A 121,896-nucleotide genomic window follows, 5' to 3' on the forward strand; every position below is an offset into this window, starting at 1 on the left:
AATCTCCAAACTTCAACTCTAGGTTCTGCTATTCCTACCACTCCTGCAGGGGGAGGAGGGGCCAGTGAAGAGTCCCTTCTTGGAGATTCATACCAGCATCCAACCTGCCATAGACCCTGTGCTTCCTATCTCCTTATTAATAATAATAAAAAGTAGCTAACATGTATTGAACACGTTCTATGTAGCAGGCATATTCTAAGAACTTTAAAGCCATTAGCTCATTTCATGTTCCCAATAACCCTCTGAGGTAGGTATTCTGATTGTCCCCATTTTACGGATGAGAAACTGAGGCACAGAGAGGTAATGTGAAAGATTCACACAGAAAGTATTCTTTGACTAGGACTTAAAAAGTCAATATTAGATATGCATTTACCCAGCAATACTACTTCTAGGAATCAGTCCCAAAAATACACTGCCCAAAGCCTGGAAGTAATTATGCACAAGTCGGCTCTGACTTATAGCAACCCTATGTATGACACTTGTTGCAGTGCTCTTGGTAATAGCACAAGGCCAGAAACTACCCAAAGGTACATCAAGAGGGGGTTAAGTGAATCAATCATGGTACCTTTACACAATAGGGCACTAAGTAGCTTTAAAAAGCAATGAGCGCTATAAAACCCACCGCCATGGAGTTGACTCCGACTCACAGTGAGTTTGTAGGATGAAGTAGAACTGTCCCACAGGGTTTCCAAGGCTGTAATCTTTACGGGAGCAGACTGCCACCACTTTCTCCCACAGAGCGGCTGATGGGTTTGAACCGCCGACCTTTTTTGGTTAGCAGCTGACTACTTAACCACTGTGCCACCAGGGCTCCTTCTATATACTATTACAAAAAAAAAAGTTGTCGTCGAGTTGATTCCCACTCGTAGCGACCCTATAGGACAGAGTAGCACTGCCCCATACAGTTTCCAAGGAGTGACTGGTGGATTCAAACTGCCGACCTTTTGGTTAGCAGCTGAGCTTTTAACCACTGCACCACCAGGCCCCCCTCCATATACTATACCAAAATCAAACCCATTGCTGTTTAATTGATTCTGACTCATAGCAACACTACAAGACAGAGTAGAACTGCCCCATAGGGTTTCCAAGGAGGGGCTTGTAGATTTGAACTGCCAACCTCTTGGTTAGCAGCAGAACTCTTAACCACTGTGCCACAAGGGCTCCTCTGTATACTATACCAAACCCATTGCCATCAAGTAGATTCTGACTCAGAGCACTTTAGGATGAATAGAACTTCCCCACAGAGTTTCCAAGGAGCAGCCCGGTGTATTCAAACTGCGACCTTTTGGTTAGCAGCCAAGCTCTTAACTACTGTGTCACCAGGGCTCCCTATATACTACAGTACAGTGATCTTCAGTATATATTATTAAATGAAAGAAGATAAGTGTGTATATATGCTATCATTTATGTAAGAAAGAAGGCTACAAATATGTGTGTATATGTATGTTTATACATATATATGTATAAACCAAAAATCCATTGCCACTGGGTCAATTCCGACTCGTAACGACCCAATAGGACAGAGTAGAACTGCCCCATAGGGTTTCCAAGGAGCACCTGGTGGATTCAAATTGCCGACATTTTGGTTAGCAGCTGAACTCTTAACCGCTATGCCACTAGGGTTTCCCCCATATATATACATATATATGTATGTATATACATATATATATCAGTTGCCATCGAGTCAACCCCACGTGTATCTGAATAGAACTGGGGTTCACATGGTTTTCAACGGGTGATTTTTCAGAAGTGTATCTCCAGAACTGCCTCTGGGTGGGCTTGAACCTCCAACCTTTTGGTTAGCAGCCCAGGGTATTAACCAATTATACCACCCAGGGACTCCAGGTGTAAGCTGGGCATCCATATTAGTCACATTTTGCTGCAACAGTTTTGCGTAAGAACAATCTCCAAAACAGTGCTTACAATAGTAAACATTCGTTTCTCACCCAGAGGTCTGTGGGTTGGTTGGCTGGGGTTCCACAGGGTTCCCCTGGGCAGAGCTGGGCTGGGCTCCAGGCTGCAGGTTGAGTGCAGGTCTGCCCCACATGTCTTCTCTTCCTGAACCCAGGCTGAAAGAGGTGCCACTGTCTGGGATTTAGTGTTCTCGAGGCAGAGGACATTGCTCAAGAGGAGTGAATAGAAACATCTGATGCCTTGGAGCTGGCACCTGTCACTTCCACGCATATCAAGTCACATGGCCAAGACCACTATCAGCAGGATGAGGACGTACTCTTCTCCCATAGTGGGGAGAGCTGGAGAAGTAAATATTTGCTGAACAATAATACACTCTAACACAGGCGCCAACTCTTTTTTTTTCCTAGACAGCCACATTTATTGAATAATCCTTCCACGTTCTCCTGAAATGACATCTTCTGTAAATGAATGAATAAATAAAGGGGTGAACTGTGCCTTTCAAGGCAGGAAGATTCTTCCCATTTGTCAAATGAGGAACCTGAGACTCAGAGAAGGGAAGCAACTTGCCCAAGGCCACAGAAACCACAGAAGCCCAGCCTGCCTAGCACCTCCAGCTCAGTTCCCTACCCACAGTGTGAACGGAGTGGGAAGATACTACTTTCTGAGCGACAGGCCATGCGTGGTAGAATCATTCTGCCCTTTCACTGCACCTAGGTGGACAGTGACGTAACCAAGGGACAGAACACCAGGGAGTCTCCTTGCTGGGTTGCTAAATCTTGTGTCTTACTTTGAAGCCAGGTAAGACCTTGAATCGTCATTTCCGGGTCCCTGAACCCTGAATGTTAACTGTGTGCTGAGCGAGTGAGTCATCGGCCCCTCTGAGCTTTAATTGCTGACTAAGTATTCCGTGAAATTCTGCCTCCCCGCCCTGACTGTGCCCGCCCCAAAGGTACAGCACTTCCTTGGGAGCCCTGCAGTATCTAAACCAGAGTTGTGTACACAGTAGAGCTCAAAAAATAGGGCTAGGCATAGAAAAAGTCTGAAAGGACACGCATCAGATCAACATCGGGCTCCTTTTTCAAAGGTGGGGTTACCTAGGTCTCTAACTCTCTGTTTTATGTATTTATGGAACATTTGAACCGTTCACAGTGAGTATAGATTGCTTAGGTAATCTAAGGGGAACAATCAGGAAATATGTTAAGGTTCATACAATAGAGCAAAGAGCAATCCCTTGCTGGTTGATTGGGAAACTCTCCTGAAAATTGTCTTCTTTCAAATTCCTACTCCCACACGTCTCCAGAAGCCTGTTTTCAGAAACACTGAGTCAATTCCCAACCACTCCTTCAGTCAGCAAGCTGGCGAACACCTACCACTCGCCAATTGCTGAGTGCGCCACCAGGGTGACGGGTGACAGGCAGGGAAACAGGTGGTGGCCAGAGCCAGGGAGGCCTGCATTCATACCATAACTGACATGGATGGAGTCCTGACTACGGGCCAGACACTGTGCTAAATGCTCCCCAAGGATTATCACATTTAATCTGCACATCGAGTCAGTGCTGTAGGAGCTATTATTATTCTCTCTTACAGCTGTGAAAACTGAAGTGCAGAGAGGAGAAGGAACTTGCCCAAGGTCACGTAACTAGCAGATGGTGGAAATGACATTTGATTCCAGAGCCCATGCTCTTAACCACTATCCCACACTGCCTTCCACTAGAAACTTGTCCAAATTCCACAGGCTGTTAGTGACAGAGTCAGAATTCAAACCAAGCAGGGTTCCTCTGCCTCCAAAGGAATATACTCTTCACTGATATGACATCCTTCTCCCTTCCATTCCTCCCATTTCTGGATCCAACACCTATAAGCTGGGTGGCCTTGGGTAAGGTCACCTCCTTGAGCCACAGTTTCCCAGACTGCAAAGTCAGAAGAACATGACCCACCCCTTAAGGGTGTTGTTGTTAGTTGTCGTCAAGTCAGCTCTTACCGTGACTTTGTGTCTAACAGAACGAAACATTGCTTGGTCCCGCGCCGTTTTCCTGGTGCTTGGTATGTTTGAGTCCATTGTTGCAGCTATTGTGCAGTGCTTTCCAAACTAGACAGCTCATCTTCCAGCACTATATCATACAATATTCTATTGTGATCCATAAGGTTTTCATTGGCTAATTTTCAGATACAGATCTCTAGGCCTTTTTCCCTAGTCTGTCTTAGTTGGGAAGCACTGCTGAAGCCTGTCCACTATGGCTGACCCTGATGGTGTCTGAAATACCAGTGGCATAGCTTTTTCATGATAGCAACACGCCAGCCTCCAGAGTACATCAAACTGATAGATGGTGGTGGCCATGGGGCTACAGAGAGGCTTATACGAGAAGACAGTTCCTCCCATGGAACGTGGTAGGCATTCAATCAAGATATGTCTGTGTTTTTTTCCTGCTTTCCAGGAGTTCAGTGCAGTCAGCCAAGTGGACACAGGACCAAGCCTGTCCGGTGAGCTTTATGACCAAGGGGTGCCCCAGGTGCTGTGGGGCCAGCAGAGGGCCAGAGTCTGGGCACGGGATGAAAAGTCAAGGGTTACTGTGTGCTCAGAAAATGCAGCTGAGGAAAACTGGAATAAACAACCCCCAGAAAGAGGGGAGTTTTATTCGTCATCTTCCTGTTTTCCCAGCCTGGCCCAGTCCCAAAACCTCTTCTTAATCTTGTCAGGATTTTGGCCTTCTGCCTCAGGAAAAGAGCCGCCAGTAGGCTCAAAGTGAGCCAAGTGTAGGGAAGCAGCTTTCTGGGAGAGAGGAGATAGGGGCAGAACCAGGGAAGGGCTCAGCTGGCAGGGCCCTCCTTGAACCAGCAGAAACTGAGGCTCAGAAAAAGGCAAAGTTTGTCGATTGTGGTAGTGACGGAGTTGGGTCATGTAGCCTATACTTCTGCCTTGCAGCCCAAGACCTTTTCCACTGTACAGTACAGCCTGCTCGCTTCCTTCCTGCTCCAGGACTATGCAGGCAGAGGGGAGCTGGGTTCACAAATATGGGTCCTGTGGTACTGGAGAAGGAAGGGGCAGCTGCAAGGACCTTGTGAGTATGACCATGTAGGATATGGAAATGATAAATCTTTTGAAGGAAAAAAAGAACAGATGCTCCCTGAGCACCTACTATGTGCCTTCACAATGCCAGACACATTCAACAAGTTATATTGTCTAATCGTGACACTAACCCTGTGACGTAGATAATGTCCCCACTTGGAAGATAAGGAACCTGAGGCTCAGAGTCCCTACTCTCACCTCCAGGTCATAACTCTTCTAACCAGACCCAGCTGCCCACTTTGTTTTGGGCATCCCCACGTGCATTGCTCTCAGGCTTCTCAAACTCAACCTGAACTCACCTTCTCCCCTTTCACAGACTCCTTGTTTCCCACTGCAGCCTCACCACCAGAAAACCAGCATAGCAACCCTGACTCCACCTCTTCCCAATTTCCATATCCAAGTAGTAGCCTGGACCAGGGATCTCACCTCTGACTCTTCTTCCCAGACATTGTCGTTGGGTGCTATCGAGTTGATTTCAACTCACAGCAACCCCATGTGACAGAGTAGAACTGCCTCATAGGATTTTCTAAGCTGTAATCTTTATGGAAGCAGATCGCCAGGTCTTTGTTCTGCAGAGCTACACGGTGGATTTGAACCATCAATGTTTTGATTAGCAGCTGGGTGCTTAGCTGCTGCGCCACCAGGGCTCCTTTCCCAGACATTGGCTTTCCTCAATTCTAAGGTCTGTAGTACAGCCCAGGCTTTTATCATCTTACTCCTAGATGACCCCAACAGCTTCTGAACGGGTCTCCCTGCCTCTAGTCTCTCCCTATACTCATACATGCCTCACCCAGATGTCCTAGTAATCTCTCTAAAATGCAAATCTGCATAGTTTCACTCAACTTAAAACCATTCAGTGGTTTCTCAGTGCCTGCAAGATAAACCCCTCACCAGGGCTTATCAGGCCCCCAAAAGTCCTAGCCCTTGTTGCCCTCTCTGGCTTCATGTTGGGTCACTACCTGCCCCCTGTTCCCCAAGCCTTCGACATCCTAGAGTGTTTGCAGTTCCTACTTCACTTGGCACATGCTGTTTTCTCTGCCTTCCCCTGGCTAACTCCTCATCTTTCAGGTCTTAGCTTAGTCATCACCTTCTGACCACCTCTCTGAAACTGTGTGACCCACCCCTCCAACGAGTCCCACAGTTCCCCTACACTTCCTCTGCTGGGCTACCCACCCCCTCCCCTGTTGCCCAACAAACATCCGTCACATCACTGGCAATACTCGCTGCCGATAGAAGCATAATGCACTTCACATGTGTAATTTCAAATTTTCTAGTAGCCGCATTAAAAAATATATATACATTAAGTTAATTTTCATAGTATCTTTTAACCCAATACTTTAAAAATATTGTTTCAACATATAATAAATATGTTGTTGTCGTTAACTGCTGTCTAGTTGTCTCCTGACTCATGATGACCCCATGCACAATGGGATCAGATCATTGTCATCCATAGGGTTTTCACTGGCTGTTTTTTCAGAAATAGATCACCAAGGCTTCTTCCTAGTCTGTCTTAGTCTGGAAGTTCCTCTGAAACCTGTTCAGTATTATAACAAGATGCAAGCTTCCACTGACAGACAGGTGGTAGCTGTGTATGAGGTAACCTGGGAATCGAACCTGAGTCTTCCACATGAAAGGCAAGAATCCTACCACTGAACCACCACTGCCCCTTATAATCAGTATAAACATTATTAGTGAGATGTTCTATTCTTATGTTTGTACTAAGACTTCAAAAGCCAGCGTGTATTTTATACTCACAGCACATCTCAATTTAAACCCGGCACATTTCAATAGTCCCATGCGGCAGAACCTACCATACTGGACAGCATAGTATTAGAGGATGTTTAGAGTGAACTGGCCTGTGATAATAATTCTGAGAACTAGTTCTGAGAAAAATTTACAGGCATTCTGTGGGAAAAGGATTCTAAGTCAAATGAGGCCTGAAAACACTGACAAAGTGAAACAGGATTTTTTTTAAATACCTCCCAGTATTAACTGTGCTGAACTGAGATGCAATACTAGAAACAGACCAGAAATTACGTACCACTTCCCCCACTTTTTGAGCTCAGATCTCTATTTTTGTGAATCATCTCTGGAGACTAGTGTCTTGTGGAATGTCCTTTGGTAAATGCTGGTTTAGCCACATCCATGACTCACTGGGAAGAACTCAAGAAGAACTTGGGGTTCCAGGAGCCCACCTCATACTCCGCTGAGCCTAGCACAGAGAAGGTACCCAAAACCTATTGAATTAACTAACTCTGGGAGGCCATAGAGGGCAGGACTAGAATCAGTGAGCAAAAATTGCAACCCATTTGCACTCAAACACAAAAGTTTGTTTTTTTTTAAAAAAAAAAAGTCTAAAGCTAACTGGCCAGGTCTGTCTAGAAAATGAATAGATGACTTGTGAAACGATGATTTCTCTGCCATTCGGATGGTGAAGCATTCTATTACTAGCCGAAAGGTTGGCTGTTCAAACCACCCAGGGATGCCTTGGAAGACAGTCCTGGCAATCTGCTTCTGAAAGATCACAGTCTTGAAAACCTTACAGAGCAGCTCTATTCTGCACACAGGGGTCACCATGAGTTGGAACCGGTAACCAAAGGCAACTAACAACAGCAACAAAGGAGTGATCAGCGGGCATTGGTGGTTCAATGAGAAAATTCTTGCCTTCCATGCAAGAGACCTGAGTTCGATTTGTGGCCAACATGCACAGCCACCACTCTTCTGTCAGCGGAGGCTTGTGTGTTTCTATGATGCTTGAACTTCCAGACTAAAGGACTAGGAAGAAAGGCCTGGCAATCTGCTTCTGAAAATCAGCCAGTGAAAACCCCATGGATCACAACGATCATGGGGATGGTTCAGGGCTAGGCAGCGTTTTGTTCGTTGTGCACGGGGCCGCCATGTGTTGGGTGCTGACTCACAGCTAACAACAGCAGGCGTGATTAAGGAGTTCTGTGTGAGGTGGAAATGCTTTCAGAGTCTCCTCCCCTGAATCACTAATGTCCCTCTTTCAGAACTGGAGAGAAGGAAAAAAAAAAAAAAAAAAAGCAGCAGCAGACATGAATGAGAACTTGAACTTGATAGGAAGTGATGGTATGTGCATGCAGACAGGCTCAGGACCCTTTGTGAAGAACACACCTTGGGATTCTGGAGAGTGGAGTGGAGGATCAGTTTACAGCCAAAGCCTCTTTGAGGTTTCAGGTCCTTAATTCAACTCAGAGGATTCTTGATCCATTTTATACACAGTCAACATCTGGTCAATGAATAACTGAATCAATCAATCAGCAATCAATCAAAATGTCTGTCTGGGTAGTGGACAAGAGGATGGTCTGTTTTCTTTTAAAATTGTTTTTGTGAGACAAAACCAGGCAAGATAGTCTGCTGTTAGAAGTTGTCAGGACAATGGTTATCCATGAGGAATGACAGGAAGGATACACGGGGGCGAGGGGGGCTTTCGGGATGCTGGTAATGTTATGTTTCACAACTGAGTATGGGTTACATAGATACGTTCAGTATGTGAAAATCTATCAAGTGCTACACTTTTGATATGTGTGCATTTCGTATGTATATTGCACTTTGATAAAAAGTTTTAGAGATTTGCTTTTGTGATAATATACTACTTCGTTGCATTAAGAAAAGCATGTGCGGAGAATAGATTAACCCAACTGAAATTATCAGGCTCGTCTGAGATTTGGGCTGGGGAGGAAGAGGTTAACCATTAGCCAGGTGTTTCTCATGTAGGGCCTGAGAAGCATTTTTGCTGGCTCAGAGGGTAACTAAAGGTCAGCCACACCGCTGAGAGGCTTCTAACCATCTACGGACAGACAGCATATGGAACTAGACCAATTCTCTTGGAGCTTCCAGGCGTCCATCAGTCCAGTGCCTGGAAGTATCTGGAAGCTGGGGCCCTAAATGTTGGGCTCTGTATCTCCAAGCCCAGCATGGAGCCTGGCACAAAGCAAGTGCTCAACTAGGTGTCTTTTCCCTTTCTCTTACTTGATTTCAGGTGTAACAGTCCCAGAAGTGCCAAGGCCTGCTGTGAGAAAGGGCTGGAGTGCCCCATTTAGGGCCAGCAAGGCTCATAAAGGCTGACACAACTCAGCTAAGAATGGAAGGGGAAACGAAACCCTTGCATGGCTCACATGTGCTCAAGCAACTGCAGAGACGCCACCTGTGGTCGGTTGAAGGTGTGGATGGGGGAGAAAGAGGAAACTTCAGAGAGGTGGTGAAGAAGGTGGGTTTCAGGTGGTAGAGATGGGGGAGGTCAAAAGAAACAGCAGTTAAGAATAACAGAAAACACAGCATGATGCAGGGGAAAGAAACCCTGGACTTAGAACTCTGTGATGTGGGCAAAACACGAACCAACCAGTTCTCTCATCTGTAAAACTAGGGACAATAATAGTTCCTTCCTTTTTGGGTTGTTGAGAGGATGAAATCAGTTGATGCATGAAAAGTGTTGTACAAATCTTGTAGTTGCTAATAATAATAACAATAAAAATAATAACAATGGTACTGATAATATGGGAGGGAGAAAATTCTGCTTCTGAAAGGAGACCAAGTGGACTGATTTAGGAGTCAATAACCATCAGAAATCTAAAGAGGAAAGGAGAAGGAAAAGAGAGACCACCTAGAAAGGGGGAGTTCTTAGTCATCGCAAAAGCAAATTCTAAAACTTTTTATCAACTTCTATGCAAAATGTTGTATTTAGGTGTACTACATGTTTTTGTTTTTGTTTTTTCAGGAAGAGAGAGCTCACAACCCACATCAGCTTCTCAAAGACCCATGACTCCCCACATTACAGATCTAGAGAATTACTGCTCTAGAGAAATGAAGAGAAGAAAAGGGCTGAGGGAAGGAAGCAGATGAGAAAAGATGACCACAATCATCCACAGATGGAGTGAGCCATTCCCTTGAGCCTAAGACACGGGATGGAGAGGAAGGAGAGCAGAGAGAGGAGAGGCAAAGGAGAGAGAGCTTGTTGGAATGAAGAACTAGGCCAGTTCACAGTGGGGTGGGGTGGTTAGCCCAGTTATCGCTGTGCCCCAGAGAAGGCTCCAAGAGGCTGTTGGCTTTTGGCTGGGTGAGTGGATGATGGACAGGCAACCCAACCCAGCAGCTGAAGATTGGGGAAATGAGAGGGGCAGACTGCCAGGAAGTAAAAGAGACCTTGACTGTGTATCTGGAGAACTGTGGAGGGACTGAGGGGAGAAATTATTTCCACTTGCCTGGTGTGATGGGAAAGAACTGTCAGCAGTGTACCATTTTCTCCATCTGAAGTATTTCTGGCTCTGCGTCTAAGGACGTACAAGAAGGGCCTTCTGCCAGAGGGAGGAACCCTTAACTGCCAGGCCTCTGGCCCTCTTCAGGACACCCCAGGCTGGAGTGGGATGGGCAGAGGGTTTTCTATCTGACAATTGTGGGTTTGTAACCTGGTTTGGACACTTCGTTCATTTATTCATACAGCAAATATGTTTCACGTACTCACTATGTGCTGAGCTTTTCACTAGGTCTGGAGATACAGCAGTAAATAAGAAATGGTTCTTGAGCTCAAAAAGCTTACATCTCGATGGGGAAATGGACAATGACCATGTCATGTGATAAGTGCTAGAACTGTGGCCATGCACAGATTACTATGGGAGTATCTCTAAGCCTCAGTCTTCTTATCTGCAAAATGGAAATCATGTCACTCACTTCCAAGTGTTTCCTGGCACACTCCAGGCCATCTGCTTGATGCATGTTAGGAGCTCCTTGCAACCCACAATTAATTCAATTTTTCAGCAAATATTAATTAAGCTTTCTATATGTGTCAGGCACTGCTTTGATGCTAAAAATTTAACAGTGAAATAAACAGAAAAAAAAAAAAAAGCCTTGCCTTCCTCAAGCTTATGCCCTAGTACGGAGAAAACAAATAAGTAAAATATTTAGTAATATTTTAAATGGTGACAAGTGCTTTGGAGAAAAAATAAAGCAGGGAAGGAGAACGGGAAATACTGAGGGGAAGGTTTGTAATTTTTTAATAATTTATTTTATTTTTTGGTTTTTGTTATGGAAAGGAGCCCTGCTGGTGTAGTGGTTAAAGAGCTTGGCTGCCAACCAAAAGGTCAGTGGTTCGAACCTACGAGTTGCTACAAGGGAAAAAAGATGTGGCAGTCTGCTTCTGTAAAGATTGTTATTATGTGCCGTCAAGTAGGTTCCGACTCATAGTGACCCTATAGGACAGAGAAGAACTGCCCCCATAGGATTTCCAAGGAGCAGCTAGTATATTTAAATTACTGACCGTTCGGTTAGCAGCCAAGTGCTTAATCACTGTGCCACCAGGGCTCCTTCTGTAAAGATTACAGCCTTGGAAATCCTATGGGGCAATTGTACTCTGTCCTATAGGGTTGATATGAGTCGAAATTGACTCAACAGCAACAGGGGGAGGGGGAGAAGGGGGAATTTGTTGAGAATATACACAGCAAGACCATACACCAATTCAAGTTTATGTACAATTCAGTGACATTGATTACATTCTTCGAGTTGTGTAACCACCTTCCTTTTCTGAGTTGTTCCTCTCCCATTAACATAAATTCACTGCCCCCTAAGGCTTTTATGTAAACTTTTGAGTTGTTGTCAACTTTTTATCCCATATAAAACCCCCCAAAATCCAAACCCGTTGCCTTCGAGTCGATTTCAACTCATAGAAACACTATAGGGCAGTAGAACTGCCCCATACGGTTTCCAAGGAGCGCCTGGTGTATTCAAACTGCTGACCTTTATGGTTAGCAGCCGTAGCTCTTGAACACTACACCACCAGGGTTTCCGATCCCATACTGGTAAATCTGTCCTATAGGGTTGCTATGAGTCGGAATCGACTCGATGGCACTGGGTTGGGTTTAATGCCCAAGGAATTGTAATTTTAAATAGAGTAGTCAGGAAATGCTGCACTGAAAAGAAAGATTTTAGCAGGGACCTGAAGGAAAGCGAGGGAATAGGCCATGGAGAGATCAGGGGAAGAATATTCCAGACAGAAAAATCTACAAAGATGCTAAGGCTGGAGCGTGACTGGGGTATTGTAGGTGTTGTAGGCTGTCGAGAAAAGTATGGCTGGAGAGAAGTGACTGAGGTGGAGAACACTAGCAGATAAGGTCTGGGATGGGGGCAGGCACACCAGAGCCTGGAGGGCCATTGTAAGAACTTTGGCTTTTACCCTGAGTGAGGTAGGAGTCCCAGGTGGGTTTTGAGCACAGGAGCGACATGATCTCATGTTCTGGCTATTGTTCTGAGTATGTACCATGGGAAGATAAGCAAAGAAACAGGGGACATCTGTGAGGGGACTCCTGCATTAAACCAGGTGGAGATGATGGTAGCTTAGGCAAAGGTGGAAGGGAGGGAATGGTGACAGATGTTCAGCATCTGGATATCTGAATGTGGTACCAGCAGGAATTGCTGATAGATTGAATACGGGGGACAGAGGGTGAGGTGAGAGAAAGAATCAAGAACAACTCTGAGCTCTTTGGTCTGAACTTTGGGAAGACCAAGGGAGCAGCAGGTTTGTGGGGGAGGAGTGCAGAGACAAGGGTTTGGTTTAGGGTGTGCTGTATTTAAGAAGCCCTTTGGAAATCCAGTTAGGGATGTTGGTTGGCCACCGGATATACAAGTCTGGGGTTCAGGGCCAGAGTCCTAGTTATAAATATAAATTTAGAACTTCTCAGTATATGTTGCTATTGTTGCTAGTTGCTGTCAAGTCAGCCCCAACTCATGGCAACCCCACGTACAACAGAGTGAAACATTGCCCGTTCTGTGCCATCTTGACAATCATTGTTATGCCCAAGTCCATTGTCATAACCACTGTGTATTTTGAGTGCCTTCCAACCTAGGAGTTCATTTTTCTAGCACTCTATTAAAAGGTATTATTTTATTATTATTATTTATTGTATATTAGGTGAAAGTTCACAAAGCAAATTAGTTTCCCATTCGAAAGATTAGTCCAAAGGACTAATGGACCACAACTACCACAGCCTCCACCAGACTGAGTCTAGCACAAACAGATGGTGCCTAGCTACCACCACTGACTGCTCTGACAGGGATCAAAATAGAGGGTCTGGGACAGAGCTGGAGAAAAATGTAGAGCAAACTTCTAACTCACAAAAAAAGACCAGATTTACTGGCGTGACAGAGACTGGAGAAATCCTGAAAGTATGGCCCCAGGACACCATTTTAGCTCAGTAATGAAGTCGCTCCTGAGGTTCACCCTTCAGCCAAAGATTAGGCAGGCCCATAAAACAAAACAAGACTAAAGGAGCACATTAGCCCGGGGCAAGTACTAGGAGGCAGAAGGGGACAGGAAAGCTGGTAACAGGGAACCCAATGTTGTGAACGGGAGAGTGTTGACATGTGGGGCTGGCAACCAATGTCACAAAACAATAAGTGTACTAATTGTTTAATGAGAAGCTAGCTTGCTCTGTAAACTTTCATCTAAAGTACAACAATAAAATAAAAAATTATTTCCCCATTCGATAGTTTGTATACAAAATGTTCCAGGACATTGGTTGCATTCCCCACAATGTGTCAGCACTCTCTCCATTTCTGCCCTGGGTTCTCCATTTCCGTTTGTCCAGATTTTCTACCCCTTCCTGCCTTCTCATCTTTGCTTTTGAGCAAATTTTGTCCTTTTGATACCGTATAATCGATCGTCCTAAGGAACACATTCATCTCAGGTGTTATTGCTTATTTTATGGGCCTGTCTATTGTTTGGCTGAAAGGTGTTCTCTAGGAATGGCTTCAGTTACAGGCCAGAAGGGTGTCTTAGGGCCATAGTCTTGGGATATCCTCCAGTCTCTGTCAGACCAGTAAGTCTGGTCTTTCTTGTGAGTTTGATTTTTCTGTTCTACATTTTTCTCCCACTCTGTTTGGGACCCGCTGTTGTGATCCCAGCCAGGGTGGTTGATAGTGGCTGCCGGGTACCATCTAGTTCTTCTAGTCTTGGGGCCATGTAGGCTGCGGTACATGTGGTCCATTAGTCCTTTGGACTAATTGCTCCCTAGAGTCTTTGGTTTTCTTCAGTCTCCCTTTCTCCAGATGGTAAGAGACTAATAGTTGTTTCTTAGATGGCTGCTTGCAAGCTTTTAAGACCCCAGATGCTACTCCTCAAAGTAGGATGCAACTTTGTCTTTATGAAATATGTCATGCCAAATGATGTAGATGTCCCCTGAGTCTATGGTCCTTCACCTTTGAGCCTAGAAACCTCGTCCCATGAAGAGTTTGGTTGTGTCTTAAGAAGTTTCCATAACTGTGACCCTTGTGTGCTCTATTGTCTATATTAATATGCACGTAGCACCTACAATTATGTATGTAGAAATATCCACAACCAAACATGTATCTGCAGGTGGGTGTGCTCCCTTATACCCTCCCATGCCTATTTATCATACCTATTTTTTTTTTTTTTTTTATCTACCTATGTACTTCTTCCAAGACAGATTGGTTCGTTCTTTTGGCAGTCTTGGAGGAAGTACAACCAGAATGCTCTTTAGAAGCAAGGATGGCAAGGCTACATCTCACATACTTTGAACATGTTGTCAGGAGGGATCAGTCCCTGGAGAAAGACATCATGCTTGGTAAAGTAGAGGGTCAGTGAAAAAGAGGAAGGCCCTCAACAAGATGGATTAACACAGTGGCTGCAACAATGGGCTTAAGCATAACAACGGTTGTGAGGATGGCACAGGACTGGGCAACGTTTCATTCTGTTGTACACAGGGTCGCTATGAGTTGAAATTGACTTGATGGCACCTAACAACAACAACATCTGCCAATGTATCCATTTGTAAATTATTGTCTGTTAATACTATTGTCGCAGGATTGTCTGTTATAGTAATTACCTTAGTGCCCTTTATTCTTGTGTTCTTCTCAGTATCTTCCTTTGCCTTGGTCATGGTGTACTGACTTTCCCCCATATTGTGTATTGCCTTTACCGACCAATATTAACATGTGTCTTCTATCTAGTTAGTAATTCCTTCCCCATCCTTCTTGTTGTTGTTTTTAGGTGCCATTGGATTGGTTCCAACTCATAGTAACCCTATTTACAACAGAACGAAACACTGCCCAGTCCTGCACCATCCTCACAATCATTGCTATGTTTGAGCCTATTGTTGCAGTCACTGTGTCAACCCATCTTGTCGAGGGTCTTTCTCTTTTTCACTAGCCCTCGACCTTGCCAAGCATGATGTCCTTCTCCAGGGACTGGTCCCTCCTGATCACATGTCCAAAGTACATGAAATGAAGTCTTGCTATCCTCACTTCAGAGAAGCACTCTGGCTGTACTTCTTCCAAGACAGACTTGTTTGTTCTTCTTGCAGTCCACAGTATATTCAATATTCTTTGCCAACACCATAATTTAAAGGCATAGAGTCTTCTTTTGTGTTCCTTATTTATTGCCAGCTTTCACATGCATATAAGGTGATCGAAAATACCATGGCTTGGGTCAGGCACACCTCAGTCCTCAAAGTGACGTCTTTGTTTTTCAACACTGTAAAGAGGTCTTTTGCAACAGATTTGCCCAACACAATATGACTTTTGATTTCTTGACTGCTGCTTCCATGGGTGTTGATTGTAGATCCAAGTAAAATTGAATCCTCGACAACTTCAATATTTTCTCTGTTTATCATGAGGTTGCTTATTGGTCTAGTTGTGAGGATTTTTGTTTTCTTTATATTGAAGAGTGTGTTGTGATTGCTTTTGTGTGGCCTTTCTCACCGTGGTCTTACCACTCCCACCCAGGTGATTGGGCAGGACTGTGCAGATAGGGTAATTGTAGCCCACCAAGGGAACTGGTCAGCTTTGCCATCTTTCTGGGCTTGAAATAAGCCACCCTGGAGGCAGGAAAGAGAAGACCCCACTATCACCAAGGGAGGAGAGACTGGCAGGAGAGACTCCCAGGAGAGATCCGCAGGAGTAGGTGCAGTGGGCTTCCTAGCCCACAGAGCGAGAAAGCTGAGTGCCTTTGGGCAAAGACTAAGGGCCAGGGAGAGGCTCACCTGTGAGTCTAACTGGGAAGAGGCTGTCCTGATGGAAGAGCTGTATCCTAAGCACTTCTCAATCCGAATCGTAACATGCTACTTACCTAATAAACTCCATAATCGTGAGTGTGGTCTGTGAGGTCTTTGTGGCCATTGCAATGAATTATCAAACCCAGTAAAAGAGTAGAGAGTGACAGTAAAGAGGGACAGTTAGTGTCAGAATTGGTAAAGATGGGGGAGGGAGAAGGCATGTCTGACCACTGCCTCATAGGAATCAGCCTTGTGTTGTTGATCTTGATTCTCCTTTCCCCTCGTGAAATTAGAGGAAGTCAGACACTGCCCCAATGTCATTTTTTACAAAGTGTAATCCATATTAAAGGCTGTTCTCTTTGATCTTCCTTAGTAAGCACTTTGAGTCCTCTTTGCTTTCAGCAAGCAAGGTTGTGTCATCTGCATATCACAGGTTGTTACCATCCCTGGTAACCATCAAAGTTTTTTTTTCCTGTGTGTAAATCTTTTCCTTTTTTTTATAATAGTGGCTTCATACAATATTTGTCCTTTTGTGACTGACTTATTTCATTCAGCATAACATCCTCCAAAGTCATCCATGTTGTGGGATGTTTCACGGAATCATTGTCTTTTTTTTTTTTTCCATCATTGTTCTTTATCGTTGCATAGTATTCCACTGTGTGTATGTACCACAGTTGATTTATCCATTCATCCGCTGATGGGCACATGGGTTATTTCCATCCTTTTGCTATTGTGAATAATGCTGCAATGTACATGAGTGTGCATATGTCTATTCATGTCACAGCTCTTATTTCTTTAGGGTATATACTTAGGAGCAAGATTGCTGGATCAGATGGTATTTCTATTTCTAGCTTTTTAAGGAGGTGCCATACTGTTTTCCATAGTGGTTATACCATTTTACATTCCTACCAGCAGCATGTAAGAGTTCTAATCTTCCCACAACCTCACCAACATTTGTTATTTTCTGTTTTATTATTATTATTTATTAGTGCCATTATTGTTGGGGTAAGATGGTATCTCATTGTAGTTTTGATTTGCATCTCTCTAATGATGAATGAACCCAATACCATTGAGTTGATTCCGACTCATAACGAACCTATAGGACAGAGTAGAACAGCCCCGTAGGGTTTCCGAGGAGCAGCTGGTGGATTCAAACTGCCCTGGTGGTACAGTGGTTAAGAACTGGGCTGCTAACCAAAAGGTTAAATTTTAGAGATTAGACCCTTGTCGGATATGCTGTAGCCAAATTTTTTTTCCCAGTCTGCAGATTCTCTTTTTTACTCTTTTGGAGATGTCTTTCGATGAGCATAAGTGTTTAATTCTTAGGAGGTCCCATTTATCTAGCTCATCTTCTGCTGTTTGTGCATTTTTAGCTATGTTTGAATTCTCTTTATACCATATATTAGGCCCCTAGCATTGTCCTTATTTTTTCTTCCATGAGCTTTATAGTTTTAGGTTTTATATCTAGGTCTTTGATCTATTTTGAGTTAGTTTGTGTGTATGGTGCAAGAGATGGGTACTGTTTCATTTTTCTACAGATAGACATCCAGTTTTGCCAGACCTGTTTATTCAGTAGACTGTCTCTTCTCCATTTAATGGACTTTGGTCCTTTGTCAAAGATCAGCTGTCCATAGGTGAATGGATTTACATCTGGGTTCTCAATTCTGTTCCAATGGTCTATGTGTCTGTCATTGTACCAGTACTAGGCTGTTGTGACTATCATGGCTGTACAGTAGGTTTTGAGATCAGGTCGTATGAGGCCTCCTACATTGTTCTTCTTCAATAATGCTTTACTTATCCAGGGCCTCTTTCCTTTCCTTATAAATTTGGTGGTTAGTTTTTCCATTTCATTAAAGGATGCTGTTGGAATTTGGATCTATCAGACAATATTCTGTTGTGATCCATAAGATTTTCGCTGGTTAATTTTTGGAATTAGACCTCCAAGCCTATCTTCCTAGCTTGTCTTAGTCTAGAAGCTCTGCTGAAACCTGTCTACTGTAGTTGACCCTGCTGGTATTTGAAATACCAGTGGTACAGCTTTCAACATCATTGCAACAAACAAACCATCACAGTTCGACAAACTGACAGATAAATGGTGGTCTCAGTATATAATTGGTTTGTAAAGCCACAAAAGTAGATGTGATGTGAATGAAAAGAAAGAAGGAAAAAAGTCTGAGGACTGAGCCCAGGGGATCTCCAACATCCAAGAATAGTGGGCTCACCTGATTTTAAATTGGGGGGGTTCCAAAGATAGACTTGTATGTTCTGTAAGGTTTTGTCCAAATATTTTCCCAATGTTCTGTCTCCCATTTCTGAACACACATGCTCACCAGGAAGGAAAAAATTCACAGAAGAAAAAAAAAACTATTTTAAATAGATTGTGTTGCCATTTCCCCCCAAAATAACAGGAGAGCTAAACTTTTGATGGGTTGGTGGGGGTACACGAAGGAAAATGCCAGAAGGTCTAGAGTCTTCAGTGGTCTCTTTCTCCCAACAAACCTTTGAGGTTGGTCTCTGGAGGAGTCTTCCTGGCTTCCCAGCCCCTAGGGCCTCTCTCACACAACTCATAGAACACCGTATTGTAGTTGGTGGTTTACTTGTCTATCTCATCTACCGGACTATGGGCTCCTCCGGGTGGAGGTCGTGTCTAATTCATCACAGTACTACTATTAGGGCCTGATATCAAATAGGCACCAGGAAATATTAGTGAAACTTAACCACATTGCAGACTCTGAGAAGGAACATATATCCACTGAGGCTCTGACTGTCTTTCTCCAGCTGGATGAAGAAGGAGCTGGTGTCTGTTCTCTTGGACCCTCTCCTGTCATGGGCAGTTGAGTCCTGGAAAGATAGAGACAGACCCTGCAGATCTGGACTCTGCCCTTTGGGAGAAGAATATCTTCAGGGGCCTGAATAAGCCATCCTGAAAAACTAGTTCTCTGAATCAAATCTCAGGTAAGTGAATTCTGGAGGAAAGGGTCCAGAACCCTGGAGGGGAACTTCGAACCACCTGTGGCCTCTTAGAGACAAAGAAGGATGTCTTCTCTCAAGGGACTGCCTTATCTGACCCAGAATTCCTGGTACAACAGCTCAGTTGTGCTAGCACGTTGTCAAAGGAGTTAGGATGGTCCAAATGGACCTGAACAACAGATATTGTATGATACCACTCACAGTGAAAACTGCGAGAGCCAGAACTCAACGGCACTGCCTTGGTTTTCCTGGTCTTGTGAGTTTTCAGCCTTTGACAGGGTTCAGTTGAGTTTTCCTTCTCTGACAGGTTTCTGCCTTACACAGGTTCCAGCTTTCACAGGTTTTACTGTATATGAAATATCTAGGACAGCCATGTGTATAGACACCAAAGTTTATTAGTGGTTGCCAGGGGCAGGTGGGAAGGAGGGGATGGGGAGACTCAGTGCTTAAGTGGCACCAAGCTTCTTTCCAAGGTGGTGGGAAAATTTGGAAATGGATAATGGCAATGGTCGGACAACAGAATAAGCATTTCTAATGTCACAGGATTGTACAGCAAAGAACATTGAAAAGGCAAACAATTTGTTACGTATATATTTAACACAATTAAAAAAATACTAACTATAAAAGGGGGAGGGTCTGAACTTGAAATTACGGGCATGTCTCGTTCATCATAAAGCAAAGAAAAACTCTCTCTTCATCCCAGGTTACTCCAGCTACTACATTAACTTCTTCTCCTGTTTAAAGCTAAATTTCTTTAACAACTTGTCTAAACTTGCTATCTCTACTTCCTCACCATCTATTCAGTTTCTCACTCAGGCCCATCCCTAAAATCAGGCTGTCCTTCCAGGCCCTCCCAGATGACCTCATCTGGCCTAATGACTTCAGGTACCACCTCAATCTGACAATTCCAGTCTCTCTCCCAAGTTCCAAATTCATGTATCCAGCTGCCTACTAGATAACTCTTGTTGGCTAACTTTCAGCATGTACGGAGCTGAACTCATCCTCTTCCCCCAAGTCAGGTCCTCTCCAAGTGTAACCAGTCTTTGTGAATGGTACCTTCATCCACATCCTTTATCCTTCTCCTCTCACTTTCCCTGATATTTATAATAAATCACTGTTACATCAACCCGAGGTCATAAATATCCTTCCAATTTAAATACTTCTCTCCACCCTCATGGCTCTTTTGCTGACCAGGTCACCATCACCATCATTTTTGCCTAGACCATGTCAACAACCTTCTTAACTGTGTGGTCTACCAAGCCTCCCATTTTGACAGTCTCAAATCCATTTTCCATACTGTGGGATAATATTTTCTAAAATGCATATCGATTATGTTCCTCCATGGCTTAAAACTCCTCAGTGGCTCCCCATTGCTTGCAGGATAAATTTCAAACTCCTTAACTTAACTCAAGAGAACCTACATGAGTTGGGCCTTGCATACCCCTCCAGCCTCATCTCTCACCACCCCTCCTCACACTCTGCTCCTCAGCCATAATGAATTACCAATAGTTCCCCAAATGAACCATTAAAAAACACCAGTTGCCATTGAATCAGTTCTAATTCATGGTGACCCCATGTGTTTCAGAGTAGAACTGTGCTCCTTGGGGTTTTCAATGGATGCGACCTTTTGGAAGTAGATCACCAAGCCTTTTTTCTAAGGCACATCTACGTGGATTTGAACCACCAACCTTTAGGTTAGTTGCTGAGCGCTTAACTGTTTGTGCCAACCAAGGACTCCAAATGAACCACACTCTCCCAATTTCTAAGTCTTTGCACATCGTTCTCTCAGCCTCTAGTGCTCAGCTCCCTCCCTTTCCTTTTCTATCTTTCCTAACCTTCCCCTGGTTAGCTTCTGTTAATACTTTCAGGCCTCAGTTTAAATGTTACTTTTGGTAGGAAGCTTGCCTGACTCTTCAATTCTGGGATGGCAGCTTGTCCAAAGGGCTCCTACAATAAACACACCTTACTGTATCCCCAAAGCACTTATCACAATAAGTGGCAATTACTTGTTCCCTTGTCTGTCCCACCCACCAGGCCTGAACTCCTTGAGGGCAGGGACCTTGTCTGTCTAGTTCATGGCTGCATCCCCAGTACCAGGCATGGCACCTGCCTCATAGCTAGTGAGTGTGTTTGTGTGTGTTTATGTGTGTGTGTGTTTCCTGCAAGGAAGCCAGTGAGGAGGCAGGACTCAAAGAGAACTATGGGGAAGAAGGGACAGATAGTTACAGAAGAAGGTGTTTGGGCAGACTTCACAGACGTAGTACCTACCAATGGGATGTGAAGGACAAGATCAAAGGTCGACCTAAGAGACTATAAGGTTTTGAGGCTGAGTTACTGGGAGGGGGTATAGCTATTCACCAAGAAGGGAGGGGCAGGTTCTAGGAAAAGTTAAACTCTGTGATAGGCAAAGAGGTAAATATTTCTATGGCTCCAAAAAGAAGTTGCAGCTAGAGACAACTGCCTGAGAGGCTACTTATAGAAGTCAATATAGAGTCCAAAAGCTACGAAGAGGAGAGTATATACAGAGAAGGTTGAGGACAGGACCTTTGGAAGAGTATAACTTATGCTAGGAGAAGAGGAGGAAGCAGAGATGTGACATTCAGCGAGGTAGGAGTAAAACCAGGAGAATTAATGGTCCCCGGAGGCCTGGTGGCACAGTGATGAAGAGCTCAGCTGCTAATCAGAAGGCTGGCAGTTCGAGTCCACCAGCCGCTCCTTGGAAACCCTATGGGGCAGTTCTACTCTGTCCTATAGAGTGGCTATGAGTCAGAATCGACTTGATGGCAATGGGTTGGTTTGGTTTTAGAGACAAATAGAAAGGCCCAAAGAATGTGGCCATCTACATCATTGAGTGCTGCAGGAAGGTGGAAGGTTATGAGGATACTCCATTTGGAAACTAGGAAGTCCCTGATTAGAATGGAAGCCAGATCAATGATGTTTAAGAGATGGGCAATGAAGCAGGAGAGGCAGCAAAGGTAGAATGTTCTTTCCAAATATTTCAAATGAAGGTGAGGGCAACAGTGACCTGAGGGCAACTTGGGAGGCAGTATTGGGGTTAAGAGACTGGCCCCCATAGTCAGACTGCTTGGGTTCAAATCAGTGTTCTACCAGTGACTTTAGGAAAGTTAACTTAATCTTCCTAAGCCTCTATTTCCTTGTCTGTAAAATGTGGAACTAGTACTACCTGCTTCATGTGGTGATCACAAAGATTAAATAAGATAATGTATGTGAAACACTTAGCACAGGGCAGAGCATATGGTAAGTGATCAAATAACGTGAGCTATTATCTTTAACCCACCACCCTGTCAGTTCGTCATACTGTGTTGGCTTGTATGTTGCTATGATGCTGGAGGCTACGCAACCAGTATTTCAAATACCAGCAGAGTAACCCGTGGTGGACAAGTTTTAATGGAGCTTCCAGGCTAAGACAGACTAGGAAGAAAGTCCTAGAGATCTACTTCTGAAAATTAGCCAATGAAAATCTTATGGATCACAACAGAACACTGTGCAGCTCACTTGCTTTGGACACATTATCAGGAGGGATCACTAGCTGAAGGAGGACAGCAGGAGGATCACTAGCTGAAGGAGGACATCAGGAGGATCACTAGCTGAAGGAGGACATCATATTTGCTGAAGTAGAGATCCAGCAAGGGTGAAGGAGGTCTTTGGTAAGATGGACTGGCACACTAGCCAAGAGGATGGACTCGAACATGCTGGCGATCATGAGGATAATGCAGGACTGAGCAACATTTTGTTCTGTTGTATATAAGGTCACCATTAGTCAGAGTCAACTCGATGGCAGCTACCTATTATCTTTAACAGGGTCAAGGGAAGACATGGGAAGTGACAGCAAACAGAAAAGGACTAGTTGCTCATAAAGGAAGGAAAGAAGATATTCAAGGGAACCAGGCTCCGGGGAGGTAGAGCGGATGGAATTGAGGACTTGAAAGCTAGTTGGAGGTAATGGGAAGATAGAGCTTTTCAAAAGCTAAGCTGTTGTTACCTGCTAGTTGTTGAGTGAGACTGCCATTTCTATTTTCTTGGGGAATCATACTGAGGCAGCTTGGAGTTTCTCTCACTCCTCGAATGTTCCAGTGTTTCCTGAAGCCCTGGTTTCCATCTCTCTGCTTCTCCCCACCTGCTGGTTCTCTAGCTCAAGGCAGCTGGGCCTAAGCAGCAGCAGGATCTCCCAGCAGCCCACGCTGTGAGAGGGTGATTCAGACAGAGCTGCTGTCACAACCTCACTTTGGCCTGTATCCCAGACCCTGGCCCAAATCCTGCTGTCTCTTTCACAGTCTTCATCTTCAAATCATTCCAAATGACCTGCCATGGTAAACGGTGCTTCTGAAACACTCACAAGGCTCTATGGGCCTCCCAACTGACTTTCCTGTCTCCAGTGTCAGCTCTGTTAAACTGTCCCTACTCTGCTGCCTGTGCTTGTTCTTGCACCTGCGCAAATCACTCTGGTAGCTCACCCTGCAGTAGCTCCCACTGTCTTTGGGAGGGCCTCTGGCACCTGCCCAGCCTCACATTCTGTGACACCTACATGTTCACCTTCTGGTGCATCCTGATCAAAGGCACGCACACCCCTGATTCTCTGCCTTTGCATGTATTGCTCCTCCTCCTGGAGTGTCTCCTCTTCTTTCTCACTGGCCAGCCCTGCTTCATCCTTCAAGAATAGCATCTAGCTGGAAGCCTTTCCTGATATTGCCCCTGCTGCCACTACTGCTGAGTTGGATGTGCCTCCCCCACCCCAGTATTCCCATAGCAACTCATGGTTGGCCACCTTTTCACTATCATTCCTGTACCTTATGGTAACAGTTGGAGAACATGTCTGTCTCCTTATCAGACCAGGAACTCCTCCAAAATGGGGATTAGGTTTTATTAATATCAGTATCCCAGGGCTTACCATAGTACCTGTCTACCTCATAGCTGTGCTCAGGGAATAGTGGTTCAATGAATAATGTCCTCATTATAGAAAAGATAGCTTCTGGCAAGAACACAAAGGAGGTACAAGACCCCCCTGAGCCACATGCCCAGGCTCCTACGTACTTGTTGCCTGACCACCTTTCACTCCATGAGTCAAGGATTGCCAGTTTTTTTTGATGGTTGTCTTCTTTTTATTTCACAACATTTGAACTTTGCTGAGCTGTTGCATGTCCAGCTGACAAAGGGTGTTTCTGGTTGTTACCAGGATTGCCAGCCTGAGTCTCCCTTCTAAAGCATCAAGAAGGTTCTTTCCTGAAGGTGTTCAAATCCCAAAAGGGCAGCAGGTCCTTAGGCAAGGCACTGCAAGCAGGGAGAACTATCAGAAGATGCCACATTCAAAGGATTGGCCAAGTTGAGAAAGTATAGGCAGACAAGGTCAAATGCAAGGAGGGGAATTCTGGGGCCATGACATGAGGAACACAATGTGGGGGCCAAAGCAATAACAGAGACCTGAAAAGTGCTCAGGAGGTAAGTGTAGATAAGTATTGGTTAGAGCCATTGGTCTTAAGTGGAACATCAGAGCTCGATTAAGTAACAGGAGGAATTTATTTAAAAGCTACCAGAATAGGAATGCAATTGGACCTCAGGAGAGAGTAGGAACCAGCACCCTTAATTCTATCTAGGTCTTCTATCTTTTACCTCTTCTTCTTCCTGCATATCTTTATAATCTTTCTACCTACCTATCTGTCTATCTATCTATCCATATGAATTTTCTCTACTTCTCTGGTCCTCTAGAAACAGCTTCCTGATTTATATACTACAGATTCATCCACAAAGAGAGAGACCAAATCACTTTCTCCTTCCCAATTCCAAAGTCTCAAGGAATTTAACCTGTGTGGCACAGCTTGGGTCAAAACAACTGGTCCAGATGATTTTAGCCTGAGGGACAGGAACATGTGGTACATTTATGCCTCCACACCCATGTGGTCTGGGGAAATTGTGCAGGACCAGTTTACCAGTTGTCATTGAGTTGATTCCAACTCATGGCAACCCATGTTTGTCAGAGAAAAACTGTGCCTCATAGGGTTTTCAATGCCTGATTTTTCAGAAGTAGAACACCAGGCCTTTCTTCTGAGGTACTTCTAAATAGACTCGAACCACCAGCCTTTTGGTTAGCAACCAAACATGTGAACCATTTGCATCATCCAGGGAATCTGTGCAGAACAAGTCCCTGAAAAACAGGTGTTGTTTGGACAGCCCTATAAGTGTTTTTTTGTTTTTTTTTTTATAAGTGTTAAGTACTGGGAGCCAAGAGTTGGGCCAGGTTGATGAGAACAAGCCCGAGAAGCAAATGAGTAAGGGCTGGATCTTAGGTGACCACCTAGCTCAGGGTATCCCAAGGTACAGTCATTCCCAAGAGTACAAGTCTCAAGAGGCAGTCTGGAAAAAAAAGGTTTTCTAGCCCTGGTGGAGGAGTCCTGGTGGCACAGCTGTTAAGCACTCAACTGCTAACTGAAAGGTCAGTAGTTTGAACCTACCAGCCGCTCCATGGGAGAAAGATGTGGCAGTCTGCTCTCATAAAGATTACAGCCTTGGAAACCCTATGGGGAGGTTTTCTACTCTGTCTTATGGAGCCACTATGAGTCTGAATCAATTCGATGGCAATGGGTTTGGGTTTTTTTGTTTAGCGCTGGTGGTGCAGTGGTTAAGTGCTCAGTTACTAACCAAAGGTCGGTGGTTCGAACCCACCAGCCACTCCCACAGAAGGGAGAAAGATGTGACAGTGTGCTTCTGTAAAGATTACAGCCTTGGAAACCCTACAGAGCAGTTCTACTCTGTTCTACAGGGTTGTTATGAGTCAGAATCAACTCAGTCACAATAGTTTTATTGTTTTGTTTTGTTTTTTAATGCTTAAATATTTCAGGCTCAGCTGCTAACCAAGAGGTTGGCAATTCAAATCCACCAGCCACTCCGTGAGAGAAAGCTGTGGCAGCCTGCTTTGTAAAGATTTATAGTCTTGGAAACCCTATAGGTCAGTTCTACTCTGTCCTAAAGTGTCGCTATGAGTTGGAATCAACTAGATGGTAATGAGTTTGGTTTTTTGGCTTATGCTTAAATATGTTTTGGATATGTTGTACACCACATCCTTTCTTTTTAAGATTCACAAATGTATTAGAGTGAAAACTCTGAGAAGTACTGTGGAAAAGAGACCTGTTTAAGTTCAATCATAACAATGTGTGTATTTGTGCATGGAACTCTTCTTTCAGTGGAAAATCTATAAACAGTCCACATTTCACAGTGCATACTTTGGGGAACAGGCCTGCTTATCAGCTTTTATGGGGGCTGGGATGGTCCATGAGTCTTTTTTTTTTTTTCCCCTGAATTTTATTTATTTTGTTGTTGTTGAGAATACACACAGCAAAACATAACACTAATTCAAAAGTTTCTACATGTACAATTTAGGAACATTGATTATGTTATTCAAGTTGTGCAACCATTCGCACCTTCCTTTTCTTAATTGCTTGGTTCAAGAGTTTCGATTTAGATCAGTGTTTCCAAAGTGTTGCCTGTGACCTTCCTGGGTCTTATTTGTCCCATCTGTGCCATTCCTTGATATTTTTTATTTAAACCCATCGATCGACTTTTTTTTTTTCCTCATCCTAAACAGTTATATCCTTAAAATCATTGATTTGGCGTGGTGGTTAATTTTCTTTTCTCGTGTGCATTGAAATATATACATAACTATTAAATTAAAATGTTTTCACACATCACCTATAATCTTTTCAAGTACTAGGGCTAGATGGACCATATTGTGGGGATGGTGGTTTGAAGTGTTAGGAGGGAAAGTGGCCATGTGGGCTTGGGTAAGTCAGTGAACAAAAATCTTTTGTTTTTGCCCTGGAGACCTCTGAGCACTGTTAGCTACACATGCTGGCAGAGAAGCTCAGCCGATGACAAGACTTCCTGGTTACCTGCATGTTTGTGCACCGACGACAAGACTTCCTGGTTACCTGCGTGTTTATGCACCGGGCCCACCTTTGGTATGCTATTCTGGAATCTGTGCTCTGTTTCCATATTAAGCTGGGGTTTCCCTTTCAGAAACTTGGAAAGCAAATGCAGATTCTCCCTAGGAACTGGAAAGAAAGGGAGCAGGAGAGATGTAGCTGTAGCAGGCACTGTTATTCCTGAAAGCAGTCATCAAATCATCTTAATTTAACTGCAGCAAGCAGGTGGGGGCCAGATGTCCCATTTGGTGGCCTAGGCTTGATTCCAAGATGGAAACACTATGAGGAGAAAGACCAAGGGCAAGGATAAACTGGCTCTGGCAGCTTGCTTCAGAGAAAGAGCATAACTTTGGAGTCAGGCAGATCTGGGTTTGAATCCAAGACTCATTATTTGCCAGCCATGTATTCTCAGCAACTTTTGGTCTGTTTGTTTTGATAATCTATTAGATACCCAGGAGTCCTGGGTGGCACAAATGGTTTGTGCTCAACTACTAACCTAAATGTTGCCAGTTCGAGCCTACCCGGTAGCACCTCAGAAGAAAGACCTGGTGATCTGCTTCCGTAAATATTACAGTCAAGAAAACCGTATGAAGCAGTTCTACACTTAAACACAGGGCGTCACCATGAGTTGGAATCCACTTGATGGAAACGAGTTTGGAATATTAGATACCCACTATTATCATTATTGTACAGATAAGGAAACGGAGGCTCAGAGAAGTTAAGCAACTTGCCGGTGGTCACACAGGCAATAACCAACTTAGGTTGGTTTGACTATCAGGTGTATGCTCCTAACCACTGCATTATCCTGCTTCCACTCACTTATTGATTGTCCACCTCTTCTGTAGGATGACCTGTTGCTGGGTGCTGGGGATCAAGTGTTGAACAAGATGGTCAAGGTCTCAGCCTCCACAGACCTTACATTTTACAGGGGAAGTAGATATTAAACCACTAATTACCCCATTAGTAACTTAATAAAAATTTGAACACTTGACCTGGGTATGGGAGCAGAGGTCAGGGGTCTCAAAGAAGCCAGGGAAGGCTTCTTTGAAAAAGTGACATTTAGGTTGAGCTTTGAAGTATTCACAAGTCTTAACCCCAAAGCATTTACCACTAAATGTGATAGAGGTGATTTTATAGTCGTTGGATGAATATTTTTTCATGTTTTTAATAGATTTTATTAATGTTATTATTTCATACAAATTTTTTTCATAGATGTTATTACTTAGAATGAAGTTAAATTTAAAAAGGGGTCAATTAAAATGTCAAGTAATAGTTAAGTAATAGTAGTGGAAGTAGTAATGTTGTCGTTGTGAGGTGCTGTCAAGTCAGTTCCAACTCAGAGCAACCCTATGTACAACAGAATGAAACAATGCCTGGTCCTATGCCACAGTCATCGATTCTTGCTCTGTTTAAGCCCGTTGTTGCAGCCACTGTGTCAATCCAGTTCAATGAGGGTCTATCTCTTTTTTGCTGACCCTCTACTTTACCAACTGTGATGTCCTTTTCCAGGGACTGGTCCCTCCTCATAACATGTTCAAAGGACGTAAGATGAAGTCTCGTCATCCATGCTCCTAAGGAGCATTGTAGCTGTACTTCTTTCAAAACAGTTCTTCTGGCAGTCCATGGTATGCTCAATATTCTTCTCCAACACCACAATTCAAATGCATCAATTCTTCTTTGGTCTTCCTTATTTACTGTAATGGATATGGCAAAACCCACAAAGGTCATACATGAATTAAGCAGGTTACACAGGGCCTTTAACCTACTTCATTCATGTATGACCTTTGTGGGACCAGTCCCTGGAAAAGGACATCACGCTTGGTAAAGTAGAGGGTCAGCGAAAAAGAGGTAGACCCTCATCGAGATGGATTGAAGAGGACATGGAACCAGGGATATCATTGCTGATGTCAGATGGATCCTGGCTGAAAGCAGAGACTACCAGAAAGATGTTTATCTGTGTTTTATTGACTATGCAAAGACATTCAACTGTGTGGATCATAACAAATTATGGATAACATTGAGGAGAATGGGAATTCTGGAACACTTAATTGTGCTCATGAGGAATCTGTACATCGATCAAGAGTAGCCACTGGAACAGAACAAGGGGATACTGCATAGTTTAAAGTCAGGAAAGGTGTGAGTAAGGGCTGTATCATTTCACGATACCTATTCAGTCTGTATGCTGAACAAAGAATCCAAGAAGCTGGACTATATGAAGAAGAATGGGACATCAGGATTGGAGAAAGACTCATTAACAACCTGTGTTATGCAGATGACACAACCTTGCTTGCTGAAAGTGAAGAAGACTTGAAGCACTTACTGATGAAGATTAAAGGCCACAGCCTTCACTGTGGATTACATCTCAACAAAAAGAAAACAAAAATCCTCACAACTGGACAAATAAGCAACATCATGATAAATGGAGAAAATACTGAGGTTGTCAAGGATTTCATTTTACTTGGATCCACAATCAACACGCATGGAAGCAGCAGTCAAGAAATCAAAAGACGGATTGCACTGGGCAAATAGGCTGCAAAAGACCTCTTTAAAGTGTTGGAAAGCAAAGATGTCACCTTGAGGAATAAGGTGTGCCTGACCCAAGCCACTATGTTTTTGATCGTCTCATATGCATGCGAAAGCCAGACGATGAATAAGGAAGACCAAAGAAGAATTGATGCCTTTGAATCGTGGTATTGGTGAAGAATATTGAATATACCATGGACTGCCAAAAGAATGACAAAGTCTGTCTTGGAAGAAATGCATCCAGAATGCTTCTTAGAAGCAAGGATGGCAAAACTATGTCTTATGTACTTTGGACATATTATGAGGAGGGATCAGTCCCTGGAAAAAGACGTCATGCTTGGTAAAATAGAGGGTCAGTGAAAAAGAGGAAGACCCTCAACGAGATGGATTGACATAGTGACTGCAACAATGGGCTCAAGCATAACTACAAGTGTAAGGACGGTGCGGGACCAGGCAGTGTTTCGTTCTGTTGTGCAAAGTGTCGCTATAAGTTGGAACAAACTTGAGGATACCTAACAAGAGCAGAACCTTTGAACTTTAAGGGTGATGGGAAGTACCTCCATGAAGAACTGCCTCCCTTACCATGAGACCAGAGCTAGATGGTGTCTGGCTACCATTACTGAACATTTTGATCAAAGATTCTCTAGAAGAATCCTGATCAGAAGGGGGAAAATACAGAACAGAATTTCAAATTCTCATGGACTCCAGACTTTCTGGAGCCTTGGAGGCTGGCTGAACCTTGAAACTACTGCCCTAAGATAATCTTTAAACCTTAAGCCAAAAACATCCCCTGAAGTCTTCTTAAAACCAAAATATAGTTTAATTTAACTAGTAAAGGATGTCTGCCTTGAGCATTGTGCTCTTCTAAGATCTATCTATGTGGGATCAAATTAACAACAGTAACACAAAAGATTAGATCAGAAACTTAGGAGACAGTGAGTTTATGTTAGTGGGGGAGGAACATCTCAGAAAAGGAGGGTGAGAATGGTTACACAACTCAAAGAATATAATCAATGTCACTGAATTGTACATGTAGAAATTGTTGAATTAGTATATGTTCTGCTGTGTATATTCTCAACAAAAAAAATAAAATGAATTACTAAAAAAATAGAGATGGGAAGTGTGGGAAGGAAATCATGATTAGATTCGTGTGCTGAAAAGCTCACTTTGGCTTCTATTAGAGAACAGTTTGCTAGAGAGCAGAGCCAGAAGGGAGGCTGGGAGCCCTGTTAAGAGCATATTGTCATAATCCAAGCAAGAGATAACGTAAACCGGGACAGCATGTGTGCAGGCAAGAGGGAAAAAGGAGATGGACTGAAGAGTCTCTGGACTAATGAGAACGAGGGAGAGGAAGATGCCTAGGGTGGGGCTTTTCCAGCTGAGTGGAAACGGATGAACAGCTCGTGAGGTATCCCAGCGCAGACGTCAGGTAGGTGGTTGTGGAGGCCACTTATCTTTGAGACAGTTTGACTTTTGTAAACAGGCGACCTCACGGAGCTATTCTGAGAATTCAGCGCAGGGTATGCGGTACATGCTCCACAGACATTAGTCCTTTACCCTACTCACGATCCGAACAGCTTACTGCGGATTCAGCGGTGGTCAGAGCCAGGACCTGTTTAGCTCCAGGTCCTGCCCCTTTGGCCCCTTGCGCCACCCTCTACCTTAGCACGTTTCCTGACTCATAGATGCTCAGTATTTGTAAGATGGGAGGAATGAAAATAGGCCCCTTGTGTCTCAGGGTACATGTGCTCGGCTGAAAACTGAGGCTAAACCAGACTCTTGGCTGACCGACAAATTAAAATAATTTTTTAAAAAGTGGGCGTGATTTACAATAGCAAAAAGTTGGAAGCAACCAAGGTGTCCATCAACGGATGAATGGGTAAATAAATTGTGGTATATTCACACAATGGAATACTACGCATCGATAAAGAACAGTGACGAATCTGTGAAACATTTCATAACATGGAGGAACCTGGAAGGCATTATGCTGAGCGAAATGAGTCAGAGGCAAAAGGACAAATATTGTATAAGACCACTATTATAAGATCTTGAGAAATAGTAAACCTGAGAAGAACACATACTTTTGTGGTTAGGAGGGGGGGAGGGAGGGAGGGTGGGAGAGGGTTTTTTATTGATTAATCAGTAGATAAGAACTGCTTTAGGTGAAGGGAAAGACAACACTCAATACATGGAAGGTCAGCTCAATTGGACTGGACCAAAAGCAAAGAAGTTTCCGGGATAAAACGAATGCTTCAAAGGTCAGCGGAGCAAGCGCAGGGGTCTGGGGAACATGGTTTGCGGGGACTTCTAAGTCAATTGGCAAAATAATTCTATTATGAAATCATTCTGCATCCCACTTTGAAATGTGGCGTCTGGGGTCTTAAATGCTAACAAGCGGCCATCTAAGATGCATCAATTGGTCTCAACCCACCTGGAGCAAAGGAAAATGAAGAACACCAAGGCCACACGACAACTAAGAGCCCAAGAGACAGAAAGGGCCACATGAACCAGAGACCTACATCATCCTGAGACCAGAAGAACTAGTTGGTGCCCGGCCACAATCGATGACTGCCCTGACAGGGAGCGCAACAGAGAACTCCTGAGGCAATAGGAGATCAGTGGGATGCAGACCCCAAATTCTCATAAAAAGACCAAACTTAATGGTCTGACTGAGACTAGAGGAATCCCGGCGGCCATGCTCCCCAGACCTTCAGTTGACACAGGACAGGAACCATCCCCGAAGACAACTCATCAGAAATGAAAGGGACTGGTCAGCGGGTGGAAGAGAGACGCTGATGAAGAGTGAGCTAATTATATCAGGTGGACACTTGAGATTGTGTTGGCAACTCTTGTCTGGAGGGGGGATGTGAGGATAGAGAGAGAGGGAAGCCGGCAAAAGTGTCAAGAAAGGAGAGACTGAAAGGGCTGACTCAAGAGGGGGAGAGCAAGTGGGAGTAGGGAGTGAGATGTATGTAAACTTATATGTGACAGACTGATTGGATTTGTAAACGTTCACTTGAAGCTTAATAAAATTTATAAAAAAAAAAAAAGTGGGCGTGAAATAATCCACAAGTTGGAAACCTTGGACAAAGGCTAAGGAGCTCCTCCCGCCAGACGCCTCAGGATTAGGTTATCGAGCAAGCTGGCGCCGGTGCGAGCTCTGGACCACGCACCGCCAAAGGATTCGCAGCTCCGCGCTTCCCAGGCTCCAAAGAAACGCCAGAGCGGGCTACCAGCTCGGCCTGGCCGGGTCCCGCCGCGGCCTTTAAAGGCCCACCACGTGGCCGCTGCGCCAGCCCGGGTCCGGAGGCGGAGCCCCCGCGGCGCCTGCGCACTGCCTAACGGGTGGGGTGGGGGGATCCGGGGTTCCGAGAAAAGGCGCCGGGTGAGGAAAGGAAGATAGCGCTGGGTGGGCGGCCATGGGAGGAGCCGGCTCCATATGCAAATCACAGCGCCGCGCGAGGACTAGAGGCGTGGCTTGTGATGCCGAGCCGGGTCCGCCTTTCGAATCGCGAGGGGCGGGCCCTACAACCCTCGGCCTCTTTCCGCGAGTCCCTGACGTCGCGGACGTCCCGTTTAAAAGCGGCCGCGCAGGCGCAGTGAGCCGAAATGCGAACTTAGACTGTTACACAACTGCTGGGGTCTGCTCTCGCCGCCTGCCCGGCAGTCAGTCAGCTTCGTTGCCGCTGTCGCTGCCTCAGCGGTTCCGGGAGTCTCAGGCCCGCCGCTGTCGCTGCTTATCCGCGCCTCTGGGAGCCTCCGGGAGCTTCCGCGAGCCCCCCGTCTGTCAGCACAGCCGGTCCTGACCGCCTGCGTCTCCTCCGCACCCCTCGCCGCCTGCCGCGCTCGGCGCTCCGGCCGACATGAGTGGGGACCATCTCCACAACGATTCCCAGGTACGGCCCGGCCCGAGCCTCGCGGCCCCCAGACGCCGCCTGGCCCTCCCGCGACCCCCGGCACAGGCCCCGACACGGCTCGGCCGCTTTGACAGGCCGGAGTCCCCGGCGAGGGGCCGCCTGCCGGGGGAGATTGGCTGGCTAGGCCGCGGGTGGAAGCCGTGAAGTTACAGTTCAGGGGGGATGGCTGCCCTCATAGGCCGTTCCCGGGGCCCCATCGTCCCGGGGGGCACGGGGGGCTAAGCCCCCGGCCGCGCGCGTTCGCCGCCCGGAGTGGGGGGATCAACTTGCCTGTCGTTTCATATTTCCTCCTTTTCTTTCTCCAGATCGAAGCGGATTTCCGATTGAATGGTGAGTGTGCCCCAGCCCCTCGACCCTGCCCCGACCCTGGGCCCCCAGCCGCCGGCCGGCTACCCCGCGCCCGGCCCGAGCCGGGCAGAGGACAGACATGGCGTCCCAGAGACTAAGTCCCGGCTCCGAGCTCACCGGCCCCATTGTTCCCATCGGGCCGCCTCTGGACCCCCTTTCCAGGGACCCAAGCCCCCCCAGATCGCGGGCCTCCGAAGAGGGGGTAACGGAGACCCCGTATCGCCCGTCGCCCGGCGTCGGGGAGCTTCTCCGGGCCCGGATTCCTCCCGGGAAAGTCGCCTTGTCGACGGTCGGGACTTAGTCTCTGCGCCATTTTCTTTTTCTCTCTCCTCTCCTTTCTGTGCCTGTGTCTCTTTCTCTCCCTCCCTCGGCTCCTTCCTTGGGCTGCCCAGAAAGAGCTTTCTGCAGAGCAAAGCCTTATAAATCACAGACCCCACTAGGGAAGGAAGGGTGGGAGATGGAATTATTATTATTTTTTTCCAGTTAGAACTTTATTTTGGTGTTCCCTTTCTGCGGCTTGTTTGTTCCCTTTCTGTTTCCAGAATGAAAGATTCCCTTCGCAACTGTTGATTTTTTTTTTTTTCGGTAAGATGTTTATGATAGGAATTATGGCGCTGAAACTAACGCTGCTCTTTGTGGAATTCTTCATATTTCAAGATTTTGTTTGTTGTAAAGGTAGTAGTAGCTCCCTTCAAAAAGTTTGCAAGTTCTCTCTAGGCCACCCAGTGTAAATGTTGGACTCTGGCATGTTGATTTTTTGAAAAAATTAGAGCATTCGGGTCTGGAACTTTTCACTGTGACTGAGGTTCCTAAGGCAGTTTTTCCTAGAAATGTAGTTTAGTGTACTTGTTATGAGGAAAGGTTACTGAGCATCTCATCTGGACCTGGTGTATGGGCCTTTTCATTTGGACTGTGGGGAAGGAAAAGATTTTATTTATCGGAAGAAAAAGTGGCCAGCACCTACCCCTGCTTCTTGTTCATTTTTCAGAACCCACTGGTTTCCAGATACCAAGAGCCAGCTCGCTTTTCCCAGACTTTCATGTTTTTGAACCCTTTTCAGCCAAATTAAGACATTTATTTTTCAAGTATTTCTTCAGTTACCCAGCGTAGATTCTCCAATAAAAAAGCTCACCCTTGCAGGCATTCCAACAATCCTTTCGAAGGAGAAGATAGTATTCCTTTGTAGTGTGCTGGGAATTCCCACTGATTCTGATGGTACATAATCCTGCTTAGTTGAGTTTGGGTTCCGGGAACCTCTCCAATGGGAGAAGCTGATGAAGAGGTTTTCTGATGTTGTAATCAGCAGTGCAGTCCATCATGTCAGCCTGCTCTTCTGAGAGCAGTCTTACGTTCAGATTTTGAAGTAGAGCATCCAGCAAGAGATGGCACTCCACTAGGAGAGAATCCAGTTGAAGTGTAGCATTTCTTGAGCATCTGATATGTGCTAAGCCCTGTGCTTAGTGTTAGAGCTGAACCTTCTTCCACCACAACACTACTCTTGCCTTCACATAATTCATATAATTCAGTCTATTGGAGGAGACATAAATAGTTAATTATAAGGTAGGTGCTGGGGCATATTTATACTCAAAAGGTGTTGGGAGCATAGGGGACTTAATTTTGTCAGGGGGTGGGGAAATTTTGGAGGAGGTGATGTCTGAGCTGGGTCTTGTGCGAGACTAGGTCCTGAGAGAATTGTCAGTGGTTGGAGTGTTTCTTAACTACCCGTTTAGCCAACCTGTCAGGTTTTTAAAAGAGGGAGGAGATAGGGCCCCTGCAGTCCAGACAGTCCCAAGGCATGTTTCTTTGGGATGTGGGAGCAAAGAAAGAATGTGGCAGGTGAGGATGTAGGAAGTCCTTTTGACCTCCCGTGGAGAAAGGTAGCATTTTAATAAATTAATAAAGTACGCTTGTGACTTTTCAGGCGGGGCTGAGTAGGTAGTGTATTTAGTAATGAAAAACAGCCAGCCCTTTATCCTCATGAGTAAGTGAACCTCCATAGTTCTTAACCTAAATTCTACGAAGGAACTATTGAATATGTAGAGCATTAGTGGGCTGGAAAGGTTTTTGATCCTTACTGCCGTTTTTATAGAGAATGGAATGAACTGGCCATGTAGACTTTTGGAAAGCATGTGTACACATGTAATAGCTAATATTTATTGAACAGTTACTATCTGTCAGATACAATTCTCAGCTCTTTCCATGCATTATCTGGTTTAATCCTTGGAAGAATCTTTATGAGTTAGGTACTATTTACCTACATATTATAGATGAGGAAGGTGAGGCTTAGGTATGTTTACTAGCTTGCCCAAGGGCAGCAAGTTGTGAACTCCAAAGCCCGTGAGTTTAGCCACTGTACTGTAGAACTGGTTCTAGTATGAAGAAATTAAAAGCTGCACATCTTTACTTAAAGGGGTCTAAAAGAAAAGGAAGGATTTGGTACTTTGTCATTTGCTTATTTTTTAGCTAAATGTGTTCCTTCAAGAGAAGAAACACTTTCACTGTCTTTACTTTCTCCTCAGAAGAATGTTATTCCTGGAGTAATTATCTTTTTGAATATTATCTAGAAGAAAGATGTGTTAGTAACTGTGTGCATGCTCTACCAAGTTGTATACTGGTAACTAGTGATTGATTTATTTAACTATGATAAGACAGTTTCTTAAAAAAAAAATCAATGTTTAATTGTGTTCAGACATGTCATTATTGATTTTTGTATTAAGAGGAGTTTGCTTAAGCATGATTTTAAGTGGGCGTGGCCCGTATTACAGGTTAAATGTGCAAGTTCATGTATTAAAATCAAACATCCTTTATCTTGCCTGCCCTCAGCCCCTTAAGTCTAAGAGACTTGTTTTTCCTTTGGAGCCTATACTTTACAATAGTATGTAGTTAGTTGCAGTTAATATGGAATTTAGAACATTCTGGCCCATACTCAACTGCTGGGAAAATCTGCTTTTTGTGAAATATATTTGTAATACTGAGAGTGAGCTGGGAATTTCAGGAGCAGAGCTGTAACTTCTCTCTTACCTAGATGAAAAGACTTCCTTTGTAAGTGTTGGTAGCACTAACTGTAGTGGGTCTAAAGGCACGATTACAATAAGTATAGGCTGCTTGGTGTATCTGTAGAGTTGGTAGTGGTAACATCAGGCTGGGTGTTAGTGATCCTTTTGTTGTTTCCAGGACTTGAAGTTGGGGAGCTCCCTGCCCCCCAGCACTGCTGATCAGTAATATGTTGATTCACTGGTATGAGCGAATCCTTCACTTCCTCAGTGATTATTCCAGGAAGTGTTACTGGTTCATGATTTGACATCTTGTGTTGGTTCTAGTTAGCTTGATGGATTTAAATTCGATGAGTGGACTAAGTATGAATTGTTTCTGATGCTAACAGGTAGTTGTACTTTTGTGCTGTTAGGCACAGGTTGAGGGTGGGAAGGCTGATGATGTGATTTGAAAATTCCTATCATATTTTTAAAACTGAAGAGCGATGGCACCTCCCGAAGAAATGTGGCACATCTTCAGACCCAGTCCAGAAACATTTAAGCGTTCGGCTTCACTGTTGTCTTTTCCTTCCACTGCAGCCAGATTCCTTGGGGCACCTTTTCAGGATTAGTGAGCTGCTGTAGAATATATTATACTTTGCAGTGAAACACGATTACCTGTCAATACGTGCTTTTTAGATGACTAGCAGATCTCAAAGTTCTCTCAGATCTCGCAAACAAATTTTAGACTAAGATCTTCTGGTAAAACCAAGTCCAGGAGTTACTCCAAAGGAATCAGAAGTACCTCGTGGTCTGAAAGGTGAAAACTAGATATTACTGTCACCAACTCCTAATTTTCTTTGGTCAGTGGGTAAGGTAAAATGGAAAATAGGAACCCAGGGTCAGTACCCTAATCTCATTTTAACCAATAGTAGCGGGGAGGAGGGGAGGTTGAGTCTGACTTTTTTTCCTCACTGTCAGCGTAAAAATGGGGAATTGTATTTGAAAGAGAGATTCATTAATTTGCCCTGGGGCATAGTAAATTAGTACCCGTCTATATGAGTGCCAGGGTTTATTTTAACTAACATTTTAAAGCTTATATTCCAAAATTGGGCTGTGGTATTAACTGACAGTTTTTGTTTGTTTTCAATGGGGTGGGAGGGGAGGGTGATGCATAAAAATGTCTGACTTTTGAGCCTGTAAATGTGTTAGAAAAGCTTTATACATGTTACATATCACTTACAATAATGGTTCTCTGCTGCCGCTAATAGGATGCGAAATTATTTTGTACTTTCTGGGTGTTTTTAATTTTTGGAGCCTTCAGATGATACTGACGTGTGAGTGCGTATGTATTTTACAGATGTTTAATAACTTTTGCCATACATACAGTCAGTAAAGTTCAAATTCCCTTTGATAAATGAATTTACATGTAATTATTTTCTTTTGAATGTGGCTATAGGAATGCTTCAAAGGAGTATTTGGTGGGGTGTGGGGGGGGCCCTGAAAGAAATAAGGAACAGTAAAGTATAGTCAATTTGTTGCATTTGGAGGTAGACAAGAGTCACTTTAGTGAATTTTCTGTGTCCTGTGATTTAGATTATTTGACTGTCCCTTTATTATTTTGAAACCATTAGTTTTGCATAATAAGGGCATTTGGGCAAACGGAATTTGATTTCTTAAGGTGAAAGGTTTAGGATGGGCCAAGTTCCAGGCTTGCCCCTGAAGAAGTGGGGTATTGTGTTAAAAGGAAGCTTTCAGATTGTATTTAAACTTGAAGTAGTAATATTTGGAAGAAGTGTTTTCTCCCTGTTTCCTTGCCTTGTAAATTTGCAGTTAGAGAAGCAGTTTTCCATCCTCATGGCTCCAAGCCAGTAACTGTAGTAGGAAATCTAAAATAGAGGCTGTTGGCATGGAAAAATTAGCATTTTGCTGGCCCTTTCTCCTCCCCCGCTTGGTCTGAGTAGGTGCAGGCGGTGTGCCCTCTGTTGATAGCCTAGGCTAGGGCCTCGGTACCGTGGAGAAGGAGGGCTGGCAAGGTGGCCAGCAGCTTGATGAGGTGGGAAAAGCTTATATATAGCTGAATATCTGTTAGATATTAATGGTATTTTTGATAGTGTTCTAGGAAATGGATGTTTGCTGAAATGATTTAACAGCAACTACATGTTGTTGAACATAATTTTTATTCTATGTGTTTAATATCTTAAATACTTTTCAAACTCACAGAGGTGACATTGCTGATATCTGGGGTATACTGAAGATTGTAATATCATCAAGCAAGGCCATCCATATCAAAGCGTATATTCAGTGTCTTTATCTGTATCTGAGTATCATTTATGTGTCCAAATTTTAATAAAGGAAGAAACTCCAGGGGGGATAGGCAACTTTAGTTGTAATTTCTTTTTGGTAGTTATTTATTTTTGATTGTTCTCCTAAGTTTTCAGATCCTTTCACTTATTTCTCTGCTACCTTTACCTTTATGTATTGTACTTGAGAATTTTTCTGAAATGTGTGTGAGTCAGAATGGACTTGACAGCACACAACAACAATATAGTTAATATTTTTATTTACGTCTCCTTTCTGCTCCTCCCTATCAGATTTGCGGTGGGGCTGTGTCATTACCAGTTCTTTAGTGCCCTCTCTGAGCCTTTGAAGCTAGCTTTTTTTGTTTTTGTGGATTTAAGGAAGTAAAGAACTCAGTTCCTTAGCACTCCTGAGATACACCTAGATGAACTCCAACAAAAGGTATAAAAGCAGTCAGCAATATTGTAGACTTTAGTTCTCCTGTCTTTGTTGTTGTCCATGATGTTGAGAACAAATTTAACAGATTCCTGGGTATTCTGACATTTTCCTGTATTTTAAAAACAAACCAGCCAACCTTTGTTCCCACGTACTTTTTTTTTTTTTCCTTTGCACAACTTAACAAAGATAGATGCCGAGGACGTTTTCTGGGGAGACATTTTGGCTGTTTGGAATTTACAAAGAAAAGGTTTTATGTTGGAAGTTAGGTGTGTACTAGAATAATGCACCATTTTGTCACTTAGTAAAAGTCCAGATTTATAAAGTTTCGTGGGCTTATTACTGGTTGGACTGAAGACTGATCCAGTGGGCTTCAGGATCCAGGTCATGTTCACTTGCGTATCTCGTTGGCTAAGACCCCTTGTTTCACCCAGCTCCTATAAAGGAGCTCCTTCATTTCATAGTCAGCTGAGCCCTTGCTCAGCAACAGAAGGGGAAGTGGGAGGAAGGGAACTAATTTTGAGTGCTTACTAGACACTCCATTTTTATACATATTAAATCTCAATTTAATGGGGATAGTACGGATTGCAGAGGCTTATGGGAGAACTAGAAACTAGGAAAGGAAAACTTTTCTTCTTTTTGCCCCTTCCCACTTCCCCTTTTTGGTAGCATACTGCCCTGGTCCGGAGACTGAAACCCTACTCAAGCTGTAATTGGTAAACTTCTAACACAGATGTTACAGTCTGCCCTCAATTTTTTTTTACAAATAGCCTGGACCCCTTGTACTTGGAATGTTACGTCTTCAGCAGATGCTTTGGTATTAGAGCTGGCACCAGCCTGACATTGAAGGGTATAGGTGGTGACAAGGGAAGCTGTGGGGAGAGGTACTAGGCTTTTGAGCAGCTGCAGTAAAATAGAAAATTGGAATAAAAATCAGAATAACCTAGATAAGTCCCTGTTAACAATGAAACCTGGCCTGGGCACTTGAATCTTGTTTTGTCATCTATAAACGAGGATAATATTTCTATGCAGCACAAGCTGTCAAAGATTAAATGTGTATATGAAAATGCCTCTCTGTCCACACGCTTTCAGATTTAAACTTTGGTCAGCTTCTACTCTGAAACCGAACTTTAGTTTGTTGTGTTTGAGGTAACAATGTGGGTGACTCTGTCCCTCTGTGGTATTCCCTGTTAACATTTTAAATCTTCATGAAAATTACACAGCAAAGAGTTGGTTAACGAAGTGCATAGCCTACACTGATCTCTTCCAGTTATAAAGCAATTGCTTATTCTATGTGTTTAATTAATATTGGTATTAAAAGGTGGTATAACTGTTTCTAGGTTTGGACTAAGTAAGAGCCAAATGTGTATATTTCCTGCTTTTCCAAAAACAAGTCTAAGACAAATTGATCATTGAACTTCCAGCGATGGAGAAGAAAGCCTCAGAAATGATGGAATTCTGTTGATGTGGCTAATTTCTCAGCCATTTAATAGAACTGTGGATTTTTTGTTGTTGTCGAAGATATCCAGAGCCTTACCTTTTAGATGCATTTAGTAAGTGAAATACTGAGATCATTATTTGTGATTTTTTTTAAACCATGAAACTCAATATGTTTTAGGCCCATATATTTTTTTCAAAGACCATCCCCCCTTTTTAACTGAAAAGACTCAGAACAAATCTGAGATACCTTAATTTTCCACTTATTCAAATGGTTGCTTAAAGGGAGCAACACAACTCCTGTAAAGTAATAATTCTTGGGAACAAGAACACCTTAAATGACGTTTCACTGTGAGAATTTAGTCGCAAACTCCTTGCTAACAGTTGTGTATGAGTATAGGCATTTGGAAATTATATGAACAAAATTTGTATAGTCAGTAGGAGTTAAATAACAGCTCATAATTCTCACTAATACCAAATAGTCTTGAACTTGTTATTTTGGAAGTGCTACTTTTTACTTAAAGGAAATAAAGCAAAATCCTTTGGGGTTATATTCACCAATGTCCAATAGATTAAGCCTAACGGCTCTTATTAGAGACCTTATACCATTGATCAAAAGGACCACCATAGAAGCATCACGACAGAAGTTGTGGTTGTGTGCTGTCCAGTCAGCTCCAACTCAGAGCACTTGTAACAGAGCAGAACTGCCCCATAGGGTTTCCTAGACCATGATCTTTATGGACGCAGATCACCAGATCTTTTCTTCTGGGGAACGGAGGAACTCGCTGCTGGGTTTAAATTGCTGATCTGTTGGTTAGGAGGCCAGTGCTTAATCATTGCCCTACTAGGGCTCCTTGCAACAAGAATAGACTTCAAAATTAATATTCAATTAAAGGTGGGCGAGAGAAAATAATTTTGTAGAATAAAAATTACAGAATAGGGTCTTCTACTTTTTCAAAGTCTTCAAGAATAAATGTCACAGGAGAATGTGGTTCTTAAAGTATATGAAAAAAAAACTGGGGAGATGAATATTAATACTGCATGGCTCTATCACCCTTAGTATATAAGGAGAGCATCCACAGAGGTTTGGATTTTAAAATCTTCAACGCGTGGACCTCTTTCTCATACCAGTTTTCTTTGGTGTAGAATGTGAATGAAGTCAAGGGTGGGGGTGGTCCTTCCCCTACGCCAAAATCAGGCAACCATGATATAGTGGGAAGGACAGAGACTTTGAGTCAAGTGAATTAGAATTTGAGTTCATCTTCTCTTCAATAGCTAGGTCTTTGAACAAGTTAATCTCAGAGCCTTAGTTCTTCATCTGTAAAGTAGGTATAATACTTAACCATACAAGATTAAAGAGCATGTGAGGATTACTTTATGAAAGATGAAGCTTAGAATAAAATTTTAGTTCCTTGCCAATGCTAAAAAAAAATAAATCAACCAAAGAAAAACAAGCATCTTTTTCAGAAATTGCTTTATTAGTCTTTTATTCAAAGGGGGCATCTTTAATATCTTTAAATTTGAGTATATGTCTACCGTGAGATTTTTACCTAAGATGAGGGTTGTGCAGGGGGGATCACTAGAGAGGCTTGAATATGATCCCTTTGCTGTAAATCTGAGACAGGTTGGCTCAGGAGGGTACTGACTTGCTTTGGCTTTATGACAACTTCATTCACTTAGTGAAAAGCACCTAATGTGTACAAACCGCTTTGTTTCTCATAAATTTATTTACAGTTTAAAAGTAATTTTTCCCCTTTGCCCTTGGGATAGTGTGGTATTTAGAAACTTATTTTGGAAGCTAAAAAATTTGTGTTAAATTATAAAACCGAAAATTTAGGTTGCTACGTTCATGTATTCAAACATTGAAATGTGAAATGTAACTACTAGACACAGGTGAACAAGACAAAACTCTTACGGATCTCAGGGTGAATGCATTGAAGTCAGTAAGTTGTAGGTAGGTACACTTCCTCTTTTGAGGTTCCCGATTTTTTACTGGACCTCAGTATAATGGCTCCTGTCATACCAGGGTGAATGGGGATGGGAGGTACTTTCTGACAGTTAACGTTTCACTATCAGTGAAAGAAGGTGACATCTCCATTTGTTCAAAATCAAGGTTTTTTTTTTTCTCCCCATTAAAGAAATTAGAAACCTAGAAACTTAGATTTCTAAAGATGTCCACGTACTAATTTTATAACTGTTCTAGACAATAGTTTTTTAGGTTATCAAATATGCCTGTTAAACCTTTTCACTTGTAATAGAAGAAACTGTTTAAAGTTGAGTTCTGTATACTTATTTCCTAGTATCTTTTTGTGTCAGACAGCTGTGTTGCATGAATTGTAGAAAAGTAGTTTCCAAGTTTCTCTGAACAGGTAGATTGTCAGGATGACTAGAAATGCTCACATTCTGTACGACAGTTCCTGTGACAGTAGCTTAATTTGAGTATAGGTTTAAAATAATTTAAATCCTTGAACTGAATTGCCTGGAATAAAGAATATGTAACTATTAGTACCTCTTTGAAGTGTCTTGATGTGGGTCATACACTAAAGCTGTTAAACTCCTCAGGGGAAGATGCAGAGTGCATAGCGGTATTACTTAACAGTGACTTGAATACTAGAAAAGTGATAGAAACTAAGTGTTAGACTTTCTGTGCCTTATTCTTACAGTCTGGGCTTTTTTACGGAAATGGATGCAGTGTCAGTGACTCTTGGCTATTTAATCAGAAATAAGAAATCAGAAACAAGATCCTCAAAGGAAATTGAACAAACTTCAGCATCTATTTCTTAACTTTTCATGGTTCCAGTTAGCCAGGAAAGGAAACTAAAGGAATGAGGAGGAACACACATTAGTTAGTCCCTGTAACTGCTGGCCTTTGAGACCTGATTTCCTAATAGAAAGCCCTCCAAGGCCAGGAACCCAAGTTCTTTGAGAAGTCTTCCAGTCTAGCAGTCCAAAAGTCAAGGGCCAGATGGGTTAGGGACAGCACAAGTTCAGGTAATGGTAGCTTGATCATAATCATTTTGGTTTTTTCCATAAAAAAATGGGCATCTTCTCCATTCTTCAGAACCTTATGGCCCATTATTGATGTTAGCACCACCCTGATCTCAGAATGTCAAAAAAGTTGTCTATCAGCAAAAGCATACTGGTTTTCTCTGTGAAGAAATATTCTATTTGGGCAAGCAAGAAGCTCAAGTTTTTCTCCCCTGTAGTTCTGAAAATACTGTAAAACTTTTTTCCGTCCTTGGAGAACTCTTTTTTTTTTTTGTACAGCCATGAGCCACACAACATCTATCGGGCAGCGTCTGACTGCATTTACGTCTGTGGACCCGTAAGGTTACAGTAGAGTTCAGAAATCCCAGTTGAAGAACGAGATGTAGCAGACGTATCTAACGTCAGTTAGTCAAATGTTTGTCTTGTTATGTAGTGTACCATCTTATGCATAAAAGACATGAAATGCTTCCAGATACACTAAAACATCTTTAACATAATACAGTAATAATAATAATGTTTTGATGCATGTCACAAAGTAGCACCTGTTTGTTATTATGAACTATTGTTTGCACCTTGAATTTTTAATATAATAGGCTTTACGGGGGTTGGTTCTTAACTACGGGTTGTAGGTAAGTCGGACGTTCCTAACCCAGGGATTGCCTATATAGGATATGGTGTTTGTACAATGTCCAAATCACATAATGTCCTCTTTCATAGAATATATCCTGGACATTAAGTGACGCATGACTGTAGTTGTGGAGAATATGTACAGCAAACATACACCAGTTCAACTATTTCTCCATGTACTATTCAGTGACACTGATTACAATCTTTGAGTTGTGCAACCGTTCTCACCTTCCTTTTCCAAGTTGTTCATCTCCATTAACAAGCTTCCTGCCCCCTAAGATTCTTATCTGTTCTTTTGAGTTGCTGTTAATCATTTTGATCCCATGTAGATAGTCCCTAAAAGAGCACAATGCTCAAGGCAGACATTTTTTACTAGTTAAATTAGTATTAGCCATCATACCAATTTTCTTTGTTTGGTTTTAAGACTTCAGGGAATGTGTTTGATTTAAGGTTTAAAGACTCTCAGGGCAATAGTTTAAGGGGTTTATCCAACTTCCATGGCTCCAGAAAGTCTGGAGTCCATGAAAATGTGAAATTCTGTTTGCATTTTCCCTCTTTTGATCAGGATTTTTCTGTGGAATCTTTGATCAAAATGTGTGGTAATGGTAGCCAGGTACCATCCAGTTCTTCTGGTCTTATGGCAAAGGAGGCACTTGTTAATGGAGGCAATTAGCCACACATTCCATTTCTTCCTCCTATTCCTGACTCCTCCTTATGTTGCTCCAAGCAAATAGAGACCATTTGTGCCTTGGGTGGCCTCTTGCAAGCTTTTAAGACCCCAAATGCTATGCAACAAAATAGGAGGTAGAACAAAAGCACAAAATATGTTAGGACAATTAACTGAGATGTCCCGTGAAACCATGACCCTAAATCTCCAAACCAAGGAACCAAATCCCAGGAGGTTTTTTTGGTTGTACATGAGCAGCCTTAGCAGCTACTCTCTTCGTTGTTGTTGTAAATATATCTGTCATACAATTTTGCCAGTTCAGCTTTTTACAGGTGTATAACTTATTGACAGCAATTACAGTAATTGGCTCTGCAACCCTACCCTTAATGCAGTTTTTCTGTCACCATTAACTCCCACCCCCACTCCTGGTTACCACTAATAAACTTTGGTCTATACATTTTTCTTATTTTTTAGTATGTATTTGTCATTTTGTGGTTGACTTATTTCACTCAACGTAATGTCTTCAAGCTCCATTCATATTATATAGCATGTATCAAGACTTCTTACCTCCTACTGGCTGAGTAGTATTGCCTTGTACGTATGTACCACGTTTTGTTTATCCATTCATCTATTGATGGCCATTTAGGTTGTTTCCACCTTTTGGCTTTTATGCATAGTGCTGCAGTGAACATTGGTGTACAAGTCTGAGTCTGCTTTCAAGTTTTTGTAAGAGTGTAATTGCTGGGTCATATGGTAGTTCTATTTTTAGTTTTTTGAGGAACTGCCACACTCTTCTCCACATCTGTGCCATTTTGCATTCCCACTAGCAATGGATAAGGGTTCCAGTTTCCCCACGTCTTTGCCAGCATTCCTTATTTTCTGTTTTTTTTTTTTTTTTTTTAATCTTAGCCATCCTAGTGGGAGTGAAATGGTATCTCAGTGTGGTTTCGATTTAAATCTCTGATGGCTAATGATGTTGAACATCTTTTAATGTGTTTGGTGGCCTCAAGATACGTCCTCTTTGGTGAAATGCCTATTCAGGTCCTTCACCCATTTACTACTCTAAGACTGGAGCGAATCTAGAATTTTGGTCTCAGACACTGTGGTGAGCTAAAATTTTTAGAGGCATAGTTTAAAGTTGTAGTACAGTATGATGAATTGTGGCCATAAATGACTGGAAACAAAAAGTACTTGCAGAAGACTAGCAGAATGTCAACTAAAACCTATACTGACTGCACAAAGGTAGGTGCTACTGTGCAAAAGTGATAATCATGCTAAGTACATTTATTGAAAATTTGATTTTTAAGACCTACAGCAAACCCCATCCTTATTTCCCAGAAATAAAGTTCAGTGTGCATTCTTCCCCCACACCTCTAAGATCATGTTATTTCCTGCACATTTACCCTGGAATGTTTTTTAATCATTAAGAATTGGTAAGGTTTAGATAGGTAGGTATACCTAACACTTCTCCATTTTACTGCTTATTTTTAGGAAGGTGCTAAGTATTGTGAACTCCTTGAGAGCTAGAAACATCTCAGAGCCTCGTAGTAGAGAGATACTCAGTTTCCTTTCCAGTGAAGCTTGTCCATAGTCACTGCCTAAACCCAAGCCAGAATTATTCACTTTTCTCTGGCTTCCACTGAACCTTTGATTCTCTCTTGCAATTTTTCATTCTATTCTCTAGAAATTTGTATGTTTTGCTTACTTATTAGGAAGTGGCCAAGGACACTATCTTATCCTACGTGGTCAGTGCTTTCAACAAATGTTTAAGTTGGGAAATGAGAGCTCTTTTGTCCCTTAATTCAACAGCTAGTTGAAGATGAAGTGGGAAACATCGAGTTTTTCACTAGTTTTCATTCAGTTGTCCTCAAACTAATACATACAAGGCTCACCAGGAGGTGCTTGGTAAAAGGCATAGTCATAATCTCACTGCTAGAAGTTGATTCTGTAGTGAAGGGTACTGAGAAATTGCATTTTTAATATACCCTTAACAGTCCCAAATGATTCCGATAAATGCAGGTGACCATAAAATCACCTTTGGAGAAAGAAACTGATCTTTATGGACTTGATTATCTTACTTGGCTTCATTTGATTAAAGTGTCCTGTTGGTCAAGCTAGTCTGTGGGTGGTGCAAGCAGATAAACACTTGCCTAGTAACTGAAAAGTTGGTGGTTCGGACCCATCCAGTGTTGCCTCAGAAGAAAGGTCTGGCGATCTTCCAAAAGGTCCAGCCTCGAAAACCCTGTGGAGTGCAGTTCTATCTTTCAACGCATGGGGTCACCGTAAGTTGGAATTGACTCAAGGGCAACTTGTTTTTTTTATTGATTGAGCTACTGAGCTTACAGGATTTTTTTAAAGGAGCAGAACACAGTGTTTTTCAGTGTTTATAAAAGTTTGATAATTGATTATTGAAATAGCTGAGTAGTTAACTACCTTTGCTGCTGTTTTATCTTCTGTTTCATCAGAATCCTAGTACTTTTTCCTACTTCCATATTTAACAAGCCTTTTAATCCCAGTGCCATCTTTTAGGATTGGGTGACTAAGCAGAGCACAGAGTGAGTGTTGTCATGCTAATATTTCTAGTGAGGTTAAGGCAGGGCTTCAGAAGGTAAGTTAGGGATATTAGCATAGCTTAGTGGATCCAGACTATGGAGGTCATTACCTTTAGATTAAGTTAACTGGGATCTGTAGCTACCAAAGGCACTAGCTGAAATGGCAGTGTTGAACAGAGTACTGGTTGCCATGTAGTCTCCTGATCAGCAGCATCAGCAGCATTTGAGAATTTGTTGGAAATTTAAATTCTTGAGCCTCATCCAGACGTACTGACTCAAACTCTGGGTGTGAGGGCTCAGCCGTCTGGGTTTTAACAAGTCCACCAGGTGATCTGATGCATACTAAAGTTTCAGAACTACTAGAATAGAGCAGGATTTGAAGTTCAGCTTCATTTTTTTCCTCACCTAATGAAAGACAGTAGACACAGTCTTCCTGCTCACCAATGAAAAAATATAGACTTTAGAGGTGGATAAACTTTGGCTCAACTCTTGTTAGCTGTGTGGCTTTGAACAAGTCACAACTCTGGTCCTACTTTTCTTATCTGTAAAGTAGGAATAACAAAAAAACAAAACAAAACCCAGTGCCGTTGAGTCAATTCCGACTCATAGCGACCCTATAGGACAGAGTAGAACTGCCTCATAGAGTTTCCAAGGAGCCCCTGGCAGATTTGAACTGCCAACCTGTTGGTTAGCAGCCATAACACTTGCACCAGCAGTTCCATAAAGTAGGAATAGCTACTTCGTAATTGTGAGGATTAAGTACAATCTATATAAAAGCTCCTGGTAGCACCGATACTACTATATCTCCAAAGTCAAATAACTGACAAGAATGAGATTAAGTTGACTAATTAAAATAAAGTTTCTGGTGAAGTTCTATAGTCCTGACATTTATAGGAAACCTAAAACTAGTTTTGTAGTAATTTAGCCTCTTAGTAGTGTTTCTTGTTCTTTCATAAGACCCATGGGTAGGGTTCAGTACTTGTTCAGCACTTGTATTTCTTTTTATCTGTGAAGCTGAAGTAATTCATAATGTGTGTTGGGGGGGGGTGGTCCTTTGGAACATAAAAGTCTTTAAGGAGCCAGTTACATGATTATCACCAGAAAGCCTTCTTCTATTTGTAAAAAATATATTGTATACGATGTAAAATAAAATATATATTACATATATATAATATATTTATATATATTACATAAAAACCAAGAAAACCAAACCTGCTGCCGCCGAGTCGATTATGACTCATAGCGATCCTATAGGACAGGGTAGAACTATCTCATAGAGTTTCCAAGGAGCACCTGGTAGATTCGAACTCCTGACCTTTTGGTTAGTAGCCTTAGCACTTAACCACAATGCCACCAGGATTTCCATATATATATACATATATATATATATATATATATATAAACCCGTAAAACCCATTGCTGTTGAGTCAACTCTGACTCATAGCGACACCATAAGACAGAGTAGAACTACTTCATAAAGTTTCCAAGGAGCGCCTGGTGGATTCAAACTGCCGACCTCTTGGTTAACAGCTGTAGCACTTAATCACTGGGCACTAGGGTTTCCGTATATATGCATATGTATATATGTTATAATTAGTTTGGTAGGTGGTGTTACAGGCTGACTCTTACTACAGCTAGTCTCCCAGAGAATGGCCATGCTTGTGAAGCACAGTCCAGTCATACTGTAGACAGAGAAGGCCCTTGGTGGAGTTGGTAATAGGATACATGAAACAACCCATTTGATACCTTTATGGCCAGACAAGGGGTAGACATAGGGGCATTCTGAGGCCCGTGCCCACTGGGAACAAAAGCAGCTCGGGCTGAGCTGTGGATTTCTGGACAGGAAATTTGTGTTTTCACTACTTCCCAGACATTAGGGGCTTACTGAATAGAAGCAAAGGAGGACAAGCCTGCAGGAACGGGCCTGCCCTAATTGAGCTGGCCTGAGCAAGGTACATTTTCAGGTTAAACAAGTCCATTTTCCCTTTTAAGTTCTCCCTCCTGGAAAAGGAAAAGCATTTTCAGTGCAAGAGTGTCCTTGTGAAAACATGACTCACTGCAGAGGAGTATGTGAAATGCAAGTGCCCATCTTAAGGGTCCTGTACTGGTTAATTACTTTCGGACATAAGAGTAAAAAATTCCATATTTACGTCTTGTGATTGAAGAATAAAGAGAAATTTCTCATTTTATCTCAGCTACTATTAGGGTGGGTAGGTCATGTCCATTTTGCACTTGATGAAACAGGTTATCTTGCATTATAAACACCATTATTGCTCAGTATCCTTTAAAATGGTTGGTAGTAGTCCACAACCTCATTTGAAATTAGTTTTTAGCATGTTGCATAAAACAAAAAGTTAATTCACATTTGTTAAATTGTAATTAGTAGTAAGTGTATGGCTGACTATAAAGTGGTAGAGAATCTAAGATTATACAGACATGTAAAAAGCACCCAAGAGACTTAACTCACCCAACGCGCTGCTTATAGTAAAAAAGCAGACCAGAACTCAGCTTCTTCACCCGATTCGGGATCCTCTTCTCACTATCCCAGCATGCACATGAAGTATATTACAATAGACATACATTACTGCCAGTCTGATGAAACAAAATGGGATTGTAACCTTGGCCTCTATGAGGACCACTGATACATAGTGGACAAATAAGATCTCAGATAACAGCTTGAGTCAGTTGCTTAAAGACTAAGAACAGATTTGGGCTCTGTAGGTTTAGTGTCAAATTATGAGTTGTTTTAGGGTAGAAGAAGGAACTGGAATAAGAATGAAATAGCTGATATTTGAACATTAGTACTGTGTTGTGTTCCAGGCAATGTCTCAAGTATTCTGCACTCTTGCTTATCAATCATGAGGTAGTTAACATTAGTATTTCCACTTTACTATTGAAGAAAGTGAGGCTCAGGTGTTAACTGGCCCAAGGCTGTGTAATTGTAAGCACCAGAGCTGGGAGGCTCATCTAGGTCTCTCTCATGCCACAGCCTGAGTTCTTACATATGACACAAAACAAGGTAAAGGGGAGCTTGGATGACTCACTTGCCTCCTGGGAATTCTAGGCAGCAGTGGAACTACCCATGTGGCATCAGATGAAGGGTTCTCATCTCTTAGAGGACTTGGCCTTCGTTTATGATGGATCCGTAATAGACTAGTATCATTGGTGAGCTCTGCAGCACTTTAATGTGTAATTCTTCCCCTATTAAGGAAAGCTTGGCCTGCCTATGCAGCAGAGACTCCTTGATAGTTTATTTTGTAGCAGTTCAGCTTGGTTTGGAGCTGAATATTCCAGAAATCAGTAAAACCTCTATTTGAGTAGTCAAGAAAAGGGATCTTTTTGGTAAGGATTAACCAGAAACCCACTTATTTTAGAAGGATCCCTGAAGTCTGCTTATTTACCCAGGAATTTAATCAGAGGTGGTCACCATTGTTTGAACAAGCATGATGTTCTCATTTTAAAGAAAAAGTAACAAATTTAAATAGCTTGCTGTTTACAAGCAGAACTAGCAGTAGGCCCTGCATTGGGCTCCTCTTCAGCATTCTCATTCATGTGATTTGTCTCGTTTTGCCTAGTTTTGCCGAGCAGTGGTAGATTTTAACCACTTCCAAATCAAGGTGATTAATGATCATTCATAGGCTCTTTAAAGGAAGGAGGGAGGTGGGGGCTAGGCTTAGCCTGGATATCCTTTAGTAGAAGGCTTAATAGGAGTTGTAGTTATAGGGAATATTCTTCAGTTATACACTGAACTTGAGAAAGGGACATTTTGTTAGTTTCTAGTTACTATTGATTTGTGCAGAGTTCAGCAAACAATGCCTGCTTTTGTATGGCCCACAAGCTAAGAATGGTCTTTACATTTTTAAATGTAAATCAAAAGGAGAATAATATTTTGTAACATGAAAATTATGGAATTAAAATTCCAGTGTTCATAAAGTTTTATTGGAACATGGCCACACTCATTTGTTTACATATGATCCGTGCATGGCTGCCTGTTTTGCTACAGAGGCAGAATTGAGTACATGTGACACAATATGTGGCCCACAAAGGCTAAACTGTTTTACTACTTGTCCCTTTACAGATTAAATTTGCTAATCCTCTGGATTAATGAGCAAGTGCCAATTTGCTTACCTGACTGCATGGAGTTTGTGTATATCACAGGAAGCTCACAGGACTTTTTTCATGTTAGTTGGTAGCCTTTTTAGCTCTTGAAGGAATCTGTATAAGCCAAGTGTCAAGACTTTTCTGTGAGCTTGCAGCTTCATTAAGGCTTAAACTGTCTTTTTTTCAAGGCATTTTGTTTTCCCAACCGAGTCCCACTGGCAGTACTCAGTTACCCATTGATGTACAAACAACAAGAAATTGTCTGTTCTACCCCACTCCCTGTCTTAAGTTAGGATGTCTGTGTTCACCCCTTATATAGCTTTTCCTTCTTCCTCTCAAATAGGGGTTGGAAGAGTAGCAGGTGAGAAAAACTTCTTTTCCTCAACTATAGGGAGTCAGTATTTTCAGCTGTGAACTTGGAAAAGAAAAATCCCCAGAGACTAACTCAGCACCTTTTGCCTGCCTTTTAAAGAAACAGACCCAGTTGAAGTAGGAACTGAAAATAGTAGCGTGTCCACTTTTACTGGTAGCTGGTATTTGCTGTTAATTGTTACTCAGAGGGCTTGGGGACAAAGCTAACAGTAAGGCAAGGGTTTTCAAAATTTGGCTCTGGACAGTCTGGATTATAGTCACCTGGAGTGCTTGTGTTAAAATAGGTCTGTCTGGAAATGAGTCCAGTGCTCATACACAGGAAAGTTTGAGAACTACTGCTCTCACACATTTTTATTACTATGTGGAGTAACCCACAGCCAGGGTTAGTCATTGTATTTTAATCTAAATTTTACTCTTTTACCAAAATCCACTTGGAACAAAACAATTCCATATATATATATATAGAGTTTTTATTGTGCTTTAAGTGAAAGTTTACAAGTCAAGTCAGTCTCTCACACAAAAACCCATATACACGTTGCTACACACTCCCAATTACTCTCCCCCTAATGAGACAGTCTGCTCTCTCCCTCCACTCTCTCTTTTCGTGTCCTTTTTGCCAGCTTCTAATACCTTCCACCCTCTCATCTCCCCTCCAGGCAGGAGGTGCCAACCTAGTCTCAAGTGTCCACCTGATCCAAGAAGCTCACTCCTCACCAGCATCCCTCTCCAACCCATTGTCCAGTCCAATCCATGTCTGAAGAGTTGGCTTCGGGAATGGTTCTTGTCCTGGGCCAACAGAAGGTCTGGGGGCCATGACCACTGGGGTCCTTCTAGTCTCAGTCAGACCATTAAGTCTGGTCTTATGAGAATTTGGGGTTTGCATCCCACTGCTCTCTTTCTCCCTCAGGGATTCTCTGTTGTGTTCCTGGAACAAAACTATTCTTAAAGGTAGTAGAATTCTTGTGGCTAGAAGTGTAAAAATTTAGAAAACTGAGACTCAGAGCAGAGAAAAAAATTACCTAAGACTCCACACCAGGATATTGCATTAAAGGACTTGGAGTTGTGCTCCAGAATGTCTTCCTACTATCAGAAAGTGGAATTGACTTTTTAAAATACCTCATTTAGTTCTTGGCATAATATTATGACAATGAACAGCTACTCTCTGGCTCTAATTGTGTCTTGAGTCTCCAGCTCAGAAGACCTTTCTGTAAGATAAAACTCTGGCTCTAGTTGTGTCTTGAGTCTCCAGCTCAGAAGACCTTTCTGTAAGATACACTTGGAAAAAAAACAATTTGGTGGTCCTATTTATTACTTAAATCTGGATTCTTGTTTGTTAGTTTGCTTACTTTTTAAACAATTAATAGGAAGAAAGGAAGATGAACTTAGATTTAAGAAACATAATGGAAGGGTAGAATGGGAGAGAAGGTTGTAAATAAGTTAAATTAGGGTGCATAGACAGGAAGGGGCTGAAAAGACAGATTAAGGTAATTGTAGTGTTGTAAAAGCATAATGCAGTAACTTCCATGACAAGCCTCAGAAAGATGTTTGGCTACTAATCTCAGATAACTCCTGATGTCTGAGAACCAAGGTAGGTTTGCTTAAGTATTTTTAAATCAGTTTGTAGCATCTCTTCTGAACATACAGACACTTTGAAAAATGTATTGATAGGCTTTAGAATTTGAAAATGCTGGGTTTCTGACTTAGAACAACTTTTAGTCTTTTAACGCAATGTATTTCTACATGCCTGCCCAGTATTGAATAGTGAGGAGAATGATGACACTTTGCAAAGTAATTGGCAACTTTAATTTGATTGAGCAAGTTTGACCCTTTCTTTAGCCTAGCCTTCTTAACTTCTTACTAAGGTCTTTTCCAGTTGCAACATTAGAGTCAGATTCTGGAACTTCACTGGGGCAAGTCCAGGGAAATTTGGGTATAGTTATGGAGGCACTTTTTCCCCTCCCTCTTCAAAGTTACTCATTGGAAGAATTTGGACAGATGTTACCTTTACTTCATGAGGGCAGGGACTCGGTTTTGTTTCCTGCTGTATTCCCACACCTAGAATATTACCTGACAGAGTTGGAACTAAGGAAATACTTGAATGAATGAATGAATGGACGTTGTGAATCCCAGCTTCCTTGAGAGAAGTATTTATACTTTGATCTGCCATCTTATTTTCTCAGCTGGAGATGGTTTTTGTCTTATTAGTTTGAGACTACCGGGCCCCTAATGGGACTCCATTAGTTTAAGTAATGAACAAGTCTGTCCACATCAAAAGGCCAAAATACACATTTGGGGAGAACAAAAGATAATTTGGACTTTGAGACTGGGAAATGCTGGACTAGTCTTTCTGTCATTCTTGAGGTTTTAAGGATTTTCTTTAGAGCTGACTCCTCCCAACATTTTTCTTTTAAATTTCACAGCTCTCCCATCCTAAAGAGCTTTTAGCTGCAAACAGCCTCTGTCCTGCTTACTTTGAAAGGCTATTTACTATACCTTGGAATTTTGAAAATTTTCTCAGTGAGAATCACTGTAAAATAATGATAAGGACTCTTCTATGGGCTACCAGGAAACCCTGGTGGTGTAGTGGTTAAGTGCCACAGCTGCTAACCAAAAGGTCAGCAGTTCCAATCCACCAGGTGCTCCTTGGAAACTCTGTGGGGCAGTCCTACTCTGTCATAGAGAGTCGCTATGAGTTGGACCTGACTCAACAGCAAAGGGTTTGGTTTTTGGTATGGGCTACAAATTAGAATCAGTCACCGTTAAGGTGAATCATCAGTTGGTTCTGTGGATTGAAACTGGACCAACATTGGTAAAGGCTGACTGTAGACAGGTGTGGGTGTGGAGGTGGTGGTGGTAAACTAAAACCAAACCCAAACCTGTGGCCACTAAGTAGATTCCAACTCATAGACCCTGTAACACAGAGTAGAACCATCCATAAGGTTTCCCAGGCTGTAAATTTTTACGGAACCAGACTGCCACATCTTTCTCCTGTGGAGAGGCTGGTGGGTTTGAACCACTGAAATTTCGGTTAGCAGCCGAACACTTTAACCTCCATGCCACCATGGCTCCTTGGTGGTGGTGGCGGTGTTATGTTGTTAGGTGCCTTTGCGTCTGTTCCAACTCAGAGTGACCCTATGTACAACATCGAAACACTGAAACTTTGCCTGGTCCTACACCATCCTCACAATCGTGGTGGTAGGGAGTAGAATTCTCCTACCCCTCAACCACTCTCCCTCCCCCCTCCAGTGACTGGTTTTCAGGCTTCCTGACTGCTTTTAGTTGGGCATGAAGTTGCTGGGGAGATTCACACACCGCTGATACTGACCACACTCCCGGATACCAGTCTTTATCACTGAGACCAGCTTTTTTGTTATCTGTCCTAGACAAAAACAGTTGTCTTTTAAAGTACTAGAATATACCGGGTATAAAAGTATTAAGTAGAAATGTTGAGTTTGTTTAAACTCCAGTTTCTGGAGATGTTGTGTTTGTGGGTTTTTTGAAGGTCAAGGAGAAAAGAAAAGATTTAAGAGTTGATCTCAGTAGAAAAGATTTAATTTCATCACCCAGTGTGTTCACCCACGTGGTTCCAGTGTCCACTTTCCTAAAGCATCGGTTGTGTATTTGTGAGAGATGAGGAGAAGCTACCTTTTCACAAAGATGTACTATGAGTGTCTCTTTGGGGAGGGCAGTTCTTGATTCTGTAACTCTACCCCATTCCCCCCGCACTTGACTTGATGACTGTATTTGGAGGAGCCCATGATATTATGATATTATACAGCTGCTCATAGTCTCAAAACCTATCGTCAAAAATCTGCGTAAAGGAGTCTGACTTAAAAACATGGCAAAGAGACCTTCTTTATATTGGAACAGTCTCTGCCTTTGTTTATAAGGAAGCAAAGGAGTCTTCTGCCCTGATGTGATCATTCCAGTAGTTTAAAAGAATGGCCGATGCTTTAAGAGCAGGAAGTGGTTGATAAAAGTGATCAGTATTGCTAGCCTTTTGTCTAGTGATCAGTATTCCTAGCTAGGACTATGGATTCCTAGCCTTTTGTCTCTTGAGAAAGTGTAAATGTTTATGCTTGGATTACATTGTGACTGCATTAGAGACCCTGGGTAGGCAACAGTATTAGCCACCTACTGACTGCAACCAAACTAATGCAAATGTGTTTCTGTAAGGGAATGTTCCTTGATGTTCATCACTGCCTTCTCTAACAATCTTGTACCCAGAAGCCAAAAGAACTACAGGATTGTTAGAGCAGGCCAAAGTTTCACTTCATAAGCGCCTTTCCTTCCTGGATCTGAGTACAGGAAAGAAAATCAGACCAAATTTGATAACAACCTTTTATCCATCATTGGCCAGCCAGGCAGGGTAAATGGGCCTGGTTGCTGCCTCAAGTGTACACATAGAGCTTGAATTCTAAGTTATATGAAACAATTGGGTTAAATGATAGTTTTACCTCATTGACTGCTGTTAGTATGTTTGTAATTTCTTGGAGATTAACCAAGAATTTTATTACAATTATACACAAAGCATTTAATTGACTTCTGAAAGAAAATTCTTTAAGGTTGCTTAAATTTTCTGAGCCCCAGTTTGAAAAATTCACCAAAGCCACTGGTATCTAGTAAATGGTGAACAGGTACTTGAAGCTTTTAACCACTGACCTCTGCAGCCTTCTTATAGACCCAGTAAAGTGACTTTTACCCACGCCTTTCCAGCATATGAAAAAGGAAGCTAAATCCGCAAACTACTTTGTTAAACATGTTCAAGAATGATGAAGGGGAGCACAGAAGGTCATGGCCAAACACTGATGCTGATCAGAGACATCACAGAGCAGCATACGACGCTGGAAAGGACCTCTGAAGGAAGCTGGAGGAAGAGGACTGGTTCAATAAAGTGAAAAAGATCTGATTCACATCCTCGTTCTGCCACTTACTGTCCAACCTTGGGTAAAAGTAGTTCTGGTGTCGAATAAGTAGAGCAAAATTTGATCCAACTGTTATAAAGTCCCTGAAAACTGCCCTAATCCCAGGATGACAAAGAAGCTACAGGTTTGGAAACCAAGTACAGTCAGCCCCTTAGTGGCCGAACCTGTGTCAATTCAGGCATAAATCGACGAGTTCACTCTCCATAGGGAAATCAGACATCGATACTAGAACCACTTATTACTAGGTGTTTTGTTTCCTTACTGTCTAAGCAGAGGATAAGGACTCTAAAGCTAGAAGTATGAGTGTATCTGTTTTCTTAAAAAAAAAAAAAAAAACTGCTTTTGGGACAATGGCTTTAGGGAGGTAAGTTTAACATAACTTTGAGATTTTGTTTTTTCAATATGCTCTGACAAGAATTAATTCCACCGTTTCCTACCTGGCAGGAAGTACATCTCATTTAATTTTGCTTATGAGAGAATCATTTTTCAACAACCGTAATGATAGTGACTTTTGTGGCTCATTTCTGGACAGTAATTTGGCCCATCTGCCAAGAATGCCCTTTCTCTGCTTTGCTAACTCCCTCTTAGCTTTTAGTAGGACTTAGCTCAAACACTGCCTCCTCCAGGCAGCCTGTGGCTAACTCCTCACTGCCCCTCACAGATCTAGGCTCTTTATTTCTTCCTGTTCTCTAGTGGCACCAGGCTATTGCCCTTCATCGTTATTACTTGTCACTTGGAAACAATGGAGCAGTTGACCCAGATCCAATATTTTTATTCTTAAGACTTTCTTTTCAAAATGCCCATAAATTAAAAATCCTGCTGCCTTTTGAAAAATAGCAGCAGGGCAGAGAAGCAGAAAATTTTGACATCTTATAAGAGATGCTTCATGCCTACATGCTTCATGCATAGACATTTGGGGAAATGTCTGTTACCTTTATAAAAAAGCTTGCATAATTTCTAAATACAGGAGCATCGTGATATCATAAAAGCACTGTTACTTGAATCACTTGACATTTGGGATTCTAGGGATAGGAAGGAAACCCTGGTGGCGTAGTGGTTAAGTGCTACGGCTGCTAACTAAAGGGTCGGCAGTTCAAATCCGCCAGGGGCTCCTTGGAATCTATGGGGCAGCTCTACTCTGTCCTATAGGGTCGCTATGAGCAGTGGGTTAGGGATAGGAAAAAACTATTAATCGCGTTTCAGCAAGTACCATATTAAAAAAGGTTTCTTCTCTGCTGACTTAATTTTCTCTGCCTTTATGTATATATAGCCTAGCGTAATTTTTTTTGCCTTTTTTATTATAAAAGTAGTACTTACTATAAAACATGTAAACAATTAGCACATTTTCAGATGTAGTTCTAAAAGTTGAAGATAGAAAAATTCTAATAGAATCCCCCCGAATATTCCCACTTTATCCTAAAGCCATTTTTCATTAATCCTTCTGCTATTTTTTTTTATCTTTTAATCTACCATTCTGCATTCTGACTCTCCTTTCAGTCCCTGTTACTTGTACTGAGAAGTACTGCCTCTTTCTTACCTTTGTCACTATCCCCTCATTCCTCAGGGTACACCTAGGAGATGTATCCTCAGGGTAAATTCCAAGACATGGGATTGCTGGATCAAAAGAGAGAGAGGCAGTGAGTTAGTTTTGTTAGATAACAGCATATTAAGGGGCTTTATAACGATTGGATCAAATTTTGCTGGACTTGTTACTGGAATTGCCAGATTACCCCCTCCATCGGAATTATACCAATTAGATGCATCTTATTTTCAGAGATACTAAATGAGGCAAAAATATGTCTTAGATTTGATGAAATAAGTATCCCTTCCCCCAAGTTGTAAAAATTAGAGGTGCTATAGGGTCGCTATGAGTCGGAATCGACTCGAAGGCACTGGGTAATTATTACGTAAAACATGGTGCCTGTCACAGAGTATACACATAGTAAGGGATAGCTATTATCTTCTGTAAAATGGGATAATATTTCCCTATTATAAGGGAATTAAGGAAATTGAATGAGAATGTATGTTAAGTACCCTAGCATAGTCTGGCACCTGTATTAGTAGTCTTTTCTCCTTAGTGTATGCCTTTGGCAATGGCTGTTTGAGTTCATCTCTTAATTGCATTACTGAACTGTAAACTCCTTGAAGACAGACCCCATGTCATTTAGTCTTTAGCAGGGTGCTTTGAAATTAAAGAAGATATTTGGTGGTTATAAATTGAATTAACTCTCAGAATGTAATTCTGAATCCAGTAGTAAAAGGATCCATTTTCTTTTGCATGGTAACCATCAAGTCCTTGTATAAGTGAAAGGAGTTACTTGATACATGTCTTCCTTCTGTCTTCTCAAGGCTGTCTTTTTTAGGGGCCTTCCTTCCATGTCCTTTATCTAGAATTTCTGAATGCTAGAAATTGAGGAGGAAAAAACAAACAACTTACCAGTAGCCATTACCCATAAAAAACCCATTGCCATAGGCAACTGGAATTTGTGAGATTTCCTGGTAGTTTAATATGCGGTGATTTGCATCTTTCATTTTTAATGTATCAGTAGGTTCTACACAGTTATTCTTGCATTTATCAAATCCTTTAAGTTGCAAGAGCCTTTCTCCAAAAACATTTTAACAGTATATATTCTTAGATGAATCCTAGTTAAGGGGAAAGACTGTGTACTAAAAGTAGTCTTGAGGCAATTAGTATGCCGTCCACAAACCCATGGTTTCACCAGGAGGGATATAGCTCAGCGTGCCTTTATTGGCTTCTGTTTCACCACGTTTCTCTTCTGACCAGTATCTTTAGTCTGATGTTCCACTCTTACCTTAAATCTAGTATGACTTCAGCTAGACTCACCATTTCTCCATCTTTTTCCTTGTCACCATCTCTATTCTGTACAGTTTTCCTGTTTCTACAGAGACCCCTCATTTTCTCAGTCTCCTGGACCCAAAGACTGAGTCTTCTTTGACTCCTTCCCTGCATTTATTACACATAGCCAGTGCATTCCCAGTACCAGGTCTACATCCGTTTTCCTGAACATGCTTTTGTGTTTTTTCCTTCCTCTCAGTCCATTTGCTGTCACTTTATTTCTAGATTGCTGCACAAACCTCTAGCTACTTATTTTGCTTCTACCCACATTTCCTTTCAATTAATCTTCCTTAAATATGGCTTTTATCTTGGTCCTTTTCTGCTTGAAGTGGCTCCTTGTCATCCTTACAGTAGGAGAGCCTGACTCGGGTTAATTTTATCTGTCAGGCTGTTTCTTTTACTGCTCCTTAACACAAGCCCTTTCTTAGTGCTAAGCTAGCCTTCCTGCTTCCCTTATATAATAGCAAAAAATAAGGGGCTAGAGGGGAAGAAGCTTAGAGATGTTTATTATGAAAAAATTGAAGCATAGGTTTATGTCTCTTCCATATAATAGCCATGCAGATGTTTGAGGAAGTCATATATTGTACTTTCTGGTACCTTTGACAGCATGTAGCACAATTTGAGCATGTAGTAGGAATGTAATGACTACTCTTTAACTTAGGGACAATTGTGGTTCAGATATTTGACCCAGGTCTTACTTGGTGCCAGTGGGTCTTTTCAGCTACAATCCTAATTCTCATCAGATGTTATTGTTTTTTGGTTTGAGATAGCACTTGCTGTAAAAGGCTTGGAGACCTGGCTTTAAAATCAATTTTGAAGCTTTGTGCTTTAAAAAAAAATGTTATTGGCATACTGGTTATCTGAAATTTACCTGAAAGTATTTCCACTTTGTCTTTCACTTAGTTTCCTTAAGTTCAGTGCTTTTTAGTGACTTAAGCTGTTTTTTCCTTGTGCTTATACCATGGCTTGAAACCAGTTCGTTCTGGTTTGAACACCTGCTGAGAATTTGCCTTTCCACCCCAGATGATTCTTATGTATAACTTCCTGGGAACTTGTTAGAAATGCAGATTCTCAGCAGGGGTTTGAACAGAATAAATGGGTTCAAAGCCCTGGCTTATACTGGGGAGGAGGGGGGGAACCAAACCCCTTTGCATCTAGCCTAGGGACCCTATAGGATAGAGTAGAACTACCTCATAGGATTTCCAAGGAGTGGCTGGCAGATTAGAACTGCAGACCTTTTGGTTAGCAGCCAAACACTTAGCCACCATGCCACCAGGGCTTATACAAGTACTTGTCAAAAATAAATTTTTAAAGCCTGGTAATTTTTAAAGATAAAAATTTTTTATTATAAAACTGATTCATTATCAGAAAAAAAATTGAAAACAAGGCAAAGTATATATACAAAACCTCGTTACCTATAAATTTGCCACCCAAATATAAATATTTTTAACATTTTGATGTCCATTTTCTAGTCTTTTTTTTTGTATATGTGTATGTTCCTGTGGGTTGAATTATACACAGAGTAGTATTTTTTTATATTATGTCTCTGCAATACCCTTGGCCATAATAGCAGGTCCTAATGTTCTGAGATTTGTTTGTTGGGTCTGGCCTATAAATAATCAAACAGCACATGCTTCATTACAGGCTGTAGTACTGGTGACATGCGTTATCGTTATTTTAACCATAAGCTTTTTGTTTGAGGAAGAAGTAAAGGGATATTACTGTCAAGTAAACCTGGGCCACCGATACTGTGTGGATTGGCTCAGCATTCTAAGATGTTAGACTTGAGACTTCTGCAAGTTGGAGAGTTTTGATAGCAAGTCAGGAACTGATCCAAAAGATGCCCTGCAGATTCACGTTGGAAATTGTTTAAGGGCAAGTAATAGCAAATATCCCTTTTGCAGATAACTTTGGTCTTTGAGGTATTTCATTATTTGACTCGATAACTCACCTCCACCAAGATTTGAGAGTCTGTTAACTTTGAACAGAAGTGAATACTTACTCTTGATTTACTTCTGGCCATGATGGAGTAATAGGGACAATGTTTGTCCTCCTGCCTTAAACAACTAGAAAACTGGGTAAAACGTCTAAAACGATTGTTTTCAAACAGTGAACAACAGGAAGACCACAACTCCGATCCATGAGAGAAGGGAAACAAATGGCGTGAGCTTTACCATTGCCCTTGGAGATCCCAAAGAGAGCATAACAATCTCACCGAGCTGAGGAGACAGAAATTAGAGTTCAAGTCTGAAGCAGCTAGAAGCTGTGGAGTGAAGTAATGGCAAAAGAGAGCTACACAGAGAAAGACTTATAGAAATCTATATACAGGTTTCCTTGAGTCTTTACTGAACACTAAGATGCGCGTGCCTATGATGAAACTCTGTGACATCAAACAGCAGCTGAGAAGCTGTGAACTGAACATTTTCCAGACCTTAGGCAGGGCTGGGAATTGCACAGGTTTTCTTCAGCCAATGTGAAGAGTCCTTGTTATCAGTCTGGGCATTCAGTAGAGACCTCAGGAGGGCCATAAGTTAGTGGGGCTAAACTATCTTTAGGGTAGAAGTACTTTAGACCTGTCTTAACAAAGCTTAAGAACAAGCCTCAAAAGGGTCAAACGGAACCACAAGTAACTGCCTACCAAATCAAAGTACAACACTTATTTCAAGGATGACAACAAAATCCATCAAGCCAGTGATGCACAGCAGCCAATAAAAAATTGTTAAACCTGCCAAGAAATAGGAAAATGTGACTCATAATCACAAGACAAATCAGCCAATTGAAATAGGCCCAGAAATGAGGGAGGTGTTAGGATTTAAAGAAAAGGGTGTTAAAAAACTATTATAACTATGTCTAGGTCAAGGGAAATAAAAGCATAGTTAAACAAAAAAATGACGGGTATAAAAAAGAACCAGATGGAGCTTATAGAAATGAAAAGTGTACAATAAATTTACTCACCTCGATAAACAGATTAGACACCTCGGAAGATAGAAATTGACAAGCTGAATCTAAAATTTATATGGAAATACGGAGGACATAGGGTAGCCAAAATAATTTTGAAAAAGAACAGAGTTAAAGTACTTATACTATCTGATTTCAAGACTTACTCTAAACAATGGTATTCCATAGAATATGTGTAGGTAAGTATAGAATAGGGAGTCCAGAAATAGACCCACATCTATATGGTCACTTGATGTTCAATAAAGAGGCCAGGCAATTCTAAGGGGAAAATTCATCTTTTCAAAAAACAGTGCTGAAACAACTGGCCATCTTTATAGATAAATAAACTCTGACCCTTACCTTGAAAAATGCTAGAAAAAAATAAAATCTTTGCGACCTTTGGGTAGGCAAAGATGTCTTAGGGCATAAAAAACAGAACCCATAAAAGGAAAAATTGATAAAATAGAATTCATAAAAATTTAAAGCTTTTGCTCTTTGAAAGTCTGGGAGAAAATATTCACCATCAGTTGCTCATATACAAATTGAAATTATAGCTGAAGAAAATTAGAGCAGGTCTACGAGAGCCAAAGTATGACCTTGAGTAAATCCCACCTGCATTTAGAGGCCAGCTCAGGAATAGATTTGAACACTAATGACCAAAGACCAGGCCTTTTGGATAGCAGCCGACCTCTTAACCGTTGTACCTCCAGGGTTATAAAATGAAACGAACTACTGATAAATCCAGCAACATGGAGAAAGAAGCTAGATACAAGAGTAAATCCTGTATGATTTCATTTCTGTGAAACTCTAGGAAATCTGCACAAATCTAATCTGTAGTGCTAGCAGATCCATGATTGCCTTGGGTTAGGGGACCGAAGGTGGAGATTGACTGGGAAGGGGCACGAGGGAAGCCTTTTGGGGTGATGAAAATGTTATAAATCTTGATTTTTGTGGTGATTACACCTGTGTATATGCTTGTCAAGCTTATTGTGCTGTATCTTTTTTTTAAAATAATACGGTGTTTAACGGGAAAGTTCACACAGCAGATTAGGTTTCCATTTAACAATTCCTACACGTATTCAGTGATATTGGTTACATTTTATACAACGTGTCATCATTCTTATTCATTGTGCCTGGTTGTACCATTTCTAGTACTATAGTTTCCCTGTCCCCCTCTTATTTCATCTTTGCTTCAGAGAAATTTTTGACCGTTTGGTCTCATATATATGATTTTTTAAAAGTACTCCTTACTTACTGATGATATTCTTTATTTTATGAGCTAAAATCTGTTATTTAGCTAAAAGATGACCTCAAGGGATAATTTTGGTTTAAGATTTAAAGAGTATCTCCGGGCGATAGTCTGGGGGAGTCTTCTAGTCTCAAACAGTCTGAAGAGTCTGGACTTCTTGAGAATGTGTGTTTCGTTCCACATTTTTCTCCCATTTTATCAGGATCCATCTCTTGTGGCCCTGATCAGAACAGTCAGTAGTCGTAGCTGGGCACTATCTAGTTCTTCTGGTCTCAGGGTGAGGCCGTGATTCATGTAGACTGTTAGTCCTATAAATTACTTTCTTCTCTGAGTCTTTGGTTTCCTTCTTTCTTTCTTGTTCCACACAAGTAGAGACCAATAGTTGTATCTTAGATGGCCACTTGCAAGCTTTTAAGACCTCAGGCACAACTTAACACATTGGGATGTAGAATACACACATTATGAACTGTATTATGCCAGTTAACTGAGTTGTTCCACAGGGCTCTGCCTTAAAACCCAGAAGTCTCTTGAGGTGTTTGGTTATGTCTAGGAAGTAACCGTAACTGTGTCCCTATGTGGTTTATTATATATATGGATATACATGCATGTACCCACATGCTCATATCCATACACACATACGAGTATATACGTAACTGGTGTAACCACACATTTGTGTTTTTGTTGTTGGTGGTGGTGTAAAATTATATTTCTTGTATCTTTTATCAAAAATGTCCTTTTCTCCTGTGCACTTCTTAGTGAAATCATTTACCTTCATCAAGCTGTGTACATTTCACCCACATTTGATGTGACCTTTCCCATCACCAGAGATAACAAGTGTCTACTATCTCAAAAGTACTTCCACCTCACCTATCCCCCATCCCTGGTAACCACCAATGGGTATTGGCTCTGTATATACAGTATATCTATTCTTGTTTTGGAAACCCTGGTGGTGTCGTGGGTAAGTGCTATGGCTGCTAACCAAAGAGTTGGCAGTTTGAACCTACCAGGTGCTCCTTGGAAACTGGGGGGCAGTTCTACCCTGTCCTATACAGCCGCTATGAGTTGAAATCGGCTCAGCGCCAACAGGTTTGGGTTTTTTTTTTAATGGCTTTCATTCTTGTTTTATAATAGTACAGTTGTACAGTATTTGTCCATTTGCGATTGACTTATTTCACTCAGCAAAATGTCCTCCAGATTCATCCACGTTGTTTTGAGGACTCATTATTCTTTATGGCTGTGTAATATTCCATTGTGTTTATGTACCACATTTTATTTATCCATTCATCCATTGGTGGGCATACACTGTATCTTTGAAATGTGTATATTTTATTGTATAGAAATTACGTCTCGTTAAAGTTGATTTAAAAACCTATCTCTTAAGTTTGGGTTTCCCAGAAGTTATATAAACATCGGATCTTGAAAAACTGTGTTGAAAATTTATTTCTTTGTAATATTTATAGCTTAGGCTTACCTAATGCAAGATCTAGGGAGAAAAATGTCAAACTGTTGCTTCCTTTCACAATAGGATTGGCATTTCCCCCCAGCTTGTGTGTAACACATGTCTTGGTTTTAGAGTCAGGGTAATGAGAAGCCTTGTTTGGGCTTCTTTGTGAAATCTTTCCTTCCCAGTGGAATGTGGTGTTGAGGCTACCATACCCTTTCAGTACTCATTGTGCATCTTGACCAGCTTGTCCAGGTAGGTGGGCAAGAAAGAGCGCATGACTCCTTTTAACTGACTCCTGTTACGGTTACAGATTCTCACAAACACAAAGATAAACACAAAGACCGAGAACATCGGCACAAAGAGCACAAGAAGGACAAGGAGAAGGATCGGGATAAGTCCAAGCATAGTAACAGGTAAGGACTGAGTGAGCAAGTAAGTCATATAGCAGTGGGTTGACTCACCTGAAGTAGACATTAACTCGAGCCACAGGTAAATTGGATGAATGGCAAAGCAGGCAGAGACTGTATTTGATCCTGGAGTCAGGCCTTACGTGAGCTACCATTGTTCAGATCAGGATGTACAAAGCAAGATGGTGAATTTTCTTTCAATATCCAAACATTGTTTTTAGCTAGGTCAGCTGTCAATTCATTGTAATTCAAGATGGCATTTAATCAAGTGTCCAGAGTGCTTGTTTTGATAAAAGGTAACTGGATTGAAGACCTGTTTTTTTTCTTTTTTTTTACTTTTACTTTTACTTTAAAGGGTATAAATTAAGGATTCTTAACTTGGGCTTCAGTGGTGTGTGAGCCCCTGAAATTATGTGCAGAAAATTGGGTATGTGAGATTTTTCTGGAGAGAGGGTCCCTAGCTTTCATCAGATTATCAGAGGGGTTTAGCTCCCATGAAAGTCCATGACCATCAATGTAAATGATACTTAGTAATGTAACCTTTAGGAGCCAAGCCCCAGGAAGATGTTTTCCTTATTTGTTTTGGTCCTATTTTTTGGTGTGGGAGGCGGCAAGTGGTTAAACCCAAAGCCCTGGGATATTTCTGGGTATAGGACAACTTGTTGAAAATGATGGCCTGTGCTTCCATTTGGATTTAAAGGTGAGAAAACCATATAGTATACCCATAGTGGCTTGAGCTTTGTGAGAAGGAAATATAAAAATCCATCATTTGTTACAATGAGTGCTTTCAGCCTAGAGTCTCTTAGAACTACTTTATTAGGTTGGCTGATTATAGAAAGAATTGCTTTCTAAGTCTGTTCTTGTATTTTTATGAATCATTAAAATAACCAGGTTAATTTTCTATGGAAATGCTTCTTCAAAAGCAATCTGCCACTCTTGCAGCCTTTTTCCCCCACCACTCACTCATTTGTTACCACCTGATAATCTAGTTCCCATTTTCATTACTGTAATGAATTTAATCTCAGTGGTGGAATCTCATTTCAGTTCACATACATCTTTTCTTCTCTAATTTTTAGTTGTACAGACCATATTAATATCTAACAAAGTAGGTTTCAGACCAATGAAGGCTTGCCAAGGATAAAAAAATTCATTTCATAATGATGAAAAGGGGTCAATTAATCATGAGGACATAACAGTTATAAATGTTTATGCACTAATACCAGAACTTCAGTATCTAAGCAAAAATTGATGGAACTGCAGAGAGAAATAGACAAATCTATGATTATAGATGGAAATTTTGTTATCCCTTTCTCAATAATTGGTAGTACGAGTGGATAATCAGTAAGGTTATGGAAGACCAATTTGATCTAATTGACATTTATAGAATACACGTTATAGAATACACATTATAGAATACACATTCTTTCCAACTGCACACAAAACATTAACCTGGGTGCAGCCCTCCAACTCAAAATCTTCTTTCCTTGACTTTCATGTTACCATGCTTTCCACTTCTCCGGCTACCTTTTCTTCTCCTCCTGCTAATGCAGGTGGTGATTCTTTAACACTCTGGTCTTTGGCTGTCTTCCTTTGCTACCTGTCTTGCCATTTACCCCCTCTTATATACTCTTTTATATTCCATACCCAGTCACTCTGATCTTCTTTTCATTTCCCCAAACATAGCGTGCTTTCAGATGCCCCTCGGCCTTAGAACATGTTGCCAATCCTGGAATACTCTGTTGACCTCTTAATAACATTTTCTAGTTGCTACTTAGACTTTACGTTTTCCAGGTATCCTTCCTGCCCCCAACCCCCAAGTGCCACCTCTGTGTGCTGTCATCACGTTTACCTGAATATATCCTCATGGTGCAAAAGTTAAGCACTCAGCTGCTGACTGAAAGATTGTTGATTCAAAACCCCCCACACCCCCACCCCCAGCAGCTCCAAAGGAGAAAGACCTGGTGATCTGTTTCCGCAAAGATTATGGCCAAGCAAACCCTATGGGGCAGTTCTGCTCTGTCACATGGGATCCCTGTGAGTCAAGATCAACTCAAAAACATCTAACACCACCACCACCCCTATAATAGTAGGTACCAAGTGGTGTTGGTATTGTAATTGTCTCTGTTTACCTGTATGTCTTGTCTGGACTCTGTAATCCCCGGGAATAGAGTTGGGGTCTGTCAATTACTTTTACATCTGCGAAGTTTACCTGGGGCTTATTAAAAAAAAAAATTTTTTTTATTAGTATATGTTTATTGAATCAGTGAGACAGGATATATACAAAGTCATCTTTATTCTCTCTAGTCACATTCTCAGTCTTCTACAGGATAGTTCCCTTTGACTATCCCATTTTTCAAACAGCTCTTTTTATTCTTCCTGCTGTGCTTATGCTGTGCTAGTTGATGTGAGGTGCCAAAAGAAATATGAGAGATACTTTTTGACGATGAAGAACTTACTATCTGAGGAAATGACAGACATGCTTATGGAACGATCAGATGACAAATATGCTAATTTTTGTAACCAGAAATCTGTCTGTCTAAAAGACGTTAACAAAAAAGAGGCTAATATCTAAAGCACATGCTTTTAAACTTGATCTCATCTTCTCTGGCACACATCCTATTTTCGCCAACCGTTATTTATGATTGTGGTGGGGGAAAGATGAGGTAGAAGTGGCATAAATGGCTTTGGGACAGAAATTTGGTCCTGTCTGGTTTTATCAAAATCTTCTCTTTTAAAAAAATAAAGGGTGTAGTTTTGGTGTCATTTTTCTTGAAAAGCCCACAACACCTTAATGGGCTCCAACTGGTCCTGTCTCAGGCATATACATCTCATGTCATCTTGAATAGATTACCTAACCTACCTCACTCAACTCAGCTTCCTCATATTAATACATGCTGCAGGGAGGGATCATGAGGGGAGGGTCAATAAAATCACTGCTGTACAAATCTGAGGAGATTGTGTGTATCATCCTTTTCCAAGATGGTAGCATAAACAAATTCAGAAATTATTTCACACATTTTTGTGCAATTTAATATTTTCTTCACTTCTAATCAAAAAAATTTTTTTTAATCAAAATACTTAATGATAGCCTGTGTCCAGAGATATTGGAAAACCCTGGTCTGAGTTTCTGTTTACATATGACTAAACTTAGCCCTGAGTGTCTAATTTACATGTGAGTAAGTTTAAGACCCATTTAACCAGATGATGTATTGTAAACTATCAAGTGCTTCCGCTTTTGACCTCTGCAGGCACAGTACCTCTTTGCAACAAAGCAAGTGTATTTGGTTATATTCTAGTAAAATACTGTGTGTTGTATTCCTTTTTGTTAAGTTACTCCTGATCTTTCTAATAGTTTTGACTTTCTTCCTTTTACCTCTGCATCACATTAAAGAAACCCTGAGAATTTTTTAATCACCTTAGAAGCCCAGAATAATTAGGATTTAGCATGTTCTATTCCAAAATGCTTCAGTTTACATCAGCTCTTTACTAATCAGCCCTAGCTAATTTTGTGGCTATTTATTATGAGGAAACAAGTTTTACACTAATGCATTTGTGTTCTTTTCTTCTCTGCTAGATATCAGCATCAGTCATTTGTCATCGCACTCACTTAGGACCTCAGTTCAGGAGGCATCTTTCACCTTTGTAGTGACAGCACTGCAGACATACAGTGTCTTGGGGTGGGGAAACAGCTTTCCTGCTGTGGCAGAATGAGCCTGTGGGCCTGCCTCTCAGGAGATTTCATCTTATTCATTTGGTTTCCTCTTTATTGCCCTCGCTCAAGGTGCAAAATAAGGAAGAGGGTATTAAGATCATATCATGTTCTCTCTTTGTGTGGTTAGTAGTCTGAGGTGATTTGTACAAGGTCACACAGCAGTGTGGTAGCAGAGTGAGGATGAGAGACCAGGTATGTTTTTCCCCACTATTTTATTCCTTCCAGTAAACAAGGAAAAATTTTCCTTTAAGGAAGTTAGTTGTATAAGCAGACTATCTGTGTTAAATATAAGAATCCCTTTCTCATATGCATGTAAGCAGATAATATTAGACACTGCCCCTTTTCTTTAGGCCCCAGACCCCTAGATTTTTTGGAATCAGAAGCCTTAATCTCACTAAATTCTGACCATCTGTAAGCCCCATCTCTGACTGTCTCCTGTTTGACAGTAACATCAACAGAAGTGTTCATTCCAAAGTCAGATAAAAACCGTTTCTCTTATCATTTATCTTTGATGCTGCTCCTTTCTGTTAGCATCAATATTTAGCATTTCAGATCCTTTCTTAAAATACATAAATACACTTAAAAAAAAAAAAAAAGGACTTCTCTTTTAGATGCCAGGGAATCACTGAGATTGTAGGATCACACCAGGTGCCGTTGTTAAAAGGCTGAATTCTTTTAACACTAGATCTCTTACATGAACAAAATATTATTAAAAGCAGTACCTGGGGGGGTCAGGGGGAGGTGCTTGCAGAAAATAAAGGACTATCACATGTGAAAAGTAAAATTCCTTCTGCTGGTTTTTGACTGTGTTGCATCCCTTGCCAATTTTAAACCTGGCACTCAGACTGGAGTGACAAATTTGTGGAAAACCAGGGAAGGCAGAAAACTACTGCTATGAAATAGCAAGGGAAGTGCTTTTCCAGCCATATTGGCAGTGCTAATCTACACTGTCAGTGTGAGAAACATCTGAGAATAATGCTGCTTTTGGTTTCTGCTTTCTCTTCAGTTCTAAATCCTACCTGAATTAGAATTGAGGGAATATAGGATCTTAGGTAAATGCACTAGAATTAAGCATCTGGCTCTTAGATTAGGGGAGATTTTTTCTGAAAGTAATCAAATTTAAAAGATATGTTCTTTTTTTTCTGAGCTGTTTGCTCAAGGCCTTCATTTATCTATATATCCCTATATCAGCCTGTCTGGGGGAAATGGGCAGTTTAACATCAGTAGATAGAAAAGGTTGGGTATACCTTGTTCATCTGTTCTCCAGCCTCTGAACTGACCAGTATTGTAGCCTTCCGTTGTATTTAAAGTTCATTTTGTGACTTTGACATATTGTATTTATTGTGTATGGGAAAGTAGCAGGATCAGTGTAAACACAAGGGTAGCATCTCTTGAAGGCAGTCAACACGTGAACTTCTGTACTGGTAAGAATTCCCTTCGTTTTATTATCAATGCAGAAGGTGCAGCTGTTTCAGCCATCATGAAAGTCAAACTAGTTTTAAAACTTTTGGAAAAGATACATGTTAGAAAATTCTGAATGGTAACGAGTCAGCCTAATTGGCCCCAGATTGGCTCCATTTTCTACTGAAAGCCAAATCCTGCTTCTAACTTTCATAGCAAGTCTTAGACACACTTCTGTATCCCAGGACTTTGTCCCCCAAGTGCCGTTGCTACCGACTTCATGTAGATTCCAATGAAAGACTGGCAGTAGTGCTTGCTGTTTGCCAGTGCCTCTGCCAGTGTGAGGGTTATAAATGAGGGATAGAACTCCCTGTTCCTTGAGGCAGGGACAAGAACAGCACCTGACAAGTAGACATGATGTTAGCATTATGTTCAGAAGCCTAATGATTGGGCTCCATAAACCCACATTGCTGATAGCTCTCAATGGAATGCCTTGTACCACAAGCTGTTCTTAACCCTGAATCATCTGAGCTCAAAAACCAAACCCGTTGCCATTGAGTTGATTTTGACTCATAGGGTCCCTATAGGACAGAGTACAACTGCCCCATAGAGTTTCCAAGGAGCACCTGGTAGATTTGAACTGCCGACCTTTTGGTTACCAGCTGTAGTTCTTAACAACTACACCACCAGGGTTTCCCATCTGAGCTCAGCTGGTTAAAAAAAAAAAAAAATCCAAACCTCCTCTCTTGCATCTAAACAGTTAGTGGAGAATAGTTGAGAGTAGAGGAGAGTGAGTTTTCTTTGAAAAGTCAAATTTGATAATTTCATCCCATTATGGTCTTTGTGATTATGACATACAAAGGAATTACTACTTTAGCAGGAACTTTGAATTTCCTGACTATGTTTCCCTGTGATTGGCAGGCAGAGGAAGTATCATTGACTTTGTTGGCTTTCCTAGAGTAGCCTGGGTACTGTCTCATTGCCTTGTTATTTGTTCATTTCTTTTCCCTGATGTCTGTTTGGTATGATAATGAACAGCAAAGCTGAAAACCGGAGGGTGTGTATACAGTTGAAGGTGCCCATGCTGTGAAGGCCAGAAGGCTTGTTTCCTAGTGAAACAGAGTAAGGTCCTAGGAATTGTTTTCACTGAGAAAGAGAGCAAGGGGGAAAGGTAGAACATAGAGGAAGATGGAGTATTCCTGAACTTAGCTCCCTGAATCAACCAGTCATTTATAGTTTCATGAAAAGCTATCCAAAGGTTTTGTCATTTCAGATACCTAAGATCTGTATTCTAGAAAGTTTCTTTTTGCTGGTAAAATAAAGTTTTGACCTTACACAGCTGGGATCGACTTGACGGCAATGGGTTTATCAATTTAGTGGAAATAAAATGGCATCTGTTTAGTAGAGGGTGCTCTGAACTTGGAGATGGAAGTACCAAGTTTAAATCCCATCTGTGCTTCTCTCTAACGTTGTAACTTTGAGTAAGTCTTAACCAGGAGCCTCAGTTTCTAAATCAGTGTAGGAGTATGATAAAACCTACCTCACAGGAGTGTTAGGAGATTTTAATGAAATGCTAAGTGTGAAAACGCCAAACGTAATGCTTGCTTAGAAAGGTTTTTATGTTTGTTATACTTAAGGGGAGAGGTATAATCATCCATCAATAATATAGATAGATGTGTTTTTCCACAATTATTGCTGATAGAGAAAAGTTTTTGTAAATGACCATTAATCCCTCTTAAGTTAAATGTTTAAAAAAGAAAAACTTACAGTGCTCGTGTAATGAAATATTAAGTTCAAGCATTTTGCTGGTAATATCAAAACCATGTGCATATCTGTAAACCCCTGAAGAATCAGAATCTAGTCATTCAGAAGCTGGAGAAATTAATGAGAACTGGTAGTAAGAGCGGGAATGCAATTGAGAGTGTACAAAGTAAAGGAAAATTTTGGATAAAACATTGCCTTTTGGTAAAAGAACCCAGATTATGAGAATACCATGGAGTAGAAAGTGACGTGAGACTGCTGCTAAGAACAAAAAGAATGGTGGGGGATCTTGGTCACCATGCTCCTCCAAGTGACTGGAACTAGTTTTAAAATATTTGCTCATGTAAAATTGATATTTAAGTGTGTAGCACATATAAACAACAATCTAACGAGCAGGAGAGGGAGGGAGGAATATATAAACAAGGGAAAGTGTTTCTACTACCAGTCCTTATTGGAGTCCCGTTCTCCTGCCTAGATTTCTAGAGTTTCTGCTTAATTATAACCCAAACTCCTCTCTCAAGTTGTTGCCCATTTTGTGAACAGAGATATGTGTGACAGCAGATGCTGTTCTGATCCGGGTTCCATGGCTCTCTGCTTAGCTGGATGCCATCATCTGTTTCTCCCTCTTTGGCCTTCTGTGGAGCCAAGTATCCTGGCCAGATCCCTTTAGAGCAAACTTCATGGAATGCATAGAGCTTAATGAGTTCATTGCTGGTAAAATCTATTTTTCTGGGCTGAAGTTGCTAAGTGTAACAGATGGGAAATACAGTAAATCGTGAGAAAAGCGAGAACCTACTGGCCTCACCGGCCTCTTTAGCTGAGTTTGCTGTCAGCTGTTCCACATCTGGGCAGGCCTCCCGTGACACTTGAGTTTGAGCTCTCTTTTGCTAACCTGTGGAATACATCAGTTGGTACAGTGAGCAGTGTTCCCAAACCGGCTGCCCCAGTGCACTGAAGAAAAATCATCCAATATTCCTGTTGCCTCAAACTATGGCTTGTGATTACTGCTTATTGCTTTTTTCATCTTGGTCCACATGTATGTTTTTATATAGTTGTAGTCATTTTATATGCTCCTTTTTTCAGTTTGTGTCATAAACATTTTCCATGTATATTTGCTGTATTCACAGATTATAGCATAGTAGCTACATAATTTGATATATCATTTTCTCTGTCTTGTTAATTGTTTACATTGTGCCCAGTTTTTTTTTCTTCTTCTTCTTCTTCTTCTTCTTCCCCTTTTCTCTTCTTGCTCCTGTTATGGGAAGAACCAAAATAAGCATCTTTATTTCCCTAAGAGAAATTTTCAGGAGCTAGATCCCAAGGTCAAAGCACAGGAGCGTTTTAATGGCTCTAGCATTGTAATCTCATGGTTTGCTTTCCAAAGGAGTGGTGCCTTTCTGTTGTCCTACGGTATGTCCACAGAGCCCTTTAAAAGCAGGGCTTTTAAACATTTAGCGTATGCCGTTTCTTAGCACAACAGGTCACAGAACATGCCTCGTTCTGTGCTGGATTTACAAGCCCCATCTAGAAGGAAACATCCACTGTATTGGGCTGCTTCACTCCACAAGTCCCTGGTTTAGCTACGTATGTGATATGTCTCAAATCTGGCACAGAGCCATCAAGTGCATTTTTGGTAAGTGTCTTTCCCACCCCCCCCCCTTACAGGGATATAAATGCTCAGGGGGGAGTTTTCATTATAGGTCTTTGCCGGTGGAATGCTGTGAAAGCACAGTGAGATTGCTGTGCATTCCTAAGTCACTTTAAAAACATGGCCTGGTATGTTTAGAATGACTTTCTATATTGGGTTCCTTTTTCCTTTGTAAAAATAAAAACATCAAACAAGATAAAGCAATTTAGATGTAGCCAAGGGCCTCTACTTGAACCTTCCATCAGGTCTGTTTATTTAAAGCATTTTAAGTTTCTATGGTTCATGTTATCTTAGAGTATCTTGTGAGTTGATCTTGTGAAATGAGCCCCTGTGGTCCCTACTTTGGGCTAACTCTTTGTGTCTTATTTTTCACAGTGAACATAAAGATTCTGAAAAGAAACACAAAGAGAAGGAGAAAACCAAACACAAAGATGGAAGCTCAGAAAAGCATAAAGACAAACACAAAGACAGAGACAAGGAAAAACGAAAGGAGGAAAAGGTATAGAGGAAGAGATATGAGATGTACTTTTATTTTGTTTACTTTTAAAAGCAGGTAATGAAAGTACCTTCATTGCACAATAATTTTCTTTAACATAAGGTTCGTTGACTTTTGAGGAAAAAGGTTTCCATCAGGAGACCTAGAGCCAACCATTGTCTTAAACTATGAAAACCAAGCCCTTTACTGTCATATTTTTTACAGTACCAAATCTATCCATGTCATTACCTTACTTGTTTTATATGGCAAATGAATAAAGTGAGGATGTCAGGTTTCCAGAAATGTCTGTTGTTTTCTTTTGGAGGGGAAATGAATTTCATTTTTGGGAGAAGCCCTGATGTCATATTGGTCCTCTGTTTATTGAAGATTCTTCCTGAGTGAAAATTTGGTTATTCTGGTGCCTGTTGTGGCTGGTGGTGGTACCAGCGTAACCAGTGCAAGTCTTCTCAAAATGACTAGCTCATCTGGCTACAAATGGATAGTACTGTATGTGGACTTTAAAAAAAAAAAAAAAAGATTGCTTATTTTAGTTTTTGAACCAATACTGTTGATACCTGGTAAATTCAGATAATATGAAATAGTGAATATAGTGAAAAAATATATCACCTTTTCATCCCTGACTCATAGTCCTCTGTCTTTACTGATTATCTTTTGTATCCGTCCAGAGATACATGTATGTGTGTGTGTGTGAAAATTTTTGAAAGATAGGATTTCTGACAAGTCTAGAAAGTGGGAGTTGAAGGAGAGGGAGAATTTGAGTATACTTGGCCTAATGAGAAGAGGCAAGAAATAGAAGACTATTCCTTTTTGTTTTGTTTTTGTGTTTTGTTTCCTTTCTGCACTGCCAATGGCGAATCCTTGGGAGGTGGAGTATATTTATTGAGGGAAGGGGACCTGCCATCATTTAAAGGTAAAAATTTTGAAGGGAATAATTTCCAGAATTGGGCAAATACCCACCCTGAAGAATTTTCAAAGACTACTCCTAGAAAAATGTGAAGTGCATTTAGTTCACCCATTCAGTTTTACTAACAAGAAGAGCCAACCTGGGATCAAGATGCCCCAAAAGTTGAAGCCAAATATTCTCAAATGAGAGAAAGCCGTCTTAAAATTTCATTCTTTTCAAGATACTAATCAGTGACTGTTGTTTTACCTTTTAGATTAGAGCCTCTGGGGATGCAAAAGTAAAGAAGGAGAAGGAAAATGGTTTCTCTAGGTAAGACCCCTCTGCTCTGTTGGCTTCTCTGTCTCTGTGGATGCCCAGTGGGCCAGCTGCCCACTTTGCAGTATTGTCTGAGCTTCCCTAAAACGTCTGGCTACCTTGATGGTTCCATGGAAGTCAGCAGTGAGAGGACTTGGTCTAAGCCAACTTGAACATTTCTGGAGTACTTTAATGACACTGACCACATTTTCCAGGTTATTTTGAATGGAGAAAATTGGCAGAAAGAGATTTTTTTTAAGTTAAAATGAAATATACATACCATAAAATTCCCCTTTCAAAGTGTACAGTTTTTAATATATATTCACAAGGTTGTGCAGCTTCACCACTCTCTGATTCCAGAACAGTTTCATCACCCCCAAAAGAAGCTCCACACCCATTAGCATTCACTCTTCATTCTCCGCTCCCCTCAGCCCCTGTCGGCTGCTAATCTGTCCTCTGTCTCTATGGGTTTGCCTATTGGCAGGAAGAGATTTAAACTTAGATTTAGGTTTCTTTAGAGGTCGGTTAGGAGGCTGTGCAATAGGTTTTAAACCTGCACACACCTGCAGTTCACCATGGGTTCATGTGTGGAGTAATAATCTTATAGATGTACTTCACCTGAATTTCAGATGGAGTTCTTGAGCTGAATTTAATTTTCAGACGAGTAGTAATTGCAGACTTTTCTGGAAAATCCCCTACTCAAATTTCTCCTTGGTAATATTCTGAGACTCACACGTAGGTTACTTGACCTACATTTTAGGGGTGGGTATAGATTTTGCATAGAAATACATTACCTCTTTTCTGTAAATAGAGGAAAATAACGCACAACCTAGAGGTCACTTTTCCTATGCTGTTTTTGCCCTTAGAGTTTGTTTTCCTAATCAGCTTTACACCCTCCCTTAAAATAGGCCTTTAAGGTCCCCACTAGTTTTGGTCATATATTCTCACTCTGCTGAATGACAGAATGGATTTATTAGGAGTTGTTGGAACTCTTTGCATTATTGCCTCAGGCGAAGTGTTTTGAGAGATTTGCTTCCTTGAAACTTTGAACTTCTAGTTTCATTTGAGAAGAGTTTTAAAAATTACACCATCCGCTCTGAGTCCTTTAGACAAGGAGAAAGGCGGATGCCCTCTTCCGGCATGTTTTATAGCTGTTCTAAGAAATGCAGAAGAATAAAATCCAAGAAACATTACAGCTGTAAGCTACCCTAGGAATTCTGATTTCTTAGATAAAATGACTGGCGTAGGGTAGCTAATCTCTGTTTAAGAGACTGCCTGTAGGACTTCTACTAAACTAAGGTTTGAATAGGCTCTCTGGGCTTGGTGTGTAACCCTGGGTTCAGTTTCAGACTTCGTGGGTTAGAAGATTAGGGACATACCCTCAGGCAGTGGTCTCTGTATTCACTTTGCTGCACAGCTTGCTAGCTTACCTATGTGTCTTTGTAGGGATTCCAGATGCTTCACTGGAATGCTGTTTTCGGTGCATTGTTTTGGGACTTGCTTCCTTCAGGCCTAGTAAGCCTTCCCACATGCTTTTAACTTCACCCGTGACAATAATAGGATCTAGCATTTACTTAGCTAGTTGGTAAATGGAAAAGAAGCCTTTCTAGAAGCTTTTGGAGATTTTTTACTTGGGTGGGGACACGTTAGTGATTTCGGAGCTGAGCGGGGCGTGGGGAGAAACAGCTGTAGAAATTGCCACTTGGGGAGTGTGCTAAGTAAGGAAGGAAAGCTAATCTCTTTAAACATTCAGTTCCATCAAAAGTAAGGGGGTCCAGTATGCTTGTTTTGAGTGACGAGAAGAGGGGCTTGCTTACGCGTGAAACCCCATGAATATACTGAATTTCCTTTGCTGCTGAGTCTGTCTGTCTGTCCTTTGGACCCCTGTAGAGATGGCAGCTTTGTGTAGGGAGGCAGGCCATTCCCTATATTAAGTGAGTGAGTTCTATAAGGAGCTGGAAGCTGTGAGCAACGGGATACTGAAGAGACGTACCAAGTGAGGGTATATCCCGAGACTATGATGGTTGCTGGTCTTGATGGGGTTATTTTTATTTTTTTCCTGTTCTTCGCCTTTTTGGTTCAAGGTAGTTGTCTAACAGAGTATCTTTTTTTTATATTCAGAAAGCCAAATCTTAGCAAAAAATAGTGGTGAGGCACTGTCTGTGTATAAAGTGAGTAAACCTAAGTAGGAAGTTGAACAATGAGTAGATTTGGCTTAGAATGTGCCCTTCTTTTGTCCTAATTTTGTGTTGGTTATTTTTTTTTTTTTCATGTGACTGAATATACAAGTACATCGTTGCCAGATTTTTAGAACCTCAAGTTATCAAGTTTGGAAAACAAATTTTTACTGTTTTATTATAAAGGCTGTATTTTAGCTTTTAGAATATTAGAATAATGGGTTCAGATCATTTGTGGGATCATATATATAATAGCTCCCTCATATAAGACAAGGAATGAATTTAGATTTATTCCTGTTTTGGCTTAGTCATGCTGTGAAAAGTAACTAAGATGTAGACACTGACTTAGTTAAGTAGTCCTGAGCCCAAATCCTGACATTTCCCCTTTATCTGTAAAATGGGTACAGTGTTATCTAGTTTACAGGGTTGTAGTGAAAATTAAGTGAGAGAAATTACTCATGAAAACCTTTATAATATGTACAAATATGTTATTGTTATCTTCTATTAGCTTCTTAGTGGGATGGTTTATCCTTACTTTGTATTTAATGTAATGTTGATATTCTCTCACTCCTTGTCGACTAACAGTTCTTTTCTCTTTAGTCCCCCACGAATTAAAGATGAACCTGAAGATGATGGCTATTTTGCCCCCCCTAAAGAGGATATAAAGCCATTGAAGAGACCTCGAGATGAGGATGAGTGAGTATTTCTTCTTATTTGACTTTTGAGACAGAGTTGTTAAAGGAATAAATATGACATATGTCCCTGCAGTACACAGAAAATCCGCATGAATTAACTTTTACTCATTTGGAAGTTGTGATTAATGCTGGGTGACTGGTTTCTCTTTAAATTGTGAGAAGTGGGGCTTGCTAAGCAAATAAGTAGTGTTCCTGAGACTTCAATGGAGAATGTATATCTACATTTTTAAAAAAATATATTTTCCTGATGAAAAAGGTAATACATATTTATTGTATAAATTTCAAATGCTGCAGAATTCATGAAGAACATTAAAATTATTTAAGTTACTTTAAGTTTATCATAGCTTACCACAGACATTTTCACTTCTAAAGCAGTTTCCCCCAGCAAACTGTGCCTGTCAGCACATTCTAAGTGAAATTTCAGTATATAGAAGTAATAAAATTATTCTCAACTCAAAAACAGTTATTTGAGGCTCACAGGTTCAATCAGTGAGGATAAATTCTGTTCATTATTTTCAATCTTGTATAGCTTATTTTCTAGAAATCTACAAAGAATTTATGGTAGAAAGTAGGTGGAAAGGGAGGAGGGAAATAAACAGCGAACTTACATTTGTATTTATGCAATACAGAATTGCTTTCTTCCCTTCCCAGCCAGTTATTATTGTTCACTATGCATTTGGTTCCCAGACTTCCATCTCATAGTGGTGCCTATTTCTGTGTCTATCCCTTCATCCTTTATCCTTTCCAGGCCAGGGTTTAGTATAAATTTATTTTGTTCTATATAGGGTTATAACTATTGGTCCTTGATCTAGTTTTTGTACTATTTACTTTCTCCACTTCTGTTGCCCTTGACTGTGGAATGCCTAGCCAAGAATAATAAAGCCACACCTGCCTTGGAGGCTTCCAAGAATTTGGAGGTCCTAATCCTGTGGCTGAGAACTTCTGAGTCACAATTGTGTTAACTGCATATTCATGTCCCCCTTTCTAGTGCTGATTACAAACCTAAGAAAATTAAAACAGACGATATCAAGAAGGAGAAGAAACGAAAACTAGAGGAAGAAGAGGTTAGTAAAGAGACATAGGCCCTTTGAGGCTTGAGTTTGGAAGTGGGGTTTTCCTTAAAACAATTTTTGAAGGCAAATAGATTTTAGGAATTTATTGGTCTGTTGTATTGGTAACACTGGAAAAACCTCTTACACGAAAGTGGTAGCTGTGGCACTGTTAGTTTTAAGCTCTGTCCAAGCTCCCAAAGTTAAGTGCCTTAAGTTAACCTCAACCGGTGACTCTACTGTCTTCGTCTTCCCAGGTGTTAGCTGATAGTTATGTTACCAACTGAGAAGATGTTTCTGGAGAGGCTGTGTCGTCTTCATACATACAGAGGAAATGTTAACAAGAAACCACATTTTGGCTTGTGACACTGAAGAATTTCCCTTAAGTGTTCCTTAAAAGCTAAAACCAAACCCGTTGCCATTGAATCGATTCCGACTCGTAGTGACCCTAGAGGACAGGGTAGAACTGCCCCATAAGGGTTTCCAAGGAGCGGCTGGTGGATTCGAACTGCTGACCTTTTGGTTTCTAGCTGAGCTCTTAACCACTGCGCCACTCTTATGTCTAACAGACTTGCTTATTACTCACTTTGGGTTAACCATCCCTATTTAAAGCTCTTTAATGTGTCCCTCTCAGACATCGGATAAAATCCAAGCTGTTTACCACAACTCCTCCTGATCTGGCCCCTGCGTACCTCTTTTCATTTTGTGCCTCTCTTCTCTAGCTCATCTAGTTCCAGCCACACTGGCCTCCTTTCTTTCTTTTCCATACCAGCCTCTTTCGTGCTTTGGTTTATGTGGTACATTCTGTTCCCTCTGTCTGAAACTCGCACGCTCTTTCCCCCTTTCTCCTCCTGGCTTATGACCTTTCTTAAAATTTCATTTCAGTTAAAGTACTTTCCTAGGCTTCTACCTGATGCTTGTGGTAGGTTTAAAATAGAATAACATGGTTCTCCTTTTAACACTGTTTCTTAAACTGAAGAGTTATTAGCAAGTAAAGAAAAAGGTGTCAGAAATTTTTGCACTCTGCTAAGAGAAGAAGGGGTTGAGTGATTACTTAGCCTTTATGCTGTACTTGAGGTTTGCCACTGACTTAGGCAAAATGGGTTCACAAATGTAAAGTCAAGAGTCTGAAATACCAGTGTTAAAAATAATGATAGTAAGAGGCAGTGAGTCTTAGAAAGTAATCTGCCATAGTAGTGATGCGGATAATATTAGTAATTACAATAAATGTAATAGGTGTTTACTGTGTGCTGGGCACTATTCTACATGTTTAATATGTATCATTTAATCCTTACAACAACCCCAAGAGAAAATTATCACTATTATTATGCCCAGTTTACAGATGTAGAAACTGAGGTGTAGACAGGTTAAATCTTTTGTGCATGGTCACACAGCTAATAAGTGGTAAAGCCAGGATTTGAACTCACACAGTCTGCTTCCAGAGTCAGCACACTATCTGCTATGTTATCATGCCTGCTATGGAACTTTGCTGATCCTCTAACTCCACAAGGAAAGGGGAAAAAGATCTAAGGAAATTATATTAAGAATTTTAACGAGTAGGTGAGCCATAGGGAGATAATCAGATCCTGGAGTTAGAGAATCGTAATTTCTCTGACAACTAGGGTCTTCTTGGCAGAAATTCAAGTTAATGAGAGCCAACTCAAGGAGTTGAGAGTGGAATGTTGAGCAGTGATTTTGGTAGCCAGTCACTTCACTGTTACGTAGATAATCAGTACAGGCTCGTCAATAAAGAAACGTAAAATTTTAGCTCTCCATGCTTTCTATATCGCATTTATGTTTATATTACATTTATGCAAGATAATAGCTTTTCTCCAAGTTTAGAAGAGGTTAGTAATAACTGTTAAACCATTTGGAAAAAAAGAATGGCTGACTTCGTTTTTTATTGTTCTGTTTACCAACTCTCTCCTTTCTGGAAAGAAAATGCAGAATGAAAGACCCCGTGAATTAATGTACAGTCTTACTGTGGCAGGGACCCCAGATGGCAGGATCAATCATTAAATCTCATTTGCTGACTGTTTTTTTTGTTTGTTTGTTTGTTTGTTTCTGGGAATTGTTCTGAAGTCTCTTGGTAACTAAATATCCCATTTTTAAGCTTGAAAACATAAAATGTAGCCAGTAGTTTCCTGATGGGACCATCTGCATGCCTGTTCAGAAGCCATTAAGACAATGTCTTCACTAAAATATGTTTCCTTTTCTCGTGGTGTGTTGCAGCCTAAATAATAAACATCTGAATTAATGTGATCCTCTAGTACCTTCTCCATATATTCTTATGTCTGCTTAAAAATATGTGTGATATTATGAGCTTTCACCTTCCTCCTGTCTCTCAGAGGTCATTTGCTTATAGACTAAGTTTATTCCTCTCTTGATTGCCATCCTGCTAGGTAGTCCTAGACTGTTTATCTATTCCAGTCATTCCCATGAGTCACATTCTTTTATTTTTCCTGTAAGTTTGGGCTCTCATCATGGTGACTATCAGCTGTACGACCTTGAGCCAGTGACAAAACCTCTGCTTCAAAGTTTTCTTGATTGTAACCTGAAGAGGTCAAATGAAACCGTCAGTGAAGCTCTTTCCAGCTCTGCCAATCTGTAATTGATTTTTAAGATGATTCAAAACTACCTTTCCTTGCTGTACAAGACTTGTTCAATAATGACTTAAATTATCTTGAATAGTTGGAGCAAAGGAAAATATTCTTCAGAAGAGTTTAGATTCTGTTAAGCAGGACCCCCACCAATCGAATGTCATATATTTGCCTGGGCGTATGCGTGTTGAGATTTATCTCATGTATTATGGAGTTGCACTTATGTTTGATGCTGTCTTACTCTGCCCCTCTAACCAGGCTATCTAAGATCACAGTTCAAAGAGACGCCATAAGGAAATACCATCATAGGAATCAGTAATCATTTTAGGACCTCCCAGGTATTTGCTCACTGCATTGTGACTTTGTATATACATGCAGGAGTGATATGATAGAAAGTATTCCCCACTAGAATGAATCAGGAATATCCTTTTCAAACTGAGTATTAAGTACCTAATATAAAGCCTCCCACACTCACTGTTAGATGGTATTGGAAGAGGTTTAAAGATGAGTCAATTTAAAAATAAGTGAGGAAAAAAAATAAGGATAGTGCACTGGGATTACTCTCTCTAGCAGTGGTTTCCCAAGCTCCCCTAATGTTAAAAAATTGTTTCCCAGGCTCTTTCCCCTAAAAACAAATTATTTTAATCACTTTTTTAGGTAATCACTTGTCAGGGAAGCTTGCGAAACGCTGCTCTAGAGCAAATCCTAGTAAATATTATTCGTCAGTCAAACGATGGAATTGTACCTAAGATCTTCAGTTCTAATATGATTCCAGTTTTTCTTCGTAACGGCCACCAAAAACTACTTCTAGAAGTGTGATTGGTCCTTATTTAAGTACTTTCTCACCATGTTTCTTTGTAGGATGGTAAATTGAAAAAACCCAAGAATAAAGATAAAGATAAAAAAGTTCCTGAACCAGATAACAAGAAAAAGAAACCGAAGAAAGAAGAGGAGCAGAAGTGGAAATGGTAACATCTCAGCACTGGGTTCAAGTGTCAGCTCTTTTATTCCACAGCCTAATTAAGCGAGAGTATTGAGTTATTAAAATTAATAGCCTGATACTTAGAGGGGGGAAAACAAAAGTACTTACGAGAATCTCTCTAGAATAATTCTTAAGAAATATGTTTCCTAGGCCCTTGTGAAATCCTTAAACCTATTGAGTCTCAAAACTAGGTCCCACTTCATTGAACAGAATGAATTATAGAAGTAGATTATGTGTATGGAGTTTAGCTTATAAAGAAAGTCACATTTAAAATGGGGAAAAGATGAATTATTCTATAAATCATTTTGGGAATACTGCCTGTTTGTTTAAAAAAAAAAAACAAAACTCCCTAAGAAAACGTGTGTGAATATTTTTATAATTTTGCAGTACAGACCTTTTGAAGCAAGACTTATAACCAGAGCCATAAATTACATCAGAATTAAAATCTTCTATCCAAATGACAAATAGACAAACTATTAAAAAAAAAACCTGAGGAAAATATTTGCAATACAAAGGACTGATAATCCTAATCTGAAAAAAGCTCTTGAAACAATTATGAAAAGAACAACCTAGTAGAAAAGTGAGAAACAGAAAAAAAGTGGTTAGTAAAACCAAAAAAACAAAACCTGTTTTCATTGAGTCGATTCCGACTCATAGTGACCCTATAGAACTGCCCCATGGGGTTTCCAAGGAGTGGCTAGTGGGTTCAAACTGCTGACATTTTGCTTAGCAGCTGTAGCTCTTAGCCACTGCACCACCAGGGCTCCAAATGATTAGTAAACATCTTAAGATATGGTCAACCTTAAAAGTAATCAAAGATGGGGGGAAAAAAGGGGGGAGATGTCTTTTTGTTTACTGCCTCTCAGATTGACAAAGATCAGTAAGTGAAAATGTCTAGTGAATGTGAGAAAAACAGGTATTCTCCTTCACAGTGGCAATGAAGATTCAGAGACATTCTTTATGAAGGACAGTTTAGAAATAACAGGTTACTTTTGAGAAGTGTGTTTAGGTGGGGAACTTTTATTTTCTACTTTATAAACTTTGGTATTTGGAATTACAAGATAAACATGTCTTTTTTTATACTTTAAAAAAAATTTTTTTTTTTTGTACATAGGGTCACTGTGAGTCAGAACTGACTTGGCGGCACTTAACAACAGCTTTTTTTCTTAACCTTTATTATTTAACTACTCTACAGTAATGGAAACCCTGTGGCATAGTGGTTAAGTGCTACGGCTATTAACCAAAAGGTTGGCAGTTCGAATCCACCAGGTGCTCCTTGGAAACTCTATGGAGCAGTTCTACTCTGTCCTATAGGGTCTCTGTCAGTTGGAATCAACTAGATGGCCAACAGGTGTGGTTTTATAACAGTAGTAGTAATTCATATTGTGTTGAGAAAATTCAAATGATCCACAGGTGAAAGCCTCCTTTACCTCGTCCCATTTGCCTTTTCAACCTTGAGGTTATCACTGTTTGTAGTTTCGTGAGTAGTATTCCAGACCCTTTTGTATGCATTTACTGTATTGCTTTTATAATTTAGAACATTAATGTCTGAAGAAAGGGGAAGGATACGTGACCTGGGAAATGGCTGAGAGTTGTACCAGAGCCACAGTGGCGGAATTGCTCATCATAGCCATGGATTGGCATTGTTGGTGTGAACGTACATGGGGTTAAATGGAATGTCTAGTCAAGGAAAACCACAGAGCAAAAGAATCTTGGGCCTTTCCAGAGATCAGAGTCAGAAAACAAAAGATGATGTATTTTTATTTTTCTGGTTTTTATTTAAAACTAATTGAAAGTTTTCCGTGATCTTTCATAGAGTTTTACTCATAGAGCATCGAAAGGTTTTTATGACCTTTAACAAAATGCCTTTTTTTTTTTTTTTTAATTAATAAAATGATTGTGTAAATTAGAGGTTATTATTGGCAATGGTGAGAGTGGTGAGTTGGTAATTCATCAGTCTATCTCAGGGTTCTTTGGTTGATGCTCAACAAATCCTTGTTGAATGAACAAATTAATTTCCTTGTCATCAGTAGCTCCTTGCTATTTTCATCTCTCTTCTTCCTTTGGAGCCCTGGCTGCATTGGGCCCTGAAGCAGATAAACTCTTATCCTGGCCCAGCCTGTGTATGTAGAATTAGGTGTCCTTGAGGGTTTTAGTAGCCTATTTTGCTTTTGTGGGTTGAAAATCCTTATCAGTGTTGCCACACATTAATTCTGAGGGACCATGACCTTTGATTTTTAATCTTGTTTTGGTTTAAGGGGAACTGGTTAGTCTTTAACAAAAGATGATTGGTTTGGGGGTGAGCAGTCTTGGCTACACTCCTAATGTATGCTTTTCTCAAGTCTGATTGTTAAACTTTGAGCATTCTTCCCAAGCACAATGCTTGGTGGTTTTCTGGAAGTGTTGAGAGGTAGAGAATAGAAATGATGGGCTTCTTAACTGATAGCTTGCCAATGACGACCTAGTAAGAGAATTTAGATGGCAGATGCTCTGATTTTTATTATTTCTATTGCTGTCTCATAAAAATAATTTATACACTTTACAAGCTTGGCAAATGCACAGATGTTTTGCCTCCCTCCAAAGTCTGCAGACTCATCCATCTTGACAATAAATAAATAAATAACTTACTTAGATCCTTAACGTCTCTCTCTTTGATAATTGTGGGAATGAAAAATGGTCCAAATCCCTCTGGGTTTCTTTGCTGTATCACATTTTTCCCACAGAAACAATGTCGTAGGTGGTAGCAGTACACGCAGGCTCATCCATAAAAATGTTTCGCCCAAACCAAAACCAAACTTGTTACCATTGAGTCAACTTCAACACATAGCGACCATGTAGGACAGAGTAGGACTGCCCCATAGGGTTTCCAAGGAGCAGCTGGTGGATTCGAACTGCTGACCTTCTTGGTTAGCAGCTAGGCTCTTAACCGCTGTGCTGCCAAGGCTCCAGGTGCCCGTATTTGTAACTGTTACCCATTGTAGCTATATAGGGTTTCAGCACTGCTTTGGGTTAAGTATATCTTTATCAGGGCTGACCTGTTGGAACATAAGCCCCATCTCAGTTCTAAACAGTTGATTCTTCACAAAGGCTTAGAAACTCCAGGAGTTTATGGCCAGGTGTTAGGTGTGACTTCAAAAATGGAGTTTTGAGTCTCTTTTAGCAGAAGGCAACATGCTGTAAGGAGTTAGGATTATAATGTTATAAGGAGTTAGTGTTTAAAGACCAGGACTCATGAATACAGCCAGTGATAGTGATAAGTTTATTGAATATGGGTTATTGACATTCTCTTCAAACCAGAGAAACTGATTCCAAAGATTAGCTTCCAGAAAGCTGTAGTATTATGACCTTTATTTCTGAATTAAAAAAAAATTAGAAATGCATTTTCCAGTATACTGTGAGGTGCTTGTTAACTTTGAAGGAACTTGATTCCCAACAGTGGTTTATTGTCCTGTCTTACACTCATTTCTAGCATTTTTCCTCTTTCTGCCTTTCAAGCAAGTTTTATGGTAAAATTGACACCCAACTTGAATTCCTAAGTCAAGCCTGCCGTAGAGAAGTCATTTTGATGTCTAAGTGCATGTTTTTCCTTATTTCGTTCATTCGTCTTATTGTGTTAAATATATCTCTCAAAAGTTTGCCATTTTAACCATTTTTGAGTGTACAATTCAGTACAACATTGTATGTTTTCATTCGTAGAGTAATAACTGTTGATCCAGTAACATCAGCCCATATTGGAGGATGTGTTCTGTCTTCCTCTTTAAACTGGGGTTAGTGTTAAGTGATTTACTGAGCCTCTTAATATGTTTAAATGGTAAAGTTTCTGTGGGTGAAGACAAACATGTTGAAAGAGGAGAAATTATAAAAACAGTTTGGAGTCTTAATTTGAAAACACTGGAGTTGATGAGAATGGAGCCAAGTCCCAGGGTAAGGGAAAGCTCGACACACTGAAATCTCCTCAGGTTACTCAGTGGCTGCTCTGGATAGCTGCCTTGCAAGTGCTCTCACAGACATGTATTCGTACAAACATATTTTCTCTGATGTGGAGAAAATCGTACTTGTTTCTCTACTTTAAATGTCTTTCTGTCTTTATTATTAATACTTTTGCAAAGGGGAGCAAAAGCCTATTTTGAGTTTTTGGTATGATGAGTTGAAAGAACTTGGGGGATTGGATGGGTTCCTGTGTCCAGACCTTTCTGTGCCAACCACTAGTTGGCAGATCCTGCCTGATTTTCTATCTGTAAAGTGGCAAGTTGGTTATCAAGGGTCTTCAAATCTTGACTTGCCTTTTATAGTAATGCTGTTGTTAACAGTACAGTTTGATACATGTAATTTTTATTTGATATTTCTGAAGTTTTAAAAACATATTGGAGTTAGAAGATGATAGGAAGGTAATAGAATATGCATAATTGGCTTTCGGAAAGATTCTGTAGAACTGTAGGCCTTTTAGGTTTCAGGTAGAAATAGTAAAGATTAAAATCTGTGACATTTTAAAACATTCTGTCTGTAAGACAACTGGATGACTCTAAAACAACAAAATGTGAGGGTGGGGAGAAGGCTATTCCAGAGAACGAGAGACTTTTGAGACACGTAAACCAATTGCAACAGGTGGTTCTTAATTGGATCCTGGTCTATAAAATACGTTTTGGATATGGTTGGGAATTTTTTTAATACAGACTAGGTATTAGAATGATACTAGGGAATTCTTAATTTTGTTGTGATAATAGTATTATTGTTAAGTGGGAGAATTTTTTACAGAGATACTTGCTAAAATACCTAGAGGTGAGGTATATCTGCAAATTACTTTGAAGTGGTTCAGCAACAAGAGGAAATTTGGCAAAATACTAGCAATTGTGATATAGGTGGTGGTTATATGTTTACTGTATTTTTTGTGTCCCTCTATTTGATAATTTTGAAAATGAAACATTTTTTAAAAACTTGTTTCCACTGAGCATCTATTTAGATTCATATATCAGTGTCTGCTGGATATCTCTATGGCCCATTTGGCTATCTTTAATTACCATTAAGTACCATAAACACACTGTGTTCCAGCTGAACTTTTCTTTCCCAGCCTTCCTGTTCAATTGTACACTTTCTCATAGGGTTGTTTTCCCCGTTCCTTCTCTTGGCATCTCAACTCCCAAGAGGCCTTGTTCTGAATATCAGTAGCATAAATAATACCTCTGTCATGTATACTGTTGTGGTAAAACATAACTGCATTTCCATATCCCCCACTTTTGCTGAGCGCCTTCAGTGATACTCTTTTATCCAGTGTCTTTTTTTAAGTATGTAATTTTGTTTTTTGTTGCTGAGATTATACAGAGCAAAAAAAACCATTGTCGAGTCAATTCAGACTCATAGGGACCCTATAGCAAAACATACACCAATTCAGCAATTTTCTACACGTACCATTTAGTAACGTTGATTACATTCTTCGAGTTGTGTGAACTTTCTCACCCTCCGTTTCTGAGTTGCTTTTCCCCCATTAACGTGAATTACTGCCCTCTACGAAGTGGTTAAGAGCTACAGCTGTTAACAAAAAAAAAAGGTTGCTCCTCGGAAACCGAATGGGGGCAGTTCTACTCTGCACTATAGGGTCGCTATGAGTCAGAATTGACAGGTAAGGGCCCTGTTTAATCTTTTGATTTGCTGTTATCAGTTTGATCCCACATAGATAGTTCTTAAAAGAACATAATGCTCAAGGCAGACATTTTTTACTAGTTAAGCTAAACCATTCTTTGTTTTTAAGAAGACTCCAGGGGATATTTTTGATTTGAGGTTTAAAGATTATCTCAGGGCAGTAGTTTCAGAAGTTCATCCAACTTTCATGGCTCCAGGAAGTCTGAAATGCATGAGAATTTAAAATTCTGTATTTTCTCCCTTTTGATCAAAATTCTTTTATGGAATCTTTGATCAAAACATTAAGTAATGAATAGTAGCTGGGCACCATTCAGTTGTTCTGGTCTCACGGCAAAGGAGGCAGTTGTTCATGGAAGCAATTAGCCACTCATTCTATATCCTCCTATTCCTGACTCTCCTTTTTTCTCTGTTCTTCCAGGTGAATAGAGACCAATTGTTGTGCCTTGGATGGCTGCTTGCAAGCTTCCCCCCTCCCCCCCTGTTTTTTTTTTTAGATTGTGCTTTAGGTGAAAGTTTACAGCTTGAGTTAATTTCTCCAAAATTTTTTACGTATATTGTTTTGTAACATTAGTTGCAATCCCCACAATGTAACCCGCCCCCCCCCACCCCCCACCTTTCCACCCTGGGATCCCTGTGTCCATTCAACCAGTTTCTGTCCCTTCCTGCCTTCTCATCCTGCCTCCAGTCAGGAGCTGCCCATTTGGTCTCGTGTATCTGATTGAACTAAGAAGCACACTCCCCCCTTGTATTTTTTGTTTTATAGTCCTGGCTAATCGTTGTCTGAAGAATAGGCTTCGGGAATGGTTTCGGTTCTGGGTCAACTCCACTTGCAAGCTTTTAAGATCCCAGGTACTATGTAATGAACTGGGAGCTAGATCAGAGGCAATAAACATGTTATTAGCCCCGTTAACTGAGATGTCCCGTGAAACCATGACCCTGAGTCTCCAAACCAAGAAACCAAATGCCATGAGGTTTTTGGTTGTACGAGTCAGCCTCAGCAGCTACTTTTTTCTTTTTGTTTTTTGTTGTTGTTGTAAATATATTATGCAACCTTTGTCAATTTAGCTTTTTACAGGTGTACAGTTCATTGACAGCAATTACAGTAATTGGCTGTGCAATCCTACCCTTAATCAACTCAAATTTCCTTCACCATTAACCTTCTGTTTCCTCCTTCCCTCCGCCCCGGTAACCAGTAATAAGCTTTGTTCTCTCTACATGTCTTTTCTTGAGTTTTTTGTACATTTGTCACTTTGTGATTGACTTACTCAGCATAATGTCTTCAAACTCCATCCATATTATGTGTATCAAGACTTCATTTCTCCTACTGGCTGAGTACTATTCCACTGTATATATGTACTACGTTTTGTTTATCCATTCATCTGCCTATGGGCATTGTTTCCACCTTTTGCCTATTTTGAATAGCGCTACAATGAACATTGGTGTACAAGTCTCTATTTGAGGCTCTTCCTGCTTTCACGTTTTTGGGGTATATACCTATGATTGGAATTGCTGGGTTATCCAGTATCTTTTAACTGAACCATTGAAATGTGCTTCCTTCTATTCACCTGATTATTCCATGTTGTTTGTGACAGTTGACTTTTTAAAGCAAAGGATACCATCTGGTTGACCTTTGGCAGTTATTTTGATCCGGTCTTTGAATGTGGGCCCATAGTCATTCCAGAGCATGAGTCAATTGAACAGATATTTATTTTATCATTTATTAGGTTGTAATCTCAGTATTAGGCAAGGTGATCACTAAATGAGGTTGTGCCTTTTCTTTTGAAGGTGGGAAGAAGAGCGTTACCCTGAAGGCATCAAGTGGAAATTCCTAGAGCATAAAGGCCCTGTATTTGCTCCACCATATGAGCCTCTTCCAGAGAACGTCAAGTTTTACTATGATGGTAAGTTGTTCTAGGGTTGTCCGGCTCTTGGCCAAAACAAGAATTGGCTTGTATTTCGGGATAGAAGAAAAGGAAGAATCCTGTGCTGTATGAACCTTTTTGCTTATTTCATTTTGTTGTATTGTCATTGTGTGGTTTTGTGGAAGGGACATCAGATGTTTACTTCACTCTTAAAGGCCCATCTGGTGCTGAAAAAGTGCTGTGAGAAAGGGCCCGTTGGTGTCTTGTCTACATGGTCCAAAAAAAGGTTCTACATGGCTCACAGCATATGGTCCAAAAGCGGAACGCTTTCATCTGGACTTTATTTCTGGGGAGCTACTTTTTTGCAAGAGAGTTAATTGGAAAAGCCTCACTTGAATGGAGGTGTATTTTTTTTTAGCAGTATAAAGTAAGCTGACAAGCTGCTTATCACTAGAAATAGAACTGGTACTTGGATGAGGATTAATAATCACCCGTCAACCTCTAGGTATACCTAGTAGCCGGCTACCACTCATTCTATTAAACACAACACTATGCTTTTGATATCTCAGCAGTTAAGTCTGAGAAATGTTCTGCCTGGTTGTCTTTGAACTCTCAGAATTGCCCGTTGTCACCAGTATTTCCATCCTGGGGGTGAAGGATTTAAGAGTGGTCTTTGACACTCCTGTTGGTGATGTAACAGTATGCAGATGGTAATTCTCAGCTGATTTCCCTGTTCCAAGCATCCTGTCCAGAAATGGCTAGAGCATTGTTCCTGAAAACTTTGTACTTAAGGTTCACCAGATTGGGTCTGGGCTGGTTTAATAGTTACAAAGTGGGACTGGATGATTCTGAACCAGGTGGTGTGCTAAATCAAACTTTGAGATGTACTGGGTAGGAGAACTGCTGAAAAGCAGCAGTGGTCATCCCTAAGAGAGCTCTGCTGCATCTTTTTGCCCACCAGCAGTGGTGTCAGGGCCACAGATGCTTGTAGGTCTAAGAAGTAGTTTATACTGAAGGGCTCGGTCTGCAAGTGAGGGATGTGCTAAATTTGGCAAGCTGGAGTTCACTATTTAAAGTTATGTATTTATTGAATATGCCTGTGTTCAGACACCCAAGACCCAGCAGTGGACAGCACTGACAGTTCCCTGATCTCCTGGCATTTGCAGTTTATCAGCAACCCACAGCCTTAGTTAACAGATAAACATTTTGACTTGTGTTGACCAGATGGCACAGGACAGAGTTCTGTCAGCCCTCACAGCAGGTCATTCCTGGTGACTCTTAGATACGACTCAAAGCCAAAACTTCCAATGAAGAGAAAGGGCCTAGAACGTTGAAGAGGACAATCATAAAAGTGCAGGTATTTTGACGCCCTTGTCTAGGGTCACCAGGAGCTTTAGAAAGCACAATTACGAGGATCAAGATGATTTCAGGGAAAGCTGGATTCCTTGTCTTGGGGCTCCTCTTACTTTTCAAGATGAGAAGCCAAGGCCTGGACCAGTTATCACTGAATGCCACGGTCCCTTTCCATCATTGCTCAGTCCTTCATTACAGGGGTACCAGATCCCGGCTCTAGCATTTTCTTAGTTGGTCTTCCCTCTGGGTCTTCTTTACTCCCTTTTAGTGTGAACTCTGTAGTACATCAAGAAGTCAAATTTGACTGATTAAAGTTCAAACTGATGGTGTTTAAGTGCTGCTTACTCCCTGGGGAAGAGAATTCTCAGACTACTTTAGAGCCTGCCAGGGAAGGAAGGTGGGGTATGGAACGTCTAAGACAGTGGATTTCTGCCACTCCTGAGGACGTCCCGTTTTTAGCTCTGACTCAGCAGTTTCCTCTTTCTGGAGCTCAGCCTTTTCCACAAAGCGTTATCGTTGCCAGGAACCTTTAAATCACCCACCAGTTTGCTGCAGGAAGCTGTTGTTTCATCTTTTGACAGCTCATCTAAAACAGCTTTGTACCTGAAACAAACAGGAGGAGTCAAAATTGCTCCCTTTCTTGGGGCAGCATTCAGAAAAATTGCCCAGAGTCCCCTCTTTTTTCTCCCCAAAACTGTTACTATTTAGCTTATACCATACAGACCCAGGAGAAGTTTACATTATTTCTTGCCTCTTTTTTTTTTTTAAATTAGGGATGTAATATTTTCCTTTATCTTGGAAGCATGTAACAATTTTATTGGCACCTCTGGTTCAGACCTGAGTGAAGGAGTTCTGAAGAACTGCGGAAACCTTGAAAGCAACCCAAAGTGCCTCCTTCAAAGGCAGGAGCTTAGGGGTGTTGAGGGGGAAAGCTGCGCCACCTGTTGGGCTTTTAAGTTATGGCTTCCAAGGAAGCTTTTTATGTCTATCAGGACAGTTTGAATTTTGTGCTACACTTCCCTGAATTCCCACAATTAGGGGTTATAACTTACCAACCGTCATGAGATGAGGTATCTTCTGAGTTTTGAAATTAATTCTGGTTACACTTTAGTTTACTATTAAAAAAAAAAAGTTGCCATCAAGTAGATTCCGACTCATAGCGACTCTATAGGACAGAGTAGAACTGCCCCATACCGTTTCTAAGGAGTGCATGGTTAGCAGCCGTAGCTCTTAGTTTTCTGTAATGAATGTGAAAAACGTTGGTGAATTGTTAATACCGATGCAATGGTTATAGTAAAGCAATGGAATTATTATTTAATCTCATTTTGTTTTGAGTATAGCCAAATGCTATTATTATTATGGCATGGGTTTATTCCACATGATGTTGTAAAGTTGGATTTTCAAGGAGGGAAAAAATGGAAATTGGCCCTAAGAGTATTGTTAAAAATATTCTATTTGAAAAGTAGATTAAACTCCCAAGGACTTTTCCTTTATTGCTTTATTAACTAGTTAAGGTACGCAGAACTCCTAGACCCCATTCAGATTTTCTTTTCCAGTTAGTAGTTTTTATTGCGTTAACATTTCAAGGTTCCATTAAAACAGCTCTGCCCTAAATGGCTGCACACCGCAAAGATCCCCAGTCATCCCTTGTGTTCTGGAGGAGCACCGTTACCCTGAAGGAGGTAACCTCCTAACCCCTGTGTTCCAGAGTGGCACATGGCAAACTTCAGGGTGCACCCAGGCTACTTGAGGGTCTTGTTAAAATGCAGTTTCTGATTCAGTAGGTCTGGGGTGGGGCCCAAGATACTGCATTTCTAACAAGCTTCCAGGTGATGGCGCTGTGCTGCTAGTCTGTGAACCACACTTTTTGAGTAGCAGGGCTCTAGAGGTAGATCTTAGTAATTAGGCTATTTCCTATGGGAATTCTGGGCTTGTCTGCTGTGGATATATATTTTTATTCATATTCCACCCACTAACTTTGAAGAAGAAAGATGCCTATTTTTTTTCCCCACAATTCCTTTCTTCCACTCCCTGCCCTATCCCTTCCTCCCCTTCTTGAACAGAGGCTGCTTAGCTTAGCATTGGCAGGAGCCCCTCTGAGGATTTGATTTTTAAAAACCATTGAAGAGGTGTAAAGGAACTTGTTTGCTGAAAGGAAAAGGAAGAGTGGCTGGGCCTCCCCCAGGTCATACCTGTCCTGAGCAGGCACCTGGGAACAATTTACTGGCATAGTCTTCAGAGAATGACCCAGGTAAATATCTGCTAAAGAAAAGGAGAATTTATACAAGTAGATATAAATCAGTATGTTGTTCTGGTTGTTGTTGTTACAATGTGTCACCAGACCTTTGAATACCTTAGGAAGGTAAACCATTATTAAAGAAGAAATCTCCAGAGCTCAATACTTATACTTAAAATCTGAATACTACACCTAACTTTTTGGAACCACTTTTTCCTCTAGGTAAAGTCATGAAGCTGAGCCCCAAAGCAGAAGAAGTAGCTACGTTCTTTGCAAAAATGCTCGACCATGAATATACTACTAAGGAAATATTTAGGAAAAATTTCTTTAAAGACTGGAGAAAGGTATTATAGCGCATATATTAATATCCTAGCACCTTGCCAAAATGATCGAGTACTAAGTAATAAAACTATAATGTTACAAAAAAACTCTGATATACAAATTTGGGTTTTATGAATTTTGTTGTATTAAAAGTTGTTTATCTTTTGTTTCTTCATTTGCTATATTACATAGGATTTCTAGCCAACAAGAATGCTTATATTTCTTTCCTCCCAGCTCTCATGGCTGTTGTTGTGTGCCATCGAGTTGCTTTTGACTCATAGTGACCTGATAGCACAGAGTAGAGCCGTGCCCCTTAGGGTTGCCTAGGTGGTAAGGTTTATGGGAACAGATTGCCAGGTCTTTTCTCCTGTGGAGCAGCTAGTGGGTTCAAACTGTCAACCTTTCAGTTAGTGGCCAAGTGCTTAACCATTGCACCACCAGGACTCCTTCATATGGCTATAGGAGGGGCTGTGTCAGATTATACCAAACAGAAAACCTCAGTTCTAATTGAGCAAAGCAAAGTTTCTCTGTCTCTGCAGGTCTGTCTTCTGTTGCAGGAAGAGATGTTAATCCGACATCCCATTCCCTCTTGATTCTTGGTCATTTGCTTTAGGCAGTTTCTACTCTTGAAAGCATATGTATTATAGCTGCGCAGGTGATTTCAGAACAATCTCACCCTCAATTTTGGTAATGTGGATGGAGGCTGAGGTGAAGTTTACTTTCTGAACTAGCTCTGAAAATAAGATTTATTAAGTAAATAGAGCAAGGATAATGTAAGCAAGAATGGGTATGGGAATGTTTTTCTCGTTACTTAAATGATATGTATTCATAGTTCTCAAACCAGGGTACTCATATGTCTGGGGCTTTGCGGCAGTGTACCAAAGAGCCCAAGAAACTGTATAAGAATCTTTTTCAGTGATGAATAATTTAAAACCTTAGATAAGTGTTTTATAATAAAACAAAGTAACAATTTTTTCTCCAAAACTCACACACTTCTCCAGACACCTTTGTCTGAAGAAATGGTGCTTCATTGTAATTGCAAAGAAATATAGGAACTTATTAGTATATTTACCTTCTTTCCATCTTACTCCCCTTCTTTTAAAATTTTTAATTTCTAAAATCTTATCGTAGTGAAATATACATAATAAATGTGCCATCTCAACAATTTCTACATGTACAGTTAATTCAGTAACATTGATTACAGTCTTCCCATTGTGCAGCCATTCTTGCTGTCCTTTTCCAAATCATTTCACCATCATTAACATAAATTCATTGCCCCCTAAGCAAAACTCCTCCTTTCTCACTCCCTCTCACCCCCAGTGTAACCACTAATAATCTTTGGTTTCTTCATATTTGCTTATTTTATGCTAGTGAGATTATACATTATTTGTCCTTTTGCACCTGACTTATTTTGCTCCGCATGATGACTTCAGGGTTCATCCATGTCGTGGCATATATCAGAACTTCATTTCTCTTTTTGGCTGAGTAGCATTTCTTTATCTATGTAGCTATCTCCACCTTTTGGCTGTTATGAAAAATGCTACAGTGAACGTTGGTGTACAGGTTTCTGTTTGTGTTCCTGCCTTCACGTCTTCTGGGTATATACCTAGGATTGGGATTGCTGGGTTATATGGTAATTCTGTGTTCAACTTTTTTGAGGGACCAAACTGTTTTCCACAGTGGTGGTACCATTTTCCCTTTTTCTTTTGACTAGGAAATGACTAACGAAGAGAAGAATGTTATCACCAGCCTAAGCAAATGTGATTTCGCTCAGATGAGCCAGTATTTCAAAGCCCAGACAGAAGCACGAAAACAGATGAGCAAAGAAGAAAAGCTGGTATCTAAGACTTTTTTAAACGTCTGGATGATTTTGGAGTAGTGATCAGTTCATCTAATTCTCTTCTTGGTTTTTGGACATAGCACGTTTAGTAATTTTACATCACTCTGTATTAAAGATTTAGGATTCTCTGACTAGTAATGTTTAAGTTTTAGAGGTTTTACTTAGAGTGAAAACGGTGAATAGCACTTTGTTTAATGGCTAAATATAAGAGCCCTGGCGCTCCACTGATCTAAAGACCAGTTAGTAATTCCAATAATACAGTCTTTAAGGTGAGCAGCCCTGCCCTGCAGTGGCTACTGGGTATTAAGGATTAAGACAGATCAAATAATATTGGCCATGCACCTCTTTGTTCTTTGATCTGTTTTACTCTGGAATTTACCATGCTCATCAATCTCCATCTTCCACCCATGATAATTTTCCTCTCAGGGTCTATATCAGATTATACCTAACAGAAAGCCTCAACTCCGATTGAGCAAAGGAAAGTTTGTCTGTCTCTGCAGATTCTTATAAATGGGCTACCTGTTCTTATAAATAAAGTTTTATTGGAACACAGCCGCACCCATTTGTTTACTTATTATTAACGACTGCTTTCATGTGACAGTGCCAGAGTTGAGTAATTGCCCTCAAGCCTAAAATATTTTCTATCTAGAACAAGTTTGCTAACTTTTGATCTAGAGGAATCCAGACTAGAAACTCAGTTTCTTAAACAGGTTCAGAAGTTAAGGACTAAGGGATTCTTTACAGTTTAGAGCACTATAGTTTCAGTATTTTAAAGGACTTGCATGTTTATATAATTTAGGTCCTTGTATTTGTATCTCATTGTTTGATAGTACCTATTTGATTCTTAGTTTAAAAATTAATAAATTACTGTAGGAATAATAAGTATCAGACTTTTCAGTCTCAGTTTAGCCTTATCCCCAATATCCCAAATGACTGAAATTTGGTACATTGACTTTGGGGAGAGTGTTTCAACTTGAAAACCACTTGGAGCTTTGTTCTTGAAATAGCGTGACTCAAAGATGAAACCACTTGCGGTCGAGTCAGTTCTGACTCATAGCAAACCCTTGTGTGTCATAGTAGAACTGTGATCCCCACAGGGTTTTTAATGGGTTGATTTTGGGGTAGTAGATTGCCAGGCCTTTCTTTCAAGGCCCCTCTGGGTGAACTCTAACATCAAACCTTTCAGTTAGCAGCTAAGCACATTAACTGTTCATGCCATCCAGAGACTCCATTCCAAAGATAGGGAGGTTTTATAAGCATCACTTTGTCAGAGCCCCATCAAAGACATCTGCTGCCAGCAAGTTCTGACTCTTTCCACCCACAAGTCAGCAGGACTTAGTTAAATTGAATCACCAAGTGTAAGAGGGATGAAGAGTCAACAGAGGGTAACGAGGCTCAAAACCCTTTAATTTTTTCCTTTTTGGAGCAAGAATTACAAAGTGTACAGTGTACATACCTATATACCTGGAAAAGAATCTGTGACAGGCTCATCTGGACTTGAAAACCCATGTGAAATACTGTTCAACTAAATGCTTCTGAAGCCAGCTTGAAAATATGGAGATGTTCTTTTATGAGATCCTATCAGAGACTTTTCTGCTTTCTCCATTTTGATACTACTCAACCAAAAGGCGTACATTCTTTACTGGTAGATCCTTTGGGAAGTTTTATTATATGTAAATTTGAAAAAAAATCCGCTAGAATTTTTCCTTTATCTGAATGCTTCTCTTAGTGATTTGTAGACTTTCTCTGCCTTGACCTGTTTCTTCCTCCCAAGAGATAAAATATGTTAGCAGTAGGTCAGCAATTGGAATGCATTTTGAGTACTTCCTGTTTTTCAGAAAATCAAAGAGGAGAATGAAAAATTATTGAAAGAATATGGCTTCTGTGTTATGGATAACCACAGAGAGAGAATTGCCAACTTCAAGATAGAGCCTCCTGGGCTTTTCCGTGGCCGTGGCAACCACCCCAAGATGGGCATGCTGAAGAGACGGATCTTGCCTGAGGATATAATCATCAACTGTAGCAAGTGAGCACACAGATCATCCTTTGGGCTAGAAATGAGTTGGAGGGCTTCCTTGTAGTTGGTAATATTTCCCATATTAACAGAGGACTGTTTGAGAAGGAGACACTTAGGGGTATAGTGATACTGCCAGGTACAGGTTTCCAAGTGCTTTTTAGGTATTGACTGGTGAGGAGGAAACTTTGAAGTGTATTTTCAGCAAGTCATGAAAGGCAAAACTGTTCCTCACTTCTTATTTCACTGCTCCTCCTGTCATATTTCCACAGAGACGCCAAGGTTCCTTCCCCTCCTCCAGGACATAAGTGGAAAGAGGTCCGACATGATAACAAGGTTACTTGGCTGGTCTCCTGGACAGAGAATATCCAAGGTTCCATTAAATACATCATGCTGAACCCCAGTTCACGGATCAAGGTAAGGGGATAGCTGAGAGCTGCACCAGTTACTGGGACTGATAATCTCTCTTTTTGTTGAAATGTGATGCTCTCGCCATCTAAATTCACTTTGACAAACTAAAAACCCTTCACATGAAAAGGAGGGGCAGATATTTTATGAGTTCCCGAGGATGTATTCATTTTTTACATCATGCTGTCATCTTACTGTTCATTTATTGATTCAAAGATATTTACTGAAAGCGTAATATATGCCACGCACAGTGTGTGTGTGGTTCTAGGAATTGTGTTGGTAAACAAGATAGATGCAGCCCCTGCCCTCCTTGCTTTACTGTCCAGTGGTCAGAATGTGATCAAGAGTGTGGTAAACATATACTGGCTTCTAAAGCTCTCTCCCTCTTCCTCTCCTTCCCTGGCTGTGAGGAAAGGAATGTAATTGCTCTGAATCAGAAAAGAAATTGTGAAATCTAGAGTGTCCTACGTACTTCTGGCTTCCCAAGGTCTCATCTGGGTAGGTTCCACCTATTTTACCAAGACCACATGGATGGTGTGAAAAAGCACATTATAAACTATGTTGTATACCCATGTGTTGCTATTTATTGCTATTAATGTTGTTATTGAACTGTTTTAGAAGGGCAGTCCGTTCTACTTAGCCAGCTAGCCATTCCCTGGCTTTGGAGAGTCCCACGAACTTCCTTCTTCAGACATGCTATGGAAGGGTGAATAGCAACCTACAAAAGGCAAGAACTTAGATCTGTGTAGACTTCGACTGTGATTATGTCTAAGATTTTCTCAATCCTGATTCACAGATTATTTATATCTGTTAAGATGTGAAAGGGAGCCCTGGTGGTGCAGTGGTTAGAACGTTCGGCTGCTAACCAAAAAGATCAGTGGTTTGAATTTACCAGCTGCTCCTCGGGAGAAAGATGTGGCAGTCTGCTTCCATGAAGATTACAGCATTGGAAACCCCATGGGGCAGTTCTGCTCCATCCTATAGGGTCGCTATGAGTCGGAATCGACTCAACAGCAACGGATTTGAGCTTTTTGGTTTTTAATAAGATGGGAAAGCCACAGCTCAAAAAACTATGTGACTTGCTGAGACTAAACTGCACATTTTCTAGCTTATAGCCCTGTGTTCTTCTATATATCACTACTTCTAATGAAAAATGTTTTCTTCCATTCAGTTGGAAAACATCACTTTTCATAGTTTAGAGTAAATATAGAATCAGAAAATGAGAACCGTTATGGTGAGCAGAAGTCCAAGTCATTTTAAGAAATGCATTGCATTCCTCTTCTGAAATAGCACAAAATTGTGGGGATACACAAATGGATAAACAATGGTCTTAGCCCTCAGGGAGCTTGTAGGCTTGTGGGAAAATCAGGTAAGAATTCAGTTGTATTAAAAGAAAGGTAAAAATTAAATGCTTTTGATAAATAAAGCAAAAAATAAAAATAAAATTCCCAGCAGTTAGAGATCAAAAACAGCTTTATGAAGGAAATTAGGTTACAGTGAGGTGTTAAAAGAAGTATTCCAATCAGAGAGGATTTCATTATGGACAGAGAGGAAGGAAAGCACAGAATATATTTGAGGAGTCTTATGTGGTTGAGGTATGGGGGTGTGAAAAAAGATGCAAAAAATTTTAACACGTAATGATGGTTGCACAACATTGTGAGTGTACTAAATGTCAATAATAGTAAATTTTATGTTGTGCATATTTTACTACAATAAAAATTATCAAAATAATACATGTGTTACTGTTAAACTTTTTCACATAAGTTGACATTTGATTCTCTTAACAACCATACCAGACATGTTCTAACGTCACCATTTTATTAATAAGGAAGTTTAGTCTCTGGGAGGCCAAAAAACCTGCTCGAGATTCAATAGTTAGTAAATAGCATAGGTTGGACTCTAACTTACATATCTTCAGCTTCTGGATGCCTTCCTATGACATCCTGCCGCCAAATTGAAAAATAAAATAAAAATATTTTATTCCTATGACATCCTGCCGCCGAATTGAGGCCAGCCTTAAATGCCATGCTAAGGAGGCTAGACCATTGTCTTAGTTATCTAGTGCTCCTATAACAGAAATACCACAAGTGGATGGCTTTAACAAAGAGAAGTTTATTCTCTCACAGTCCAGTAAGCTAGAAGTCCTAATTCAGGGCTTCGGCTCCAGGAGAAGGCCTTCTTCCCCTGTTATTTCTGGAGGACGGTCTTTGTCATCAGTCTTCCCTTGGTCTGGGAGCATCTCAGTGCAGAAACGTCAGGTCTGAAAGATGCACTATGCTCCTTGCACTGCTTTCTTGGTGGTATGAGGTCCCCGTGTCGCTCTGCTCAGCTTTCCCTTTTATATCTCAAAAGAGATTGGCTTAAGACACTCTCTAATGTTGTAGGTCTCATCGGTGTAACTGCCACTGATCCATCTCCTTACATCATAGTGATAGGATTTACAACACATAGGAAAATCACATCAGATGACAAAATGGTAGACAGTCATACAGTATGGGGAATCATAGCCTGGCCAAGTTGACAGATATTTTGGAGGGACACAATTCAATCCATGACAGCTATGTTTTGCATTTGATGGAGAATCATTGGAAGGCTTTGAACCGAGGAATATCTTGAACATAACTACTTCAGCAAGATTTACAGGCATTGCACATAATTACAGATACCAGCTGTTACAAGTGCTATGAAGGAAGGTATAGGGTACCATTTGAAAATAAACCAGGGGACCTGGCCTGGCCTCTGGGGTTCAGGAACAGCCTCTCTGAGGAAGTAACATCTAAGATGAGATGTACAGGATGAGTAGGATTTACCCATGGAAGGAATGGGCGAGTCTATGTTCTAGACCCATACTCAAATCTATCTGAAGCCCGTGAGGTGAGAAGGAGCTTGGTAGTCGTGAGGAACTAAAAGAAGGAAAGTATGGTTGGAGTAGGAAACCCTGGTGGCGTAGTGGTTAAGTACTATGGCTGCTAACCAAAGGGTCAGCAGTTCAAATCCACCACCAGGCGCTCCTTGGAACTCTATGGGGCAGTTCTAGTCTGTCCTATAGGGTTGCTATGAGTCAGAATCGACTCGACGGCACTGAGTTTGGTTTTGGGTTTTTTGGATGGTTGGAGTACAATGAGCAAGAAAGAGACGTGAGAGGAGGCCAGATCTTCTGATCCCTTCTTTTAGAGATGTTACATTATCCTAAGTCCAATAAGAAGACCCTGAACTGGGTTTTAAAGAGGGGAGTAATACCAGGTTTGTGTTTAAGAAGCTTGTGGCATAATTGATCATTCTGACTGCAGCTCTGTGGAGACTGGATTGGACACAAACAAGTAGGGAGACCAAGAGGAGGCTGTTACAGGATTCCAGGCAAGAAGTGGTAATGACATAGACTAGGATGATTGTAATAGGGATGGAGAGAGGTTAACTGATTCCAAATATATGATGTATACTGTGTGCTCTTACAGGTGGAAATTAGAGTTGATTGCAGAAAAGTCTCTGAAGAGGGTTGAGGTCCTTATTAGATAGGCCAAGTGGATCATCTCAAGGGCAGAGAGCCAGCAGCCGGTTTTATTCCAGACGATATCCAAGAAACTCCTGTACATAGTAGGCATTTGCGAAGGTTTGTGTATGGCGACCTGGAAGTTACCCAGAGTTAGCCCCTGCCTGCAACTTTATACTCAGGACAAAGTGCCTGACTGTCGTCAACTGGTATGAGATCCCAAGAATACTCATGAAGATGGTTGTTGTTGTTAGTTGCCACCTAGGCGGCCCCCAACTCATGGTGACCCCATGCACAAAGGGATTGGGCCATTGTGACCCATAGGGTTTTCTTAAGTAGGTCACCAGGCCTTTCTTTCTTAGTCTAGTCTCTTAGTCTGGGAGCTCCCCTGAAACCTGTTGAGCATCGTAACAGTATGCAGGCCTCCATTGCACTGTGTGGGCTGCACTGACCAGAAGCTGAACCCAGGTCTCCCTCTTGGAAGGAGAGAATTCTGCCACTGAACCACTGCTGCCTTCTTTGAAGGCGATTAAAGGCTTGGAAAGCAGTGTCTTTGCTGCAAAGAGAAATGTGATTTCTTCAGCTTTCTGCCAGTCCTCCCTCAGCTGTCTCCCACTGGGCAAAAGAGGACAGGGTTTGACAGAGCCACCTGGATAGACATTCACTCTTAAAAAGATAAAAGCTTAAGGGGTTTTATTTTCCTAATTAAATATTTCAAATATACAAGCCTATAGTATAATGAACACTCATATACCCATGCTCTGGCTTTGTTAAATCTTGGCATTGTTCATTTGTTTCATAAAAAATATTCTGACAGACACAGCTGATAATCCCCGAATACCGTTCTCCTCCTCCCCTGGAGATTATGATCATGAACTTGATGTTTTCGTTCTCATTTGTGTTTTTGTATTTTTATAGTATACTTATGTATATATAAAGTATATATAGTATTTGTTCTGCAAGTTTTAACTTTAAAGGCTGGGTTGTTGGGATCATTCTGCAGCTTGCTAATTTCATTGAGCTCTGTTTTGAGATTTTATTACCTTGACATACTTCTCATGTATTTGTTAAATAGTATCCTTTATAAATATAAAACATACCGATTCTGTTGTCTAGGGCCATTTAGGGGTATTTACAGTCTCACTGTTATAAACCGTGTTAGAATAAACACATTCTCCTTGTGCATATGGGTGTGAATTTCTCTTAAAGAGGCTTTATTAGATGTTTCTTAATTGTTCTTTCAAGTATGTAAACAAATTTACATCATCACCATTCACCAACAGTGTGTGAAAGTTTCTGTTTTTCCGTATCCATGCCAACATCTTTGAAGTTTTGTTTTTTTGCATTTGGATCTTTGATCCACGAAGAATATATTTTTGTATATGGTATGAGGTTGGGATTTAATACATTTTCTCCAAATGGATAACCGGTTGTCCCAGAAATAATTAAGCGTATTACCACCTCTGTCATATGTCAAGTTTCTACATGTATGTCTGTTTCTAGGCTCTCTGTCCTGTGCGTTTATTTGTCTGTTTCTGCATCAGTAGCGTACTATCTTTATTACAGCTTTATAAAGTCTTAACTATTGATAAGACAGGTTTCCTTCATCTCTTCTTCAAAGTTGACTTTGACGATTCTTGGCCCTCTACTGTTTAATTTTAAGATACATTTGTAAATAATTTCCTCTCAGAGGTTTTACACATTTTTAAAAACTTTGAAAACCTTTCAGGTTTTTTTTTTTTTTTTTTTTTTTTTTTGCTGTTGTGAATGGGATTTTTTTTTTCCCACTGTAGGTTATTAGTAGAGTGGAAGTGCAGTTGATTTTTTAATGTTGATCTTACATCTGACAGCATTACTCAACTCTCAGTAACTCTGTCTTTTTCAGATTTCTACAAATAAAGGTAGTTTTAGTTCTTCATTTCCAGTTCTTAAACCACATTTCTTTTGCTTGTTTAACTTCTACTTTTTGTTTTTAAACACAACTATCTGTAAAACCTTTATCCTCACCCTAGTCAACAGCTGTAACAGTCAAATATTTGATTAATTTCTATACTCATTGTTTCTTGTATCTTATTCCTTCCCTCTAGGTTTATTTTTCTTCTTGTTGAAGTATATACTCCTGACGTTTCACGAGGCTCCATAGGCAGCAAACTCTCCCCCTTGCTTTCCTGAAAATGTGTTTATTGTCATGCTAACTCGTTATCTGTCTTTTCTCCAACAAAGAACATGTCTTTGTTATTGATGTTCTGTTTCACTACCCTGTACCTAGGTATAGATTTATTTTTGTGGATGTTTATTCTAGAAAATTCTCATCCATTATTTCTTCCACAGCTTTAAGGCTGCCCATTCCATTTTTTCTTGTAGAGTCATCTTAGATGAGTATTGGAGCTTTTCAATCTACAGATCATGTTTTTTTAAATTATATTTTCATAGTCTTTATTTCTTCAGGTCTGAGTTCGTCATTGTCAGTGAGTTCTCTAGACCTAATTCCAATTGACCAATTTTAAAGTGTATCTAGTCTGAAGTTATCCCATTTCAATTATTATTTGTTTTGGGATTTCTAATTATTTTTTATATCTGTATCTACCAGGTTTTAGTTCATTTTGCCTGTTTTGATTTTTAAATATTTTGTTATTTTTAGTGGATATTATCTTTTTTCTTTTGGCACATGCTAAACATACTTCTTCAAATGTCTTTGTCAGATTGTTTTATAAAATGTTATCGGAAGTGAATTCATGTACTAATTACTGTTTTGTTGGCAGTTTTTCTAAGCCATCTTTCTCGTGTCTTTTAGAATTTGTTTGTAAAACCTTTTGAGTGAAAGGTGGTTTTTATATAGTTTCTTGCCTGTTCCCCTTCCGTTTTCTTTTCCTCCTCTTTCCTCGCCATCCCTCTGCTTGTTCCTTGTTATAGAGAGAGTCTGTCTCCAAACCCAGCCTCAACCCAGCCTAACACAGACCCTGGCTCCAGGTGCCCTTTTTACATGGAACACTTTCATTGCTCTACGCTTGGAGGAAGAAAAAGCTGGTTAAAGCAGATTTTCACTGACTTACTCTAACCAGAAGTCTAAAAAGAATAAGTTTTTAGAGTAGAGTGTGAAGGGTGCTAATTGGTAGGTTTACTTCATGGAGGACTTCAGGTCTGATTTATGAGAGACCACCATGATGGAGCTTAGTTCTACATCTTTCTGCTCAGCCTTTGGAGATTTCTCCTGTCCCAAGATTGTTTTTCCTTGCTCTTGTATCTATATTTTACTTACTCACCTCTCCATGTAATTTTTTTCTTTCTCACTATTCTGTTTCCATCTCTGCTCCATCAAGAAATTTAACTCAAACCTGTGAATTGTGGATATTTGAGGAATTTTTTAAAAATTGGGTAGTCAGGGTTAAAAAAGAGCACAGCTAAAATATGCGCCTTTGATGTACCCTGTCCATGCCCCTTCCCAGAAACTTGGATTGGCCTACTTGCTGTCATTACACTGCTCCTAGCCTCAAAGATCATTGAAAAGATCAGGACTTTTGAGAGCCACAGTAACATGTACTCCAGGAACTGAGAAGATTGTCTTGGGCTCATTCACATCTTTCTATGCTCATCCTAGTTCCTGCTTTTCCTTCCAGGATTTCTTTTATGTAAACATTTTCTTGCAAGTGCTTCCATTTCCTTCCTCTCCAACCATGTATCTGGTGCCCAGAGGATTGGAAATAGCAGTGGAATGACAGTCTTCTGGAACCTGTGATTCCAACCAAGGAAGCTCTCTGATCCCAGATAAGCCATGAATCTGGTAGTTAACAAAAGGAAGTTTGGAAGCTTTACCCAACTTTGGAAGCTTTACCCAGTCTCATAACTTGGGAAAGTAGCCCTTAGAAAAAATAAAATTCTTCAAACCAGTTTAAACTTTATAAACAAAATTTACCATTGTGATTTTCTTTTAAATGAAGAGCTTCAGTGTCGAAGTTGACATCACATTGCATTTAATCTTTTTAAAATACTCTCAATGCCAAATACACACTTCTGTATTTTCTTTCATTAGAACCTATAATCCTAAAAGGTTTCAAAGATATGTGTACCTACAGTCTTTCAAATGTAACTGCTTGGGGATTAAAGGGCTAGATGTGAAGAAAAATGTCTCTATAAAATTCATAGTCTTGGAAAGCTCTGATTTTGGTGCGTTTTATTAGCTAAAATAAGACCTAATTATTTTAAAAAAACAATTATATTCTGAGCCAGACTTCTTGGTATAAGATTCTAGAAGTTTTAAATCTGTTCATCAAGGATTATCATAGACCTAAACATTAAAGCTTCTAGAAGATGACATTGTAGAATATCTTCATGACCTTGAAGATGACATAGATTTCTTAGGACAGAAAGTGCTAACAATTGAGAAATGGGACTCAATAAAAATTTAAAACTTATATTCAACAAAAAACACTGTTAAAGTATAGTCTGGAAGAAAATATTTGCAGCAAGTACGTCTGATGGACTTGTATCCAGAATATACAAAGAACTCTTTATAACTCAGTGATAAAAAGACAAACATTCCTTATCATAAAGGAAACAACAGACCCGAACAAACACTTGACGAAAGGAGATATAGAATTGGCCATACGTAAATAAGCACATAAGAGTGCTCGGCATCATTAATAATCATCAATAAAAAGCAGATTTAAACCACAATGAGATACTGATCCTAGTTCTATATGTTTGCCCAAGTAAAATGAAAACGTGTCCACAAAAGGACTTTACAAGAGTATTAGCAGCACTTCATTCATAAGATGGGTGTGTATGTAATTTCCAAAACTGATCAAACTGCACACTTAAATATGTATATTTGTATAACATAAAATCTTAAAATTGAAAATTTCTAATCAGAATGAAAGAGGAATCATTTCATTGGGGTTTAAAAAAGGGGGGGGGATTATTGGGAGAAAATGTTCATACTGTGTATAGCTGACAGAGAACTTGCATCCAGAATGTATAAAGAGCTCTGCAAATCAGTTATAAAAAGACAACCGTATTTAAAAGTGAGCATGTGTGAAATTCTGGTTGGATTTTTTTCTGTGGACGTGGTATAGACAGATAGCCCAGTTGTGTCTTTTTTTTTTTTTTTTTTTTTAATGCAACATATGTTTGATGTTTAGAATGCCATTCACTCCCTCTTCTATGGGGTTCTAAACAATGACAGACTCATACGGGGTCACCAGGCTAGTGAGAAATAAAGAGCACCTTAAGAATATTGCAAATGTCGTCATCTCCAATACAAATCTCTCAGAAAAACTGGATTAGAGAACAGGGTTTAGCCCACCTCCTTTTCTCCCACTTGCCACCCTGAGTCTATGTCCTGACCCTAAGTAACCCACTGCTGAATGAATAAACAGCTTGTATTAGAGAAATGATTATGGGCCCACCAGATTAAAAAAAAGTTGCTCGAAGAATGTCAGCCCTAACCAGTCAAATTAGATTTTTTTATTCATTATGGAGGGATCAGTGAGTTGAGGAAGAGGAGAGAGGGTTAAAAGCAACCCTGCCCCACCCCCTGCAGTCAATACCTTGTTCTACTGAGATGATTTTGATAAAGACCTTTTCTAGAACGCCCAGACTCACCTTGTTTAGAAATAGTCTGAAAAAGCGTATCCAAGCATGGTGGCCCTCAATGGGAACTCTGTTCAGAGACTGAAAACAGCAGGGACAAGCATACTTCTGAAGGCCAGCCCTTACCTGCTAGACTTGAACAAGACACTTCTACCTATCCCTACCCTATCCCAGTGTCCTTACTTAAGAGAATCAAACCTATGCAGTGGTATCCTCTGTGAATGACTTATTTGTTGGGTTTTTCTAAATTTTGTTTTCCTGAATCCTACCGTACATTTCAGTGGCATGATTAAGGAACTGAGCAAATGTTACCCTAGGGGATTGGCTTTGGTAGGCCTATGTGCACTGGAGTGATGGGCAAGAGCCTACTCCTGAGCTTGATGCTCTGCTGTTGGAAATGAACCTTTAGGGTCTGTTTTTTTCTGTGTATGTGTGTGTAGAAACAGTTGTCATGGAGATTTATTACTGATTTCGTACATGAGGACAGCTTGTATTACACCTTTTTTAATTTACCATCTTAAATGTCAAAATGTACTTTGAGAAATTTTCAGCTCCCCAATGTCAGAAATAAGGACTTAGATGTTTCTTCTGTATCCCCAACTTTTAAATCACCTCTGCACACGATAGTTACTGAACCTCTTGTTTTATAGCCAAACAAGTACATACAACTAGTACACACACAGTCCCGGGAGAGTGCTGATGACTCCTTAGCACACTCCATGTAAGCTTTAATTTCTGAACGTTAGTTTAGGTCTAGAAGTGGAAGACACTTTGTTCTGTGTATCCCACATTCCTGCATGTTCACAAGGCCAGTTAACTTGACCACAGTTCTTATGCCTCAGGGACCATGTGTCCGTGTCATAGGCAGGAACATGCTTACGTGGGTAGAGATCAATACCACCCTTATCTGTTGCTGGGTCGGGGAGGTAAGAGCAGAATTTCTCAGAGTCGTCAGTTCCTTCCCTGTGTTGTTCATGTTATGTAGTCTGTTTCGTACCTTGTCAACTCTTGCCTTAGAGCTTATTTTCATCCAGTGTGGTAGCACAGCTCTTCCTTTGGTGTCATTTAAATTGGATCTTTTCACACGCTTTTTAATAATTCTTCATTGGCTTTAGAATCACTTTTTAAACCTTCCACCAAAAGACCTAATGTTTAAAAAAAAAAAAACATGCTTCCCAGAAACATTATTTTCCTCTATTTAATCAAGGCACATGTTTAAATGCAGAAGTTAGAAAATAGTGAATAATTACAGCTGTTCCTGGAATTCGTTGTGTTTCTTCGTAATTACATGTTGTAGACTTTGGTTCTGTTTCTTTGACAGCTTGATTAAACTTTGAATGGTCATCTTGGATTTAATGGAATTGAGTCTTAGCAGAAAACTGCCGTTGGGTCATAGATTCGGCAGCAAGGCTGTGATGCTAATTGAGGAATGGCAATGTCGATAGACCCTTTGCATCTTAAAGATATTGTGTACCCTTTGTACCGACAAGAAAAGTCAGTTTTGGGGACATGCCATGTGGGCTTTTCCCAAGAACATAAAAATTTTTCAGAATGAAAGCCAGAGGCTTTACTAGCAGTTAGACAGGAGCCAGCAGCATGCTTGACAGTTAAGTGGGACATTGTGAGTTCTCATTGGATTAAATGCCCCAAGCCTTCTCTTCGGTACTACTCTTTTTCTACCATGCTTCAGCTCAGGTTCCTTCGTTTGGTTCAAAGCTCTGAACTTGGATATTTTACTTCTGCGTCCCTTCAGCAATCCACCTTTGGGTTGGGTCTTTGCAGGGCGAGAAAGACTGGCAGAAATACGAGACTGCTCGGCGGCTGAAGAATTGTGTAGACAAGATCCGGAACCAATATCGAGAAGACTGGAAGTCCAAAGAGATGAAAGTACGGCAGAGAGCAGTAGCCCTGTACTTCATCGACAAGGTGGGAGCACCTTTCTCTTGGCATCAGCTAATGTGTAGAGCTCAACAAAGATGCGTTCATCCACTCTAGGCCTTCTACTAAGTACTGTAGAGACAGTGGCAGGTCACTGAACCTCTGGTCTAGTAAGAAAGAAATGGAGAGCCGTCCACAGTGTGTCTGCTCCTATCCTGAATACAGTCTGCCTGCTAGGAGGATCTGCGTGCGTGAATCTGCATGTGTCAGAAATACTGTTACATTTTCTAAAGCAGTAGCTTTCAAACTGTTTTTGACTGACCCACAATAAAACCTACTCCAAAAAAAAAAAGAGTGATTATAATTCACAAAATTAATTTGATAATAGATGACAACTACAGTTTGAAAAACAGTGCTCTGGAGGAAATCAGTTTCTTAGTACTCTTCAGAAGAAAATGGGTATATTTTAGCACAGATTCTGAATTGTCTCAAAATTAAACAGAATTTAGACTAGCCTTTTTGAGTCTGCTTACTGAGAGTAGAAACACTGCTTTATTTCCTGCTTTGTTGTTTTTTTTTTTTTTGGTTTGTTTTTTGGCTTGTTTTTTTAGAATCTCTTTTTCCCCCATCCTCCTTTGAGAGAACAAAGTAGAGAAAAGGAGGCTTGTGTATGGCCGTGTCTCTCCACACCTCACCCCACAGGGGAGGAGGTGACATCGCAGAATCCACAGTTTCCAGACCTCGTAGGCCGATGCGTTGTCCCGGAAGAGAAATGGGAGGCTTCTGTTTTGGGTTTCCTAGAGATCCTCTGAGATTCCAGTCTCTTCATTCACTATTTTTTTTTTCCTTCTCCTCCCTGGCAGCTTGCTCTGAGAGCAGGCAATGAGAAGGAGGAAGGAGAAACAGCAGACACTGTGGGTTGCTGCTCTCTTCGCGTGGAGCACATCAATCTACATCCAGAGTTGGATGGTCAGGAATACGTGGTAGAGTTTGACTTTCTTGGGAAGGACTCGATCAGATACTATAACAAGGTCCCCGTTGAAAAACGAGTAAGTTAATGTGTCCTGTGGTCCCTGATTATTTTTTCATTCAGTTGTTCATTCAACAAGCATTTGATGTTTTTTTTGTATGTTCTGCACTGTGCTGGGCACTAGAAAAAAAGGACTTTGAAAAAGAAGGAAGAGCTACTGCTTGGTGTCCGCGTACTTTCTTTTTGTCCTTGGCGTCCTCTGCTCTCTTCCTAGGAATGAGAGACTGTCTCCTGTAGCACTGGTCAACAGAGCATGCTGTAGAGAGCTGACCTTCAGAGCAAACTCGATGTCACAGTTAACCCAGCATACTGTTTTAATGATTTAACCACATCTCAGCATCTCCTGGTCATAGTGCACATTTATCACTTTTGCAGCTTTGCTCAACCTCTTCTCAACTCCTGACTGAGTGAAGATGTAGCCCTTTCGTACTCAGGTCTCTGAGCCTGTAGCTGCAGCTCCATAATCCCCCAACCTGATCTTCCCCAAAGTCCTGGACTTGACTCAGAGACCTACATAGTGCAGTGTCCCCATAACCCAGCTCATCCTCAGTCTGATGTTCAGTCAGTAATTAGGCTTTGCTGTGCTTCGGAAGTGCTTCAGATTAAAGGGTGCTAAAGAAACCTGACAAGTATTAGATGTAATACCTGAGCCTAGGTTGGATCCTGTACTGAAGGTAAAGCATATCATTAGATCATCTGACAAAATTGGAATATGGGTGGTAGATTAAAGTATGTCTTACTGTGAATTTATGAATCTAAGTACTATGGTTACGTAAAGGAAATTCTTAGGAAATAACACACTGAAATATTTAGGAGTAAAGGGCCATAGTATATGTAAGTTAGGCACAAATGGGTCAGAAAAAATAGTGATCACTGTGCACATACACAGATGTAGAGACAGTGAGTGAGCCACATGTGCTGTGCAGGTTATAAGTGTGAAATTATTCAAAGCAAAAGGTTTTAAATAATAATTAGGCTTTGTTTATTTCTTTTAGGTTTTTAAGAACCTACAACTATTTATGGAGAACAAGCAGCCTGAAGATGACCTTTTTGATAGACTCAATGTGCGTGAAGTACTCCTCTGGCTGGGAAGGGAGTGCCAGCGGGAACCTCACAAGCTCCCAAATAAGAGGGTGGCTTGGGGGTGACTTGAGCTCTCCCTTAAGCCTGGCCCCGCCTTGTGGCATCCCGTACATTCTTCCTCCCTCAAGGCATACAGCAAATCCATGGCCAGGATTCGCTCAGAAGGAATGTCAGAGCTCCAAGGCAGGGGTAGACAGACCTTGCCTTTTATCCTCTACTGGCTTCTGCAGATGCCCAGCCACCTTTGCTAAAGACCCAAGACCTATCCCTGATGTCTTATCAGGGAAGGGCACATTAACTTTATTGCTTGCTTAAGATTTAAGCACTTCATAGGGAGGTATTGTACAACCCTGTAGTCTGAAATTTTTTACCCTCTCTTCCTAATTTCCCGCCAGCAGGAAATTAGGCAACGTTGTGACTGCACTGGCAGAAATGACTCCTAGGGTTTGCCAGAAAGGTCAGGGATGGTGTGGCTTTTACCCAAATCCCAATATCTTCTCTGCTGCTTTGTCTCCACCAGACTGGTATTCTAAATAAGCATCTTCAGGACCTCATGGAGGGCTTGACAGCCAAGGTGTTCCGTACATACAATGCCTCCATCACGCTACAGCAGCAGCTAAAAGAACTCACAGCCCGTAAGTACTCCTTGGCCAGACAGGGGTCACACCCCTACTAACAGTGTTCGATGTCCTTGCTTAGCTAAGTCCTAGATCAGTTCCACTTTCTCTCCGTAATCTTGTTTCTCTTTCCCCCCAAGACCTCTAGTAGAGAGCTAAGGTTTAGTTGTATAAACATAGGATCTGTGCTGTTTCCCCCACTCCCACCTCAGCTTCTAGGTTGATTTCACAAAATGCTGACAGGGATTTCGCATCTGCTCTGAAAATCCCTGCATTTTGTGTTTTGTATATACATTAACTGTAAAGTTCACGGGGTAAAGACGTAGTACTGTGATGTTCCGTTAAATTGGAGAGAGTGAGGTTGTCATGGTTACTAGAAAAATAAAGGTGCAAATCCTTTCCCTGGGGTTTCTGTCATGTTTTTTCCCCCCACGAGTAGGTAATATTCTTCTAAGGACTGCCTTACAGAAGGTATTGCTAAGATCCACAGACGTTTTTCCTGGAGCTCAAAACCGGAAAACCAAACTCATTGCCCTCGAGTTGATTCCTACTCACAGCAACCCTATAGGACATAGTAGAAGTGCCCTATAGGGTTTCCACGGAGCGGCTGGTGGATTCAAACTCCCAACCTTTTGGTTAGCAGCCAACCTCTTAACCACTGTGCCACCAGGGTTCCTAAAACCAAAACTTTGCCATTGAGTCGATTACGACTCATAGCAATCCTATAGGACAGACTAGAACTGCCCCATAGGGTTTCCAAGGGGCGACTGGTAAATTTGAACTGCTGACCTTTTGGTTAGCAGCCGAGCTCTTAACCATGGTGCCACCAGGGCTCCTGAAGCTCAGTCATTGCTAAGTTCTTCTGTTCTCTGCAAATGTGTCAAGTGGCCTTAGAGTGTGAGCCAGAAAACCCAGAGATGAGTATGTTGACGGTCAGTATTTTGGGTAGAATAAAGAGAGCCACAAAACTCAAGTAAAAAATTTTTAGATGACATTTGAATTTTTTCTTTTAAAAAATATACTGCCTTGTGGTTTAAAAATATGAAACTCATGGCCCATTGGTCTTGTCCTTCTCTACAGACTTGCTGTCCCAATCCCACATTTTCTTCAGGCTTCATTGGGTGGTTAGGTGGGGAGGCAGGAGATGAGGCAAGCAGACAAACAGTCTGACCAGAACTCCCTGGGTGAGCAAGGTTTAGGTTTAGCTATACTACTGCTGAGACCCAGAATTCCTCTTGTAATGAAAATTTACCCAGGCTAAACTTACATATGAAATTTCTGCCGTCATTTTCTTATAACTCTGTTTATACTCAGATTTTGACCCTGTGCCTCAGAGGATATTTGAGTTGATCATGTGAGTGAGATCAGGGCCATTAAAATCATGGGGATAAAGCTCTAGGAGAAGACAAGTTGTGTGTGCTTTCTTGGTATACAAACTGACCCTCCTACTATTACCTTTCTTTACAGCGGATGAGAACATCCCAGCAAAGATCCTTTCTTATAACCGTGCCAATCGAGCTGTTGCAATTCTTTGTAACCATCAGAGGGCACCACCAAAAACCTTTGAGAAGTCCATGATGAACTTGCAGTCTAAGGTATCTTGGATCTGGGTGGTAGGGTAGCAAATGTCTGCTGTGGGTAGCTTATGTGAAAATGAGAGTTATTTATAATTCAGATCTTTGGGTTGGGAGATTAGGAGGCCATCTCTGGGTCTGTTTCAGGAGAAAGGTCCGTGCTGAAGATTAACAAGGGAATTGATAGTAGCTGTTCCTGGTCAAGATGGCGAGTATCAGGATGGCCGTTGTTCAGAAAGTATTTATTTTACGAACAGAAATGTTCTACATTGGCCGCTTCCTATTTTGAAAACCTAAATCTGACGTTACCCTCTTTGAAAGATTGCTAATTACTATGTTTATACATGAGGAAATAGATACAAAGAATCTTCTTCACAATTTCTTGCTACAGCCCAAAAATACGACTGTTCCCAAATTAGATTATTTCAAATTGAAAAGATAATGAAATAATATTTAAAGAATTTTGGAAAATAATGTCCCCCATAATCCTAGCACAAATATTTTTATTTTGACACATCCAATATGAATCATTGTTACATAGTTGATCATCAGACGTCTGTTGAATACTTGACTGTGCCAGAGTTGCTGCCCTACTAGAGAAAGAGATTGACACGGAAACCAGTGGATGCCGTTCCTCCTCTGTGTGCCTCTCTCCTCCCTCCTACTCTGTGCCTGGTACTGAGCGTTTAAGCCACAAGGCACTTAACGTTTGATGATGAGCACTTCTGTGTTAGTAACGGCTAGGTATCAGCACCCATCTGTCAGTTGGTCGTATTGCTCTGATGCTGGAAGTTAAGCCGCCAGTATTTCAGATGCCAGTAGGGTCACCCATGGGGAACCTGTTTCAGCGGAGTTTGCAGACTAAGACAGACTAGAAAAAAAGGCCTAGTGATTTACTTGGAAAATTAGCCAAGGAAAGCCTTATAGATATCAACAGAATATTGTATGATATAGTGCTGAAAGATGAGCCCCCTAGTTTGGAAGGCAAGTCCGTGGTATAGTAATGGATGTAATTCTTTATTAACTTCATAAATCAGATTTTGAGGTGGGTGTAATTACTATAAATTTCAAGACAGTAATTAATATAAATGATATTTTAAGTTTTCTGCAACAGTTGTAATATGCCATGAAAATATGATTTCTTTTGGTAATAAAGTACTACTGATACACTATGGTTTGTTACCTACATTCATAATTAAAGAAGAAATGCTAAATTTTAATTAGAGGTTAGCGAAATTACAAATATGGTATCTTTAATCCAAGCCCACAGAATACTATATTTGGACAACTGGAGTGTAAAAATGCTATAGAGCAAGACATAAATTTTCAGGTTGCAAATTCTGTTGAGATTTCCTCAAGATAAATACCCAGGAGTAGGACATCTGGGTCAGAAGACATACGCAATCTATGGTTTATACTGTAGGTGCCACCTAGCTTTCTTGAAGGGATGTCCATGTTCGCAGTGAATGAATATATCTTCTCTTGAATCCTTGGACTATGGTTGCCAGGCGAAGAACTTTCCAGATCACCCATCCTAGCGGCTCTACTTGCTCCGTTCTGCTAAAATGGTGGTCATCTGATTTTGTTTACTGTCTTCATTTTGTCATTCCAAGCCCGAAATAAACTCATGAATATTCAGGTGGTGTTTACCTAATTCTGGAAACCCTTCCCTGGAGCATGAGGAGGTCTTTTGTTGGTCTCACTCTGGAACCACTGTTTGGGCAGCCCAGGCTGCCTGCCAGACGAGCCCTCCAAACCTCGGAACCATCCCCTGTGTGCCCACAAAGCAAACACACGCCCCCGTTTGCCAAGTGAATCAATGGAGTCTTTGACACTTTGAGAGAATTTGAGTAGCGTTGCAAATTTAGCATTCGCAGAAATGGTTAAAAGATTCTGGTTTGCTGCATTTCTGGCCCTAAAAGAATCTGGCTTGGGGTGTCTGTGATGCATTTATGTATAGAATCAGTTCCCTTAGTTTGGCTTTAGACAGCATAGATGTTGGAAGTAAGCCATTCATAGTGAAATGTATGTAATGATTCTTTCACAATAGTGCCCTCTGTTTTTAGTCTCTGGCTGTATGAGTATATATAATAGATGACTCTAGGCTCAGTGAACAATTGCCCAAAGTGTGTGAGTCAGGCACGTATGTACTCTGCAGAGGTTCCCTTGACCTCACAGGTCAGCAGGTGATACCAGGTATGGGGCTCTCCTGCCCCCAGCAGAGTGAGCTCACAGGCTTGGATACTCATTGCTGTCTGAACAGGACCGTCAGGTTCTTCAGAGATGCTTCAAGGGTTCTAACAAGCAACAAAAGGCAAAACTGCCATTGTCTCTTCCTTTATAGATGGGGACTCCACAAGATTTCATCTGGAAATGAAAATGTTTTCATACCTCTGTTCTTGAGTCGTAACTACTCTAATTTACTTCCCACCTCAGATCTCTTTCCTTTTTGAAACAGAATGACAAAGTTGGGTCATGCCATGTATTGGTTTGGAACAAACTGGTTGAGCTGTTTGGATACCTGGGTCCCTTTTTTAATTGCCATTTTTTGGTCCATTGAATATTCTTGTCACTGCATCTTTTTTTTCTTGAAAAGCTGGCAACTCCTTACCAGGACACTGGCAGAATCTGGGCAGAGAGCCCAGGCTTGCTCAGTAGATGCAAGGATCCTGTCTCAGGCTTCATAAAGAGTATCTCCTACAGTATTCTTAAAATGAAGGCTAAAACCTAGCACAGGATCCATTTGATAAACAGCTCTTATCTACAGCCCTCCCAAGGTGTCGAAAACCAAAGTATTCTCTGATTGAAAGATTAGAATCCAGATTCCCAGTCCCAGGAAGGTCTTTTCCCTGAGCCTAAAGAGGCTCCTGCCCTGTGGAACCCTCATTTGTTGAAGGCTCACTGAAAAATGTAGACAAATACCAGTCAGCGTGTACCCGCTTTGCCTTCATGAAGCCACACCTTGGTGTTTTAGGCTGGCTGGTGGAGACTACTTTCCGTCTTTTGTGACAGAGCCCTTTTCTTTTCTCTCTTGGTGCGTTTTGCTTCTGATTCTTATTGCTGTTCTTTCCCACACAGATTGATGCCAAAAAGGAACAACTGGCAGATGCCCGGAGAGACCTGAAAAGTGCTAAGGCCGATGCCAAGGTCATGAAAGATGCAAAGACCAAGAAGTATGTACCTGGTATTGTGCGAAGCTGGGAGTTGGTCGAATGAGAAAAGTGGATGACACCAGTCAAAGTCCCTGAGACCCCAGCTTTTCTGGGGTTTCCACGTGATGTCTTCTGAAAATCTCTCTACTTGGGGCTTTTATACCTTTGCTTCCCAGAATTGACGGGTTAGGGTTGCAGTGTGTTCTGGTGCAGAGGACAGGCCTGGTTCTTGATGACTTTTTGCCATTTTTCCAGGGTGGTAGAGTCAAAGAAAAAGGCTGTGCAGAGACTGGAGGAGCAGTTGATGAAGCTGGAAGTTCAGGCCACAGACCGAGAGGAGAATAAACAAATTGCCTTGGGAACCTCCAAACTCAATTATCTGGACCCTCGGATCTCAGTGGCTTGGTGAGCAATGAGCCCTTGCTGCTAGCTCAAGAAAGATAGGGGGGCTTCTGAGAACATTGTTCACCTTCACATGCCATTCCTACGCCTCGTACTTTTAGTCCTCTGTGGAAACCTCTGGCTTCTGCTGTGCCAGATCGTTGTCTACACATACATCAGAACATCCTGGATAAGTTACTGTTAGGTTACCTTTGAGTGTGTTTATGTTCTATTTATAAGAGGCAGGCGCCTTTTAGAACTTTGGGACAAGAATAGAAAACTCTTAGCCCTTACTAAAAGGAACAAATATATGCATTTTTTTTTTTTTTTTAATAATATTTTATTGTGTTTCAGGTGAGTGTTCACACAGCAAATTAGGTTCCCCTTTAACAATTTTGGAAACCCTGGTGGCATAGTGGTTAAGTGCTACGGCTGCGAACGAACCAAAGGGCCGGCAGTTTGAATCTGCCAGGCGCTCCTTGGAAACCCCACGGGGCAGGTCTACTCTGTCCTGTAGGGTCGCTATGAGTCGGAATTGACTCGACGGCTCTGGGTTTGGTTTTTGCTTTTTAACAGTTTTTATACAGATTGTTCTGTGCCATTGGTTACAGTTTTTTTTAATGTGTCAGCATTCTTATTACTTCCATTCTGTTTGTTCTGTTTCCATTGATATAGCTTCCCTTCCCTTCCTTGCCTCCTCATCTTTTCTTTTGGGTAACAATTGACTGGTCTCTGGAACAAATATTTTTAAAATTTACGCATTATTTATGCAGTGAATGAATATATCTCTTGAATCCTTGGACCATGGTTGCCAGGCAAAGAACTTTCCAGATCACCCATCCTAGCGGCTCCACTTGCTCTGTTCTGCTAAAATGGTGGTCATCTGGTTTTGTTTACTGTCTTCATTTTGTCATTCCAAGCCCGAAATAAACTCGTGAATATTCAGGTGGTGTATGTGGTGGGTGTATATAGAGGGGCTTCTGAGAGCATCTTTCACTTTTCACTAAAGTTTTTACAAATGAAAGAAGAAAGGTAGGAATAAGAGAGAAAAAAAAAAAAAAGAAAATACACATTTGACGGATCTACACAAAGAGAGACAGAGGGATCTTTTTTTACAAAGGCAGATAATGTTTCTCTCTGTTGCTTGCTTGTTCGCACGCTGTCTTACAGTCATGTAATAACATCCAGAAAAAGTGGCTTTCTGGAAAATATTCAGTTGGGGTGTTGAATTCTTTGCATAGATAGAGGCATCATCTCCTATGGCACCTGCCCGTCTGGGCCAGAGGATCCACCCAGTTCTTGTACCCTGTTTATTTGCTTATGTGTGGTAGTAGAGGTTTAGTTAGCTCTTGAGAGGCAGTGGCAGTGGTTGAGAGTATGGACTCTGGAGCCAGACTACTTGAGTTTGAATTTCAGCTCCATCACCTTCTAGCTGCATTTAGACTATAAGCTAATTACTTACCCTCTCTGCCTTAGTTTTCTCATCTATACAATGAGCATAATAGTAGTACCTTCCTCAGAGGGTCGTTTTCACGATTAAATGAATTAATCATATAAAGCCTTCACAACATGTCTAGTGTGTGGTTAAGCTGCTCTTGGGCTCCCTCACCAGACTGATGTAAAGGAGAAGGCAGCCCACCTGCGTTTAGGCCCCAGGTCTGGGCCATTCCTGTCTGAGTCACACTAATCACCCTTCTTTCTCCTTTGCTTGCAGGTGCAAGAAATGGGGGGTCCCGATTGAGAAAATTTACAACAAAACCCAGCGGGAGAAGTTTGCCTGGGCCATCGACATGGCTGATGAGGACTTCGAGTTTTAGCCGGTCTCAAGGGGCAGGGTTCTCTGATAAGGAACAGTGTGGTTTGGGGAAGATGGATAAACTGTGAGCCTCGCTTGCCGTCGCACATGAGGGAGAGAGGCAGCAAGTCTTAACAAACCAACATCTTTGCGAAAAGATAAACCTGGAGATATTATAAGGGAGAGCTGAGCCAGTTGTCCTATGGACAACTTATTTAAAAATATTTCAGATATCAAAATTCTAGCTGTATGATTTGTTTTGAATTTTGTTTTTATTTTCAAGAGGGCAAGTGGATGGGAATTTGTCAGAGTTCTGCCAGGCAAATTCACTGTTTCACTGAAACGTTTGGATTCTCTTAGCTACTGTATACGAAGTCCGATTATATTGGTGCGTTTTTACAGTTAGGGTTTTGCAATAACTTCTATATTTTAATAGAAATGAATTCCTAAACTCCCTCCCCTCTCCCCATTTCAGGAATTTAAAATTAAGTAGAACAAAAACCCAGCGCACCTGTTAGAGTCGTCACTATCTATCGTCATGGGAACCAATTTTCATTAAACTTGAAGCAGTTGTGACATCGGCAGTGTTTTGGTTCAGACACCTGTTCACAGAAAAGCATGATGGGAAAATATTTCCTGACTTGAGTGTTCCTTTTTAAATGTGAATTTTTATTTCTTTTTAATTATTTTAAAATATTTAAACCTTTTTCTTGATCTTAAAGATCGTGTGGATTGGGGTCGGGAGGGATGAGGGGCGAGTGAGTCTGAGGATAATGAAATAATCGGTGACCGAATCCATTTTCCCATCATCCTTTGTTCTGAGCATTCTCTGTACCCTTTAAGGTATCCCTCTTTTTCTTTTTAAACCCCAGTCTTTCACTTGAAAGATTTTATTGTATAAAAAGCTTCACAGGTCATTAAATTTAGAGGAAAATGAGTATTTGGTCCAAAAAAGGAAAAATAATCAAGATTTCCGGGCTTTTATTTTTTCTTTTGTAATTGTGTAAAAAAATGGGGGAAAAAAACATAAAAAGCAGAATTTTAATGTGAAGACATTTTTTGCTATAATCATTAGTTTTAGAGGCATTGTTAGTTTAGCGTGTGTGCAGAGTCCATTTCCCACATCTTTCCTCAAGTATCTTCTATTTTTATCATGAATTCCCTTTTAATCAACTGTAGGTTATTTAAAATAAATTCCTACAACTTAACGGAAACTTAGTGCCTGCCTCTTTGTTACCCAGGGCTCCAGGCAAGCGTAGGAACCCTGGGGCTGGGCTTGGGATGTGGTCTGACCACTCAGGTCTCAGGGGCCGGTCCCTCCCCTGAGGCTGGGCCTAGCCTGGCAGGTGGTTAATCTGTCCTGCTGCTGTGGGTATGGCTCAAAAGGGGATCCAAAGTCCACATCCCTAGCTAGAGGCAGGCCCAGGAAGTAAGGGGGGGTGCAGAAAATCCACAGGAACAGGTGGGTTACAAGAATTGTATCTGAAGCTGAGTATGGGTAATGTGTGTTGAACAAGATGAAGCAAGTGTATTTGAGAGGCAGTTTTTTTTTTCCATGTGTGCTGCCCAGAAGCAGAATAAAGGAGCTTCTTTGGGTTTGCTTATGTGGCTAAGCTTACAGTCAGAATGGGAGGAATTAAGGGCACCAAGCTAATTAGAGCACCATCCCAGAAGCCCTCTCCCAGGTGGAATGTAGACTTTTCCTTGCACTGATTGGTTCAAAGAGGGAGGCAAGTCCCTGTGACTACTTGCCAGTGCTCCATGTCCCTTTGAAAATCGTTCTTCCTCATCCTATGTTATAGGAAAGTCTGGAATTCAGAATACAGGGTGAGGTCTCCAGGTTAAATGGAACAAGGAGGCCAGCGTGGTCAGAATGGGAGGCTTAGCAGAAAGGCAGGCCCTCTGGCTTGATAGCATGCGCAGGTATGTTTAGGGATGAGAGCTATCTCCTT

At 41.0% G+C, this 121,896-nt stretch overlaps 1 protein-coding gene across 2 annotated transcripts; it reads left to right on the top strand.

Annotated features, from left to right (window-relative positions):
- Window positions 1-33,043: 33,043 nt before the first annotated feature.
- Window positions 33,044-121,475, top strand: TOP1 (DNA topoisomerase I). 2 transcript variants are annotated; one of them, XM_064276082.1, is made up of 22 exons: window positions 33,046-33,325; window positions 33,652-33,676; window positions 65,869-65,971; window positions 74,863-74,986; window positions 76,141-76,196; window positions 77,628-77,696; window positions 78,959-79,054; window positions 80,042-80,117; window positions 83,564-83,670; window positions 91,107-91,222; window positions 94,995-95,116; window positions 96,808-96,930; window positions 98,772-98,959; window positions 99,220-99,364; window positions 110,217-110,360; window positions 111,176-111,361; window positions 112,338-112,406; window positions 112,946-113,060; window positions 114,510-114,637; window positions 117,695-117,789; window positions 118,024-118,173; window positions 119,864-121,475. In XM_064276082.1, the coding sequence occupies exons 1-22, from the start codon at window positions 33,293-33,295 to the stop codon at window positions 119,964-119,966; spliced, it is 2,373 nt and encodes a 790-aa protein (XP_064132152.1). In that variant the 5' UTR covers window positions 33,046-33,292; the 3' UTR covers window positions 119,967-121,475. The 2 variants fall into 2 exon arrangements, with proteins under 2 accessions (XP_064132154.1, XP_064132152.1); XM_064276084.1 differs by lacking the exon at window positions 77,628-77,696 and having other exon boundaries at window positions 33,044-33,325.
- The last annotated feature ends 421 nt before the right edge of the window (window positions 121,476-121,896 follow it).

Source organism: Loxodonta africana, chromosome 24 (genome assembly GCF_030014295.1).
Source record: "Loxodonta africana isolate mLoxAfr1 chromosome 24, mLoxAfr1.hap2, whole genome shotgun sequence".
NCBI lineage: Eukaryota > Metazoa > Chordata > Mammalia > Proboscidea > Elephantidae > Loxodonta > Loxodonta africana.

Coding starts and splice junctions, on each gene's coding strand:
- TOP1 (XM_064276082.1), top strand. CDS start 33,293: ATGAGTGGGGACCATCTCCACAACGATTCCCAG. Junction 83,671..91,106: donor GAGGAGCAGAAGTGGAAATG/GTAACATCTCAG, acceptor TTTCTTTTGAAG/GTGGGAAGAAGAGCGTTACC. Junction 91,223..94,994: donor CGTCAAGTTTTACTATGATG/GTAAGTTGTTCT, acceptor TTTTTCCTCTAG/GTAAAGTCATGAAGCTGAGC.